The sequence below is a fragment of the Leopardus geoffroyi genome, chromosome E3, assembly GCF_018350155.1.
Source record: "Leopardus geoffroyi isolate Oge1 chromosome E3, O.geoffroyi_Oge1_pat1.0, whole genome shotgun sequence".
In the NCBI taxonomy this organism is placed as follows: domain Eukaryota; kingdom Metazoa; phylum Chordata; class Mammalia; order Carnivora; family Felidae; genus Leopardus; species Leopardus geoffroyi.
The window spans coordinates 25627512-25771690 of NC_059340.1; the positions used below are offsets into that span (position 1 = coordinate 25627512).

The 144179-nt window shown below is 40.7% G+C and overlaps 2 protein-coding genes, 1 long non-coding RNA gene and 1 pseudogene across 8 annotated transcripts; 1 reads left to right on the plus strand and 3 right to left on the minus strand.

The window, feature by feature from the left end:
- Positions 1 to 821: 821 nt before the first annotated feature.
- Positions 822 to 103348, minus strand: LOC123588836 (transport and Golgi organization protein 1 homolog). 5 transcript variants are annotated; one of them, XR_006708033.1, is made up of 17 exons: positions 103206 to 103348; positions 99905 to 100036; positions 96264 to 96285; positions 95233 to 95321; positions 94915 to 94992; positions 93859 to 93931; positions 93556 to 93694; positions 91738 to 91839; positions 91008 to 91068; positions 90865 to 90900; positions 90714 to 90781; positions 90496 to 90590; positions 89409 to 89491; positions 87812 to 87962; positions 87472 to 87604; positions 87134 to 87210; positions 83805 to 83915 (listed from the first exon to the last, which is right to left on the minus strand). XR_006708033.1 is itself a non-coding variant. In XM_045460140.1 (16 exons), exons 1-16 carry the CDS (start codon positions 103266 to 103268, stop codon positions 1447 to 1449), a joined length of 1410 nt encoding a protein of 469 aa, XP_045316096.1. In that variant the 5' UTR covers positions 103269 to 103348; the 3' UTR covers positions 823 to 1446. The 5 variants fall into 5 exon arrangements, 4 of the variants coding, with proteins under 4 accessions (XP_045316097.1, XP_045316096.1, XP_045316099.1 ...); XM_045460140.1 differs by lacking the exons at positions 83805 to 83915; positions 87472 to 87604 and adding an exon at positions 823 to 1587; XM_045460142.1 differs by lacking the exon at positions 87472 to 87604 and having other exon boundaries at positions 83744 to 83915.
- Positions 2157 to 81049, minus strand: LOC123588840. 2 transcript variants are annotated; one of them, XR_006708035.1, is made up of 4 exons: positions 80263 to 81049; positions 7838 to 10094; positions 5367 to 6996; positions 2157 to 3921 (listed from the first exon to the last, which is right to left on the minus strand). It is a non-coding gene; the product is annotated as an uncharacterized LOC123588840 (long non-coding RNA). The 2 variants fall into 2 exon arrangements; XR_006708034.1 differs by having other exon boundaries at positions 5367 to 10094.
- Positions 26587 to 40445, minus strand: LOC123588839 (acyl-coenzyme A synthetase ACSM1, mitochondrial-like). Its single transcript, XM_045460145.1, has 2 exons — positions 40297 to 40445; positions 26587 to 26910 (listed from the first exon to the last, which is right to left on the minus strand). Exons 1-2 carry the CDS (start codon positions 40411 to 40413, stop codon positions 26731 to 26733), a joined length of 297 nt encoding a protein of 98 aa, XP_045316101.1. The 5' UTR covers positions 40414 to 40445; the 3' UTR covers positions 26587 to 26730.
- A 7467-nt stretch (positions 103349 to 110815) lies between the features above and the next one.
- Positions 110816 to 119701, plus strand: LOC123589693 (annotated as a pseudogene).
- The last annotated feature ends 24478 nt before the right edge of the window (positions 119702 to 144179 follow it).

The following is a 144179-nucleotide window of genomic DNA, read 5'->3' on the forward strand; positions in this document are numbered from 1 at the left end:
GTGAGAGTAGGTCCACCTAGAAGCAGATGCTGACAGAGACAGAACAGTGAAAGGTGTGTTAGGGGACAGTAGGAAGGACAAAGTGGAGGGGGCAGGATGGGCAGGGAAAGCATTCAGGCAGATCTGACACCTTTTTTAAATATATAATCACCATAGTCTGTCACCTTGCACAGTCCCCTTCAAATTTCAAAATAGTTGTCCCATAAGGCAGTGAGATTTAAGAGATTTTGGTGTATTTCCCTATAGTCTTATGTTTTCCTACATGCATTCTGTCTTCTGTAGTTCATCTGTGGCCTCAGATGAACATTTTAGTGTGAGGCTGCATGTGTGAGTCTATATGTAATGGAAAATGATTGTCTTCAGATCTCAGATGTAGATCTCTGAATATACACATTCTCATAATTTTCTTTTCTTTGGTAGGTCCTGGATTTTAATAGAAGTCCCTGGGCTGAGGTGTTAACAGTCTTCATTTAATGAATTTCCATGAACATCTTTTTCGTGATGATCGTTGTGTGGAGATATCATCTTAATTGAAACTGTGAGAAGGGTGAGTGGACACTTCCCAGACATTTTGCAGATGCTTTATGTATTTAATGTCTTCTTCTCATCATGTTGTTCAAAACAAATATTTTTTCACAGAGGACACAGCTGAGGTTCTATGTAGGTGCCACTGAGAACTGGTATTAGGGCTGAGCCAGCAAGAACACAGGCAAAGCCTCAGAATATTGTGAGAGAAATTTGAGGAGATGGAAAGCTGTAGTTCGGGTGATGACAGGGGTCCAGCAGGGGCGGCTCACTTTGGCAACAAAGGTTCACTTTGGCAGCACTGACATTTCAGAGATGAACACTGCATTGTGCACTGAGAATGATCCCACATAACAGGTCTGTGTGGACCCCATGCTCCCTGCTCAGTCTGTGCCCAGGAATGACCTCCAACTGCATCTCACTGACCCCAGCACCCTCCCCTGTGCACCTCCTTAAACTCTGCTTTTTATTCACAATTTCTCTTGTATTCCTGTGTGATTCAAGTTTCCCCCATTTCTGCACTGGATCCTTCACTGATGCTTCCATTATGCTGATCAAAGGTTTGTGTCCCTTAATGCACGTATCCCTCTTTCACAAAGGATGCATGAGCACTAAAAGTGGTGCACCCCATTCTTTACAGAACCCAAAACATTGTGTCTCCAAAATGCACAGTAGTACTGCTGATATGTCTGCCTTTGTGTAAAAATCTTCTTTCTTTTTGACAAGAGAAACCTATAGCTTACCGCATTACAGGGAAATGACATAGCCCATTATATGTATGTCCTGAGAAACTTGAGATATGTTACAATGTCCTCAGCCACGTTCACAGTTGGATTGCCAAGACTCAGAACCATCATTACATCATTCCCACCAAGTCTTTCACGAAGAAGATGCATGTGCTTTACCAGTCACTCATCCAGGTCAGGTCATCTTACCAAATGGAGTAGGTGGAGGAGGGGGAGGTGGCCCACAGCCCTTGGCTGGTGATGAAGGGTGGTCCATGTGGTAAGGCCTGCAAGGCCATCCTGGGAAAGGACCAGGCCCTCTTGCATACATAATGGCCTGCAGAATAGAAATGAATGCTGTGTTCATAGGACAGAAAAAAGCGACAAAAGCAGAAACCCAAAGCAGCGTTCATCTTCTGCGAGCTTCCCCACCACCAGGTTCCAAGAGGGCAGCATCAGTGCCAAAATCTCTAACCATACTTTGGGTTCTGCTTACAGCCTTGGGGTAAGGAATGGATGTTATTGGGATAAACTAGTGTCCCACATGTCTGGAAATGTAGAAATACCAAGGGTTCTTTTCCTAGAAGATTGATGGACTTAATACCAAATTAACATAGTAGCATATTCCAGTTAGGAAGGCATCTAAGTCCAGGATCACCCTCCACCCCTCGTCCCCCTCCACCACAGGAGCTGCTTATTTGTATGTTAAGAACAGACAAAGTGAGAAGGAATGACAATCCCAGTCACCACACATGGAATCACAGCCCTTGTGGCTCAAAGCTCTGCCTCTAAGCCCCTGCCTGTTCCCTATCTGCTTCTCTCCTGACAATGGGGCCTTCTCTCTGGAAGTGCTGTCCATGGGCACAGAGACACACGGGGTGATGGGAGTCCTGAGGTCCTGCAGAGGACCTGGAAAAGCATGTTCTTAGAGAAACAGGTAACCTATACATGTTAGTTGGGTTCAGCTAATTTTTTTTAAATTCAGAGGTACTTCTCAGCTTAAGTACAGTACAATTTGCAGGGTAATTGTCTCCTCTGGAAAAATGAGGTGAAATTCTAAATAACAAAATGCCCTTTATTTCTGGTGTAAATTTCTGTGTTTTAGCTGTACCTGTGACAAAGGACACAAGAGAACCTGCTTATGTGAACACAAATGAAGGACACAGTGGGCACTTGCCATACAGGTAATTTTGGATTTTTTCTCTTCACAAGTTTCAGTGCATGTTTTCTACAACAAATATGTCACCTCCTATATAGGTCAGAGTATTTATACCCAGGACACACCTGAAGGGATTCTGGACAGCATGTTTACCAAAAAACTATTGAATATTGATGGGTATGAAATTTACTTTGTTTAAGACCACTCTAAATGACACATACAAAAATGTAAGTTGGAGTGAAGGCAGTTCGCCATTTCAGATTGAAAAGATATCCACAGACTTTTCTGAATACATTAAAACCCTTGATAGAAACAGGAAAGGAAGAAACAGCAAGAGCAATGATTCCACACTGAGGAGGTCCAGAAAAAACGATACAAGCTAGAAGACTTCCAAGTGGAGTGTGGTATCATCCTCCTTGATTTATTCCAGGAACACATTGGAAAAGCCCTAAGGTCCTCACCCCTAAGCACGGTTAGCTTCTAAAGTTACCACAAAGCAATTCCAGGTGGAAAACAGGGAAGCCTGTAGACTTCTGGGTAAAGGCTGTGCATTTGGAAAATTAAAAAAAAAAACAAGCAGACATATCATACGACACACAAACTAGAGGCAATGGCAGGAGAGCATGCTATACAAAAAGATGTGGGTGTCCCAAAAGACTTAAAACTGAAAATGGCCATAGCGTTTACCTTGTGCATCTTGGCAGTTTTGGTAGAGTCAGTGTTGTTGTCACTCTCGGGAGTGACACCTGCTTCTGGATCTGCTAAAGGCCCTAGAAGGGATGGAGGTTTATTCTGATTTGAGTAGACTGGAGGTTTAAAAACAAACAAACAAAAAAAAATCCCCTCATTCCTTAGACAACTTAAACTCTTTGGCCCAGTCAGATTGCAAATCACATGCAGAGAGTATCCTGCATGCCTCAGGTGATCCCCAAGAAGAACTTATCCCTTATAACTTAATGAAGACTCCTAAAAGCCCTGATTCAGATGTATTCATCACTCATCGAACAACTATGGATGTCTGGGGAGCACGACTAGATGGATAAGTTTGGCTGAGCCTCATGCCTCACAGATCCCAGCACGTGGACTGTGTGTAGAGCATTTCTGCTGAACTGCTATGTCTGCTTTTCTGCATACAGCCCCATTCCTTCTCCACAAGAGACACCTGTACCAATACATGGTGGGGGAAATGACAAAGATGATATGTCAATCATGAGACACTTGAGGAATGTGGTAATGGCAGCAGACACATTTCCCTTGCATTGCAATGATCTGTGGTACCAACTCTGCACCTTGACCAAAGACCCAACAAAAATAAGGTGAGTGTACTTCACAAGTCAACTCATACTGTTCCGATCATCGTACCAAGTGTTGCAGGTGGAGGGGTTCAGGGGATCGACCGGGCCACTAAGCTTCAGGAGGTGGATGTGCCTAATAGTCCATGGGGCTACCTCTAGGGTAGGGAATGCAGAATCTTCCAGTTAATGGAGGAGGTCTCCATGGATCCACGCTGCCCTGCAGAACAGAAGTGACAGCTATGTGCATATGCCAGACAAGAAAACCAGTATACCTAAAGCAGCTGAAACCCAGAGAAGAAGGTGTCAGCACCTGCCACCTTCTCTGCCACCAGGATCCAGGAGAGTAACAACAGTACCTGAAAACTTTAAACTTTATCCCTACCACTGGGTACCACCTACAGCTTGGGGTAGTAGATGCAAGAAGTTAAACTACTGTTATCACACATGACTGTCCTGTCTGCAAAAGTAAAATGGCAAGGGTCCCATCCTAGAGGATTAACAGAAGTAATTACAGACTAATGAAGTAGCATTCTCCAGACAGGCAGCCATTATGTCCAGATTCACCCTGCATCCCTCCTCTACGGTAATTTCAGTGCTGTTTTTGGTATATTAAGAACACAAAAAAATGAGTTTAAATAAATGGCTCATATTCTGCTCATGGAATCACAGCCACTCCTGGGGAAAAGTTTGGCAGCCAGCCCTTCAATTTGCCCCCTCTGCTCCTCTCCCTGAGAAAGGGGTCTTCCCTCTTGAAGTGTTGTCAAAGGCCTCTGAGACCTCTGAGGAGTGGAGGATGCCTGGAATCTTGCAGGGGAATGAGAGTCTTCTGTGAGGAGCAAGTTACTTGTGAATGACTACAAAGCTCAGGTTTGTTCATCTTAATTCACAGGGAATTCTGATTTTAAGCATTACTATAGGGTACAGAGTAATTATGTCCAACAGAAAAAAGAGGTAGAAATTCACATAACAGATTTATTGCAAATGTGTTTTGATTTCTAGTATTAAACTCTTGGGATGTGTCATGAAACTGTATTAGCTCTAACAGTGACTGGGGACACAACCAGAAAGTGCTCATATGAACACAATCAAAGGACACAACGTTCAGACTATTTTTACCTAAGGTATAGCTGGAAGGATTCCAGAGAACTCATTTACCAACAAAGACAGGAAGTTGATGAGTGATGACATTGACTTTGTCTAAGACCACTCTAAATTGCACAGGGCACAAAATATAAAGTTGTAGTAGTAACAATGTTGTTTTGGACTTTTGAATTTTAAACAATATGGCAGACTTTCTAACAGGTTAATCTAGCCAGAATCCAGAAAGAAAGACACAGCAGCCACACTGTTCCCACAGAGTTGAGGTCTGGAAGGGGTCACCCAGGCCAGGAGACTTCTGTTTGGAGTGTGGGGTCATCCTCCTCTGGTAATTTCCAGAAACACATGGAAAAGCCTTAAGGTACTCAGCCTCTAAGCACTTTGGGCTTCTAAACTTACCATAAAAAAGATGAAAGTAGAGAAGCTGTAGGCTCCTGGGATAAGAGTGTGCATTTGGAAAACAAATAACAAGCAGACATATCACACAAGGCCAGGAGAGCGTGCTGTACAGAAAGATGAGGGTTTCCCAAAAGAGTTACAATGGAGAATGGCCCCGGCACTTACCTTGTCCTTGTCTTCATTCTTGGTACAGTCAGAACTGCTGTAACTCACAAAGGCTGCACCAGTTTCTGAATCTGCTAAAGGCCCTAGAAGGGATAGAGGTTTATTCTGATTTTAGTGGACTGTGCGGAATTAAAACAAGTCCTCATCTCATTCTTCACATATCTTAAACTTTTCCCTACACTCAGGTCCCTGACCAGAGGCAGAGTGTATTCCATGTGCCTCTGGTGACCCCCAAGGATAAGGGGGAGAACCATCCCCTCACCTTAATGCAGACTCCATGGTGCCCTGGTTCGTGTTTTTCATAATTAATCAAATAACTGTGGACAGGTCAGGCTCAACTAGTAATTTAGAATTCATCAGTAAAACAGAAATTTCTCAGTTTACATCATGGGAAATCACTATTTCATTACAGATTAAGAATAAATATGAGGATGTCTGAGTGGCTCATTCGGTTAAGCATCCGACTCTTGATTTCCACTCAGCTCATGATCTCACAGCTTTTGAGTTCGGGCCCAGGATTGGGCTTCTCACTGACAGAGTGAAGCCTGCTTGGGATTCTCTCTCTCTGCCTCTCTCTATCCCTCCCAAACACACACACTCTCTATCTCAAAATAAATAAATTTAATAAAAATGAGAATACTGATTTGGTGTATATCATCAATGAATCCTGAAGATGGGTAAGTTTCTTTAGGTTCCATGTGGATTGTTCAATCTTTCCACTTATGTATAAGGTGCCTTCCACATGTGAACAGTTATTATATAACTATTTCTGAATAGAAATGTATTTAGACTAATATTATACTAATCAGAAAATGAAAACTATGGGACTTTAGCAGTGATACTGCAGACTTGCACTGATAACATCAGAGTACTAAGCTATATGGAACTTGAATTTAGGAATGTAGGGCTATGGTTCACAAGAAAATAAAACAAAAATAAAGAATGTTAAAAATATCAAATAAGTGACCTTCTCCTCAAACTAAAATAAGGTCTTCACATTGAGTCAAGGTGGGAAAGGGGGATTAGGCCCATGTCCTGTCACCCCTCCAGGCTCATCACTATATACAGGGGAATGCTGGAGGAGGTGGGAGGGTCACAGGGGAGGGACATGAGCTCCACCAATCACAGGGACAGGTGCCCTGCTGTCTGAGGCACAGAGGAGAACACCCTTCTGTCACCCCTTCAGACCATCTTCTGTACTTAGTGCTTGTGATTCTTTTCAGGCCACACGATGATCACCCACAGGAACAGGCTGCACAGCAGTCTTCCAGGCATTGGTTTCTGCCTCAGGCATCCCACAGGCAGCCTCTTTCCTTCCATCACATCCAGTCTTGGATAAAGAAAAAGAATGGACTTCTATAAGAGTTGCAACACCACGTACTCTACTAGATAACAGCACAGGCATCATCCCTGGAAACATCCATAAAAACACAAGTCAAACTACCATACCTGTATTTTCAAGTAGGTGACCTCCCTGCTCTGCTCTGTCATCTCCCTCTCCCAGACGGATCTTGATCTGGGGGAGAAAAACATATCCACCTTCAGTTGTACCAGACTGTGCACCAAAGAGAGAGAGGAGGAAAAAAGAAAACACCCAGTTGTCCTGAGCATTCTTCTCATAAACTGCGATCTGAAAAAGCCAACAATGAAAAGCCCATGTTTAGGGATTCCAAGGGCCACTACACTCACCCGCATGAGGTGCTAAGGGTTCAATACGTCAGGCAGAACTCAGGTTACCTGATGTCTGAAGGTGAGCTCTGCCTGTTGCAGCCTGTTCTCTTGTTTGTTCAATTTGTTGCCTGTGAGTTACAATTGCTTTCATCAAATAAGGCCCGATATTGGTTAGGATTATACATAATCTGCCCACGTTTCCATCAGCCTCATATCTGTCCCCTGATATAATTTATTCTTACACATGAAACACTCTTTACATGGTTATAAATGTACAGTAGGATCAAAGCTATTGTTCCATCCTTTCCTTACTCATTATTCCATGCCCATAGGGTTCAGAGTTCATAGAATTCCTTCCCATTTTCAATCTTTTCCTAATTCATCACATGACAAGTGTCTTTCATCATAAAGCTCTATTCTTTAACTTATATCGTCACCATGTTTCCTAGGGTTGCAAAGACCAGGGCCATTAAATGTCACCACCATGTTGATGGGTATGATACATCCTACGACACACTGCTTTCCTATAGATTATGACACTTGACACCAACCCCCCAGGAACGTTAGCATTGATGAAATTTCTATACAGTCTGGCCATTGCTTGAGATCCACAAATGTTTAGAAACGTAATTGTTTTGTTCTTTCTAAAACTTACCTTTTTTTTAGTCTGCTAATACTCTATGCCTATGTCCTCTGAATTTGTGTTTATATTACTATGTTGGGTCTAAACATTGTAAAAAGGTTAAAAACAAAAAATGAGCAGTTTTCATGAGCTGCTGGTAATTAGTAGCTGCACTCACTTGTACTTGTTTTCTTCTGTAGCTTTTTTCAAATTTTCCCTGCAGCTGCCAGCTGATTCTTCTTTGCCGCCAGTTCACACTGTGTCATTTTAAGCTTCCTAAGATAGGAAAAATATATACGTAGTCCAGGAGCCAAGGTCCAGAAATTCTTCCTTTTTACCTCCCAGCACTCTTGAAGGCAAATATCCCTTTCCCCATCTCTCCCGTAAATGCACAGACTGACAACACAATCAGAGAAATGAAGTGAACACCCCATTTAAGTTAAAGAAAATTCAACGTCTGTCTGCTGCCATGTCTTTGCTATCAGAACTGTCTTTCTAGTTCTCTGCTTCTACTCCTTCATCATAAAGTCATCAAATAACGTTGCACTCTGTGCCTTCCAAGAGTTGGTCTTTTGTTTGAGATGGTGAAGGCTCATTTCAGCAATGTCACAAACTATGACCAACTGTACCCATTAGGATGAAGCAAGAGATCATCACTAGTCTTACACCTCCATGTGGAGCCCTGATTCTCAGTCCAAAAGTTGTACCCTGACACAATCACCCTGAAAGAGACCTTCCAGGATATGGCTTCACCAGCATTGCAGCTCACTCCCTGACATTGGTAGGGGTTAGGAGTACAACCCCTGCCTCTACCTTCATATATCTTGGTGGAGGAAAAGGCCAATCTTAGAGCAGCAAATCTCCTGAAGTATAACCTGATATGAACTGTCATATAGTCTGGGTTTATATATAGTCTGTTTCCTGGAGAGGAAACAGATTTCAGATGGAAAACTATTAACTTCATACAGTCAATCTACTTTAACAAGACTGATTCCATTGATAGTGAAGACAACAAAGGGAAATGCCTAAAAAGGCTGGTTTGCCGTGTTACCATCAGACTATTTTGTTTGTGTAGTTAATTTAAAGGGTTTCTACTTGGCACTTGATTTACTCAAGAATCACATGCAAAACTGAAAGTCTCTTAGAAACTGACACAAAAGCCCTAGACAGAGAAAGGCACATGCATTTCCTTCTGGCCTCTGAGGCAGTCCTTCAGCAAATGCTTTCTGGAGTGGTTGTAATATAGTGGCTCTGTTGTAAGGGAGTGAAGGAAGAAAGGTGGTCAGGGCTCTGTACCCACTCCCAAAAAGAGCTTACAAATTAATGAAAACAAGATGCCAATGAGAGCAGCCCTCACCCCAGGTGTGGGAAGGAATAACACACAGCCGAGTCTCCAGGGAGGAGAAAGAAGAGCTCATTTCCCATCATGAATGAGGGACTCTAAAGGCCCCGATCTCTGCCTGAGAATGAATGGAAATACTGTACAAAGGAGGAAATATGTGAATGAATGCACCAAATTTCTATCAACCTCATGAAGACACACAAGACCAAGATAGAGAAGAAGGAAGCCCATGACACAGCCAGCCTGGCAGTTGGAGCCAATCTCCCTAGGTTTCATCAATGATTTGGGAGGCTTACAAATGAACTGCATTGAAGCTGAACAACTTTAGGGGCATAGACTTAGAATGAAACACGTGTAGTTCAGGGTCGGCCAGCAAAGATGAGCCCTAGTGAAGCTGCAGGCTTTGGTCAAGACCCAGAGGAGTTACACTTAAAAATCAGGGGACAGGAAATAACTAGGCTTTCTTAGGGATTGGGCCTGCAGTGAACAATCTCACTGGCAGAATGGATGCAGGGATCCAGTACTGCTGGCGCCCCTACCCACTTTCCAGGAAGAAATTACTGTTGTTTCTGCAGCAGGATAATTCCATTTTTTCCCTCCACACTTTTGACCCATGTCTGGTCCTGAACAAAAATGACCTAATCGATGACAAAACAACGTGATGGGATTGAAACCTATAGGACAATGTAGATGGATCCAGAGCAGATCCAGGTATCAATGTTATTAATGCTGGTACCTTCCCTCTTCTGCCCCAAATACATGACACAATGTGTGACAAGCACTCAGGACAGAAAGGAAAATGCAGGTTACAGAAAGCAAGGTAGGAAGGGAAGGCACAATTCTACTGAATGCATTTGGCAAAAAGACTCTGGACCCAGTTCCAAAACAAGTATCTCTCCTGGCTGCCACATTCATTCATACAGCGGTACTTATGACAGTTATCACATGATCATCTTACTCTTCTGTAGCCACTTTTGTTCATAGAATTCTTCAAGGATGCCTGCTTTCTCCTTCAGCTGTTTGACTTTTGCTTCCTTGGTTGCTTTCACAGACGTCAACACATTACACTTGTCTTCCAGGGCCTTTTTATTTTCTGTAAAAAAAAAAAAAGGGTTTTCTTTGTAAGTGTGTACATGACCTGAGTCTTGATTTTGGTGTGACAAAAAAAGGGCAAGAACCATGACGGCAGGAAGCTATTCTTTCCCTTCCCAATGCAGTCATTGTCATCATATGGGGATTTCTCCCCAACAGACAATATACCTTCCAGTTGACAGTTACTGGACCTAAAGGCTCTTAGCTCTACATCATCAAATTCACCATTTGCATCTTGTGGTTAAGACATATATGAGAAAAGACTTTCAAGAAACAATGATTCCACAACAATTTGAGTGTACCTGACACAAAAGGATTGTACACCGCAATAAACAAGGACCTTGAGGCATAAATATAACTAGAAGACAAAAATGATGGAAAATAGTTCATGTACAACAGCTTATACATGGCTCTTAGTGGTATACACACACACACACATATATATACATATATATATATATATATATATATATATATATATATATACACACCTCTATTCTCATTGAAAATTCACTGTTCAGCATTAAGGGAGAAAGAGACCATGGGGCACCTGGGTGGCTCAGTCAGTTGAGCATCAGACTCTTGATTTTGGTTCAGGTCATGATTCCAGGATCATGGGATCAAGACCTGTGTTGGCCTCCATGCTGAGTGTGGATCCTGCTTAAGATTCTCTTTCTCTCTGCCCCTCTCCCCTACTTGCATGCCCTCTCTCACTAAAATTAAAGAAAAATAATAAAAAATAATTTAAAAAGAATTTTTTTTAAGGGAAAGGATTATACACTTTGGCTAACGCCCTTTATCTCTCAACTATATTTGGGGACTTTCTACTATCTTATAGGGCAGAGCTGAATGATGTGATAATTACCTAGTTGTGAAAATAAAAGATACTTCCTAGTCTTTGAAATAGTAAAACTCATCATGGTGCTCCTAGTGAAATTCCAGCGCACTGTTTAGAAAGAGGTTTGGTTCCCAGAGGCCCGGTCTTTACTGTGGTAAACAGCAAGCAAATATGCTGTGCTCACCCCACCCAATGAACAAAAAGCCTCCAAAGCCAAGTTACAGTAAAACTCAGCAGCCAACTCTTATCATTTCCTGATTCTTGACATTTCTTTCTCTCTCTGAGATTGCAAGGTAGCACGTGCAGTTTGAAGGGTGTCATTTAAAATTTCATTAAAGTGGGCACCTGGGTAGCTCAGGTGGTTAAGCGTCCCACTTCAGCTCATGTCATGATCTCGTGGTTTGTGAGTTCGAGCCCTGCCTTGGGCTCTGTGCTGACAGTTCAGAGCCTGGAGCCTGTTTTGGATTCTGTGTTTCTGTCTCTCTGTGCTCCCTTCCCTGCTTGTGCTCTGTCTCTAGCTGTCTCTCAAAAAATGAATAAACTCCAATTTTTAAAAATATTTCATTAAAGTGCTCAGCTATTTTGATGTTCTCCTTCAACAAAATATGTTGAATGAGTAATAATAGTTCATTAATTTTACTTGTGTTTTTAGAACACAATCCAGGCAAAGAAGAGATTATTACCTTCAACTTAAGAGCTTCATCAGAGAGAAACTTAGTTTCTCTCTTAGTTTCCTGAAGACATTTCCTTAATTCATTTTTCTATAAAACACGAAAAAAGATTCAGAATTAAAAAAAAAAAAAAACCATACTGCTAGATAAACCTATCTTCTAATGTGTGACTCCTTTCACAAATAAAGAGGTAGCTCTTTACATTTGTGAAGCTTGTCTTCAATTGGGACTGTTTATTGAACACATGAAATAGGTCAGTAGGATGAACTACTACCAGAGTGGAAATAACCGAAATGAAATCACAAAAAAATTATTTGAAAGGGCAATGCTACCTTCTGTTTCCAAATGGATATTTCCTCAGCAAGTAAAGTTCTCTATTTTCTTTCTTAAAAAATATTGATCTTCTCAGTTATTCACTGTAAACTAAACTAAAGGAGATAAAACATTTTCTAAGGTTGTTACCAAACCAGTGACATCGAATAATCCCAGTGTATTAGCAACACAGACACATGATCTGACAGATGGGTGTAACTAACATTTTAGTTTTCCCAAAGCTATCCCAAAATTAAGTTTGCCATCAAAACTATTAGTAAAGCTTGATTTCCCAAAGAAATCAAGTTTTAGCAAGACTTTAAACCTAAGAAAACCTTATTTCAATGAGATTCCTATTTAAAATATTGTCCAAAATGGAGAAACGCATAAAATATCTTCTCCTAATTTCTCTCGCATCTAGAATCACCCTTCTTGGAAAATTCAATCATACTTATGTCACCACCAGAGATGAAACAGAAAAATCAAATCCTATCAACTTACATTTCTCTCCTCCAATTATTAGGTACGTAAATAGGTCCCTGAAAATAAAGGAACAAAAACAAAACCATCATTCAGTCTTGGTTTGAGCCACTTACACCCCCAGGTGCTATTTGGAATTCCACACAAGGAAATCTCAAACTGCTGACTGATTGACTACCCAAAGGCCTTGGATGACTTCCTGCTGCTCACAGATTGCCTTTCATGAACCCGGGGCTGGGGGCCCTGGAGGACAAGGTCTTTGGAATCACACATATGGGTACAATCTCAGCTTTAAACTTAGTGGCTGGAGATCCGGATTAATGACAATTCGTAGAAGACGAACTTTTTTCATCCCAACATGAGAATGTTACCCTCCAACCTTACAGGAATATTATTCAACACACATGAAGCACCCAATTACAGGTGGATAACACATGTAAGCTCTAGAACAGACTCTTCTAATAGGGATTAATTCTCTCATCTGGCCCCAAAATGCAAACTTCTATTGGCCCATTGTGAGAGCTCTCATGCCCTGAGTTCACTCTTCTCACCACTACCACTACTGCATTCACAGTGATGAACACCAGCCTTTGAGGCCTTGCTGAGTGTCAGGCAGCCACCTTGGCTCTCAACAGCACCAAAGAAACACCACATTCTATGGAGCCCATACAGAATACATTGCCCCCATTTGCATCACATTCACTTCTCATTCTTCCCTGGCATTAACAGCTCCCTCCACCTCAGACTCAAAACCTTGGTTTAAACTCCCTTGTGACACACACCCTGCCTGGCAATATCTGGCTTCTTCTCTAAGCTTAAGCCACTTGATAGACTCAAAGAGTGTTATTTCATCTTCACATTTCACCAAGAGCCAGGTCATGGCAAAGTACTAACTCCAAACCTCAGCCTTGTTTCCTAACCATTTCTATATAAAATTACACTCATTTCATTCCCTCTACTCTGGTGATGTGTTCCTCCTCCTGATCTCTTATATTAAGGGATGATTAACTCCCTCCACATTGTCACTTAGGCTCCAAACAGGAAAGAGAAAGATTTTTTAAGAGTTAACAAGTCAATTAGACATCAGAAGTCACCATATTTATCCCTAGTTGAATTAAAATGCACATCAAGTGGTGCCTAGGTGGCTCAGTTGGCTGAGTGTCCCAACTTTGGCTCAGGTCATGGTCTCGCGGCTCGTGGGTTCTACCCTCACATTGGGCTCTGTGGTGACAGCTGGGATCCTGGAGCCCACTTCAGACTCTGTGTCTCCCTCTCTCTGTCCCTCCCCCGCTTGCACTCTCTCTCGCTCAAAATAAACATAAAAAAAAACCCACATCAAACACTAGTACTGAGAAAATATCACGAAGAAACTAAAGCTTAAATTCTTACCTCGATTTTCTCAAGGCTCTAAGAGAGGAAAAAACAAAATTAAGTTTGCCATCAAAACAAATTATTAGTAAAAACCTATAGTTCCTGATAAATACCAAAACAGTAATCCAATGAAATTACAATAATCATTTTATTTTGCATAATGAATTCACAGGATTAAAAACTTAAAAAAGTTAGAATTTCCTGTTTAATTCATGATACTTCACAATTTCTGTTAAAGAGTACAATATAAATAGCTTATTTTTGACCCCAAAATCTGTTTACATTAAATGAACATTCAACCTATTCAATTTTGACAATTGATAATACATTTAAAAAATGCATTAAATGGTCATTTCCCTGGTCTTTTTTTTAAACCTGGTATCCACACTGAAGTTTGGAACTAGGATTATTTTTAAATCCTGAAATAAAGAAAGAAGGAACTGGGGTGCCTGGGTGGCTCAGTTGGTTAAGCGGCTGACTTCAGCTCACGTCATGATCTCGTGGTCCGTGAGTTTGGGCCCCGCGTCGGGTTCTGTGCTGACAGCTCGGAGCCTGGAGCCTGTTTTGGATTCTGTGTCTCCCTCTCTCTGACCCTCCCCCATTCATGCTCTGTCTCTCTCTGTCTCAAAAATAAATAAACGTTAAAAAAAAAAAGGGAGGGAGATGAGGGATGGGGGAGGGAGGGAGATGAGGGATGAAGGTAGGAAGGAAGGCAGGCAGGAAGAGCAAAACCTTTGTGTTAACATATGCCTCTTTTATTCTCTAAAAAGTTCTTCTTAAATCTTACACAGAGTTGGCTGTTTTCTGAATTCACACACAGAGCACATCAGATGCCATGATTTTTTCCAGACTACCATCAGTGAAATAAAAGCCATCAAATGAGAAAAAAGAATATGCATAGAGCTAAAGCACAAACAACAGAAATGACAGCTAATATTTCTTTTAAAAAAATATTGTCAAATTGGCTTCCATACAACACCCAGTGCTCATCCCAATAAATGCCCTCCTCAATGACCATCACCCACTTTCCCCTCTCCCCCACCCATCAACCTTCAGTATGTTCTGTGTATTCAAGAGTCTCTTATGGTTTGCCTCCTTCCCTCTCTGTAACTTTTTCCCCTTCCCCTCCCCCATGGTCTTCTGGCAAGTTTCTCAAGATCTCCCATATGAGTAAAAACATATGATATCTGTCTTTCTCTGACTGACTTATTTCACTTAGCATAATACCCTCCAGAATGGCCAGATTTCATTCTTTCTCATTGCCAAGTAGTATTAGTATTCCATTGTATATATAAACCACATCTTCTTTATCCATTCATCAATTGATGGACATTTAGGCTTTTTCCATAATTTGGCTGTTGTTGAAAGTGCTGCTATAAACATTAGGTACATGTGCCCCTATGTATCAGCACTCCTGTATCCCTTGAGTAAATTCCTAGCAGTGCTATTGCTGGATCATAGGGTAGTTCTATATTTAATTTTTTGAGGAAACTTCACACTGTTTTCCAGAGTGGCTGCACCAGTTTGCATTCCCACCAACAGTGCAAGAGGGTTCCAGTTTCTCCACATCCTCGCTAGCATCTATAGTCTCCTGATTTGTTCATTTTAGCCACTCTGACCAGCATAAGACGATATCTCAGTGTGGTTTTGATTTGTATTTCCCTGATGATGAGTGATGTGGAGCATTTTTTCATGTGTCAGTTGGCCATCTGGATGTCTTCTTTGGCAAAGTGTCTATTCATGTCTTCTGCCCATTTCTTCACTGGGTTATTTGTTTTTTGGGTGTTAAGTTTGGTAAGTTCTTTATGGGTTTTGGATTCTAACCCTTTTTCTGATATGTCATTTATAAATATCTTCTCCCATTCCATTGGTTGCCTTTTAGTTTTGTTGACTGTTCCCTTTGCAGTGCAGAAGATTTTTATCTTGATGAGGTCCCAATAGTTCATTTTTGCTTTTAATTCCCTTGCCTTTGGAAATGTGTCAAGTAAGAAATTGCTGTGGCTGAGGTCAAAGAGATTTTTTCCTGCTTTTTCCTCTAGGGTTTTGATGGTTTCCTGTCTCACATTTAGGTATTTCATCATGTTGAGTTTACTTTTGTGTATGGTGTAAGAAAGTGGTCCAGTTTCATTTTTCTGCATGTTGCTATCTAGTCTCATAACTAGGTTCTCAAAGACAATGGTCATGACCAGGTGTAGGTAGGAAATACACGACAAGTTAGTTATTGCAAAACTCAGAAATGAGGTAGGGAGAGAGAGCTGAACTGATCTATGAGATGCAGCCCAAGTAGAGGAGGAAAATTCTAATAAAGACGACCAAGAAATTTCCTCCTTTGTGGTCTGAAAAGAAACAGAATAGAATCTATTTTGACTAGAGGTATTCATGGGGGGATGAGTCTGCCTCAATACAAGGGTTGTTCCTGACTACTGAGGCTTTCCAGATCCAGCTCTACGAATCTGGTGCCTGTCAATCAAAAGAAGTCTACTTACTTATATGCTTATTCCCTGTCTCTCTCCCCTGGGGGGTACAGCTTTTGATGTTTTAAGAAATGTTTATATATTTTGAGATAAAGAGGGACCATGCACGTTGGAGAGGGGCAGAGAGAGAGAGGGAGATAAAGAGTCCCAAGCAGTCTCTGAGATGTCAGTGAAAAGCCCAATGGAGCTCAATCTCACAAACCATGAGATCATGACGTGAGCCAAAATTAAGAGTCACACACTTAACACACTGAGCTACCTAGGTGCCCCACAGGTTTGCTCTTTCATAAGTAAGTTAAACATTCACACTGGAATCCACATCTTCATATTCAGAAAATCCTAAGGACATTCAGAAACTTTTTGCTTTGGGTAAATCAACACTCAGTACATAATTGGCTAAAGAAAGGACAAATCCTGCACTTCCTGATAATATCACTCCTAGGTATTTTCCTATTGTAAATGTCCCAGCAAGATTCAGCTAGTTTCTGCTGGGCTTCTCAGAGCTCCCTGGGGGCAGCCTCCAAAACCAGAAAGAATGGGATGATCAGAAGTTCTTAAAAGTCAACAAACCAGGAAGCACAGAGCACAAAGGACATTTCGCTTTTTAACCCTTTAGTACAAACACTAATGCTTCAAAACACTGTTCCCAGGGCTACCAAACTTCACAAATATGAACAATGTGCTGATAGGAAAACAAATTACATCTAAGATGGACCCTAAACTCACAAGGCTTGAAGCAGGATCTTGACAGGGCTTCCAGGAGCCAATCTAATACCCACAGTTCCTATTAAAGAAGAGTTTCTGACCTTTTTGAAAACAATTTTAATGAGATATAACTCAAACATCATATAAGCCCCTATTTAATAAGATCTCAGTGGCTTTTAGTGTCTTTATAAATCCTTCCTTTTTGACACTGTAAACATACTGTTTTCAGGTTTCCATCCTGTCAGTGCTGATCTTTTTGGACCAAGGAGCACAGACAGGACCCAGAAATGGATGTGGACAGTTGTGGCCACAACTCTTTAAGCTGGTGGAGAAATCTGTCCTGTGGTCATCAGTCTTCAGGAAGAATTGAAGTTCTTCTGAAGTTCCCATCAAGAACCCCATGAAAAAATAGTTGTTTAACCACAGTGTGAATGAACCTTATAGGAAGGAAGAATGGAAGAATCCACTGATGTCCCATGTTTACTCACATTTGTGTTTGAGTAACTGGGACACCAGAGCATGAGTAGACAAACAGCCTCTACATCTTCATGTCCTGGTCATTTCAGGGGGTGCTGGGGCACCAGGGAGGATGTAGGGGTGGGAATGGGGTCGGGGTGGTAATTGGGGTTGGCGGTGGTATTTAAGAAAGGGTGGAATTGGGGAGGGGGTGTGTCAGGAGAAGAAGGGACTCAGGGACAGTACCCGCATCAGATCAAGTACTAGAGTGGGGGGAGGGGGGTTTAGACAGGTTAGTTGGTCAGCAGGTCGACAAATCACTAGGTGAGCAGGACACAAGTAGTAGGTGGAGCAGAGGAGGATCCATCTATCTTCAAACCTTCAACTGTCTGAATGTTGCCTTAACAGCCTAGAACCTTTATACTCTCTCTCACCCAATCAGCTGCCTTCGCACCTGGTAGATCAAAACGGATACCCAGCATGACTTCTCACCTGGTGTACCACCACGTGCCATCCCAACAACAGCTGCTCTCTGGAACACTGGCAGACCTTTTGGTTTCTGGTCCCTCCCAACCCAGGTCCCTGTCCTCTCTTCTGGGAGCTCTCTCCTTCCATTCAGAACACCAATGAAATACATAAGCAGAGTGAAAGTTGTCAACCCTCTCTAAATAGCTCAAAGCAGACAGAACATCCATAAAACACAGATCTTGATAGGAATCATCTGAACTCCACAGCTATATCCATATATATGTCCACATCTACATGTAACACCGTGGAGGATACGTTAACTTTAGGCACATAGGATTCTGTAACAAAAATTCACTCTACTTATTTTGGCCATAGGGAAATTTCAATAAATTCCAGAGGGATGAAATACACAGAGCATCTTTTGGTAATATAATGTGCTAGATATCACTGTTAAAAAGCTAACTAGAAATACCCATATGTTTAGTAATGGAGAAGCACCTCTATAAATATGAATAAAGAAATCCCAAAGAAGAAGAGTTATATTTGACTGAATGATATAAGCATGATAAAATTGTAATCAAACATGTCTCCAGACCTGGAATATCCTGAAATATTGGTGTGAGAAAATTGTCTGGTCCCCACATCATCTCTAACTGACCTAGACATTTTAATACCTCAAATAGTGGTCGATCTGTCACTTATCAATGTGAACCTCCTACCCATTATGTTGGACTTTACATTATGAACCCCACAGGGGGAATAATCCAAGCCAACTCTCGTGGGGTCTCCTGAGATCTGCAGGAATGGGGACATTTTAAGAGAAATAGGTCATCAACTTCTCTCCTGGGGACCCTGGGACAATACCCAGATTGTTGGCAGCACAAGATGCTCTGGGCAGGGAGGGCCTAGCAGGTGGCAAGGGTCACCCCAATTATAACTGGAGCAGGGATCAGGGAAAGAAGGAGCAGTGAACAGAGATTGGGGGCCTCTAACAAATTAGATCATTCATGGAGGTGAGTGAGGTAGTGTCCCTAAAGCCAGTCAGCTTCTCATTGGGGGAGTCCTTTGTGGCTTCTGGGGGCAAGGCCAAGAGCCTAGAGCTTGAAATACAGCTATGCTGCCTACCAGCTGTGTGACCCAGGGCTGGTCTCCTTCAGTACAATGGTTTCTTTTCATGTCCATGCCTGTGTCCGTAACTGCTGAGGACAAGAGGAACCCATGTCCTGAGCACCTGTGCACATTAGCATCACCATCTCCTTGTGATGCAGGGTCATCGAGCCCAAAGGTCATGAATGAATTCTTGTGATGTTTTATGGTGCAAACAGGTGTTTTAATTATAGCGTGAGGACAGGACCAGTTGGCAGAAAGAGCTGCACTGGGAAGGTGAGGAGTGATTGATTGTATACTTTTAAATTTGGTTAGGTTAGAGATAACCTAAGTCTCTAAAGGGATCTGTGCATGTTAAAGAAGACTCATGGGATCCTGGAGGTCTGGCTGCTGTGAAGACAGGGTTGCTTTCAGTCTCTAGCAAAACATCAACATTAAGGCAGCCATGAGTGCCTTGAGCAGGGTCACACTCTGTATGTCTCAAGTATTTATTAGTGGGCTGAAAATTGTGAGAAAATTTAACTTTGACTATGATTCTCTTACCTTTGTTCTCCTCCTCATTTTCCACCCTGAACAATTTTTTAAGTTTATTTTGAGAGACAGAGAGAGTGAGCAAGGGAGCGGCAGAGAGAGAGGGAAAGAGAGAGAATCCCAAGCAGCATCTACTCTCATATTGCTAAGCCTGATGTGGGGTTGAACTCACAAACCATGGGATCATGACCTGAGCTGAAATCAAGGGTCAGAGGCTTAACTGACTGAGAGACCCAGGCACCCCCTTGCCCCCTGAACAATTCTGACCCTTAAATCTTTAAGGTTGTTGAAGGTGGAAGGCCTCATCTTCTGTAGCATCTTCCTGCTGAATAGAGACCTAAAGATATCCCTACCTAATGAATCAACATTGATTAGTCAGGAATGTATAGCAGAGTTAGGAAAAGCGGAGGCAGTGAAATCCAATGTGGACATCAAAGAAGTATCTCTGTGGGTGGTAAGGACCATCTGTCAACATGAAGTTATTGTAGTAATGGAGTCTTGACACCAAGAAAACTTTGGAAAAGGCAACATATGGGGATTGGTATGGCTATAAGAATGAGAAGTCCAACAAACAGACCCTTAATAGTTGACCACAGTCCTCCTGTGAACCAGGAACTTAACCAGTCCTTGAAAGAGAGGGAAGTATTTTGTAGAGCCTTAATTTGAGTATACACGTCAGTTGGTAACCCTGTCATATTTTTGTGATAATCTGGCGTACATACAGAGCATTCTGCTTTAATGAAGCATAGGTGCCTCCTTGGGCTGCAGTCAGAATATCAAGGGCCATTCGGTTTTGGAGGGCCACTTTTTAAACCGAACTTGGTTTGTTTAAAGATCGCTAGTTTATGCTTGGCGAAAGCCTCTATTTGTAATTTCATATCAAAAGAGGTGGCCCCTGGGGCAAATATGACTAAGGGATAAAACCATCAAGAAGCCCTCTTTGATGTCTAACTTTAACAATATCCTAATTAGGAGTAATCAGCAGCAAGTGGGAAAAAACTTGTCTCAGAAGGTAAGGGCATCCCCAAGTGCATCATCCAATCCAGGCATAAGGGAAGTGGGCCATCCATTATCTCCACAAGCATAGTTAAGCAATGGACTGGGACACACACTGGTTTTATCATCACAGACATACAGAATTAGTCAAGGTGATGGCTGAGTTTACCATAGCAGGGGAATCGATCGCATTTTCCAGCTATTCAAATAATCATATGCCCATGGAGTCCTGTTATTATCCCCATAGAATAACAAGCAAGAAGAATCTCTGTACGAGTTACTGTGGCAATTTCTCTGAAGTTTACCTCAAGATGTCTAGCTTAGGCAAAACACATTCAAAGACAATTAGAACCAGAATTTAACACCTGCAAAGAAACATAATTTTCTCTCTAAAATCACCCTAATTCCAGAGATAGCCAAATCAAGACTAATTCATTTGAAAAACAAGTTCAGTTTTAACAAACTTGGACAAATTATTTACATGAGCTCAGCAAGAATAGTGACTGATCATATAGATCTTTACAAATTAACTTTGCTGGAATTTTTATAAAGAATCTTGATTGAACTTTTAGTAGCTGCTCTAGGCCAGAGTCCAAGCCAAATACTTGCCATCAGACATGCCTGCCGTACCTGTAGATGTAGTGAATTCCTCTTCTCAAGGTCACCCAAATATCCTGAGGTTCCTGCACCAGCCAGGAAGTGATATTCTTTACTCATCTGGTAAGGCTGCTGGGAAATCTGTAAGCAAGGTATCTGTAAGCAAAGTTTCATTTTTTAAAATGTTTATTTATTTTTGAGAGAAAGAGATGGGGGGGATGAGTCGGAGAGGGTCAGAGAGACAGGGAAACAGAAGATCTTAGCAGGCTCTGTGCTGTCAGTGCAGAGTCTGATGTGGGGCTCAAACTCACAAACTGTGAGATCATGATCTGGGCTGAAGTTGGATGCTTAACTGACTGTGCCACCCCAGTGTCCCTCGGCTTATGTTTCATAAAACCAATGATAGTTCCTTAAAGCTGTATGGTCATATCTGAATCTATGTATGTCTCTCTGAAATATGAAATTCCAGTCAAAGTTTTGGTAAAATAATCAATATTTCCAATAGTGTGCTGTTACAAGGAGAAGAGATTCTTATTGACCTTATGCAAACAACTATAATTGCCTTGAAAGAAAGAGTATTCATTGAGAACTTTTGAATTTCACAAGGTTCAGCTAGTGAGGTAAGTTAGATGCTTCAATTTATTCACAAAAGAATATTTTACCATGTGTGTAAGTTATAGAGAATCATCTTAAAAGAAAGTTTTCCTTAATCTGGAAGAGCAAACATCAGAAAACAAACAGTGTTTCAAACAAGATTCACAAAAACTATAATCATCTTCTTCAGTTCATTTAGTTCCATGTTACTAATTCTTGTTCAGTTTGTAGCTTTTCATTAGTTTTGGAAATTCTTACCCATTTCAGCTTTATGATTTTTTTAAGTTTACTTATTTGTTTTAGAGAGACAGAGAAAGCACGAATGGGGAAGGGGCAGAGAGAGAGGGAGAATCCCAATCAGGCTCCATGCTATAACTGCAGAGTCCAACATAGGGCTCAGTCTCAGGAACTGTGAGATCATGACCAAAGCCAAAACCAGGAGTCAGATGCTTAACTGACTGAGTCACCCGGTGCCCCAGTTTTATGATTTTAAAGACACCAAAAACAAGCATTTGTTTTTTTTTAAAGTCCTTTTTATGAATCTGCTTTAAGATGAAACTCATTTTGCAAATGACAAAAGACCGTAGTGCAATCGACGAGAAAATTCAGTTATTTCTGTGACACAGAATACTTTGATAATCAGAATATTGAGTGATATTAAAACTTCAGGAATTTCATATCTATATCTATCTCTTTATATGAACAGTTATAGCATTTACCCAAGCAGTACAACCTAAGGTTTGTCATTATTTGTGCTGATTGCTCAGAAAGACTTCATTTACAATTCAAATCTTGGGAAAGTTTTAAAGTTCATGCCTAAATAGGATTGTGGATCATTATAAAACTTAAAATTTAATTATTTATTAAACCAAGTTTACAAAGGCAAATAGATAGTGTAATATACTTGTTAGTAAAACTTAGCTCCTTTAACATTGTGAAGCTTTAACTTTCTTAAGAAACCAAAGACCTGATAAAGACAAGATGTAGAAACTTTGGTTTTCTGGGCAAGGAAAAGAAAAGAGAAAAAAACTTTGTTTACATTTTCTTATCAAGTGCAAACTAGCAATCCAAGAAAATGTTGTGTTTTTTTAGAAGAGGAAAAGTGGAATTTCAGTCTTCTAACAGTGTATCTTTAAAATCCATTCATTTTGGGGTGCCTGGGTAGTTCAGTTGGTTGAGCATCCCACTCTTGATTTTGGCTCAGGTCATGGAATTGAACCCTGAGTCAGGCTATGCACTGGGCATGGAGACTGCTTGAGATTCACTCTCTGCCCCTCCCCCATGTGTGCACACACACTCTCTCTAAAATGCAAAGTAAATAAAATCCATTCATTTCAATCTTAGTCTGTCCTGACCACATATAAAATTCCTGTCCAAAGTCTTCCCTTCACAAACCTTCTACAAATTTCTATTGCATTCAGATTTTGTCTCAAGCCATTTCTTTCCAAACAACCAATCTCATTTTAGGAGAAAATTACTTTCTTTTACCTTAACAAAAATGTATTCCCATTTCTCACATCTTTCTTACACATCTCTTACTTTTTTACATGCAGAGTTACTTTCCTTATTTCTGTCAGTCTTTTAAAAATTTTTTTTTAATGTTTTATTTATTTTTAAGACAGAGGGAGACAGAGCATGAGTGGGGATGGGGCAGAGAGAGAGGGAGACACAGAATCTGAAGCAGGCTCCAGGCTCTGAGCTGTCAGCACAGAGCCCGACGCGGGCTCGAACTCACGAACTGTGAGATCATGACCTGACCTGACCTGAAGTCGGACGCTCAACCAACAGCCACCCAGGCGCCCCACCCCACCCCACCCCCATGAGTCTTAATTACATTTAGCAGAAGAATTTTACCTCTTAGAAACCTAAGACTCCAGTGAAAACTGAGTAGTAACCAATTGTGAACTGTTATACCAGAATTCTTCTAGATCTAAAATTTGTAATTACATTTTATAAGTACAAAAACATGTTTTCCATAGTAAAGTATTTTTAACAAAATTTTTAAATGTTTATTTTTGACAGAGACAGAGAAAGAGAGAGTGTGAGCAGGAGCAGGGGAAGGGCAGAGAGAGAGGGAGACACAGAATCTGAAACAGGCTCCAGGCTCTGAGCTGTCATCACAGAGCCTGACGAGGAATTCGAACTCACAAACTGCGAGATTGTGACCTGAGCTGAAGTTGGGCGCTTAACCAACTGAGCCACCCAGGTACCCCTCCTCTAGTATGGTCTCTTAATAAAGCACAAAGCATATTTCCAACAGACCCAAATATCCTTGGCTTCTCTGCAATAAGAAGCCAAAAACACAAATCTACATTCAGTAATCAATGCTTCAGCACTCAGTCCCATTTGGAAAAGGCCTCGATGGCCAATGAGTTCAATTCTATTTATCATTTAAGCAACCTTTTACGTTGAAGACTTTGAACCTATCTTAACAATTACACAAGAAAACTTTGAGACAGACAAAATTAAGAATCATTTTAAGTCATCATTTTGCTAATAAATTGCAACAGAAATAACACAAGCTGATTTGACCTTCTGCACACCTTGGTAGAATAAAAGTTTTCTATTTGATGCTGACAACTCCAAAGACATGTTCATCTGAATTAAAGCAACAAACGTAGTTTAAATACCAAATATATGCCACGTGGAGCCACTAAAAAGTAAATCATTTTGTTCCCCATTGTCAAATTTTACCTGGGGCTGCAGCTGCAAATTTGAAGTAGGTGGTGTAAGTCCAAGGGAGTGCTGTTTGCTCCTTGACCGCAAGGATAGGAGCTGGTGGTCTCAGAGGCACCAAGGATGGTATATGAGTCTAATATGCAGGCTGCATGCCAGGTGGTAGAGAAACAGGAGGAGGGGTCCTGGGGAGGCTCGCCTGTGTCCCTCACTTGACCTGGCCCCATGAAACACCCCAAGTGTACCCTGTCCCTACCCTGTGCCCCTGTCCTCAAGGCCATCCTACCCTGGCCATTTTCTGGAATCCAGGCCTGGGTACAACCCTCCATAAGCCATTGGCATGGGGCAGATGCCCAGCACAGGGTTGGAACCAGGAAAACACCCCCTTCCATGACAACTTAGATGGGACAGGTCATGCCAGGGTCTGTGCATTCCATCTGCCTGTGCTGGCCTTCATTGGAGCGCTAGAGTTATTGTGGAGTGTGTGGGTATAAACCTGCATTATGCACCTGTGAGTCTGAGTTCTTTCTGTTTCTGTGAGTATATTGACTATCGACAAGAGTTTCCTGTTTCTTGGTTGTTTTCATGTTTTACTCTTGTGTTTATCTGTGTGCATGTATCTATGTCTGTGTCTCTGAATGAACATACATCCACTGTGCAAATCTCTGTGTCTGTGACTGTATTATCTGTGTGTCTCAGGTACATGAGTCCCTGTGGGAGTATCTCTGTGTATCTGTGTTTCGTGTTTGTGTGTGTATTAGTTGTATGTGTGAATTTGAGGCCCCTTTGGGTGTTCTTGATCATACCTGTGGGTATGTGTGTGTGTTTTCTGTGTGTGTCTAGTATTTGTAGAGTTTGCTTTATGGGGCTGATTCATGTGACCCTGAGTGTGTGTGTGTGTGTGTGTGTGTGTGTGTGTGTTCCACTCAGGGTGACACTGGCTATGTCTGCAGTGAGAGTCTGTGTGTGAGCCTGTCCATGAGCCCCATACCTGAGTCCCAGATGACGCTGTGGGTGGTTCCATGCCTGTGTTCCATATCTGTGTATCCATGCCTGTGTGTGCTTGTGGTGTCTGTTTTCTCCTCTATGCATGTGTGTGTCTGTGCACCTCAGAAGTAGCTGCAAAGGGAACCCTTCAAGGGCGATCCTGGGGTGGGTGAGCAAAAGACAATATGTGCTTCCCCCACCCTCAGGCTCAGCTCCCTCTGCCCATTTTTCTCCCATCCTCCAGTGCCCCCCACTTCGGGTGCCATCTCGGTCTCCAAGGATGGATGGAGTGAAGGGCAGCTCACAGGACCACAGGCCAGTAGCTGGGAGGGCTGCGGATGGCAGGAGGAGGTTATAAAGTGTGGGGAGGGCTCCTAGACCCTGGTGAGGCTGAGGGATACCTAGGCCCTGGGAAAGGTGAGTGAGTGGGGGCCCCAAGGCAGGGCTGGGGAAACAGAACTCCTGGGCCCCATGGAAGGAATGCAGGATTGGGCACCCCGGAAAAGAGCTGGAGGAGTCCTGCAGGACTCCTGAGTCCCCAAAGGGCAGATCCTTCACTCACCTGTGCTGGCACAAGCTGAGGCCAGGAAGCGGAAGCAGCAGCAGCCGCAGCATTCAGAGGCAGTAGCAGCAGATCTATGGAATGGTGGATGGAGCAGGGAGCCATGGTCTTGCGAACAAGTGGAATCACCACGCTGGGCTGCCCTCGGCCCTTTCCCCCTTCCCTGGCCACCTCACTAGCTCTGGCCCTGGCCTCATCCTCAGCAGGGCATGGGCAAGCCAGACAGAGATGGACACCTGGGGCCATAGGAGTGTCCCCCTGACCTCTGTGTCCTAGTTGTTGAATGGGCATAAGGAGTCACCCAGGGCCCCTGGCACCAGAGTTTTCTCTGATGGAACTTGGGAAGAATTATGGAGGGATAGCATTTAGTGCCAGTTTATTCACAGAATAAAAGCACAACACAAGGATGGGGCGCCTGGGTGGCGCAGTCGGTTAAGCGTCCGACTTCAGCCAGGTCACGATCTCGCGGTCCGTGAGTTCGAGCCCCGCGTCAGGCTCTGGGCTGATGGCTCAGAGCCTGGAGCCTGTTTCCGATTCTGTGTCTCCCTCTCTCTCTGCCCCTCCCCCGTTCATGCTCTGCCTCTCTCTGTCCCAAAAATAAATAAACGTTGAAAAAAAAATTAAAAAAAATAATAATAATAATAAAAAAAGCACAACACAAGGTCGCCTCGGATGCTGATGTCAATGTTTTATTACCAGACCACATTTGGAGCACTTACCCAGGGATGTGGAGGGAGGACAATAACATATTAATTTAAGAGAACAAAAATGCTAGAACATGGGCCCTCCTGATGCTCTTGCAAAACAGTGCTCTACATTCCCCTCCTCACCCTCTCCATAGTGGGTAAACTGAGGCAGCCAGGGATTTGGTCAAGATTACAGAGTGGTTTCTGAGTGTTTTGCTGATTACATCTGACCAAACTCCTTTTTCTGAAGTTCACTACTTTAATCTTAACAGTTATGACTTTGGGCAACTCTGGGACAAATTCCACCTGGTTGAGGATGAAGCAAACCTATCCTGACTTAGTCCTGCTATCATTTCCTACCAATGACCCATGCCCCTCCTTTGCCCCTGAGCAGTCCCCAGACAGGCTGGTACCATGTGGTGGCCTCGCTAGGCTCTATGAAGAATGTCACATTGTCCTCTTACCCACTAAGCTGGATGCAGCCCTGTGATATGCTCTGACCAGGAAATGTGAGTGGGAGTGAAGTGTGCCACCTCGAACACAACACTTGGGAACAACTGCATCTGGCCACCTCTCTGTCCATCTCTTATGTCACCTGGTAGTTACCTATGGTGGGTGCTCTTTTATCCTGGTCCCAGGGGGACCATGGTGGACATGTGGCATGAGCAAGGAAGATACTTCCTTTATTATAAGTTGTTAAGACTTTGGGCTACTTGTTACCCACAATAACATCTAGCCCATCCTAACTGGTATGCATCCTCCGTTCTCCTCTCTATGAGGCAGCATAGCCTAACATTCAAAGTATGAACTCTATTGTTAGATACACATGGGTTTGAATTTCAACTCCATCCTTTTATTAACTCCAACCTCAGACAATTTACTTGGAGTCTCTGAACCTCCATTTCTGCTCCATAAAATGGATGGTTACACCATCTCAGGTTTGAAGAGGATTAAATCAAATAATAAAAATGTAAATCTTTGAGTCCAGGACCTGGTACATATAGTCAATGTCAATAAATATTGACATAGACAATGGCATATGTCTAGATTGTCAACAGTCTGAAAATGCAGCAACTATTACAAAAGGAGACATTAAGCCTGTGGCATAAGTATCCTTTCAAACTGTTTTTCAGCAAATAGGATAATATTATGTCTATTCACTCACACCCTACTTTTTACTCTATTTTTATGTTGCAAACAAAAAGATCTGCATCGTCTTTTTAAATTATAGGACAACATTGAATACCATTAATAATTTAATCACTTCTCTATTGCTGGACATTTCCATAGGATGCATATGGCACTGAAAACAAATGAAGTAAATAAAAACTATTAAAATGTATTGTGTGCTCGAGTAAATATTTGTTAACTTTTGTTTGCTCTGCATCTATACATGTACTGGGTTGCAATTTAGAATGTATTTCTTATTACAAACAATGTTTTTAAAAAGTGTGGCAGTTGTTGATTTCAATTTTTTTCAAATTTGGAAAGATTACAAATAATCTAATTTTTTAAATTTCAGGAATAGAATTTAGTGATTCATCACTTACATATAACGCTCAGGGATCATCCCCAAAATGTCCTCTTTAATGTCCCTCGTCATTTTGCCCATCCCTACACCAACATCCCACCAGTGGCCCCCTGTTTATTCTCTGTATTTAAAAGTCTCTTATGGTTTGTCTCCCTCTCTGTTTTTATATTATTTTTGCTTCCCTTATGTTCACATGTTCTGTTTCTTAAATTCCACATATGAGTGAAATCATATGATATTTGTCTTTCCCTGACTTATTTAACTTAGCATAATACACTGTAGTTTCATCTACGTTGTTGCGAGTGGCAATATTTCATTCTTTTTGATTGATGAGTAATATTCCATTATACACACACATACACACATACACACACACACACACACATACACACATACACCACATCTAATTTATCCATTCATCAGTCAATAGACATTTGGGCTCTTTTCATACTTTGGCTATTGTTGATAGTGCTGCTATAAACATTGGGGTCATGTTCCCCTTTGAATCAGCCCTCCTGTACCCTTTGGATAAATACCTAGTAGTGAATTGCTGAGTCATAGTGTAGTTCTGTTTTTTTAGTTTTTTGAGGAACATTCATACTCTTTTTCAGGGTGGCTGCACCAGTATGCCTTCCCACCAGCAGTGCAAAAGGTTCGTCTTTCCTTGCATCCTTGACATCTGTTATTGCCTGAGTTGTTAATTTTATCTGACAGATGTGAAGGAGTATCTCATTGTAATTTTCATTTGTATTTCCCTCATGATGAGTCATGTTAAGCATATTTTCATGTGTCTGTTAGGCATCTGGATGTCTTCTTTGAAAAAGTGTCTTTCATGTCTTTTGACCATTTCCTCACTGGATTATTTGCTTTTTTGGTGTTGAGTTTGACAAGTTCTATATAAATTTTGGACACTAACCTTTTATTGGATATGTCATTCGGAAATATCTCCTCCCAATCCATTGGTTGCCTTTTAGTTTTGCTGATTGTTTCCTCTGCTGTGCAGAAGCTTTTTATCTTGATGAGGTCCCAAGAGTTCATTTTTGTTTTGTTTCCCTTGCCTCCAGAGACATGACAAGTAAAAAGCTACTGCAGGTCAAAGACATTGTTGTCGGTTTTCCCCTCTAGGATTTTCATGGCTTCCTGCCTTACGTTTAGGTCTTTCATCCATTTTGAGTTTACTTTTGTATATGGTGTAGGAAAGTAGTCCACGTTCAGTCATCTGCCTGTCATTGTCCAATTTTTCCAGTACCATTTGCTGAAGAGACTGTCTTTTCAATTACATAATCTTTCTTGCTTTGTTAAAGATTAGTTGGCCAGGGGCTTCTGGGAAGATGGCAGTGTAGGAGGACGCTGAGCTCACCGCATCCTGCGGATCACTTAGATTTCACCCACACCTGCCTAAATAACCCAGAAAATTGCCAGAAGACTAGCAGAATGGATTCTCCAGAGCCAAGCGTAGACGAGAGGCCCATGGAAGAGGGTAGGAAGGGCAGAGAGGCGGTGCGTGCTACACGGACTGATAGGAGGGAGCCAGGGCGGAGGGGCAGCCCGCCGGCAAAGCAGAGCCCCCGAGTCTGGCTGGCAAAAGCGGAGGGGCCAGACGGAGTGTGTTCTGACAGCAAGCAGGACTTAACATCTGGAAGGTTATAAGTTAACAGCTCTGCTCAGAGAATGGGAGGGCTGGAGGACAACGGGAGGGAGAGTTGTTGAGCCCCAGACAACAAGCGCAGCTTGGTGGGGAACAAAGGTGCTCACCAGCGCCATCTCCCTCGCCCATCTCCCAGCCAAAATCCCAAAGGGAACCAGTTCCTTCCAGGAAACTGGCTTGCACCCTGCAAACACCCAATGCTGTGCTTCTGTGGATCCATCCCTCCGGCGAGTCTGACTCCCTCCTGGTGCTGCAGGACCCCTCCTGAAGTGGATCTCAGAAGGAAAAGCGAGCTGAGCCTGCCCCTCCTGCCCCTGTGCACCTTGCCAATCCACCCCAGCTAATACGCCAGGCCCCAGCACCACAAGACTGGCAGTGTGCAAGTAGCCCAGATGGGCCATGCCACCCCACAGTGAATCCCACCCCTAGGAGAGGGAAAGAGAAGGCACACACCAGTCTGACTGTGGCCCCAGTGGTGGGCAGGGGGCAGACATCAGGTCTGACTGCAGCCCCACCCACCAACACAAGTTATTCAAGACAGCACAGGGGAAGTGTCCTGCAGTTCTGCACCACTCCAGGGACTATCCAAAATGACGAAACAGAAGAATTCCCCTCCAAAAAACATCCCCAAATAACGACAGCTAATGAACTGATCAAAAAGGATTTAAACAATATAACAGAAAGTGAATTTAGAATAATAGTCATAAAATTAATCGCTGGGCTTGCAAACAGTATAAAGGACAGCAGAGAATCTATTGCTACAGAGATCAAGGGACTAAGGAACAGCCAGGAGGAGCTCAAAAATGCTATTAATGAGCTGCAAAATAAAATGGAGATGACCACAGCTCGGAATGAAGACGCAGAGGAGAGATTAGTGAACTAGAAGATAAAATTATGGAAAAAGAAGAAGCTGAGAAAAAGAGAGATAAAAAATCCAGGAGTATGAGAGGAAAATTAGAGAACTAAGTGATGCACTAAAGAGAAATAATCTACGCATAATTGGTATTCGAGAGGAGGAAGAGAGAGGGAAAGGTGCTGAAGGTGTACTTGAAGAATTAATAGCTGAGAACTTCCCTGATCTGGGGACCGAAAAAGGCATTGAAATCCAAGAGGCACAGAGAACTCCCTTCAGACATAACTTGAATCAATCTTCTGCATGATATATCATAGTGAAATTGGCAAAATACAAGGATAAAGAGAAAATTCTGAAAGCAGCGAGGGATAAACGTGCTCTAACATATAAAGGGAGACCAATAAGACTCGTGACCAATCTCTCTACTGAAACTTGGCAGGCCAGAAAAGAATGGCAGGAGATCTTCAATGTGATGAACAGAAAAAATATGCAGCTAAGAATCTTTTATCCAGGAAGTCTGTCATTTAGAATAGAAGGAGAGATAAAGGTCTTCCCAAACAAACAAAAACTGAAGGAATTTGTCACCACTAAACCAGCCCTACAATGAGACAAAGTACCAGAGACATCGCTACAAGCATGAAACCTATGGACATCACAATGACTCTAAACCCATATCTTTCTATAATAACACTGAATGTAAATGGACTAAATTTGACAACCAAAAGACATAGGGTATCAGAATGGATAAATAAACAAGACCCATCTATTTGCTGTCTACAAGAGACTCTTTTTAGACCTGAGGACATCTTCAGATTGAGAGTGAAGGGATGGAGAACTATTTATCATGCCACTGGAAGTCAAAAGAAAGCTGGAGTAGCCACACTTATATCAGACAAACTAGACTTTAAATTAAAGGCTGTAACAAGATATGAAGAAGGGCATTATATAATAATCACAGGGTCTATCCATCAGGAAGAGCTAACAATTATAAATGTCTATGCACCGAATACAGGAGCCCCCAAATATATAAAACAATTACAAACATAAGCAACCTTATTGATAAGAATGTGGTAATTGCAAGGGACTTTAATACCCCACTTACAGAAATGGATAGATCATCTAGACACACGGTCAATAAAGAAACAAGGGCCCTGAATGATACATTGGATCAGATGGACTTGGCAGATATATTTAGAACTCTGCATCCCAAAGCAATAGAATATACTTTCTTCTCGAGCGCACATGGAACATTCTCCAAGATAGATCACATACTGGGTCACAAAACAGCCCTTCATAAGTATACAAGAATTGACATCATACCATGCATACTTTCAGACCACAATGCTATGAAGCTTGAAATCAACCACAGGAAAAAGTCTGGAAAACCTCCAAAAGCATGGAGGTTAAAGAACACCCTACTAAAGAATGAGTGGGTCAACCAGGCAATTAGAGAAGACATTAAAAAATATATGGAAGCAAACGAAAATGAAAATACAACAATCCAAATGCTTTGGGATGCAGTGAAGGCAGTCCTGAGAGGAAAATACATCGCAATCCAGGCCTATCTCAAGAAACAAGAAAAATCCCAAATACAAAATCGAAAGGCACACCTAAAGGAAATAGAAGCAGAACAGCAAAGCCACCCCAAACCCAGCAGAAGAAGAGAAATAATAAATATCAGAGCAGAAATAGACAATATAGAATCTAAAAAACTGTAGAGCAGATCAACGAAACCAAGAGTTGGTTTTTTGAAAAAATAAACACAATTGGTAAACCTCTAGCCAGGTTTCTCAAAAAGAAAAGGGAGATGACCCAAATAGATAAAATCATGAATGAAAATGGAATTATTACGACCAATCCTTCAGAGATACAAGCAATTATCAGGGAATACTAGGAAAAATTATATGCCAACAAACTGGACAACCTGGAAGAAATGGACAAATTCCTGAACACCCACAGACTTCCAAAACTCAATCAGGAGGAAATAGAAAGCTCGAACAGACCCATAACCAGCGAAGAAATTGAATCAGTCCTCAAAAATCTCCCAACAAATAAGAGTTCAGGACCAGATGGCTTCCCAGGGGAGTTCTACCAGACGTTTAAAGCAGAGATAATCTCTATCCTTCTCAAGCTTTTCCAAAAAATTGAAAGGGAAGGAAAACTTCCAGACTCCTTCTATGAGGCCAACATTACTTTGATTCCTAAACTAGAGACCCAGTAAAAAAAGAGAACTACAGGCCAATATCCCTGATGAATACGGATGCAAAAATTCTCAATAAGACACTAGCAAATCGAATTCAACAGCATGTGAAAAGAATTATTCACCATGATCAAGTGGGATTCATTTCTGGGATGCAGGGCTGGTTCAACATTCACAAATCAATCAACGTGATACATCACATTAATAAAAGAAGATAAGAACCATATGATCCTGCCAATCGATGCAGAAAAGGCATTTGACAAAATTCAGCAACTTTCTTAATAAAAACCCTCAAGAAAGTCGGAATAGAAGGAACATACTTAAACATCATAAAAGCCATTTATGAAAAGCCCACAGCTAACATCACCCTCAATGGGGAAAAACTGAGAGCTTTATCCCTGAGATCAGGAACACGACAGGGAAGCCCACTCTCACCGCTGTTGTTTAACATAGTGTTGGAAGTGCTAGCATCAGCAATCAGACAACAAAAGGAAATCAAGGCATCAAAATTGAAAAGATGAAGTCAAGCTTTCGCTTTTTGCAGATGACATGATATTATACATGGAAAATCCGATAGACTCCACCAAAAGTCTGCTAGAACTGATACATGAATTCAGCAAAGTTGCAGGATACAAAATCAATGTACAGAAATCAGTTGCATTCGTATACACTAATAATGAAGCAACAGAAAGACAAATAAAGAAACTGATCCCATTCACAATTGCACCAAGAAGCATAAAATACCTAGGAAGAAACCTAACCAAATATGTAAAAGATCTGTATGCTGAAAACTATAGAAAGCTTATGAAGGAAATTGAAGAAGATATAAAGAAATGGAAAAACATTCTATGCTCATGGATTGGAACAATAAATATTGTAAAAATGTAAATACTACCCAAAGCTATCTACACATTCAATGCAATCCCAATCAAAATTACACCAGCATTCTTCTCAAAGCTAGAACAAGCAATCCTTAAATTCTTATGGAACCACAATAGGCCCTGAAGAGCCAAAGTAATTTTGAAGAAGAAGACCAAAGCAGGAGGCATCACAATCTCAGACTTTTGCCTCTACTACAAAGCTGTAATCATCAAGACAGCATGGTATTGGCACAAAAACAGACACATAGACCAATGGAATAGAATAAAAACCCCAGAACTAGACCCACAAACGTATGGCTAACTCATCTTTGACAAAGCAGGAAAGAACATCCAATGGAAGAAAGACAGCCTCTTTAACAAATGGTGCTGGGAGAACTGGACAGCAACATGCAGAAGAATGAAACTAGACCACTTTCTCACACCATTCACAAAAATAAACTCAAAATGGATAAAGGACCTGAATGTGAGACAGGAAACAATCAAAACCCTACAGGAGAAAGCAGGAAAAGACCTCTCTGACCTCAGCCGTAGCAATTTCTTACTTGACACATCCCCAAAAGCAAGGGAATTAAAAGCAAAAATGAACTACTGGGACCTTATGAAGATAAAAACTTCTGCACAGCAAAGGAAACAACCAACAAAACTAAAAGGCAACCAACAGAATGGGAAAAGATATTTGCAAATGACATATCAGACAAAGGGCTAATATTCAAAATCTATAAAGAAATCACCAAACTCCACCCCCGAAAAAACAATAACCCAGTGAAGAAATGGGAAGAAAACATGAATAGACACTTCTCTAAAGAAGACATCCAGATGGCCAACAGGCACATGAAAAGATGCTCAACGTCGCTCCTCATGAGGAAATACAAATCAAAACCACACTCAGATATCACCTCACGCCAGTCAGAGTAGCCAAAATGAACACATCAGGAGACTATAGATGCTGGAGAGGATGTGGAGAAATGGGAACCCTCTTGCACTGTTGGTGGGAATGCAAACTGGTGCCGCCACTCTGGAAAACAGTGTGGAGGTTCCTCAAAAAATTAAAAATAGACCTACCCTATGACCCAGCAACAGCACTGCTAGGAATTTACCCAAGGAATACAGGAGTCCTGATGCATAGGGGCACTTGTACCCCAATGTTTATAGCAGCACTCTCAACAATAGCCAAATTATGGAAAGAGCCTACATTTCCATCAAATGATGAATGGATAAAGAAATTGTGGTTTATATACACAATGGAGTACTACGTGGCAATGAGAAAGAATGAAATATGGCCCTGTGTAGCAATGCAGATGGAACTGGAGAATGTGATGCTAAGTGAAATAAGCCATACAGAGAAAGACAGATACCATATGTTTTCACTCTTATGTGGATCCTGAGAAACTTAACAGAAACCCATGGGGGAGGGGAAGGAAGAAAAAAAAAAGAGGTTAGAGTGGAAGAGAGCCAAAGCATAAGAGACTCTTAAAAACTGAGAACAAACTGAGGATTGATGGGGGGTGGGAGGGAGGGGAGGGTGGGTGATGGGTATTGAGGAGGGCAACTTTTGGGATGAGCACTGGTGTTGTATGGAAACCAATTTGACAATAAATTTCATACACTGAAAAAAAAAGAAAAAAAAGAAAATCTATCTTCAGTAAAAAAAAAAAAAGAAAAAAGATTAGTTGGCCATACATTTGTGAGTCCATTTCTGGGTTCTCTATTCTGTTTCAGTGATCTAAGTGTCTGGTTTTGTGCCAGTACCATACTGTCTTGAGGATTATAATTTTGTAACACAGCTTGAAATCTGGAATTGTGATGCCTCCAGACTTGGTTTTCTTTAGGATTGTATGTTTTAGCTCTGTGAGGAATGCTGGTGTTATTTTTATAGGAATTGCATTGAATATGTAGATTGCTTTAGGTATTATTGACATTTTAACAATATCTGTTCTTACAATCCAGGAGCATGAATCTTTTTCCATCTTTTCTGTGTCTTCTTCAATTTCTTTCATACACTTTCTATACTTTCCAGTTTAGAAATTTTTCACCCCTTTGGTTAGGTTTATCCCTAGGTATTTTATGGGTTTTGGTGCAATTATAAGTGGGATATATTCCTTGATTTCTCTTTATGCTGCTTCATTATTGGTGTATAAAAATGCAACTGACTTCTGTACACTGATTTTGTATCCTGCGACTTGGCTGAGTTCATGTAGCAGTTCTAGCAGTTTTTGGTGGAGGTTTTTGGCTTTTCCACATAAAGTATTATGTCATCTATGAACAGTGAAAGTTTGACTTCCTCCTTGCTCATTTGGATGCCTTTTATTTCTTTGTATTGTCTTATTGCTGAGGCTAGGACCTCCAATACTGTGTTGAATATTTGTGTGAGAATGGGCATCCTTGTCTGATTCTGGACCTTAGGGGGAAAGCTCTCAGTTTTTCCCCATTGAGGATGATATTAGCTGTGGGTCTTTCTTATATGGCCTTTATGATCTTGAGGTATGGTCCTTCTATCCCTCCTTTCTCGAGGGTTTTTATCAAGAAAGGATGCTGTATTTTGTCACATGCTTTTTCTACCTATATTGAGAGGATCATGTGGTTCGTGTCCTTTTATTAATGTGATGAATCACAATGGTTAATTTGTGGATACTGAACCAGCCCTACATCCTAGGAATAAATCCCACTTGATTGTGGTGAATAATTCTCTTAAAGTACTGCTTGATCCAGTTGGCTAGTATCTTGTTGAGAATTTTTGCATCCAGGTTCACCAGGGACATTGGTCTCCTTTGTAGTGCAGTCTTTGTCTGGTTTTTGAACAAAGGTAAGACTGGCCTCATAAAATGAGTTTGGACGTTTTCCATCCATTTCTATTTGTTGGAACAGCTTCAAAACAATAGGTGGTAACTCTTCTTTAAATGTTTGGTAGAATTTCTCTGAAAAGTCATCTGGCCCTGGACTCTTTGTTGGGAGATTTTTGATTACTGATTCAATTACTTTAGTGGTTTTGGATCTGTTCAAAGTTTCCATTTCCTCATGTTTCAGCTTTGGTAGTTTATATGTTTCTAGAAATTTGTCCATTTCTTCCTGATTGGCCAATTTGTTGGCATTTAATTGCTCATAGTGCTCTTCTTACTGTTTGTATTTCTACAATGTTGGCCGTGATATCTCCTCTTTTATTCATGATTTTAATTATTTGGGTCCTTTCTTTTTTCTTTTTGATCACTCTGGCTAGGGGGTTATCAATTTTATTAATTATTTCAAAGGACTGGCTCCTGGTTTTATTGAACTGTTCTACTGTTTTTGTTTTAATTTTGATATCATTGATTTCTGCCCTAATCTTATTATTTCCCTTCCTCTGCATGTTTGGCCTTTATTTGCTATTTTCCAGCTCCTTTAGGTATATGGTTAGGTTGTGTATTTGAGACCTTTCTTCCTTCCTATGTCTGTGATTAATTGATCTATATATTTGAGTTCTTTAATGTTGGGGGCATACATGTTTACAATTGTTAGATCTTCTTGGTGGATAGACCCCTTAATTATGATATAATGCCCTTTCTAATCTATTGTTACAGTCTTTATTTTAAAATCTAGTTTGCCTGATAGAAGTATGGCTACTCTGGCTTTCTTTTGATGACCATTAGCATGATAGCATGATTCTCCATCCCCTTACTTTCAATTTGCATGCATCTTCAGGTCTACAATGAGTCTCTTGTAAGCAGCATATAGATGGAACTTGTTTTCTTAGCCTCTGTGATGCCCTATGTCTTTTGATTGGAGTGTTCAGTCCATACATTTAGATTGAGTACTGAAAGATGAATTTTGTACCATTGTGGTGCCTATAGATATGGTGTTTCTGGTGATGTTCTCTGGTCCTTTCTAATCTTTGTTGCTTTTGGTCTTTCCTTTTTTTTTCTTTCTTTTTTTTTTTCTTTTCTCCAGAGTCCCCCTTAAAATTTCTTGCAAGGCTGGTTTAGTGGTCATGAACTCCTTTAGTTTTTGAATGTCTGGGAAACTCTTTTATCTCTCCTTTTATTTTGAATGACAGCCTTGCTGGATAAAGAATTCTTGGCTGCATATTTCTCTCATTCAGCACATTGAATATCCTGTGACTCCTTTCTGGCCTGCCAAGTTTCAGTTTACAGGTCTGCTGCAAACCTGATCTGTCTTCCCTTGTATGTTAAAGACATTTTTTCTCTTGCTGCCTTCATAATTCTTCCCTTGTCTGTGTATTTTCTGAATTTTACTATGATATGCCTTGGTAGTGGTCGTTTTTTATTGAATCTAATGGGAGTTCTCTGTGCTTCTTGGATTTTGATGCCTGTGCAATTCTCCAGATTATGAAAGTTTTCCACTATAATTTGTTCATATCAACTTTCTGTCCCTTTTTCTCTCTCTTCATCTTCTGGGACTCCTATTTTTCAGATGTTATTCCTTTTTTTGTTTTTTGAGACTTCTTGTAGCATGCTCTTTTGTCTGTTTGCCTCCTTTTCTCAGCTTCATTATTCTACATAAATTTATCTTCTATTTTGTTGATTCACTGCTCTGCTTCATTCATCCTTGTCGTTGTGATATGCATTCAATACTGCATGTCAGTTATAGCATTTTTAATTTCATCCTGACTAGATTTTATTTATCTCTTCAAAAACAGATTTTATGCTTTTTTCCACCCCAGGTAGAACTCCTATTTTCATGGTTCTAAATTCTAGTTCAGACATCTTGCTTATATCTGTGTTGATTAAACCCCTATCATTTCTTCCTGTTCTTTCTTTTGGGGTGAATCCTTCATCTTGTTATTTTAGAGGAAGAAAAAAATTAGTAAAATAAAAAATAATTCAAATAAAGGATGCTATATCCTAGATGCGTTTTGGTTGGCTTGTTGACAGAAGCTTGCTAGAATAAAGTATGAAAGAAAAGAAGAAAAAAGCAAAAATTAAAATGTATGTAATTAGAATAAAATAAATGAAATAGAATAAAAGATCTTAAAAAGTCAAAAATAAAAAAATAAACCAAAATAAGTTTTTCCCTTTCTGTTTCCAAAGAAGAACAAAGGAAGAAAAAAGTCTGTATTTTAAGCCAAAACAGAAGAAAATGTACAAATAAATGAACCAGGAAATAGAATAAAACCCGAATGAAGTTACATCCAGTTTCACCTAGAACTGAAACTATGAAGCCCTCTATAGTCCATACACTAAGCAAGTGAAGTGACTTGTGCTGGTCTACGAGGGGATGTGCCTGAAGGGGCAGTTGGGCAATGTGTGGTATAATGGCTTTGTTCTCCACTATAGCTTATTGGTGTGTGTGTACGCATGTACATGCATGGGAGAAGTGGAAATGGCTTCACCCAGCTCCCTAATCTCTGGCACAGGAACTTCACACTCTCATCAACTCGCGATCAGGCACCTCTTCATTGTCTCCGGCCTCTGTCTGCTCCCCACCTCTACCCTATCCTGTCCACACTGCCTGCCTGCCAAGCATCACCTTCCTCCAGAGTTTTATCTCAGATGGGGTTGTGTTTCAAAACCCCACACTTCAGAGACAGCTGGGCTTGGACAAGCACTGACTCACTGGGGGAGGGTCTCAGTGAGCAGCGGCCAGGGGAAGGCTTGTCCAGAAAACATGTGTGTGATCGTGCAGCAGCAGAGGTTCAGAGGTTATGGCAAATCACAAAACACAGCTGGTTCCAGGTTTCACTCTGGTGTCTTTGTCCCAATACCAGCAAATATGGCTGCTCTCTTGGGTCCACATGAGATCTCTGTCTGAGGGGAGGCCATATGGCCTCTACCAAGTGCACTCCAAGCAGGGGAATCACTTCTCCCCATGTGGCCCATGGACCTCTCAGGCCCCACTCCCTGCTCCTGGGGAGTCACCCTACTTCCTCACCAGAGCACAGCCAGGCACTGAGTTACAAAACTTCAGACTCTGCACTCCACTGTTCATAGAATCCTGGTGATATTGAAACCCTCTCCTTTCTTCCTGTCAAAGCTTTTGGGGAATTGATTTCTTGTTCAGTCCCCTGTGAGCATTTTTATTCTTTCTCTCCCTTTCTTTCCAGCTACTTTCAGGGGAGTGCTTTTCTTGCACAATTCCGATGCACCACACTTTCCCCCTTTCTCTTTCTCTGTCCTCTCTCTGCAAAAACATCTCCTTACCCTCCCTGTCTTTTCTCTCCCCCAGTTCACCTCTCTGCACCATGTACCTGCTGAACACTGGCTCAAGTTATGTTGATTGTTGTCAGTCCTCAGGTCAATTTTCTAGGTGTTTAAAATGGTTTCATGCTGATCTAGCTGTGTTTCAGGGATAAGGCAAGCTCAGGATCTCCATGGTGCTCTGCCATCTTAACTCCTCACAAATAATCTTCTTGATATCTCTGAGAATTTGTTTCATCTTTTCTTTATGATGACATGTCAGCCATGTTTCTGACATAGGACAGAGGTTCCATCTGATTGAGTTGATTCTTCCAAATTCCTCAGTTGAATTGCTTCTTCTGCATAGGAAAATGTTTATTCCATTGGCTACATAAGCTTCACTCCAGCCACCCGAGCAGAGCCCCAGGAACCAGTGGAGGGGAGCACATCCCATCCATCTGCCCTCACTCACCTTCCTCGGGTACTTATATGGGGCTGTCACTGACTTCACATACTGCTGCAGCTCCTGGGTGAGCTGGTCCTGGTCATGGGAGAGGAATTCCGGGGTCAGGACAATAAATACCTTCATCACCTGCAATGCAGAACCAGAGTGAGGCTCAGGGTGAGTGGCAAACAACTGTGTAGTTTAAAAAGTAAATGTTTGGGGCGCCTGGGTGGCGCAGTCGGTTAAGCGTCCGACTTCAGCTCAGGTCACGATCTCACAGTCCGTGAGTTTGAGCCCCGCGTCGGGCTCTGGGCTGATGGCTCAGGGCCTGGAGCCTGCTTCCAATTCTGTGTCTCCTTCTCTCTCTGCCCCTCCCCCCTTCATGCTCTGTCTCTCTCTGTCTCAAAAATAAAAAAAAAAAGTTAAAAAAATTAAAAACAAAAGTAAATGTTTATTAAATAAATGGAAAAACAAGTTGAGAGTTGGGCCTTTGGAAAAAAAACAGGACCAGTTTCCATACTTCCTATTTCCACTCTTTGCTTTAGAAAATAACCTCTCAGCCTCCACTTCCTTCTCTGTGACATGGGGATAGCATAGCTTCACCCCTCATTGCATTTATGTCAAGATTCATTGAGATAATGCATGTAAAATGTGAAGCCAGTTTAAATTATTTGTATTCCTATCATTATCATTACCATTTTTACTATTATTGTAGATAGAGTTCTGTGGGCATGAAATAAATGTTAGTAATTAGCCATTTTTAAGTTATTTATGTCCCTATTACAGGGCACAGGGCCTTAAACATACTAGGTACTCAACACACACTTGTTGAATCAATGAATGCATGCTCTGAAGCCAGATCTCTCAGATTCCCATTCCACCTCCACCACTTAAGGGCTTTGTGATCAAGAATGTCATTTAATCTCTTTATGCTTCTTCACTATTAAAAAAAGGGTATCAGAATCCTTAATGAATTAGGCTGTTGTGAGGGGGAAATAACCTGTCACATAAAAAGGGCTCATCAATAGGAAATTGTCGGCAGCAGCAGTAGGAGCAGCATTCACAAGCATCATTTTTCTGCCACACATAGTTGGGGCCACAGTGCCCTCTGGTGACCACACAGTGTAAATGCACATGCACATGCATTCTGCCCTCCCTCCACCTTAAGTGGGAGGTTGGGGAGATATGGCCTGAAAAATGTTTTTCCTGCATCTGCCTTCCAGGTGCTCACACACAGACACAATGACCTCTGTGTCCTCCTCCTTACCTCCTTCGAATTGGGTCCGGGCTGCTCACCACAGCCGATTCAGCCACTGCTGGATGTTCCACCAGGTCTTGCTCAACCTCATCAGCCCAATTCAGTACCTGGAAGATCAATGACTCCTTCTTGGTTTTTGAGCAGCTGGCAGGTCTGGGTGACCCAGGCCTTCAAGTGTCATATTTTGAAGAGTCATATCTTCCTTTGGTATGTAGGATAACTGTCTCAGGGAGCCCAGATGCCTGTCACCTGCCTCTGTTTTGGGCCCCAACCATGAAAAATGGACACTCCATATAAGAAGTATGACAGTCACAGGACACCTGGGTGGCTCAGTGGGTTAAGGATCCGACTTCATCTCAGGTCATAATCTCACAGTTCATGAGTTTGAGCCCCGCGTTGGGCTCTGTGCTTACAGCTCAGAACCTGGAGCCTGCTTCAGATTCTGGGTCTCCCTCTCTTTCTGTCTCTCCTCAACTCACACTCTGACTTTCTCCCTGTCTCCCTCTCTCTCAAAAACAAATAATCATTTTTAAAAAATAAAATACAACAGTCACATGCTCCCCAGAGTTTCTTATCTCACTGCCTCTGGTCAGGGAAGAGGGTACATGTTTAGTCCTCCCTGAGCTATGGTGCTTCATCTGAAACTTTCAGGCAAATTCTGCATCCTATTCCCCATTATATGAGAATGTTTTAAGAAAAAGAAGAAAAGACCCTCTACTGTCTAAATATACATGGAAATGGGGTGCTGTAAGATAATGTAAACTTTTTCTAGAAAAATCATTCTATTTTACAAATATGTCCCATTCCTCCTTCTGCCTTCTCTCCAAGACTGCCAAATATTCATTCAACAAATGTTAAGTGCCTGCTATGTGTCAGACATGATTCAAGGTCTTAGCGACCTTGTAGAGAACAAACAGGGTCCCTGCTCTCAGTAAATCACATTCTCATAACAGTAAGAAGGTTACCACAGATTAAGCTGTTACTGTGTGCAAGGTGCAGAGTCATTTCCACACATCATGACTCTTACACTTCATAAAGGATTAGAAAGCACACAGTTACTTCCCCAGTTTTTCTAATGTAACACAGACTCAAATGGTGAAGTAATTTGTCCCATGTCATCAGCTAGTGTTGAGGCCTCAGGGTTGAATAATCACCTGTTTCATTCTAATATTCAGGCTGCATTTTTTTGGCACATGGTCTGTAATTGTAACAAAGTCAATAAGACCTTCTGATCTGAAGTTGAAGACTGCCTCCTACATGTCCTATTATATTACTGCCTCAGCTTGAGTTTTTAGGTTAATTAATATGCCTCACTCTAGGGGCGCCTGGGTGGCTCAGTCCATTGAGCATCCAACTCTTGATTTCAGGTTGGGTCATGATTTCAACATTCATGAGATCAAGCCCCACATCAGGTTCCATGCTGAGCATGGGGTCTGCGTGAGATTCTCTGTCCCCCTCTCTCTGTGCCCCTCTCCACACTCACAAAATAAATCAGTAAACTTAAAAAAAATATGCCTCGCTCCAACGTGTAGCCAGGTGGCACACACAGCCATGAACAAAGTCAACATTTCTTATACTTTGAAGTATTTTCTAAAATGTCAAAGTGGAGATACTCTGAACTAGAGCTCCAAGACATAGTTTCCATGTGTGCTAAGAAACAACTGAAGGAACATGCAAAAGGTCCTGTGCATCCCTGTCTGTATCCAAGTTTCTGATTCATTCACTCATTCATTCATTCACTCCATGAATACTAATGGATGAATAAGCCTATTCTCTTCTAAGCAAGTACATCGTGGTGAGCCAGAACATGCAGCCCAGCTTCATGGGGCTTAGATATAGCAGAGCAAAAAAAAAATTTGGTCTAATAACTGTGTACTAAGTATATAGCCAGAAACTGAAATAAGTGTTATTAAGGGAAGGACCGAATAAGGCCATAAAGATACATTTTAGAAGGAAATTACTTATTTGAGGAGAACAAGGGTACCTCCCCTAAAAAAGTCCTACTTCCCCTGACATCTGAAGGATAAATGGGACTTCACCAGGTGATGGGGGGTATCCTGGGAGGGGGAACAGTTTGCACCAGAGAAACTCTCAGAAGGGTCATGCATACACTACTGTCGGGGGTTAGATGCCAGGGGTCACTGAGAGATGGTCTTGGTCTAGACCTTCCAGGCCATTTAGAGCCAAGATGATAATTGCCATCCAACATCTGTTCCCCATTCTCTGTCACAGTCAGACAACAAGCTGAATTTCAGATGAATAATCTTAGGCTCCAGACAAACTGAACAACTTATAATGATCACAGACTCACTCTGGGTTGGTTATTTTAATTGAGATATTTACCCACAATAGGATAATTCATTGAGTACTTTTATGTAGATATTTTCAACTTCAGTTAAATTTTTTTTTTAGAAAAGAAAAGAAAAAGATATTTGCACACCATGAAATTTATCATGGTGGATTTCAGTATATTCATAAGGTTCTACAATCATCACTGCTAGAAGCACTTGCTTTTAAGTACTCTTTGTTCTTATCAAAATTACTTTAAAATGATATTAATTTAGTTTATAAAATACAGAATTTAATTTGCACAATACTGTAAAACGGCTCAATGAAATTTGTACATGTGCATTCATCTGTGGAACCACCTACCAAATCAAGATGCTCAGGACACCCCCAGCCACCTCATTGGCTCCCCAGGCCCTCTCCCACTTGGTATGCCCCTCAGAATGACCACTAATCATTCTGAAAGCCCCTTATAGTAGAGAACAAAAAGGCAATGACTTAGAAGGGTCAGGTGCTGATTCCACATGTTATGCAGCAAAGAGGGCTGATGAGATCCTCCCTTGCTCCCTCAAACAGGCTTCCTCCTCAGAGGTGAGTAGAAAAGTCCTGACAGGCCTTGTCCATCTCAGAAGGGAAGGAAGCAGCAACTATCATGGCTCTGGTGCTGTGGGGGGTCAGAAGATTTCATCTTATCCCTAAAACTGTCAATTGGTTCTGACTAAACCATGGGGAAGGGATCATCCGGATCCTCATTAGGATCCATGGGTAGAATGATGCTGAGCGAACTACCACTGGCCACCAACACAATGATGTTTCCTAAGGAACCTGCTGCATGTACCATTGATCACTGTGATGGCTTTGTCATGCGTCAGCAGAGAAACACACACATTTTCTAAACACACATGTAACCTCCACATAAATGCAATGACAAAGTCATGCTTCCACCAGGGTCTAACTAAACCTTGTACAACTGAAAACACACTAACTCTTTCCTTAGAAAGGTTTGTCCTTTGGTAATGTTCTTGAGTACTCCTCTCTAATTCATTCAAGTGGCTATTCCTCACCCTCCTTGCAACATTCTTGATGCTGGCCTCTGCTGTCAATGGTCTATGAGGTGTAAGATTTCAAGATGCTAAGAGCACTGATGCTGGAAAGTATTAAAATCACTCATAAAATGACAAAGGAGTATGTCAGAGAGTGAGATCAGAAACATCTGAAGGACGGAAAATGAACAGGAGGAATGATGTGACAAGCCCTCTAAGAAAAAAAGATAACAAAGAGATTCAGCATGCTGAGAAAATTTTTGAAGCTCTCAAATATTTTTCATTAAACAAGAACCATTTTGGGGTTGCTTGAGTGGCTCATCTGGTTGAGCATCTGACTTGATTTCAGCTCAGGTCATGATCCCAGGGTCATGGGATCAAGACCCGCACTGGGCTCCATACTGGGCATAGAGCATGCTTGGGATTCTCTCTCCCCCCCACTCTGCTTCTCCCCCCTGCTCATGCACATTCTCAAAAAATTTTTTTTAAAAAGGAACCATTTTCATGATAGTATTGTACAATTAGGAATGGATTTCAAAACATAATTACAGTTGACATATAATTTTTGTCAGACAATTTGTATCCAAACTCCCCTACATCAACACTTGACTCAGTATGTGTTTATGCCAGGAATGATCACAAAGTTGCATCTATAGCTTTACTGTTATTATACAAAGTAAGCTAAAGTACACCATATGTTTCAGGGCAAATTCTCAGTTTTGCTTTCTTTTCTCAAACCTAGTATTATGTTTTGGACTCTAATGCTTCAAATAAAATATTAAGGAGCAAAAACAAATAAGAAGTAATCTTCATCAAAAGAACAAAAAGAGAAGCCACAGACTGGTAGACTCTCCTTTGGCATGCCTTTCAACCTACTGGAACCAATTAAGATCACAAGGTTTAAAAAAGGACTGGTCTTTTGTAACACTGCAAGGTCTCATTATTCCTTAGGATATGAGGGAAAATGGCCCATTAATGGGACATTAAGCTTAAGTATAGCTTTTCCATTAGATCTCTTCTGCAGGAACAGGGCAAATGGACTGAGGTACCCTCTGTCCAGGCCTGAATGGTCCCCAATCAGGACCCTGATCTAAGGGCCTCTTGATGAATATATTTGGCCACTAACCAGGCTGATAAACTCCTTCCTGATATACTGGATGATTGTTTAAACAGGCCTCCTCTGAACAAACCCATCTTGCTTGAGGAAACACAGGCCATCCCTAACAAAGGGGATGGTGACACTCTTTGTTCCTCCTTATAGGCTCAGGTTCCTCTAGCTGTATGTGGGAGCTTCTCCTTCACTCATTTCCCAGGTTAATGGCTATAATTGGAGCCAATTGTCTCTGGTGAATCTACCTTGGGACAGGGACTTTAAAGAATATTCCTGGGGCGCCTGGGTGGCTCAGTTAGTTAAATGGCTGACTTCAGCTCAGGTCATGATCTTGCAGTTCACAGTTCGTCTGTTTGAGCCCCACATCAGGCTCTGGCTGGCAGCTCAGAGCCTAGAGCCTGCTTCTAATTCTGCGTCTCCCTCTCTCTCTGCCCCTCCCCTGCTTGCTCTCTGTCTCTGTTTCTCTCAAATAATAAACATTAAAATTAAAAAATAATACTAATATTCCCAAGCAGCTGCCAAAACTCCTTTTGTTTCAGGGAAGTTCCCTGTCTTCACTGACCAGATATGTACTGCCCAATTCCCCTTGAGTGTGGGGAAAAAACATCTGCATCTGGTCATCTGTCTGAGAAGACAGGCTTTAGGACCAGAAAAGCTCTTTCTCTGCCCTCTGGGCTTTTACCTGCCTCCAGCCTTCCAGGCAGCAGGAAGATGACCTCCCATCCCTGCCTTCCCCTCCCCCTCCTCCTGTTTCTGCACCACCTTGGGTACTGCCTGCATATCTGGTTCCTGTACCATCCTCGGTGCCTCTGGCACCATTGGCTCCTCCTGCTTCCTTTACTATCAAAGGGCAAAGAACACACCTTGGACTTACACTGCCCACTTTAGATTCCTCACCAGTGTTCCAGGTACAAATTGACAATGGGGAACAAATTGGTTGACTTTTAAGTGTCATACTTAAAAGGTGGAACATACTCAATATCTAAACTAATTTAAGTTTGTTGGTTTAATTAAGATAGACATATCTTTCGAGTTGTCAGCATGAAATGTGAAAGTTTACCAACATTTGCTAAAGGTCAAAGAAGCTCCTGTTTTCTCTGTTGCAATTTGTTAGCAAAGGGATGACTTGAAACGATGGTTAATTTCGTGTGTCTCAAGGTTTTCATGAGTAATTGTTAACACAACTATCAAGAGCTTTGGTAACCTGAAACTTTTCATCTCTGACAATCCTGGATAAGGAGGACATGAGGGTCTAACAGGTGGCTTTTCCTGAGAAGAGCTCTCAAGGGGAAAGTCTGGAAGAACTTGCTTTTCTTGGCCCCCTAAAAGGGCCAGAAGGTTGGCACCTAACTTACAACTCTACATGAGGAAGTTTTGACCATTTACCTTCTCTTTCCCAATATAGATCTAACTTTAAGATAGTACTGACTGAATACCTCCCTCAGGAGGCCAGGAATCTCCATCCTCCAGGTGATATTTCAGGTGCCTCTTAGCATTGATAGATCCAGTATCAAGCCCTGACTGGGATAAGACTCATGAGGAAGTCTGATGCCACCTTAAGCTGTATGAAGTCACTCACCATGGAACCGTAGATTGGGATTCAACACTTGCTTCAGCCCTTTGGTCAGGTCGGAACCTTTCCACTGTCCATCTCATCCACACACAGTCATAGAGTGACTCCAACCTGATGCCCAGCACCTTAGAGTTGTGGCTTGATTTCTTATTCCTTATGGAACTACTCAGGCAACTCTGGGAGGTGGTCAGGCTCCCCTTCTGCTGCTTAGGGGAAGGTCTACCAAAACAAACCTGAGTTTTTACCAGTCTGACCAGCGATATTCCCTGAACTGGTTCCTGGGCCTCACTAGGTTCCATTGTGCATCTGGGGCCCTGGCCCCAGTGTGCCGGGAGGGGCTAGTCTCCTATGGATCAAGTGGTCTGCTGGCACCAGGTGAGGTCACTTCTTCTGGTGCTCCAAGGTTCATACCCCAGCAACAAAGGAGGTGGAAATGCACCATCCCTAAATCCCTGAAGCAAGCCCCCAAGAAATATAGCAGGATTCTCGCATAGAGAGATGGGACACTGAGGCTTTCTTTGTCCAGGAAGCAACTTTATTCGTCGTGCTTGCATAGGCTCAAGGGGTTCATACCTAGAAAACTGAGCCCTGAGTGCAGTGGGGTGTAGCCTTTTATGCAATTTCTCTTTGTCTCCCATATACGGTGACACATATAGTCTGATTGGACCCAGTCCAAGTTACAGAGTCCTGTCAGAGCTATGCATATGTGTCTGGGAGTTCACTGGGTCACATTGCCTTCCTTTGTTCTGAGAAGGCCTCCACCACATTCCTTAGGGAGGGGCTCTATCACATAGCTACCACCTGTCCCATTATATCACCATTACAGTATCATTGACTGTATTCTTATGCTTTGCTTTTTATTCCCATGACTTACTCAATTCACAGCTGGAGGCCTGTATCTCCCTCTCCCCTTCTTCCATTTTGTACCCCCCCCCTCAGCTGTCCAATAACCATCCTTTTATTCTCTATATTTATAGTTCTGATTCTGCTTATTTTCCTATTCATTTTTTTTTTTTTTTTTTTTTTTTTAGATTCCATTTATGAGTGGAATCATATGGTATTTGTCCTTCTGGGCATGACTTATTTCACTTAGTATAATGCCCTCTGGGTCCTTCTATGTTGTCTCACATGGCATGATCTCATGCTTTTTAAAGCTGTATGATATTCCATCATATACGTATACCACTTTTTCCTTATCCGTTCATCTACTAATGAGCACTAAGATTGCTTCCATATCTTGGCTATTGTAAAAAGTGCTGCAATAAACATAAGGGTGTGTGTATCTTTTCTAGTTAGTGTTTTCCTTTTCCCTGGTAAATATCAATAGTGGTAGTATTGGGCCATATGATATTTCTATTTTTAATTTTTTGTGTAAATACCATACTGTTATCCCCAGTGGCTGTACCAATTTACATTCCCAACAATAGTGCATGAGGTTATTCTTTGCCCACATCCTCACCAACACTTGTTTTTTGTGTTCTTGATTTTAGCCATTCTAACAGGCATGAGGTGATATCACATTACAGTTTGATTTGCATTTCCCTGATGATGAGTGATGTTGAGCATCTTATCTTTGCATATGTCTACTGGCCATCTGTATGACTTCTTTGGAAAAATGTCTTTTAGAAATGTCCATTTTTTAATTGGATTTTTTTTTTGGTGTTGAGTTGTATGAGTTCTTTTTATAGTTTAGATATTAACTCCTATCAGATATGTATTTGCAAATACCTTCTCCCATTCAGTAGGTTGTGCTCTTTGCTGATGGTATCCTTTTCTATGCAAAAGCTCTTTATGAGAGGTGAAAGACCTGTATTCTGAAAACTATAAAACACTAATGAAATTGAAGATAACACAAATGGAATGATATTCCATGCTCCTGTATTGGAATAATTAGCATTGGTGTGATGTCCATATTACCCAAAACAGTCTATAGATTGAATGAGATCCCTATCTCAATAACAAAAGTTTTTTTTTTTTTTGCAAAACTAGAATAATCCTAAAATATGTATGGAACAACCAAAGACCTGAAATACGCAAAGCAATAATGAGAAAGAAAAACAAAGCTGGAAATAGCACAATCTCAGATTTGAAGATACACTATAAAGCTGTAGTAATCAAAACAGCATGGCACTAGATCAAAAACAGATACATAGATCAGTGGAACAGAATAGAGACTCTGGAAATAAACCCACATATAGATGATCAGTTAATCTATAGCAAAGGAGACAAAGATATACAGTAGGGAAAAGACAGTCTTTTCAATATATTCTGCTGGGAAAACTAGACAGCTACATATAAAAGAATTAAACTGGACTCTTTCTAACACTATACACAAAAATTAACTCAAAATTGATTAAAGCCCTAAATCCATACAAATCCTAGAAGTAAACAGTCAGTAATTCCTCTGACATCAGTTACAGCAACAGTTTTCTAGATACACCTCCTAAGGAAAAGGAATCAAAAGCAAAAATAAACTATCGGGAATTCATCAAAATAAACAGACCCCAAGTATTTTATGTGCATAAGACTAAAGCTGAATTTCCAGTCAGAGTTAAAGCATTTCCTAAGATGACTGAGGACCCTTATATGTTTGCTGAAGAATTTAACATATTCATTCCAACTTACCAACCTGGTTTCTCAGATTTTTAACATTGGTTCACATGCTTGTTACTGAGAGCTAGGCCAAATATAGCAAGAAACTCACCCACTGGGAACATCCTGAACAAGATTTAAGAAACAGAGAAACTTCTTTGGGTGGGGCCAAGACGGCAGAGCAGCATGGAAGTTCTCAGCTTCTCTCATCCCTGAAATGCATCTAGATCAGCACCAAACCATTGTGCACACCTAGCAAATTGATCTGAGGATTAACACAACAATGTGTATAATTTGAGCCACAGAATTTGGCAGATATGCAGTTCAGAGAGGTGAAGTCGGGGAGAGAGAAGCTGTGGAGGGTAGGGAGCTATTTTGGGGGAGAGAGGACAGAAAAACTGGGGGAGAGTGTGGTGCACTGGGAAAGTACAGGAAAAACACTCCCCCAAAAGCAGTTGGAGAGAAAGAGTGGAAACACCCATGAGGGACTGAATAAGAAATCTGTTCCCCAAAACCATTGACAGAGAGAAAGGAAAGGGTTTCAATCCCATTAGGACTCTATAAATAGGGGAGCACAGAGCTGGAAATTCCAGAACTCAATACCTGGCGATGCTCTCGTGGGAAAGGTGAATCCCCATGAGCAGACAGCAAGGTCTGAGGGGTCTGTGGGCCACATGGGGAGAAGTGGTTCCCCTGCTTGGAGGGCATTTGGTAGAGACCATACAGCCTCCTCAAAGGCAAAGGTTTCAGCAGACCCCAGAGAGCAGCCATGTTTGCTGGTATTAGAACAAAGATGCCAGAGTGCAGTGAAACCTGGTGCCAGCTATGTGTTGTGATTTGCCATAATCTCTGAACCTTTGCCACTGCAAGGATCACATGAACATTTTCTGGGGCAAGCTAGCACCTGGACATTGCTCAGCGAGACCCTTCCCCAGATGGTCAGAGCAGGTCCAAGCTGCTGAGTTCTCAGAAGTGAGGGGTTTGAAAACACAGCCCCATCTGAGATAAAATTCAAGAGGGAGGTGCCACCTGGCAGGCTGACAGCTTGGATACAGACAGTGTAGAAACAGGGAGTGGACAGAGGCCTGAGACAAAGGAAGGCATGCTTGAATATGGGTGGGTGAGAACAGAGAGTTCCTGTGCCAGAAACGAGGAAGCTGAGTAATGCCACTCTCACCGCTCCCACGCATGTGCATACATGCACTCACAACAATCCACCCAAGTAAGTTAAACAGCACCACCTAGTGGAGAATGGAGCCATTATAACAAGCCCTTCCCAACTGTACCCTCTAAGCCCATGCCCTAGAGAACTACCACAAATCTCTCTGCCTGCTTAAAGAGTATGGACTATAGATTGCTTCATAGTTTGAGTTCTAGGGGAAACCAGATGTAACTTGATTAGGATTTCATTCTGTGTGCTGGTTCATCTATTTGATTTTTTTTTCTCCTTTCTTTTCTTTTTCTTGCATACACGAAGGAAAAAAATTATTTTTATTTTCCTTTTAAAAAACTAATTCTTTTTACATTTTTTAATTTTTTTGTAAATATCTTTATTCTCTTCATTTTCTTCATTTCATTTTATTCTACTTTATTGTATACATTTGTTTTTAATTTTTAAACTTTTTCTTACCTTTTTTATTTTTTTTTATTTTTTTCATTTATTTCCCTTTTTCTCTATTCTATAAAGCTTCTTTCAACCACCAGACCAAAACACACCTAGGATATAGCTACCTTTATTTGATTTTTCTGTGTTGTTTTAAATTTTTAAATTTATTATTTTTTTTCCTTCCTCCAAAATGACAAAGTGAAGGAATTAAACCCAAAAGAAAGAACAGGAAAAAATAACAGCCAGGGGCTTAGTCAACACAGACATGGCAAGATGTCTGAACTAGAATTTAGAACCACAATAGTAAGAATACCAGCACAGGTTGAGAAAAGAATAGAATCCCTTTCCCTTCCTGCAGAGATAAAGGAAGTAAAATCTAATTAGGACGAAGTTAAAATTACTATAACTGACATGCAATCTTAAATGGATGCCACGGCAGAAAAAAATGGACAAAGCAGAGCAGTAAATCAGCAATATATCAGCAAAATTTTTGGAGAATAATTAAGCAGAACAAATAGGGAAACAAAGGCAGAAGAGCACAATATAAGAAGTAGAGAACTCAGTGACTTAAAAAAAAATAACATCTGAATCAAGGAGTCCCAGAAAATGAAGAGAGAGAAAAAAGGGCAGAAGGTTTATGTGAGCAAATTATAGTGGAAAACTTTCCTAACCTGGGGAAAGACACAGACATCAAAATCCAAGAAGCAAAGAAAACTCCCATTAGATTCAACAAAGACCGACCATCAACAAGGCATATCATAGTCAAATTCAGAAAATATACCGGAAAGGAAGAAGTATGAAAGCAACAAGGGAAAAAAGTCCTTAACCTACAAAGGAAGAAAGATCAGGTTGGCAGCAGACCTATACACAGAAACTTGGCAGGCCAGAAAAGAGTGGCAGAATATAATCAATGTGAACTGAAAAAATATGCAGCCAAGAATTCTTTATCCAGCAAGGCTGTCATTCAAAATAAAGGAGAAATAGCGTTTCCCAGACAAACAAAAACTAAAGGAGTTTGTGACCACTAAACCAGCCTTGCAATAAATATTAAGGGGGACTCTCTGAGGGGAGAAAAGGTGAAACCAAACCAAAAAACCAAAAGCAACAAAGACAAGAAAGGGCCAGAGAACACCACCAGACACTCCAACTCTACAGGCAACACAATGGCATTAAATTCATATATTTTAGTACTCACTCTAAATGTCAATGGACTAAATGCTCTAATCAAAAGACGTAGGGTATGAGAATGGATAAGAAAACAAGATCAATCTATATGGTGGTTAAAAGAGACCCATTTTACACCTAAAGACACCTCAGATTGAACGTAAGGGAGAATGATCTATCATGCTAATGGTCACCAAAAGAAAGCCAGAGTAGCCATACTGATATCAGACAAACTATATTTTAAAATAAAGACTGTAGCAAGAGATGAAGAAGGGCATTATATCATAATTAACGGGTTTACCCACCAAGAAGAACTCGCAAATGTAAACATATATGCCCCTAACATGAAGCACCCAAATACATAAATCAATGAATCACAAACATAAGAAATTCTTTGATAATAATACCATGATAGTAGGGGACTTCAACACCCCACTTACAGCAATGGACAGATAATCTAAACAGAAAATCAACAAGGAAACAGTGCCTGTGAATGACGCACTGGACCAGATGGACTTAACAGATATATTCAGAACATTTCTTCCTAAAGCAGAAGAATATACATTCTTCTTGAGTGCATATGGAACATTCTCCAGAACAGAACACATACTGAGTCACAAATAAGCCCTCAATAAGTACAAAATGATCAAGATCATAGTGTGCATAATTTCAGATCACAATGCTATGAATCTCAAAATCAACCACAAGATAAAATTTGGAAAGACCACAAATACTTGGATTAAAGAACATCCTACTAAAGAATGAATGGGCTAACCAAGAAATTAAAAAGGAAATTAAAAAGCACATGGAAGCCAATGAAAATGATAACACGACAGCCCAAAACCTCTGGGATGTAGCTAAGGCAGTCATAAAAGTATATAGCAATCCAGGCCTTCCTAAAGAAGGAAGAAAGGTCTTGAATACACCACCTAACCTTACACCTTAAAGACCTGGAGAAAGAACAGAAAATAAAGCCCAAAACAGGCAGAAGAAGGGAAATAATAAAGATTAGAGCAGACATCAACGATATCAAAATCAAGAAAACAGAACAGATCGATGAAACTAGGAGCTGGTTCTTTGAAAGAATTAACAAAATTGATAAACCCCTAGCCAGATCAATGAAAAAGAAAAAAGGAAAGGACCCAAATAAATAAAATCAAGAATGAAAGAGGAGAGATCACCACCAACACTGCAGAAATAAAAAAAACAATCTTAAGAGAATATTATGAGCAATTATATGCCATTTAATTGTGCAACCTGGAAGAAATGGAGAAATTCCTAGAAACATACAAGCTACCAAAAGTGAAACAGGAAGAAACAGAAAATTCGAACAGACCCATCACCAGTGAAGAAAGTGGATTATTAATAAAAAAAAAAAAAAAAAAAAGAGAGAGAGAGAGAGTCCAGGGCCGGATGGCTTTCCAGGGGAACTGTATCAAATATTTAAGTAAGGGTTAACACCTATTTTTTTGAAGCTTTTCCAAAAAGTAGAAATGGAAGGCAAGCTACCAAACTCATTCTACGAGGTCAGCATTACCGTGATTCCGAAACCAGACAAAGATCCGACTTAAAAGGAGAACTACAGACCAATTTCCCTGATGAACATGGATGCAAAAATTCTCAACAAGATACTAGCCAACCAGATCCAACAATACATTAAAAGAATTATTCATCACAATCACGTGCGATTTATACCTGGGATGCAGGGTTCAATATCTGCAAATAAATCTATGTGATATATCACATTAATAAAACAAAGAATAAGACCATGATCCTGTCAATAGATGCAGAGAAAGCATCTGACAAAATACAGCATCGTTTCTTGATAAAAACCCTCAAGAAAGAAGGGATAGAAGGATCATACCTCAAGATCATAAAAGCAAGACACAAAAGACCCACTTATAAATATCATCCTCAATGAGGAAAAACTGAGGCCTTTCCCCCTAAGGTCAGGAACATGACGAGGATGTCCACGCTCGCCAATGTTATTCGGCATAGTGTTGGAAATCCTAGCCTCAGCAATCAGACAACACAAAGAAATAAAAGGCATCCAAATCAGCAAGGAGGAAGTTAAAATTTCAGTCTTTGCAGTCGATATGATACTCTATGCGGAAAATCCAAAAGATTCCACCAAAAAAACTGCTAGAACTGATCCATGAATTCAGCAAAGTCATAGGATATAAAATCAATGCACAGAAATTGGTTGAATTTCTATACACCAATAATGAAGCAACAGAAAGAGAAATCAAGGAATCGATCCCATTTACAATTGCACCAAAAACCATTAAATCCCTAGGGATAAACCTAACCAAAGGTGTGAAAAACCTACACACTGAAAACTATAGAAAGCTTATGAAAGAAATTAAAGAAGACACACACACACACACACACACACACACACACACACAAGGAAAAATATTCCATGCTCATGGATTAGAAGAGTAAATATTGTTAAAATGTTGTTATTACCCAAAGAAATATATTCAATGCAATCCCTATCAAAATAACACCAGCATTCTTAACAGAGCTAGAACAAACAATCCTACAATTTGTACGGAACCAGAAAAGACCCCAAATAGCCAAAGCAATCCTGAAAAAAAAAAAACGAGAGTGGAGGTACCACAATTCTGGACTTCAAGATATATTACAAAGCTGTAATCATTAAGACAGGATGGTACTGGCACACAAGCAGACACAAAGATCAATGGAGCAGAGTGGAGAACCCAGAAATGGACCCACAAACATATGGCCAACTAATCTTTGGCAAAGCAGGAAAGAGTATCCAATGGAAAAAAGTCTCTTCAGCAAATGGTGTTGAGAAAATTGGACAGCAACATGTAAAAGATGAAACTGGACCACTTTCTTACACCACAGAAAAAAAATAAACTCAAAATGGATGAAAGATGTAAATGTAAGACAGGAAGACATCAAAATCCTAGAAGAGAAAGCAGTCAAAAACCTCTTTGACCTTGGCCACAGCAACTTCTTACTTGACATGTCTCTGGAGGCAAGGGAAACGAAACCAAAAATGAACTATTGGGACCTCAACAATACAAAAACCTTCTACATGGCTAAGGAAACAATCAGCAAAACTAAAAGGCAACTGATGAATGGGAGAAGATATTTGCAAATGACATATCAGATAAAGGGTTAGTATCCAATATCCATAAAGAACTTATCAAACTCAACACCCAAATAACAAATAATCCATTGAAGAAATGGGCAGAAGACATGAATAGACACTTTTCCAAAGAAGACATCCACATGGCTAACAGACACATGAAAAAAATGCTCAACATCATTCATCATCAGTGAAATACAAATCAAAACCACAATGAGATACCCCCTCACACCTATCAAAATGGCTAAAATTAACTCAGGCAGTAACAGATGTTGGCAAGTATGTGGAGAAAAGGGAACCCCTTTGCACTGCTGGTGGGAATGCAAACTGGTGCAGCCACTCTGGAAAAGAGTATGGAGGTTCCTCAACAAATTAAAAATAGAACTACCCTATGACCCAGCAATTCCACTACTAGGTATTTATTTAAAGGATATAGGTATGCTGTTTGCAAGGGGCACATGCACCCCAATGTTTATAGAAGCATCAACAATAGCCAAGGTATGGAAAGAGCCCAAAAGTCCATTAACCAATGAATGGATAAAGAAGATGTGGCATATATATACAATGGAATTACTTGGTGATCAAAAAGAATGAAATCTTACCATTTGAAACAATGTGGATAGAACTATAGTGTATTATGCTAAGTGAAATTAGAGAAAGACAAATATCGTATGTCTTCACTCATATGGAATTTAAGATACAAAACAGATGAACATAAGGGAAGAGAAGCAAAAATAATATAAAAACAGTGAGGGGGACAAACCATAAGAGACTCTTAAATATAGAGAAGAAACTGAGGGTTGCTGAAGGGGTTTTAGATTGGGGGATGGGCTAAATGGGCAAGGAGCATTAAGGAGGACACGTGTTGGGATGATCAGTGGGTGTTATATGTAGGGGATGAATCACTGGATTCTCTTCCTGAAATCATTATTGCACCATATGCTAACTTGAATATAAATTAAAAAAACAAAAAACAAAAAACAAAAGAAACTCCCTTCCCTCCCTGTACCACCTTCAACATTGAGAATGTCATGCTGCTTTGATTCAAGTAGAGAAAAATAAATACCAGTCAAGGCCAGGAAGGAAAAAAAAAAAAAAAGATTTAGAGAAACAGGACTGCTATCTTTTGGCAAGATCCTCAAAAACTTGCTGGAATTCTTTGCTGAGCAATGTTTTTATTAATTTTTTAAATTTTTTATTTGAGAGACAGAGTGTGTGACTGAAGGAGGGCAAGAGAGAGGGAGACAGAGAATCCCAAGCAGGCTCTGTGCTCTCAGCACAGGGCTCAATGTGGGGCTTGATCCCACAAACGTGAGATGACCTGAACCAAAATCAAGAGTTGGACGCTTAACCGACAGCCACCCGGATGCCCCTCCGATGAGTAATTTTAATGGCTTTTCCTAAGCCTGAAGGTTGGAACAAAATTCAGTCTTATACAAAAAAAAGCCTCATGAATATGTTCATGATTATCACTTTTGACTCCAAATTGTCTTTCATGCAAACTCTGCTCCTCCTTTAGATCTATGTTTACTAATGTGCTAGTCTGGGATCTTTCCCTTTTACTTAAAAGGACCAAGATGGAATGGGAAACTATATCCACTCCAGGTTTAATTAACCTGAACAACCAGTTTGCTCAGACCCTAGATGAGTCACCTAGTGGAAAGACTGTTAAATTTTCAATGCTCAACTCCAGTACATAAAGACCCCCTAAAACTAGAAGCCTAGTTCCTGCTGTTACCGCAAGAACTAGGACATTGCAAAAAAGATGGTTATAAATTTAAGAGCTTCAAGGCCCTTCAGCCCTCTTGCCAACCTTTGCAATGTACTCCCAATTCCCAATGGTGGGATTCCAAGGAACAAGTGAGCACTTCCCAAACCTCCCTCTTAATCTGTTTGGAGAAACTACTCCCCAGATTGGGAATGAATATATCTCTGTCTTTACTGAAGCTGGAACTAACCCCAGGGCTATAAAGCAGCCCCAGCTTCAGAGTACAAAAAGAGTTCAATCAGTGGGGATCTATTAAATCTCAACAGGTTCCTATCTATGAACCTATTCCCTTTGATCTAGGCCCTGAGAGACACACACCCTATTCTTCTTAGTTCTTTGGCCACTATTTATTAACTGGACAGAGATTTCTTAGAAAAATATCATGCTGGAACTTCTTTTGCCCAAAAGGGAAAAATAATTCTAGAATTTGACAACAGTAGCCAAAATAGCAAAAAGGGGAAATAAATGATCTTTTGGCACCTTTTCTATGCCTTGTCTCTGCTGGCACTATAGCTGAGTCTGGAGGTACTGATCATTTATTCCTATTGGATCAGCTACCATCCTCTTTATGGGCAAAAACTTCAACTGATCTTGGCAGAATCCACAGTGTACCTCCCGTCAAGATTCAAATCAATCCTGCAAAACTTCTCCCTAGAATTAATCAATATCCTATAAATTAAGAAGGCCTTGAAGGCATCAACACCATGATAGAATGTTACAAGGCTCATTGCCTCATCATCCCCTTCAGTAGTCCATGTAACACCTCTGTAATACCTGTGAGAAAATTCAACTGCTGAGGATAGTACTTTGTCCAGGACCTCCAAGCAATAAATAGCACTGTTATCCCTCGATATCCCCTTCTTCCCAAACCTTCTACTCTACCAACATCCACTCCCACTGAAAGCAAAGTTTTCACTGTACTTGATATATGTGGTATAGTTTTTAGCATTCCAGGTGATAAGTATAGCCAGTATCATTTTGCCTTCACTTGTAGAGAATGACAATACACCTGGACTGTAACCTCCCTGGGATTCACAGAGGGCTTTATATTTCTCACAAGCCTTTAAGGTTTGGATGATGTAAAGTGTTCTGCAGGCTGTACTTTGTTACAACGTGCAGATGATTTCCTTCTTTGCTCCCCTCCTCATGCCTCTTCACAGGAAGACAGCATCCACCTGTGAAAACTTTTGGCTGTCAAAGGCCCATAAAGTCTCCAAAAAAATTGCAGGTTGCTCAAACTCAGGTCAGTTATTTAGCTCACCTGTTCTCAGAACAAGGCCCACATCCAGATCCAGGCAGATCAAGGCATCCTCAGTTTCTCACCACCTAAAACTAAGGGCCAATTACAAAGCTTCTTGGACTGTCTACTGTCAAAACTGGATTCCAAACTTCTCTCTTAAAGCTAAGCCTCTATATGCTTTACTAAAACAATACAATCCTAACCCTACTATTCAGAAAGAGGGGGATGACACAGCCTCTGAAACATTATACCTTTAATTTCTGTTCTGCGGGCCATTTGTATACAAGAGAGCCATGTATACCCACAATCGCCTTGCATGTCCTATCACATGGACTGTCCTTCATCACCAGCCATGGGCTGTGGGCCACCTCCCCCTCCTCCACCAGCTCCTCCACCTACTCCATTTGGTAAGATGACCTGACCTGGATGAGTGACTGGTAAAGCACATGCATCTTCTTCATGAAAGACTTGGTGGGAATGATGTAATGATGGTTCTGAGTCTTGGCAATCCACCTGCAAACCTGGCTAAGGACACTGTACCATATCTCAAGTTTCTCAGGACTTATATACAATGGGCTGTGTCATTTCCCCGTAATGAGGTGAGCTATACGTTTCTCTTGTCAAAAAGAAAGAGGATGTTTACACAAAGGCAGAGGTATCAGAGGTACTGGTGTGTTTTTCACAGACACAATGTTGTGGGCTCTGTGAAGGATGAGGTGCACCCCGAAATTTAGGTGCCTCAGGTGTCCTGTGTGAAATGGGGCACATGCGTTATATGACACAGACCTTGTGATCACCAAAATGGAAGCACCAGTGAAGGAAAGAGGGAAACCTGAATCACACAGGAATAAAAGGGAAGTGAGGACAGTAAGCAGAGTCTGAGGAGGTGCAGAGGGTGCTGGGGTCAGTGAGATGCAGTTGCAGGCCATTCCTGGTCACAGCCTCAGCAGGGAGCATGAGGTCCACACGGAGCTGCTATGTGGGATCACTCTCAGTGCACAAGGCTGTGTTCACCTGTGAAATGTCATTTTTGTCAAAGTGCACCTAGGTAATCACCTAAAAAGGTTATTGTCTCCTTGGGTTTTCTGAAGGATCTGGATATTTGTGAAAAAAAAGTCCTGGAGATATGGGAAATTTAACTTGGTCTTATGGAAATGCTTGTCTGCCCAAGTTCATATCCCTCAATGACACTGAAAGTGGAGACAGGATCTAGATCAGCTGAGTGCCTGCACTGGCCTTCACCCTGGGTCAACCTACAGTTGAGGGTTGGCCAGAAGCCGCCCCTGCTGGACCCCTGTCATCACCCGAACTACAGCTTTCCATCTCCTCAAATTTCTCTCACAATATTCTGAGGCTTTGCCTGTGTTCTTGCTGGCTCAGCCCTAATACCAGTTCTCAGTGGCACCTACATAGAACCTCAGCTGTGTCCTCTGTGAAAAAATATTTGTTTTGAACAACATGATGAGAAGAAGACATTAAATACATAAAGCATCTGCAAAATGTCTGGGAAGTGTCCACTCACCCTTCTCACAGTTTCAATTAAGATGATATCTCCACACAATGATCATCACAAAAAAGATGTTCATGGAAATTCATTAAATGAAGACTGTTAACACCTCAGCCCAGGGACTTCTATTAAAATCCAGGACCTACCAAAGAAAAGAAAATTATGAGAATGTGTATATTCAGAGATCTACATCTGAGATCTGAAGACAATCATTTTCCATTACATATAGACTCACACATGCAGCCTCACACTAAAATGTTCATCTGAGGCCACAGATGAACTACAGAAGACAGAATGCATGTAGGAAAACATAAGACTATAGGGAAATACACCAAAATCTCTTAAATCTCACTGCCTTCTGGGACAACTATTTTGAAATTTGAAGGGGACTGTGCAAGGTGACAGACTATGGTGATTATATATTTAAAAAAGGTGTCAGATCTGCCTGAATGCTTTCCCTGCCCATCCTGCCCCCTCCACTTTGTCCTTCCTAGTGTCCCCTAACACACCTTTCACCGTTCTGTCTCTGTCAGCATCTGCTTCTAGGTGGACCTACTCTCACTCCCCATCAGTGCACACAGTGGGGTTCTTGTACACACAGGTAACAAACTGGCAAAAATGGCAGTGATGGTGGGTAGTAGCAAGATCACCCTTTGTGTGGGGAGCCTGAGAGAGTTTTCTGGGGTGGTGGGAACCTCCTACATCTAGATTTATGGAGGTGCTTATGCTCATTTATTGTGGAAATATGTACTGACTCCCTGGTGCCTCATGGTCAAATAGACAGGTATCTTTCCCTAGCATATGGCTGATTTCTAATGGTGGGTAAGGATGAGGGACCAGCAGTGACTGTGGGAGAGGAGTGAGGAGGCCACACATGGAGTCGGACCCTCGCCCAGGGTGCCAGCTCTCCCCATACAGCACCATGTGTAGGAGGGCTCTGAAGAGCAGAGATTTCTTGATCAGTCCCGTGAACTCCATAATCCTCCTGCAGATTCCTCACTGAGGGATGGCCAGGGCAGAGGCCAGCAGCTGGAGGACACCCTGATCATGGCTGGAATGGAGCAGTGGACCTGGGGGATTGAGTCATGGAAAGGGAAAGGCAGAAGGTAGGGACAGGGAGTTTGAGAGACAAAGAAGAGAAGAGAAGGGAACTTTTATACCGACTTCAGCTACATTTCTGTGTGAACAAAAGGGGATTCCTGTCTCCAAGGGTGGGGAAGAGGACTGGCAAAAAGACAGAGTGACATTCTCAGCTCAAGTGCCCAGGATATCTGCCTTGCTCTTGAATACCTAACACAGGAAGCCCGTGCTTTCTGTCATCATTGGAACTGCAGCTCGTACCCTTTAGTGAAAATCCAATTATGAAGCCCTCATCATTAAAGTAGTGCAACAAAATTATGAAGCACAGAGATACAATACAAGATAAAGCCCAACGGTAGACCGAATGCAGTACTTACAGGAATATAGACTATCAGAAAAGGAGGCATCCCAAAGCAGGCATTCAGACACCTGGGCAATACCTGAAAACATAAAAAAATGTAGTCGTTTCCTCAAAATAAACATTAACGTTGGACACAAAGGAATCCAAAGGAGTTTGTACTACTAAATCAGTAGTGATTTAAGGATTAGAGAGATTTCATGGCGCTATACCCATGAGATCAAGTCTCGTCAAATTATGCCCTTTAATTTGAAGCTATTTGTTATATGTAAATTAAGCCTCATTAAAGATAGTTTCAAACATAAAATACTAGAAACAACTGTGGGAAAATTCCTTTCTAATCCTGAAGTCCATGGGTGATATGAGTCTCTCTGACCATGTCTCAAAAATCCAAAAAAAAATAAGACATTTAAAAAATTAATAGTAGCAGAGTAGGAGGACCCTGAGCTCACCCTGTCCCATGTTTTCTACTACCTAACATCCACATCCAAGTCCATAAACCAGAGAGCGATCCAAACACTGGCAGAACAAACTCCACAATAAATAGTGAGAAGCTGCATCTGAGAGGTTAAGAAGGTCAGAAAGGTGGAGGGCAAATGCCTGCAGAGTGGGCAGAGAAACTGAGTCCTCACACCAGGGAGTTCACACAGGGAAGACTAATCCCCTATCAGAGGGGCTGAATTCCTTGGGCTTGGATCCTGGAGCTTTGGTGGTCAGCTGACTCAGCACTGGGTGATCCAGGAGGATGAGTGATAGCCAGGTCCTTGCCTGTGTAGAGAGGCAATGTAAACATGGTAGTTTACACAATGCCAGAGGCAACAGGAGACAGATCTGTTCATGCGAAATTCTGAGTGTGTTGCGGGACTTCTCCAACAATGAGAGAGCTCACAGGCACCATTCTTCTCCCCCACAACCCCCCCCCCTCCCCAGAATAAGCACAGAGGTACCTACCATGGGGTGGGGCTGCAAAGACACTTGATACCTAACCCACTAGTTGTGTGCCAGTCCTGAGTTCACGGGGGGACTCACTCACTCCAAGCCTGCTGGCCTCAGCCCTGGGCTCAGGGAAAACTTTGTTAAAACGACATGGGCACCCTGTCTGGCAAGTTGCATGCATAGCTGCCACAGCATGCTGTGAACATGAGTATTGCACCAGCCATGCACCCCCAGCCACCCTCATCTGTTTCACCCAGCCATATGTCCCAGCCACTGAAGCACTCTGTTCATAGCCTTGAACCCCTGGATGTCCTGGTGCATAGCCACTAGCCACCAACGACATCAGGAAATCTGGCATAGGAATAGTAGCCCTGTGCGATTTTGGTAACACTCCTGCCCTGCTCCCAAGTTACCCAGAGGGCACACCACCCCAAAGCTGGCCTGCCTGGGTCCCACTAACACCACTGAGAGCAAGCACAGCCCACAACAGGCACAGAATCAGTGCAGACACCTGAACTGAAACGAAAAGTAACCCAGACACAACAGCAGGGAGTGAGCAGTACCCACAGGATATTCTGCTGAAGTTCCGGGTTCTGGTAAATGGGGACATGCACTGCTAAGGACTCCAGGACCTCTTCTTCATAAAGTCATTAGTTTCAAGAGCAGAAGACACAGATGACTTTCTTAACACAGAAAAATAGAGCCAGAGAGACAGACAAAATGAGGACACAGAGATGTTTATCCACAATGAAAGAACTAGACAAGGCCCAGACAGATCTAAGCAAAAGAGATATAAGTAACATATCTAATACAGAATTTAAAGTAATGATCATAAGGATGCTCACTGGAATTGTGAAACAAATAGAAAAGTGAGACCCTTCACATAGAGATAAGGAATAACACAGTAGACATTAAGGACACAATAAAGGAGAAATATGCTTGCTGCAATGAACAGAGGGATGGAAGAAGCAGAGGAACAAACTTGTGACCTCCAAGACTGAGTAATGGATATTACTCCCACTGAACCAAAGAGAGAACAGAATTCTGCAACATGAGACAAGACTAAAGGAATTTAGTGATTACAGCAAACATAATAACATTTGTATTATAGGAGTCCCAGACGAAAGAGAAAAGGGGGCAGAAAATTTATTTGAGGAAATAACTTCCTTAATTGGGGGAAACAGCCAAAACCAGATAAAGAGTCAACTAAAAAAGGAAACTCCAGGCCAATGTCCCTGATGAACATGGATGCAAAAATTCTCAATAAAATACTAGCAAACCACATTCAATGATACCTTAAAAAAAATAATTTACCACAATTAAGTGGGATTTATTCCCAAGCTGCAAGTGTGGTTCAATATTTACAAATCAGTCAATGTGATACATTACATTATCAGGAGAAAGGATAAAAACCATATGATCAGGGCACCTAGGTGGCTCAGTCCTTTAAGCATCTGACATCAGCTCAGGTCATGACCTTGTGGTTCGTGAGTTCAAGCCTCACGTCAGGCTCTGTGCTGACAGCTCAGATCCAAGAGTCTGCTTCAAATCTGTGTCTTCCGGGGCGCCTGGGTGGCGCAGTCGGTTAAGCGTCCGACTTCAGCCAGGTCACGATCTCGCGGTCCGGGAGTTCGAGCCCCGCGTCGGGCTCTGGGCTGATGGCTCAGAGCCTGGAGCCTGTTTCCGATTCTGTGTCTCCCTCTCTCTCTGCCCCTCCCCCGTTCATGCTCTGTCTCTCTCTGTCCCAAAAATAAATAAACGTTGAAAAAAAAAAAATTAAAAAAAAAAAAAAAATCTGTGTCTTCCTCTCTCTCTGCCCCTCCCTTGCTCATGGTCTGTCTCTCTCAAAAACGAATACACGTTAAAAGAAAAGAACCATACAATCATTTCAATACATGCTGGAAAAAAAAAAAAAACATTTCACAAAGTACAGCATCCATTATTAAAACCACAAAAAAAGTAGGTTTAGAGGGAACATACGTCAACATAATAAAGGTCATCTATGAAAACTGAAAACAGTTAACATCATCCTTAATGAGGAAAATCTCAGAGCTTTCCTGCTAAGGTCAGGAACAAGACAAGGATGTCTACTTTCAGCACTTTTATTAAACATAGTACTGGAAGTCCAAGTCATAGGTAATCAGACAAAAATAAATAAAAGGAATCCAAATCAGGACGAAGTTAAACTTTCACACTTTGCAGATCACATGACACTATATATAGAAAACCCTGAAGACTCCGCCTAATAACTACTAGAACTGATAAATGAATTCAGCAATGTCACAGGATACAAAACCATTGTACAGAAATCTGTTGCATTTACATACAACAAAAATGAAGCAAAAGAAAGAGAAATTAAGAAGAGAGTCCTCTTTACAATTGCACACCAAATAGTAAGATACCTATGAATAAATCTAATCAAAGCGGTGAGCAACCTATACTCTGAAAACTTTAAAACACTGATGGAAGAAATTCAAGATGACACAGAAATGGAAGGACATTCCATGCCCATGGATTGGAAGTACAAGTATTGTGAAAGTGTCTATACTTCCCAAAGCAATTGATACAATTAATGCAATCTCCATCAAAATACCAACAACATTTTTCACAGAACTAGAACAATCCTAACATTTGTGTGGAACAACAAAAGACCCCATTCTTCAGAGTAAACTTCCTTTATGTGAAAAGATAATTATGGATGGAGTTCTACCTCTGGATCTTCTGCTCCCAAACACATAACTCCTGTCTAATCATTTGAAAACATTAGTCATATCCCAGACGAGGATCATTCTACAAAAGTACCTCTCAAAAGTTTGTAGTTCATGAAAAATATGGAAAATCTAAAAATCATCATGGCCAAGTGGATCCCAATGAGACGTGATGACTGAATGTAATGTGCCAGCTGGGATGAGTCTGGAAAAGAAGAGGTTAAAACCTAAGAAATTTGAGTAAAAATATAAACTTTAGTTAATAATACCATATTTCTTCTGGATATTGACTATGATGCTGTACCAATGATAGGACATCAATAACCAGAAAACCGTCTGACGAGTGTGGAAGCTCGATACTATCTTTCCAAATCTTTGGTAACTAGAAACCCATTATGAATGAAAAGATTATTAGTAATCATGGTTTTATTTTTTTCAACACACAATATTATATAATTAATCCTACTATTAGTTACTAGTGGTTGACATTTACCTATTCTTATTGTTCTTACTATTGTTTTATTTAAATAACAGCACTCATATTAAGGAAAACTGAATAATACACAATGATATACAATTCATAGAAACATTTATTTAACATATATTAAGATAATAATATATGTATATGCCACTGTATTATATGGTTAAGTGGTTTCCTGATCTTGAATGAGCATGTAATCGAATGGATTTCCATAAAGGTGGCTATCCTAGATAATAAACCATACTCAGGTTTTACAGGATGAACTTCACTTCATGCCTGAACATTTTCTTTTTTTTTTTTTTAATTTTTTTTTTTTAACATTTATTTATTTTGGGGACAGAGAGAGACAGAGCATGAACGGGGGAGGGGCAGAGAGAGAGGGAGACACAGAATCGGAAACAGGCTCCAGGCTCTGAGCCATCAGCCCAGAGCCCGACGCGGGGCTCGAACTCACGGACCGTGAGATCGTGACCTGGCTGAAGTCGGACGCTTAACCGACTGCGCCACCCAGGCGCCCCAACATTTTCAAAAAAATGTACAAATGGTCAGATGAATCATTGTGACTGGCTCACTTATTCTAAAGAATCCTTCAATCATTAAAATAATAATAATAATAATAATAATAATAATAATAAAATAGAGAATCCTTGCTTTAATATTTTCATGCATATTTTTTAGCAGGAATACAACAGAATCAAATATTTCCAATTAAAAAAGATATTCAAAGATAGAAGAATGATAGTGAGTTCAAGGGGTTTCAGAAGGAAAAATATGGGACCATGAAGTGGCAGTCACAGGCAAACAGCTTTATTTTGGCCACTTTGACAGGTTTGCATGAGGAGATGTCCATCACAGCAGGTGACCTGCCAAAGGCTAAGACCCAAAAGTACAAGAGGGCAAGACAACGTTTTAGGAAGAGGTGACTTGGAAAGGGTGCTTCTGTGCCTAGGTGATGGCTCAGCAGCCTGGCTGGGGGGTCCCTGGGTGGAAGACTTCAAATGGCCAGCAGTAACTTAGACTAAAAGATCTTAGGAACTTAGATCAAAGTAACTTAGACCCACAAACATCTTAGAGCCACAGAGTTTATCTTCACCTACGATTAGTAGAAGGTTATAGTTTCACAGGATATGATAATCAGGCTGGCAGTAGATGGCTAAAATGTTATTTATGACTATATTTTTAATAAAAACTGGATGTGTAAAAATTTGGGTTTGGAATGTTAAGAAAAATCCCAGGCCCATCATGGAGTTACTTACATTAAGGCCCCATGTCACCAAACCTAGTTTCATTCCTGCAGGAATGTAACCTTTAACCAGTCAACAAAGAATTTCCTAGTCAGTGCTAGAAATTTTACTGATAGACCCCTGTCATTCCCCTCAGGGAGGCAATCTTGCCTAAATAAGGTATTCCATGCCACTAATTTTTTAATTTTTTTTATTTTTAATTTTATTAAGTTTATTTATTTTGAGAGAGACAGAAAGAGATCACATGCAAGGGAGGGGCAGGGAGAGAGTGAGAAAGAGAATCCCATGACTATGAGGTCATGGTCTGAGCCAGTATCAAGAGTCAGACACTTAACCGAGCCACCCAGGCACCCAAGAATGTGGAGTTTTAAAGGTTAGTAGGCTCAGCTGAGATACAGTCCTGAGGGCACTGCCCTACTCCTGGAGAGAAGGCAGCAAACAACTTGCAGATAGATGGCATGGAAATAGTGATCTGTACAATGCCTGGAGAGATTATACACTCATCTTGGAGCACATCCCTGAGCGGCAGGGTTCACAAAGATGCCTCTCTAGGGACAAAGGAGCTGGGTGGTGCCATTTCCTTCCTCTGCCCCCCAGCATAAACACAGAGCCACCTGCTGGAAACAATGCAATTCCCACACTGGCTGCCTAACCTGTTTACACCAAGCCCCAACCCCTGTGCTCTGGTGAGACTGCCCTTCTAGGTCAAGCTTGCCCCAGTCCCAGTGGAGCTGGCCTCTTCCCCAGAAAACCAGCAGAAATCCCTGACCACACCACCTCTCTTGACCAGACAGTTCCGCAGGGCTTCAGTTCTAGTGGCAGTAGTTTCAAGTCTCATTTAACAAGCAGATCAGAGCACACCTAGTTAAAACTCACCACATTCTGCCCAAGGACCATACATTGCCTGTATCAAGCAAGGACAGCCTCTGCAGACAACTGGCCTGAAGGATAGTGTAGCCAGAAGACAAAACAGTGCATGCAACACACACCAGAGACACTCCCTAAAGTGCCAGGTCCTGGACACTCTTCATAAAGCCATTAATCTCACAGGCAGGTAACATAATGAGCTTCTGTAACACACAGAAGGCAGATACTCAGACAAAATGTCAAGACAGAAGAATGCATCCCAAATCAAAGAACAAGATAAGGTCATGGCCAGAGAAATGGAAGGGACACTTCCAAACTCATTCTAGGAGGCCGGCATTGCCTTGAATCCCAAACTGGACAAAGACCCCACTAAAAAGGAGAACTACAGACCAATTTTCCTGATGAACCTGGATGTAAAAATCCTCAATAAAAATTATCAAACTGGATCAAACAATACATAAAAAGAATTATTCACAACAATAGGTAGGATTTATTTCTGGGATGCAGGGCTGATTCAATATCAGCAAATCAATTGATATGATACATCACATTAATAAAAGAAAGGATAAGAACCACATGATCCTCTCAATAGATGCAGAAAAAGCATTTCACAAAATACAGCATACTTTCTTGATGAACAATCTCTCATGAAAGAAGGAATAGAATGATCATGCCTCAACATCATAACGTCCATATATGAAAGTCCCACAGCTAATATCATCTTGAATGGGGAAAAATTGAGAGCTTCCCCCTAAGGTCAGGAACACGACATGGATGTACACTCCCACCACTATTATTCAACATAGTGTTGGAAGCCCTAGCCTCAGCAACCAGACAACAAAAAGAAATACAAGGTGTCCAAACTGGCAAGGAGAAAGTCAAACTTTCACTCTTTGCAGACATGATACTCTCTGTGGAAAATCCAAAAGACTTCACCAAAAACTGCTAGGACTGATACAGGAATTCAGGAACATCTCAGGATATAAAATCAATATACAGAAGTTGATTCCATTTCTATACACCAATAATGAAGCAGCAGAAAGAGAAATCAAGGAATTGATCTCATTTACAATTGCACTGAAAACCATAAAATATCTAACCAAGAGGTAAAAGATCAATACACTGAAAACAACAGAAAGCCTCTGAAAGAAATTGAAGAAGACACAAAGAAATGGAAAAACATTTCACGCTCATGGATTAGAAGAGCAAATATTGTTAAAATGTCAATACTACCCAAAGCAATATACACATTCAAGGCAATCCCTATCAAAATAACACCAGAACTCTTCACAGAGATAGAAAAACAATCCTAAAATTTGTAGAGATCGAAAAGACCCTGAATAGCCAAAGTAATGTTGAAAAAGAAAAACAAAGCTGGAGACATCACAATTCTGGATTTTATGGTGTATTACAAAGCTGTAATCATCAGCACAGTATGATATGGGCACAAAAACAGATACACAGATCAATGAACAGAAAGGGAACCCAGAAACGGGCCCTTAAACATATGGCCAACTAATCTTTGACAAAGCAGGAAGGAATATCCAATGGAAAAAAGAGTCTCTTCAGCATATGGTACCAGGAAAATTGGACTATGAGACTACGTTCTTACACCGTATACAAAAATAAACCCAAAACAGATGAAAGATCTTAATGTAAGACAAGAAACCATCAAAATCCTAGAGGAGAATAGAGGCAACAACCTCTTTGATACTGGCCACAGCAACTTCTTACTTGACATGTCTCCAGAAGCAAGGGAAACAAAAATAAAAATGAACTACTGGGACCTCATCAAGATACAAAGCTTCTGCACAGCAGAGGACACAGTCAGCAAAACTAAGAGGTAACTGATGGAATGGGAGAAGATACTTGCAAGTGACATATTGGATAAAGAGTTAGTATCCAAAATCTATAAAGACCTTATCAAACTCAGCACCTAAAATCCAAATAATCCCATGAATAAATGGACAAAACACATGAATAGACGTTTTTAAAAAGATGATGTCCAGATTGCTGACATATGAAAAGATGCTCAACCTCACTCATCATCAGTGAAATACTAATCAAAACCACAATGAGATATCCCCTCACACCTGACAGAATGGTTAACATTAACAACTCAGGAAACGACAGATGTTGGCAAAGATGTGGAGAAAGGGAACCTTTTTTTTTAATATGAAATTTATTGTCAAATTGGTTTCCATACAATACCCAGTGCTCATCCCAACAGGTGCCCTCCTCAGTGCCCATCACCCACTTTCCCCTCCCTCCCACTCCCATCAACCCTCAGTTTATTCTCAGTTTTTAAGAGTCTCTTATGGTTTGCCCCCCTCCCTCTCTAAATTTTTCCCCCTTCCCCTCCCTCATGGTCTTCTGTCAAGTTTCTCAGGATCCACATAAGAGTGAAAACATATGGTATCTGTCTTTCTCTGTATGACTTATATCACTTAGCATAACACTCTCCAGTTCCATCCACGTTGTTACAAAAGGCCATATCTCATTCTTTCTCATTGCCAAGTAGTATTCTATTGTATATATAAACCACAACTTCTTTATTCATTCATCAGTTGATGGACATTTAGGCTCTTTCCATAATTTGGCGATTGTTGAAAGTGTGCTATAAACATTGGGTACATGTGCCCCTATGCATCAGCACTCCTGTATCCCTAGGGTAAATTCCTAGCAGTGCCATTGCTGGGTCATAAGGTAGTTCTATATTTAATTTTTTTTTAGGAACCTCCACACTGTTTTCCAGAGTGGCGGCACCAGTTTGCATTCCCCCCAACAGTGCAAGAGGTTTTGAAAGGGAACCCTTTTGCAATGCTGGTGGGATTGCAAACTGGTGTAACACTCTGGAAAATAATATGGAGATTTGTCAAAAAACTAAAAATAGAACTACACTATGACACAGCAATTGCATTACTAAGTATTTATCCAAAGGATACACAAATGCTGACTTGAAGGGGCACGTGCACTTCACTGTTTATAGTAGCATTATCAATAATAGCTAAATTATGCAAAGAGCCCAAATGACCAGTGACTGATAAATGGATAAAGAAGACGTGGTATATTTATACAATGGAATATTACTCGGCAATCAAAAAGAATGAAATCTTGCTATTTCCAACAACGTGGATGGACCTAGACCGTATTATGCTAAGCAAAATATGACAGAGAAAGACAGACATCATATGAGTTCTCTCATCTGTGGAATTTAGGAAATAAAACTGATGAACATAGCAGAAGGGAAGCAAAAATAAGACACAAACAGAGATGGATTCAGTCTATAAGAAACCTTAAATACAGAGAACAAACTGAGGGTTCCTGGAGGGTTACTGAATAGAAGGATGGGCTAAATGGATGATGGGCATTAGGGAGGGCACTTGGGATGAATACTGGGTATTTTATGTAATAGATGGATCACAAAATTCTACTCCTCAAACTGTATTCCACTATAAGTTAACTAACTTGGGCTTAAGTTTTGAAAAAGAAATATTAAAAATAAAGAAATGTAGTAACATTCATAAGAAAAGAATATTTAAATGGGATTCTCTGAGTGGAAAGGAAAGACCAAAAGTGATACAGACAAGAAAGCATCAGAGAAAACATCAAGAAACAATGGAAAACAATTAATAACATGGCACTAAGTACATATCTATCAATAATTACTCTGAATGTAAATGGACTAAATGCTCCAATCAAAAGACATCAGACAGGGTGTAAGAATGGACAAAACAGACAAACAAACAAACAAAAAACCAAAATCTATCTAGATGCTGCCTACAAAGCCTTATTTTGGATCTAAAGTCACCTGCAGATTTAGAGTGAAGACATAAAGAAATATTTATCATGTCAATAATGTCAAAAGAAAGCCAGTAGCAATACTTATATCAGACAAAATAGACTTTAAAACCAAGAGTGTGTTTTTTTTAACCCTTGGTGTAAATACCTAATAGTGAAATTGCATGCACCCAATGTTTATAGCAGCATTATCAAGAGCCAAACTATGGAGAGAGCCCAAATATCCATCAACTGATGAAGGTATAAAGAAGTTTTGGTATATGTGTGCACGCACACACACACACACACACACTGGGCTATTACTCAGCCATCAAAAAGAGTGAAACCTTGCCATGTGCAATGATGTGAATGCAGCTGGAATGTATTATGCTAAGCAAAATAATGTCAATCAGACAAAGACAAATATATGATTTCACTCATGTGGAATTTAAGAAACAAAAAAGTTGAAAATATGGGAAGGGGAGGGAAAAGAGAAGAGTGGGAAACAAACCACAAGAGACCCTTAATGATAGAGAACAAACAGGGCTGATGGAGGGAGATGGGTGGGGGATGGGCTGGATGGGGGATGGATATCAAGAAGAGCACTTGTGATGAGCACTGGGTGTTGTATGTAAGTGATGAATCACTGAGTTCTCCTGAAACTGATAATGCACTGTATGTCAACTAAAACTTAAATTAAAAAAATAAAACAGTAACAAGAGATGAAGATTGACACTATCTCATAATAGAGGGAACAATCAAACAGTAAGATCCAATGACTGTAAATTTTTATGCACCCAACAGGCGAGCACCAAATATATAAAACAATTAACAACAAACATAAAGGAACTCATTTATAATACTATAACGATAGTAGAGAACTTTAACACCCTACTCACATCAATGGACAGAGCCTCTAAACATAAAATCAACCAGGGAAAAATGGCTTTAAATGACACACTGAACCAGATGGACTTAATACATATATTCAGAACACTCCATACTAAAATAGCAGAATACACATTCTTTTCAAGTGCACATGGGACATTTTCTAGAGTCAATCACATACTAAGTCACAAATCAGGCCTCAACAAGTACACAAAGATGATATCAGACCAAGCATCTTTTCTGACCACAAAGCTAGGAAACTTGAAGTCAACCATAAAAAACAAACAAACAAACACAAAACCCAAAAGGAAAGACCACAAATAAAGAGAGGTTAAACAACATGCTACTAAACAAATGGGTCAACCAGGATATCAATGAAAAAATACATTGTAACAAATGAAAATGAATATACACTGGTAAAAAACTTTGGACTGCAGCAAAAGCAATCCTCAAAGGAAGTATATAGCAATACAAGCCTACCTTAAAAATCAAGAAAAATCTCAAGCAATCCAAACTTACAACTAAAGGAATGAGTAAAAGAACAATCCAAGCTTAAATCCAGGAGAAGGAAGGAAATAATAAAGATTAAAGCAGAAATAAATGATACAGAAACTAAAAAAAAACACTAGATCAAATCAATGAAACCAGGGGCTGGTTCTTTGAAAACATTAATAAACCTGAAAACCTCCTAGCCAGACATATCACAGAGAGAAATGATTCAAATAAATAAAATTGCAAATAAGAGAGAAGAAATAAAAATCACCACAGAAAAACAGTTAGAAGATAATATTATGAAAAACTATATGCAAACATATTGGACACCCGCAGAGAAATAGATAAATTCCTAGAATCACATAAACTACCAAAACTGAAACAGGAAGGTATAGAAAATCTGAAAGCAGAAAGGAATTGAATCAGTAATACAAAGAATATCTCCCCCAACACAAGAGTTCAGGACCAGATGGAAGAGGTAATACCCATTCTTCTCAAACTATTCCAAAAAATAAAAAGGAAGAAAAACTTCCAAATTCACTCTATGAAGCCAGCATTACCCTGATACCAAAACCAGATAAAGACTCCACTGAAAACAAAAACTGCAGAGGTGCCTGGGTGGCTTGGTCAGTTGAGTGTCCTACTCTTAATTTTGGATTAGGTCAGTATCTCGCAGTGCATGGGTTCAAGCCCCACATTGGACTCTGCGCTGACAGTGTGGAGCCTGCTCAGGATTCTCTCTCTCTCCCCATCTCTCTGTCCTCTCTCACTTTTATGTACTTTCTATCTTTATAAGTAAATAAACATTTAAAAATATGTTTTAAAACATTTTTAAAATAAAACTGCAGGCCAATACTCTGATGAGCATGTATGTAGAAATGCTCACTAAAATACCTTCAAATTAAATTCAATAATACATTAAGAGAATCATTTACCATAATCAAGTGGGATATATTCCTGGGCTCCAAGTGTGGTTCCACATTCACAGATCAATCAACATGATGCACCACAGAAATAGAAGAAAGGATAAGAATATGATGCTTTCAACAGATGCAGAAAAAGCACTTGACAAAATGCCACATCCATTCATGATAAAAACCTTCAGCAAAGTAAATTGGAATCAACAGACCTGCACATAATACAGACCATGTATGAAAAACCCACAGCTAATCTCATCCTCAATGGGGAAAAATTGAAAGCTTTTCCTCTAAAGTCACCAATAAGACAGGGATGACCCCTCTCACCACTGTTATTTCACATAGTACTGGAAGTCCGGGCCACAGCAATCAGACAACAGAAATAAATTAAATGCATCCAAATCAGCAAGGAAGGAGAACTTTCACTATTTGTAGATGACATTATGCTCCATACAAAAAACATGAAAGACTCCTATAAAAATTGCTAGAATTGATATATGAATTCAACAAGTCACAATATACAAAAATCAATGTACAGAAATCTATTGCATTTCTACAGACCAATTATGAATCAACAGAAAGAGAAATTACGGAATCTATCCCATTGACAGGAGTACCAAATACCATAAGATACTGGAAATAAGCCTAACTAAAGAGGTGAAAGACCTTTACTCTAAAGGCTATGAAACACTGATGAAAGAAATGGAAGAGAACACAGAGAAATGGAAAGACATTCCATGTTCATGGATGGGAAGAACAAATACTGTTAAAATGTCTACACTACCCAAAACAATCTACACATGTAATGAAATCTCTATCAAACTAACAAAACAATTTTCACAGAACTAGAACAAGTAATCCTAAAATTTGTATGGAACCACAAAAGACCCCAAACAATCAAAACAAACTTGAAAAAAAGGAAAGGTGGAGGCATCACAATTCCAGACTTAAGTTCTTTTATAAAGCTATGGTGATCAGAACGGTATGGTACTAGAAAGAAACAGACACATAGATCAATAGAATGGAAACCCAGAAATGAATTCACATCCACATGGTCAACTAATCCTCAACAGAGCAGGAAAGAATATCCAATGGAAAAAAAGATAGTCTTGGGGCGCATGGGTGGCTCAGTCATTTAAGTGTCTGACTCTTGCATTTGGATCAGGTCATAATATCAGGGTTAATGAGTTTGAACCACACTTCAGTCACAGCCTGCTTGGGATTCTCTCTCCCTCTCTCTCTGACCCTCCTCTATATGCTCTGTGTCTCTCTCTGAAAAATACAGATGGCCAACAGACATGTGAAAAGATGCTCAACACCACTCATCATCAGGGAAATACAAATCAAAGCCACGCTGAGATACCATCTCACCATGGTCAGGGTGGTTAAAATAAACAAATCAGGAAACTACAGATGCTGGTGAGGATGTGGAGAAATGGGAACCCTCTTACGCTGTTGGTGGGAATGCAAACTGGTGCAGCTGCTCTGGAAAACAGTGTGGAGTTTCCTCAAAAAATTAAAAATAGAGCTACCCAGCAATTCCTACCCAGCAATAGCACTACTAGGAATTTACCCAAGGGATACAGGAGTGCTGATGCATAGGGACATGTGTACCCCAATGTTTATAGCTACACTTTCAACAAGAGCCAGATTATGAAAAGAGCCTAAATGTCCACCAACTGATGAATGGATAAAGAAGATGTGGTTTATATATTCAATGGAATACTACTTGGCAATGAGAACGAATGAAATCATGCCATTTGCAGCGACGTGGATGGAACTGGAAGGTAATGTGCTGAGTGAAGTAAGTCAGTCAGAAGAGGACAGATATCATATGTTTTCACTCATATGTGGATCTTGAGAAACTGAACAGAAGACCATGGGGAAAAGGTAGGGGGAAAAATAGTTACAAACAGAGAGGGAGGGAGGCAAACCACAAGATTCTTTAATGCAGAGAACAAACTAAAGGTGGGTGGGGAGATGGGGGAGAGGGAAAATGAGAGATGGGCATTGAGGAGGGCACTTGTTGGGATGAGCACTGGGTGTCGTATGTAAGCCAAATGACACTAAATTATATTCATAAAAAAATAAAAATCAATAAATAAATATAAAATTCTCCTCAACATATGGTTTTGGGAAAACTAGACAGCAACATACAAACAAACAAAAATGGACAACTTTCTTACAACGCAAAAATAAATTCCAAATGGATGAAGACCTATGTGTGAAACATGAAACCATAAAAACCCCAGAGGAGAACACAGCCAGTAACTTATTTGACATTGGCTGCATCAACTTCTTTGTAGATATGTCTCCTGAAGGGAAACACAAGCAAAAATAATGGGACTTCAAAAAAATAAAAAGCTTCTATCGCAAAGGAAACAATCAACAAAACTAAAATGCAACCTGCAGAATGGAAGATATTTGCAAATAACATCTGATAAAGGGTTCCTATTGAAAATATATAAAGTTATACAACACCCAAAAAATGAGAAATCCAAATAAAATTGGGTAGAAGATATGAATAGACATTTTCCCAAAGAAGACATACAGACAGCCATGAAAATATGCTCAACAACACTGATCATCACAGAAATATAATGCAAAAGTACAATGAGCTAACACCTCACTTCTGTCAGAATGACTAAAATCAATGAATGATGAAACAACAGGTGTTGCCAAGGATGTGGCGAAAGAGGAACGCTCTTGCACTGTTGGTAGGAATGCAAACTTGTGTAGCCACTCTGGAAAACATTATGGAGATTCCTCAAAAAATTGAAAATAGAACAACCTAGGAATTTCACTGTGAGGTATTTCCACAAAGAATACAAAAATAATACTTCAAAGGGACTCACACACCCTGATGTTTATAACAGCATTTTCTACAACAGCCACACTATGGAAACTGCTCAAGTATCCATCAGCTGATGAATAAATTGAGATGTAGTAGATGGAATGGAATATTATTCAGCAGTTAAAAAGTGAGACCTTGTCATTTGCAACAAGATGGATGGAGCTAGAGAATGTTATGCTGGGTGAAATAAGCCTGTCAGAGAAAGACAACCGTGATTTCACTAACACTTGGAAATGAAACAAACAAAGGGGGGAAAAAGGAGACAGTGACAAAGAGACTCTTAACTAGGACACAAACTGAGGGTTTCCACAGTGGGGTGGGGGGATGGGTGAAACAGGTGATGGGGATTAAGGAGGGCACATGTGAAGGGCACTCAGAGATGTGTGGAAGTGCTGCTCTATATTGTACACCTGAAGCTAATATTACACTACATCCTTACTAGCTAAAACTTAAATTAAAAATTAACGTAAGGTTTATTACACTACCTACCAGGTTTTCTCTAGTTTTCATTAATTCACCATGTTTGAAAAATAACCATTAATTTTTAAGAAGCATGAATGATATGGGGGGGAGTTTGTGCCTTTACCTCGGGCTCTGGTTCCAGCAGGACTCGGAAAGTGGGTCTCAGCTCATACAGAGACCATACAGAGATGGCCAATAGACACATGACAGCAGAAGACGTCAATGGAACAAGAAGCTCATAGTTTGAAAGAATAAGCAAAATGGATGCACCTTTAGCCAGACTCATCCCCCTTCCCCTCAAAAGAGGACTAAACTAAAAGCAGAAATGAAAGAGGATAAATAATGACAGACATCACAGAAATATAAAGGATAACAGAATATCACGAAAAAGTATACACCAACAAAGTGGACAACCTAGAAGAATTGCATCAATTTCTAGAAACATCACATCTAAAAGTGAACCTGAAAGATATAGAAAATTTGAACAGACTGATGAATAGCAATCAAATTCAATCAGTAATCAACAAACTCCCAAAAAACAAAAGGCCAGGATCAGATGGCTTCAGAGCTGAATCCTTTCAACCATTTAAAGAGTTAATACCTATTCTTAAAATATTCCAAAATATGAGAGTGGAGGGCAAGTTTCCAAATTCATTCTATGATGCCATCATTACCCTGATACCAAGCCAGATAAAGATATTACAAAACAATAACAAAACAACAGGCCAATATCTATGATGAACATAGATACAGTAATTGTCAAGAAAATATTTGTAACCCAAATCCAACAATGCATTTAAAAAGTCATTCACCTCAGGTGCCTGAGTGGCTCAGTCAGTTAAGCATCTGGCTCTTGGTTTGGGCTCAGGTCATGCTTTCACAGTTCTGGAGATCAAGCCCCTCATTGGGCTCTGTGCTGAAAGAAAAATACCATATGATTTCGCTTCTACATGGAATTTTGGAAGCAAAACAAAGAAACAAAATGGAGAGAAGCAGACAGACAAAAAACAGACTCTTAAATATAGAGAGGAAACTGGTGCTTACCAGAGGTGGGTGTGGGGATGGGTGAAAAATAGGGGAAGGAGATTAAGAATAAAATTATGGTGAGGAGCAGGGAGTCATATAAGAATTGTTAAATCATTATATTATACACCTTGAAGAAAATATAACCCGATGTTAATTACATCGGCTTAAAAAATTAATATAATTGAGGGGCGCCTGGGTGGCGCAGTCGGTTAAGCGTCCGACTTCAGCCAGGTCACGATCTCGCGGTCCGTGAGTTCGAGCCCCACGTCAGGCTCTGGGCTGATGGCTCAGAGCCTGGAGCCTGTTTCCGATTCTGTGTCTCCCTCTCTCTCTGCCCCTCCCCTGTTCATGCTCTGTCTCTCTCTGTCCCAAAAATAAATAAATGTTGAAAAAAAAAAAATTAAAAAAAAAATTAATATAATTGAATGTTAACAATTAATATAAAATGGAAAGACTCTTACAGCAATAGAAGATAAAAGATTTAGTTTTATAATCTTGGAATAAAAAGTGATATACTTAGCTTATGAAGTCATTAATAAATTGGAAAAATGGGACATTGTCATAAAATTGCTCCTAAACAGATACATAATTGAGTAACTACTGCAGGCATAAAAAAACCGTATGCCATTCTTTCCCCCGAAATGGTTATTCCCTGGCATCTTTCTCAGAAAATAACCCTAATTTCACATGCAAAAATTCTACATTTATGAATTCAATATGCGAATCTTAGAATTTTACATTTAGGATATAAATTTTTCTTTCAAATTCAATTATATGTGGGATTTTCTCATTTTTAAAACATCTACTATGCATACACATAAGATATCAAATGAAGAAATCAACTATAATGAAGTGAAATCATACTGGTGCACATAGGTTACATTTTTTATGGAACGACTCAAGGTGGGATGGTATCTTCAACTGGGTGGAAAAAGTTAGCAGACACCTACAAAAACAAATCTGGAAGTTACAGAAAGCTGCATGCTCATCAGAACGTCTGTCTTCTTTCTTACAGGGACAGAAAGGAGCCTTGAAACCATGTGTGGTGAATGTAAAACTCAGGTCTACGAATATCTGAATGAGAAATGAGCAAAACAGAAAAAATGTTTAAAAAGTGGGAATGTATCAAACAGGGGATAGAAGCATCAATTTTAATAAAGACAAAATAACATCAGGCTTTTTCTTCTAAAACTGACTCACAGTGTTTGCTTAGTACAATCTTCCCTACACTGAGAAGTGGCCTTGCTTCGTTCTTTGACCAGTAGTAGTCACAGGGGGATCCTGTGAATGAGCTTTTAGTAAAAACTGCTATCAATTTAAAAGTATTTCAGATTTTCATGAGTTTATGAGAAATTAGAAAACATGCCAAATCTCAACTGAAAAGGAAATAAGGTAACGAGTATGTTTTTAAGGTATTATTGATGAGATTTCTTCCAATGAAGACAAGAAAGGATAATTGTAACAAATTCTGTTGCAGGAATAATATTGAATATTCAAATAACGGGAGGTTCAGGACACAATCTAAGTGTCAGGTTTTCCGTTGTTTTCAACGACTACGACATTGTTGGAAAAAACTCCCACTGAAAATTAATAAAAGCATGTATGATGTGGAGGGCACCTTGTGTTTTTACCTCGGTCTCTGGTTCCAGCAGGACTCGGAAAGTGGGTCTCAGCTCATTCTTCTAGAAGGTCCTGAGAGTCAACATTTCCTGTCTTCACTACCCAACTGAATGCTGCTCCCATTCCTCCAAATTTGTGTCAGGATTTCTCCCCCCAAAACAAGCCTGAATCTGGAACAAACCAACCCCAGCATCTCTGACGTGGCTTTGCAAGGACCCCCTGAATCCACGGATCCTTGACTGAAAAACATCTTGTTCAAATATCGGCAGGGAAAACGAGGAACAAACCATGGAACAGCCCAGAAAATGCAAGTGGCTGAGCAGCTCACTGACCATCAGGTGCCTCTGGGGAAGCTACCCAGCGCCCCTCCTCGGTACTCAGCCCCACCACTGAGGAGACGCCAAGTTGCTGCGAAGCGTCCAGGGTCTCCCCGACGCCGGCGGCGGAACCTGCTGGAAACCCAGCTCTGGCTCTTTGCCCACAGTCACAGGTACTGGGTCCTCAGAAGCAACGAGAACCTTTCCTGCTCTGAGCCGCCCAGGATCAGAACAGCCTAATTGGGCGCCTTCTCCAGCCTTCGCTGAGCGCGCAAGGAACCGGCCCCTCCCTGTTCGCGGTGCGTGCGCGCCCTCTGCCGGCCTCCGTGGGAATTCCTGCAATGCTCAAGGCCATGGCCGCTCAGCTGAAAGTATTGAGGGTGCAGCTGGTCCAGGTAAGCCTGTTCTCCAGATTAGAATGGGTCTTAGTCACAGGGCCTGGGACCCAAAAAGAATCTTTTCCTTCTCCTGTTTAGTGAGTGAAGAACGAAACCGAATTTATTAATGTCATGATATTTATTATGTCATGATATAATTTGTAACGCTTTAAGCAACATTCAAAGAAATACAGACTACAAATTTACACATGCTGAACTACAGGTAATTGTGTTTACCACCAAAATACTTGGCTTAAATAAAAAATTGCCACCTTTGAGAAAGAGATACAGGCTTCCAGCTATGGAATGAATATGTCATTGAGATACAAGGTACGGCCTATGGAAGATAGTCAATCCTATAATAAAGTGTTGCATGCTTTCACATGATAGCTACACTTGTGTAGGTATATGGAGAGCATGACGTAGAGACACGGAATCACTATGATGTATACCTGAAACTAATACAACATGGTGTGTCCACTATATTTCAATAAAAAATTGACACTATTTTAAATTTTCCTTCATTAAAAAATTATTTCTAATAAGAACATATGAAATTCCATTTATACCACATTCTCTAATGTCACCGTCTTGATGTTGAGAGCTTATTTTTCAAGTTGTCAATAATATGTTTGATGACACATATGTGACAAGGTCAGAATGCATACCTAGAGGGAGTTACGCATCTGTTATCAATTTCCTGCCTGTATATGGGTAATATTTTCAATGAAAGGTGCTTCAGGGATGAAGACAGATGACATAATTTCCATGACACTCAGATAATTGCGCCTTCAAATAGTAAATGCCATCTCTTCACAATCAGAGGAAGGCTGGGTGATGAAATAGATTTCTCCTTTCATGTGAGAGAAGGCTGTGGTGGTTTAAACTGCTCGCTTACAATCCAGAATCCCGAGACCAGCAGTAGGTGTAAGAATAGCAACCCCCTATCATGTTGCACATAACTAGTGCTAGAAGGAGAATGTGGACCTTATTCTCAAATACTTTTGGTTGAGATCAATAATCCATCTGTGCAAGTTCCAGGCTATAGGCTCTGGGGGCAGCACAATGCCTGACGCCTGGCTGTGGAACATAAGGAGGTCATGCTGGAGCAGTGGGGAAGGCAGCAGGGACTGGGGGAAGTGGGGGAGACAGATCATGGTTACCTCCCCATGGGGCACACTCTGGACTTTACCTGCTAATGGACTGCATGCTCTCCCTCAAGCCATTTCTCTCTATGACCGTTCCTGAGACTGGGCCCCAACACGCCAGGCAAAATGAGGGGGACCCATCTTCCCAGGGGCAATGGCCTCTACAGAGCTTGCCTCAGTGAGGTTGGAGCCTTGAACTGAGGGAACTGTAATGCCCAGGTTTCCTACCCTTTCTGCCTCCAACCCTAAGAGCATCTTCGCAGAGCCCCTTTTGCGTGGCCTATAGCCCCCTCCGCACACTGTGACCAGCTCCGTCCTTTCCTCTGTGCTTCATTTCTGTCTTTGCTTCTCCCTACCCCTGTCTCCCTCTGTTTCTTTTTCTCACTCTCTAGGACTTGCCCAATTCCCCCATCACTCACTGTCTCTTTTCCTGCCTGTCTCTTTCTCTGCCTCTCCCCAGGCCTCGTGCCTTCTGTTCCGTGCAGCCCTGTCCAGGGATCAGGGCACCACATATCTGTGTCCCCCTCTCTCCTGTCATGTTTTAAGCCCAGGCCCTGATCACAGCGGATGAAAGTCCTCTTTATAGAAGCTGCAAGTGATGACGTTTACTGCAGCATTGCTGTTCCCAGACACTCCCGGGAAGCATGTGGACAGCCAGACCTTGACCCCTTGGTGGCCCAGCCATGATCCCAAAGATGCTGGAGGGCTGGTTACCTCCACAACCTGGGAGAAAGGGGGGGCCTGCCGGTGTCAGGGGCTCTGGAGAAGAATGCATGGGGTTTGAGGATCTGGAAAGAGCCAGATGCTTACAACCAACTCCTCCATGGTGGTGAGGAAGGAACGGGTATCATGTCATGGACCTCTGCCCTGCCCATCCCTCACTAAGGAAACAGTGGGAGGAGGGGAGCCTGGGTGGCTCAGTCAGTTAGGCGTCTGACGTCGGCTCAGATTTGATCTCGTGAGTCGTGAGTTTGAGCCTCTGGTCGGGTTCTGGGCTGACAGCTCAGAGCCTGGAGCCTGCTTTGGATTCTATGTCTCCCTCTCTCCCTCTCTGCCCCTCCCTTGCTTGCGCTCTGTATTTCTCTCTCGTTCAAAAAAATAAGCAAACATTGCAAAAATTAGAAGAAAAAAAGAAAGCACTGGAAGAAATATGGGACATCATAAGACTCACCCCGAAAACTACTACCACTAGTCTACCTCAGCTCCCACCTGGATTAGTGCTACTGTGAGGTAGCTTGTAGGTGGGAAAAGTCCCCAACACCTGGATTAATGCAGGGTTTCCTCATTGTTTTACCAGAGACACTGCTGACCCCTCATCCATTTCTTGCAATCAGAAATCAGCCACTCCCCGGGGACTGATGGCTGTCTTGCTGATCACCACACACCACTGTGACTAGCAGGTGCCGTGTGCTTGTGAGTATCTACTGAGGAGTGAACACAACCATCACCAGATCTAGATGAAGGTTGTGTCCACCACCCCAGAAGGATCCAGGGGGACATGTGCAGTCAATACAATTCAAATAATGACTTGTCTTCTGTCCCTATTACTGTAGATTCTACCTGTTTGTGACAGTGTATACAGGAGTCACACTGTGTGCATCGAAAGAGAATGACCGTAGGTCCTCCTGGAAGCAGACACTGACACAGAGGCAGAACTATGATGGGTTTATTACAGGAAACGAGGGCAGACAAAATAGAGGGGACAGGAATGGTGAGGGAAAGGATTCATTCAAATACGCGTATCAGACAACTTTTCTCAATATATCACATTGCCACAGCCTATTGGTCACAGTTTCGGGTCCTCTTCAAACTTCAAGTTGTCCTGAAAGGCAAAGAGATTTGGGGTTATAGCAATGGGATCTTCTGTTCTCGTCTATGCGTTTTGTCCTTGAAAATATACCTTGGACGAACACTTAATTGTGTGGCTGCATCTGTGTGTCTACCAGTAATGGAAGATGATTGTCTTCAGGTCTGAGATATAGATCCCTGAATGTACACTTTCTCATAGTTATCTTTTCCTCCTGTGTGAAGTAGGACCTGAATTCTAATAGGGAAAACACAGGGGTCTTTGCTGTCTCTTTTGAAACAGGGATTGCCAATCTCACAGCCTCAGGCATTATACTCTTAGTTTAATGGAATTGAATGAACATCTCTTGATGAGCTTCTGTGTGGAGATACCTTCATTTACACACTGAGGAGGGTGAGTGCCCACTCATCCCATTTATTTTACAAATTCCTTATGTGGTTGTCACCTCTTCATCATACTGATCTCAGAACCCAACACTATTCCTGTTTCTCAGATAACAAAGCTGAGGTTCTGAGATGGCCCCACTGAGAGCTGGTATTAGGGATGAGACAGCAGGAACACACGCAAAGCCTCAGGATATTGTGAGGGAAGTTTCAGAGATGCAAACTGGCAGGCAGGGTGATGACAGCAGATGCAGGTGTGTGGTGACAGGAGTCCAGCAGGGGCAGCTTCTGGTCAACCCTGAATCCCCACTAAGAGTCTGACTCAGGCTGAAGGCCAAGGAAGCCACTCAACTGATCTACAACCTGTCTTCCCCTTTAGTCTCACTGAGACACACAAACTTAGGCATTTCCTAAGACCAAGTTTAATTTCCCAAATCTCCAGCACATTCTTTCATACGTGTCCAGACCTTTCAGAAACCCAAGGGAAACAACAAACTGTATTTAGATTATGAACTATGTGCACTGCGGTAACTTTGACATTTTGGAGATGATGACTGCATTGTACACTGTGCTTGCACCCATGAAGCAGTTCTTTGCAGATCTCATGCGGTCCTCAAGCTCCCTGCCCAGGCTGTGGGCCCTGCCAGGAATGGCTTCCAACTCCAACCTACTGTCCCCAACACCCTCTCCTCCACACCTCCTCAAACTCTGCTTACCTTCCACAACTTTCCTTCTATTCCTGTGTGATTCAAGTTTCCCCCATTCCTTCACTGGTGCCTCCATTATGGTGATCACAAGATCTGTGTCACATAACGCATGTGCCCCATTTCACACAGGACACCTGAGGCACCTAAATTTCGGGGTGCACCTCACCTTCACAGAACCCACAACATTGTGTCTGTAAAAAACACACCAGTACCTCTGATACCTCTGCCTTTGTGTAAACATCCTCTTTCTTTTTGACAAGAGAAACCTATAGCTCACCTCATTACAGGGAAATGACACAGCCCTTTGTATGTAAGTCCGGAGAAACTTGAGATATGTTACAGTGTTCTCAGGCAGGTTTGCAGGTGGGTTGCCACTACTCAGAACCATCATTACATCATTCCCACCAAGTCTTTCACGAAGAAGATGCATGTGCTTTACCAGTCACTCATCCAGCTCAGGTCATCTTACCAAATGGAGTAGGTGGAGGAGCTGGTGGAGGAGGGGAAGGTGGCCCATAGCCCATGGCTGGTGATAAGGGGCGGTCCATGTGGTAGGGCCTGCAAGGCCATCCTGGGAAAGGACCAGGCCCTCTTGCGTACATAATGGCCTGCAGAACAGAAATGAATGCTGTGTTCATAGGACAGAACAGAGCATCAACACCAGCAAAAAGTGGAAACCCAAAGAAGCAGTGCTCATCTCCGGCCAGCTTTCCCCCCACCAGGTTCCAAGAGGGCAGCATCGGCACCAGGGAGCCTCTACGCATACTTTGGGTTCCACTTACAGTTTTGGGGTGGGTAATGGATGCTATGGGGATAAACTAGTGTCCTCACATGTCTGCAAATGTAGAACAGCAAGGGCTCTTGTCCTAGTGGATATATGGTGTGATGCCAAATTAACAAAATAGCATATTCCCAATAGGAAGGCATCTAAGTCCAGGATCACCCGCCACCTCTCATCCCCCTCCACCACAGAGGCTGCTTATTTGTATGTGAAGAACTTCAGAATGAGAAGGAATGACAATCCCAGACTCCACACATGGAATCATAGCCCTCGTGGCTCAAAGCTCTGCCTCTAAGCCCCCGCCTGTGCCCAATCTGCTTCTCTCCCGACAATGGGGTCTTCTCCTCTCTAAGTGCTATCCATGGGCACAGAGACACATAGAGTGGTGGGGATCCTGAGGTCCTGAAAAACATCTGGATGCATATTCTTAGAGAAACATGCTACCTATACATGTTAGTTAAGCTTAGCTAATTTATTTTAATTCAGAAGTACCTCTCAGTTTAAGTACAGTACAATTTGCAAGGTAATTGTGTCCTTTAGAAAAATGAGCTGAAATTCTAAATAACAGAATTAACACAAACGCACATTTGTTTCTGCTGTAAATGTCCATGTTTCACCTGTAAGCGTGACCCAGGACACAAGAGAACCTGCTCATGGGAACACAAATAAAGGACACAGTGGGGAAGTACAATGCAGGTAATTATGGATTTTCTCTTCTTCACCACTCATGTTCCAGTGCATGTTTTCTAGGACAAATATGTCACAAAAATAGTTCAGAGTATTTATACCCAGGGCACACCTGAAGGGATTCTGGACAGCACATTTACAAAAAAAAAAAAAGGCTGAAGGGTGATGAGTATGAAATTTAGTTTGTCTAAGACCACTCTAAATGACACATACAAAAATATAAGTTGGAGTGAAGGCAGTTTGCATTTTCAAACCATAAGGGTAACCTTAGGTTTTGTGAACACGTTAATCCCCTAGACAGAAACAGGAAAGGAAGAAACAGCAAGAGCATTGATTCCACATTGAGGAGGTCCAGGAAATATGAGGCATGCCAGGAGACTTCTAGGTGGAGTGTGGGGTCATCCTACTTGGGTTATTTCCAGGAACACACTGGAAAAGTCCTAAGGTCCTCACCTCTAAATACGTTTGGCTTCTAAAGTTACTACAAGGAGTTGACAGGCAGAAAATAGAGAAGCCCATAGACACTTGGGTTAAGGTTGTGCATTTGGAAAATAAGAAAAACAAGCAGACATATCATACAACACACAAAACAGACACAGTGCCAGGAGAGAGCACTGAACAGAAAAATGAGGGTTTCCCAGAAGAGTTACAACTGAAAATGGCCACACCGCTTACCTTGTCCTTCTTGGCCCTTTTGGTAGAGTCTGTGTTGTTCTCACTCACAGGAGCAACTTCGGGATCTGCAAAAGGCCCTAGAAGGGATGGAGGTTTATTGTGATTTGAGGAGATTGTGCAGAGATTAAAAAAACAAACCCTCCCCTCATTCCTCAAGCATCTTAAACTCTTTGGCCCAGTCAGATCCCAAGTCACATGCAGAGGGTAGCCCCACATGCTTCAGGTGATCCCAAGGCAAAGGGGAGAACCACCCCTTAAACCTTGATGAAGACCCATAAACGCCCTGGTTCAGGTGTTTTCATAACTCATCAAACAACTACGGATGGCTGGTGGCTCACCTGGACAGATATACCTTAGGCTGAGCCTCATGCCTCCCATAGCCCAGCACATGGACTGTGTACAGCACACATCTGCTGAAGCCCTATGTCTGCTTTTGTGTATACAGCCCCATTCCATCTCCACAAGAGACACCTGTGCCAACACAGGGTGTGGGAAATGACACAAAGATGATATGTCGATCAAGAGAAACTCAAGGAATGTGGTTATGGTGGCAAACGCTTTTCCCTCGCATTGCAACGATCTGTGGTACCACCTCTGCACCTTGTCCAAGACTCAACAACAACAAAAATTAGATGAAGGTGATTTGCAAGTCAACTCATACTGCTCAGATCATCTTACCATGCAGTGTAGGTAGACAGGTCTGGGGTGGTCCCCAGGGCCACCAAGGTTCAGGAGGTGGACATGCCCTATAGCCCATGGGGGGACCTCGAGGGTAGGGTGTGCAGAATCTTCCAGTTAGCAGAGGAGGTCCCCATGGATCCACGCTGCCCTGCAGAACAGAAGTGACAGCTATGTGCATATAGCAGACAAGAGAACCAATACCAAAAGCAGCTGAAACCCAGAGAAGAATATGTCAGCACCTGCCAACTTCTCAGCCACCAGGATCCAAGGGAGTAGCATCAGTACCTGAAAACCCCATCTCTCCCACTGGGTACTGCCTACAGCTTAGGCAAATAAATGCTGGAGGTTATACTACGGTCACCACATGTCCCTGCCCATGTCTTAGAATGTAGAAAAAATGGTGCCATCTTAGAGGAATCAAAGAAGTAATTCCAGTCTAATGAAGTAGCATATTCCAGACAGTCAGACATCTATGTCCAGGATCACCCTGCATCCCTCCACTACAGTGACTATAGAAGCTCTGGTTTTGGCATATTCCAAACACAAAAAAAATTGAGTGCAGATAAACACCTGATTCTCTGCACACAAAATCACAGCTACTACTGGGGAAAAGTTCTTCCTGCCGGCTCCTTATTTTGTCCCCTCTGCTTCCCTCCCCGCGAAAGGGGTCTTCCCTCTCTGGAATTGCTGTCAAAGGCCACAAGACCACTGGGGAGTTGGGGATGCCTGGAGTCTTGCAGGGGAACTGAGAAAGTGTTTGCTGTGAGGAACATATTACTTATCAATGACTACTAAGCCCACATGTGTTTACCTGAATTCATAAGGAATTCTGATTTTGAGCACAGTACAAGACACAGAGTAATATATACCCTATGGAAAAAAAGAGGTTGAAATTCCTGTAACAGAATTAATGCAAAGGTGTTTTGATTTTGGTATAAATTTCCATGGATGTGTCATAAGCAGTGGTATCAGCTCTAACACTGATTGGAGACAAACAGAACCTGCTCATATGAACACAACTGAAGGACCTCGTGTTCAGAATATTTTTACCTAAGATACATTTTAAAGGATTCCCAACAGCTCATTTACCAACAAAGACATGAAAGTGGTGAAGGTGGTGAGTTATGACAATGACTTTGTGCATTCTAAGTTGGACAAGGCACACAATGTAAAGATACAGGGAAGTCTTTCCGCATTTCCAATTAACAAGTAGCTTTACCATGTTAATCACATGACCAGAAAGAGGAAAATAACAACACTGATCCCACAGACAGGCGGTATAGTAGTAGTCAACAAGCCTAGAGACTTTAGTATGGAGTGCAGTGCATCTTCCTGGTGTTATCTCCAGAACACATGAGAAAAGCCATAGGTCCCTCAACCTCTAAGTTCCGTTGGCTACTAACTGTTCCAGAAAGCGATGACAGGCTGCAAAGAGAGGAGCCTATAGACTCTTGGGTTAAGGCTGTGCATTTGGAAAACAAACAGGCAGACATATCACACAACACACAAAACAGGGAAAAGGCCATAGAGCCTGCTGTACTGCAAAAGAGGGTTTCCCAACAGACTTACAACTGAAAATGGCCCCAGCATTTACCTTGTCCTTTTCTGCATTTTTGGTAGAGTGTTTGTTGTTGTGACTTACGGGAGCGACACCAGCTTCTGGATCGGCTAAAGGCTCTAGAAGGGATGGAGGTTTATTCCGATTTTAATAGGCTGTGCAGAATTCAAACAAACACCACATTTTGTGACATCTTAAACTTTTCCCCACACTTCAGACCATGAGGAGAGGCAGAGAGTAACCCACAAGCCTTAGGTGACCCCAAAGATAAGGGGAGATCCATCCTATCTTGTTAATGAAGAAACCATAGGGCCCTGGTTCATGTTCTTCATAATTAGTCAAATAACTTGCAACAGGTCGGTTCAAAGAGAAATCTGGAAAGCGTCACCAAAATAGCCATTTCTCAATGTACATTAGGGGTAATAACTCACCATCTCACTACAGACAAGAATAAAAATGAGAGTACTGATTGGGATAACATCAAAAAACCCTCCACAGAAGAGCATGGGTGTGTTTCTTCTGGCTCCAGGCGAATTGTTCAATCTTCCAGCTTATCTATAAGCTGCCTTCCACATGTGAGCAGGTATTATGTAACTATTTCTGAATAGAAATATACTTGACTGAAATTATACTCATGAGAAAAGTAAAACTGTGGGAATTTAGCACTGAAGCTTCAGACTTGCACTGATAGCATCAGGGGACTAAGCTATATGGAACCTGAACTTAGGAATGTAAGAATAGGGTTCAGAAAAAATAAGACAAAAATAAAGGAACATTAAAAATAGTAAATAAATGACCTTCTCCCCCCCAAAAAAAAACTAAAATAAAATTGAGTCAAGGTAGGAAGAAGGATAAGGCCTATGTGCCATGTGACATGATGGCATGTCACCTCTCCAGACTCATCTCTTTAGTTAGGGGATGCTGGAGGAGGTGGGAGGGTCTGCAGTTAGGGGAGGGGCATAAGCTCCACAAGTCACAGGGACAAGTGCCCCACTGCCTGGGGCACCCTCCTATCACCCCTTCAGACAACCTGATGTCCTTAGTGCTTGTGATTCTTTCCAGGCCCCAGGAACAGGCTACACAGCAGAAATTAGGTTGCTGCACATCACCATGTGCTCCTTACCTCTCCTTGGAGGGTTCTGGGTCTGTGGTCTTCCAGGCATTGGTTTCTGCCTCATGTATCCCTCAAGCAGCCTCTTTCCCTCCATCATGTCCAGTCTTGGATACAGAAAAAGAATGGACTTCCTTAAGAGTTGCAACACCACGTCCTCTACAAGACACTAAACAGCACAGCTGTCATCCCTCGACACACCATTAAAAACACATGTCAAGATCACCCACCTGTGTTTCAAGTGGGCCGCCTCCCTCCTCTCCTCCGCCATCGCCCTCTCCCAGATCTGAGTCTTGATCTGGGGGAGAAAAACACATCCACCTTCAGTCATGCCAGACTGTGCACCAAAGAGACAGAGGAGGAAAAAAAGAAAACACTTACCCAGTTGTGCTGAGCATTCTTCTCATAAACTGCGATCTGAAAAAGCCAACAACGAAAAGCCCGTGTTTAGGGATTCCAAGGGCCACTACACTCACCAGCATGAGGTGCTAAGGGTTTAATACATCAGGCAGAACTCAAGTTACCTGGTATCTGAAGGTGAGCTCTGCCCGTTGCAGCTGTTCTCGTCTTTGTTCAATTTGTTGCCTGTGAGTTACAATTGCGTTCGTCAAATAAGGCCTAATATTGAGCAGGATTTTAAATCATCTGCCCATGTTCCCATCAACTTCATATCTGTCTCCTAATACAATTTATCCTTACACAGGAAACACTTTTCACATAATTATAAATGTACGGTAGGACCAAAGTGATTGTTCCATCCTTTCCTTACTCATTATTCCCTGCCTACAGAGTTCAGAGTTTGTTGAATTCCTTCCCATATTCAATCTTTCATCATATGACAAGTGCCTTTCATCATAAAGCTCTATTCTCCTTTAACTTTGTACTCACCATGTTTCCCAGGGTTGCAACGACCAAGGCCATCAAATGGCACTACCATGTTGATGGGTATGATTTCATCCTATAACAAACTGCTTTCCTATAGATTATGACATTTGACACCACCCCTCAGGAATATTGGCATGGATGAAGTTTCCACATGGTCAGGCCAGCACTGGAGACGTGGAAATGTTTAGTAACGTAATTGCTTTATTCTTTCTAACAGTTATCTTTTTCTATCTGTTAATTCCCTATAGATATGTCCTCTGAATTTGCGTTTGTATACTACGCTAATGGAGTCCACCCATTGTACCAAGGTTCAAACTAAGGAGTGAACAGGGGTTTCATGAGCCTCTGCTAATTAGTATCTGAACTCACTTGTACTTGTGTATTTCCTCTGTAGCTATTTTCAGATTTTCTTCTGCAGTTGCCATCTGATTCTTCACTGCAGCTAGTTCACAGTTCATCGTATCCAGCTTTCTAGGATGAGAAAGATATATACACAGTCCAGGAGCCAAGGTCCAGAAATTCTGCCTTTTAACTTCCCAGCTCTCTTGAAGGCCTAGATTCAAATATCCCTACACTGTCCTCCCATAGATGCACAGACTGACAACACAATCAGAGAAATGAAGACCCCACTTAAGGTTAAAGAAAAATCAACCTCTGTCTGCTGCCAAGTCACCTGCAATCAGAGCGGTCTTTCGAGGTCTCTGCTTCTACTCCTTCATCATAAAGTCATCAAATAACATTGCACTTTGTGCCTTCCTAGAGTTGGTCTTTTGTTCGAGATGGTGAAGGCTCATTTCAGTTCAACGTGAAAAACTATGCCTGACCAGCTATACCCATTAGGATGAAGCAGGGGATCATCATTGCCTTATACCTCCATGGGGCAATGCACTGAGTCTCAGTCCAAAAGTTGTACCCGGACACAGACACTCAGTATGAAAGATAGCCTTCCAGGACATGGTTTCACCAGCATTGCAAATCACTCCCACACAGGAGTTACAGGAGTGTAACCCCTGCCTCTTCCTTCAAAGATCCTGGTGGAGGAAAAGGCCAATCTTAGAGTGGCAATATCTACTGAAATATAACATGATGTGAACTGTCCCACAGTCAGGCTGTTATCTCCAGGAAATAGATTTCAGATGGAAAACTATCAACTTCATGGAGTCAATCCAGTCTTTAACAAGACGGAGTTTATTCATAGTGAAGGCAGCAAAAGGCAATGCTTCAAAAGTCTGGCTTGCTGTGTTGCCCTCAGACTACTTAGTTCATGGTGTTGCTTTAAAGGGTTTCAACTTGGCACTGGGTATACTCAAGAATCACATGCAAAACTGAAAGACTCTTAGAAACTGAGCAAAAGCACTAGACAGAGAAAGGCACATGCATTTCCTTCTGGCCTCTCAGGCAGTCCTTCAGCAAATGCTTTCTGGTCTGTGGCTATAATGTAGTGGCTCTTTTGTAAGGGGGTAAAGACAGAGAGGTGGTCAGAGCTTACAAAGTAACAAAAACAAGATGTAAGTGAGACAGAGAAGCCCCCACCCCACGTGTGGGAAGGACTAACACAAAGCTGAGTCTCAGGGAAGAGAAGGAAGAGTTTACTTTTCAATGTGAATGAGGGACTTTAAGGTCCCTGATCTCCTCCTGAGAACAAAAGAAAATACTGGACAAAAGAGGAAACATGTGAGTGGTGCACCAAATTTGTAACACAAATTTGAGACACACTTCATGCAAATCTCACTTGCAGACTGGATGAAGGGATCCAGTACTGATGGCATCCCAAACCACTGTCCATTGTTTCTACAGCAAGATAATTCCATTTTTCCCATAGATATTTTTGACCCAAGTCTGGTGCTGAACAAAGATGACCTAATTCCCAGCTGATAGGACAATGTGATGGGACTGAAACCTATAGGACAATGTAAATGGATCCAGAGGGAATCCAGGTATCAATGTGATTAATGCCTTCCCTCGTCCACCCTATGTACATGACACAACAACGTGTGGCAAGCACTAAGGACAGAAAGGAAAATGCAGGTTACAGAAAGCAAGGTAGGAAGGGCAGGCACAATTCTACTGAATGCATTTGGCAAAAATACTCTGGATCCAATTCTAAAAGAAATACATTTACCTATACTGGCCACCACACGCCTTCATACAACAGTACTTGGGACTCTTATCACATGAACATCTTACTTTTCTATAGCCACTTTTCTTTCTTCGTAGAATTCTTCAAGGATGCCTGCTTTCTCCTTCAACTGTCTGACTTTGGCTTCCTTGGCTGCTTTTGCAGACCTCAATGCATTACACTTGTCCTCCAGGGCCTTTTTACTTTCTGTCAAGAAATGAATTTTATTTTTGTGTGCGCACAGGACATGAGACTTGGTTTTGGGGTGACAGGAAAAGGGCAAGTACCACGAAGGCAGGAAGCTATTCCTTCCCTTCCCAAAGCAAACTCATTGCCACCATATGGGCATTTCTCCCCAACAGACAACATACCTTCCAGTTCACAGTTATTGGACATCACGGCTCTCAGTTCTGGATCCTCAAATTGACCGTTTGCATCTTGTGACTTTAAGACAGATATGAAAAAAAGACATTCAAGAAATACTGACCGCATAACAATGTGAGTGTACCTAACACAGCAGGACTATGCATGGCAACAAAGAAAGATCCCAAAGCATAAATATAACAATGAGAAGGCAAAGAACATGGAATATAGTTCAAGTCAAAGAGCTCACAAATGGCTTTCTTAGGGGACTATTCACACTGAACATTGTTCAGCATTAAGGGAGGAGGGCAGTATACGATTTGGCTATTGCCCTTCATCTCTCAACTGTCTTGGGGGATTTTCTCCATATGTTGGGAGGGCAGGGCTGAATGAGGTGGTAATTACCCAGCTGTGAAAATAAAAGACACTTGCTAGTCCTTGAAATAGCAAAACTCCTCAGGGTGGTCCTAAGTGAAATTCCAGGTCCTTGTGAGGATGGAGGTTTGGCTCCCAGAGGCCCACTCTCTACTGTGGTAAACAGCAAAAGAATATGCTGTGCTCACCTCACCCAATGAACAAAAAGCCTCCAAAGCCAAGTTACAGTAAAACTCAGCAGCCAACTCATTACTTCCGGATTCTTGACATTCCTCTCTCTCTCTGATTGCAAGGTAGCAAGTGCACTTTGCAGGGTGTCATTTAAATTTTAAGTAAAGTGCTCAACTTTTTTTGATGTGCTCCTTCAACAAAACATGTTGAATGAGTAATAATAATTCATTATTTTACTTGTGTTTTTAGAATGCAATCCAGGCAAAGAAGGGATTCTTACTTTCTTTTTTTTTATTTTTATTTTTTAACGTTTATTCATCTTTGAGAGACAGAACATGAGCAGGGAAGGGGCAGAGAGAGGGAGACACACAGAGAGAGAGAGAAGCAGGCTCAAGGCTCCGAGCTGTCAGCACAGAGTCCGACATAGGGCTCAAACTCACGAACTGTGAGATCATGACCTGAGCCAAAGTCAGATTCTCAACTGACTGAGCCACCCGGGCACCCCATGGGATTCTTACTTTCAATTTAAGAGCTTCAGCGGAGTGAATGTTACTTCTTCTCTCAGCTTCTTGAAGGCGTATCTTTGATTCATTGATCTATATATAAAACATATGAAAAAGGAATCAGAATTCAAAAATAGCATCATGGTAGATAAACCTATCTCTAATGTGTGATTCCTTTCACAAATAAAGAGGTAGTTCTTTACATTTGTGAAGCTTGTCTTGAATTGGGAGTGTTTCTACAACACATGAAATAGGTCAATAGGATGAACTACCAGAGGTGAAATAACTGAAATAAAATCACAAAAAAAAAAATATTTGAAAGGGCAATGCTACCTTCTGTTCCCAAATGGATATTGCTTCAGCCAGCTCTCTGTTTTCTTTCTTCACTGTGTTGATCTTTTCAGTTATTTGCTGTAAATTAACTAAAAAGAGATAAAACAATTTCTAAGGTTGTTACCAAGCTGGTGACATCGAATAATCCCACTGTATTAGCAGCAGAGACACATTATCTGACATGTGGGTGTAACCAACTTTTTTGCTTTCTTATTGTGCCTGAAGAAAGCAAGTTTTAGTAGCATTTTAAACCCAAGGAACCTTATTTCACTGAGATCACTATACGTGTGAGCTCTAGAACACTGACTCCTCTAACAAGCACAAAGTGCAAACTTCTCTTCTATTGGCCTAGTGTGAGAGCTCTCATGCCCTGAGTTCGCTCTTCTCACCGCGACCACTGCTGCACTCACAGTGATGAGCACCAGCCTTTGAGGGCTTACTAAGTGTCAGGCAGCCACCCTGGCTCTCAACACACAGTGTCACAGAATCACCACAGTCTATAGGGCCCATGCAGAATACATTACCCCCATTTGCATCACGTTCACTTCTCATTCTCCCCTGGCATGAATGGCTCCCTCCACCTCAGACTCAAAACCATGGTTTAAACCTCTCTTGTGACACACACCATGCCTGGCAATATCTGGCTTCTTCTCTAAGCTTAGGCCACTTGATAGACTCAAAGAGAGTTTTCTCATCTTCACATTTCACCAAGAGCCATGTCATGGCAAAGTACTCACTCCAAACCTCAGACTCACATCATCACTTGTTTCCTAACCATTTCTATGCAAAATTACACTCATCCTGTTCTCCTTCCTCCTATGATGTTTTCCTCCCCTGGTCTCTTAAGAGATGCCAAATCCCTCCACATTGTCACTTAGCCTCCAAACAGGGAAGAGAAAGATTTTTAAGAGTTAACAAGTCAATTAGACATCACAAGTCACCATATTTATCCCTAGTTAAAAAATTAAAACCCACATCAAACACCAGTACTGAAAAAAACTTACAAAAAATACTAAAACCTTAAATCTTACCTTGATATACTTGAGGCTCTATCTGAGAGAGGAAGAAACAAAATAAGTTTGAGGTCAAACATATTATTAGTAAAAACATATTCTTTCTGATAAAATATTAAATGTAAAGCAATGAAATTACAATGATCATTTTGTTCAGCATAATGAATTCATAATATTAAATATAAGCAAAAATTAGAATTTCATATTTAGTTCATGATTCTTTATAAACCATTTCTGATAAAAGCATAAAGATTCATGGCTTATTTTCACTAAAAGATAGATTTACATTTTATTCCATAAACATCAACGTATTCAATTTTGTCAGTGCATAATGCAGACAGTTTTAAAAATATATAAATAAAATATTTGTCTGATTTTTTTCTCTTGTAGTCGAACCCAACATCCACACTGAAACCCAGAACCTAGGATCATTTGAAAGTCCAAAAGAAAGAAAGAGAGAGAGAGAGAAAGGGAGAGAGAAATAAAGAAAGAGACCCACGGGGGACGGGGGGGGGGGGGGCGGGGGGGGGAGAGAGAGATGGAGGGGAGGGAAGGGAAGCGAAGGAGGAAGGAAGGGAAGAGGAAAGAAAAGGAAAACCTTTGTAGTAAGATATGCCTCTTTCATTCTCTAGAAAGCTTTCTGAAATCGTACAGAGTTGGCTGCTCTCTGAATCAATAAACAATTACCACATGTCAGGTGCTATGATTTTCCTAGATCACTAAAAACAGAGGGTCTTCCAAAAAAAAAAGTCATCAAATGAGAAAGAGAGTGGAACATGACTAGAGAAAAAGCACAGGCAACAAAGGAAAAGATGGCTAACATTTCAAAAAAAAAAAAAAAAAAAAGGAAAAAGTGTTCCCCGTAAGAAGGTATAAGAAAAACAAAAGGAACTTCACTCGTGTAGAGGCAGTGGTCTGAGGCAAGGGTTAAAAGCTTCCATACCTCCTTCTGGAAACGTGAACAAAAGAGAGATCACAGGTATTAGGGAGTAATGGTTGTCTGGGCAAAATTAGAAGTAATAATTTAAAGCCTGACTGCACAAGTATTTCTGTTTTCTAGGAGCCCTAAAAGAATGTCAACCATGGAAAACCATCCTGTGATGGTCTTGTGTCCACTGAAAAGTAACAACCACAAGACAATGACTGTGGGACTAAAGGATGCTTCCCCACTCCCAGCCCCTCACTCTTTGGAAAAGTGCCTCTATAAGCCTGGCACACTACCCCTTTAGGGAGCGATATGGCTCTTTCTTGTTGGCTCCATCGTATACGAGCTATCTCTAATAAACTCTACCTGCTTTGTTTCCCTTGAGTTCAGTGTTCATTCCTAGGACACTGAGACTCAAGAACCTGGTCTTGGGGATCCAATAACACCCAGACCCGAGTCATCCCCTGGTGAATTATAGCTCAGTAAAATCTAGGCCAGACTCTACTTTAACAAAAGGTAAAGACACATTTTCCTGACTCCTAGAATGCATATCCCTACTCAAACGTTTTAAATGGGGCTGAAGCTAGCCCCAACATTTTGCCAGGATATTGGAATATCAATGTGTTATCAAAAAGCAAGTCATAATAATGTTGTTATAGGAAAGTGTATCTATGGAGGGCAAATAGAAAACCATGGATAGTCCTTTAACATCACATGTTTCCTTTCCTAAGCAGGGGAAATGGAAAGAGAGATGGACTTACAAATACATAATATTTATATTTTCCTTATGAGGGGAAAGATTTCTAAATTGGCAGGAAAAGAGGAAAAACAGCCATTTAGACATAAACTCATGGTATTCTGTTCTTCCTTAGAAGGCCTGCCCTCAAGAGAAACTATTTCTCCAAAACCTAATGGGGGTTTTCCTAAACACAAGCAATGCAGATGAAGGGAAATACTCAACTACAGTGCTCTTCCTCCTTCCTGTCTCACAGGGGAGTAAACTCAGCCTAAAAGCTAGCCAGGTAAAGACAAAACTTCACACTCAAGGCCTATTCGCCTCAGTTTCTTTAAACAAGGATGTGACTCCCAGCTCTCAAAAACACTTACCAGGTACCCTAAAAGGAAAAGCCACATATTTTGAACACAGAATGCAAGCATTAGACTCATATTTCCTAAGGCAGAGATGTTGGGATAATCAGGCTGGGAATTTAAAACTGCTCTGATTAATAGGAGAATAACTCTAATGGGAAAAGTGGTCAGTACGCAAGAAGAGGTGGTGAGTGTGAGCACAGAGATGATAACTCTAGGATCCAAGAGATTTTGGTTCTAGAAATCAGAAACACCATAACAGAAATAAGAAATGCCTTTGTGGATATATTAACACACACAACATAGCTGAGGAAAGACTCAACAAGCAGAAGGAAATATCGAGTAGAAACATCTGAAGCAGAAACACAAAGAAAATAATTAAAAATACAACACAGAACATCCAAGACCAGTGGGACAATTACAAAAGGTGTAACATACACAGAATGGGAATACCTGGTGAAGAAGTGAAAAGAAGACACATTTGAAGTGAACACGACCATGAGAATTTTCCAAAATTAATGATAGTCGCAAACCACAGATCCAGGAAACTAAAAGAATTCCAAGCAGGATAAATACCCCCCCAAAAAAAAAACCCCACCACAACAACTACAACAAAAAACTACCCCTAGACATATACTATTCAATCAACAGAAAACTGAAAACAAACAATTTGGAAGAAGCTAAGGGGAAGTGTTGAGGGCTGGAGTTACAGGGAGAAGGGAGAAATAACACCGTACCCAAGAGGAACCAGGAAAAAAAAAATACTCAGAATTCAGAAACCATGCAATCAAGAAGAATGAAATGTTTATAGTGTTAAAAGAAAAGAACCCATCACCGAGAATTCTGTGGTAACTGAAATTATCTTTCAAAACATTCTACAAAGTAAGGAAAATTATCGGACATACTGAGGTCAATAATAAAGGCTTAATTCTCCAGGGAAACATAATCCTTAATGTGCATGCATTAACAACAGAGTGTCAAAATACATGAGGCAAAAACTGACACAACTGCTAGGAGAAACAGACATACACGTTATTATGGCTGAAAGAATTCAATACCCTCTATCAGTCATTGACAGGTTGAGCACACAGACATTCAAATTTAAGAACACAGTTGGACTGAACTGCATCATCAATCACCTGGATGGCATGACCATCTGTAGAACACTTCAACAATAGACAAATACACATTCTTCTCAAACTCACATAGAACATTCACTGACATGGACCATATTCAGGGTCAGAAAATACATCTTAACTTAAAGTCAACAAAACCATAGACAATATGTTCTCAGAACACAAATGCAAGCTAGACATCAGTAACAGAAAGACAGGTGGAAAACTACAAAAAAATATTAGAGATATTCTAATAGAAGATAGAGAATAGAGACAGAATAGAGATATTGTAAAAGAAGTGGGTTAAAGAAGACAATTCACAGAATTTTAAAAATATTTCCATCTACATGATAATGAACATTGGAATTATTACAATTTGTGGCTGCAATGAACGCAGTGCTTAAAGGGAAATTTGAAGTACTGAATGCATACAAAAGGTCTAGTTAAAAATTTGTGCTTACCAAAAAAAAAAAAAAATGCTGCTTACTTATGATTACAAGCCTATCTATAAGGTACTTTAGTATACTCACAGCAAGGACAACTCTCCAGAGGTAAACCAGACATGCACAAATTGGAAGGGTGGCAGTAATAATGGTAAGCTTCCACAGAATCCCAAATACACGAGAGCCAAAAGGGAAATGGCCAGCCAAAATATGGACAAGCTGAAATAATATTTGAGACAATGAGGAATATCAAAGACATTTATAATATCTGTTACAAAGAATCATCTTTATAAACCTTCAACCAGCTTCCAGGAGGTTATAAGCACATCTCTCAAATGCCTCCTCATGAAGGACAGGGCGGGCACAAGGCTTACAAAGGAGCAGGGGCAAACTTGTGGGAGTGATGACTGTGTTTACGTACTATGGCGATGGCTTCATTGCTTCTTATCTATATCACATATCAACAAACTGTAATCTTTACAAAGGTCTTGTTGTTATACGTAAGTTATACCACACTGCAGCTGTTGGGAAAATCTAATAGGCCATCTTAGAAATTCTATAGTGCTGACAAACACACTGGAACAATTTTTAAATAGCAGAACTTAAGAATTTATCAGCCAACTTAAAATTGAAAAAAAAAACAAAATAAAAAAAATAAATGCAAACTTTTAGTAGACAAGAAGTAAATGACTTCTGTTGTACATTCATGAAGTACCTGGATAAAATACTTTGGAACATTTCCAAAAATACACCAAAGTTTGTAGAAGGATGGGAGGAAGTAACAATGAAAATGTGCTAGAAGTTCAAATGAAATTGTTATAGAGCCAGATGTTTACAGATATGGATATGACTGAGAGAGATGGGAAGCTGTTATTATAATAATATGGGATTATTCCAGCAAAGATAAATTCTACATTACTGTTTAGTTTCTAAAAACATGGAGGTTTTCTTTTTTCTAATGTTTATTTTTGAAAGAGAAAAAGAGTGGGGGAGGAACAGAGAGAGAGGGAGGCAGAGAATCCAAAGCAGTCTCCACGGTGTTAGCACACAGCCTGATGCTGGGCTCAAACTCACAAACTATGAGATCATGACCTGAGCCAGAATCAACAGTTAGATGCTTAACTGACTGAGCTATCCAGGTGCCTCATGAGATTTTACTTTCAAGGTTTACTTTGAATCTGAATCACAGCTCAGGTTGTCAGATTTCTGAAGTAAATAAAGATTTGCATAATCAGGTGATCTTGTCTATTTTGATGAAATCTATGAGATTTTAAGTTATTTGAACACACATCTCCAAATAGCCAATACAATAAAGTCAAGTTCCTATTTCATAGTGTTGAACCTAAATCAATCAATAGCTACTATGAAAACTACTTTCTAAAAGAATACAAAAGTCCTGAATATGGTCACCAAAACAACAGAACACATATCATTTTACTAAATCTAGGCTTACCAGTATTTTAGGAGAAATATACTCAATATAATGCAATTCATACTAATTCACATACCAAACTTTAATTTTGTGCCAATAAATCTCTCTAGAAAGCAGCCTCCAAACTGTGTACCATTTGTATCTTCAGCTCTCAGAACTGAGGTCACTAAAATGTGTGCTGGTGGGAAATGTACACTGTCTTTGAGTGGCCACTGTCTAAAAGAAAGCAGGAGTGTCCGCTCAATGATTGATCATGGGGATCAAATGCACCAAAGACAGAGGCCATCTTGACACCAATGGTAAACATTCTAAGTCCGGGGCACTCTTGGTACCTCTGGCAGCTATATGGAAGCTGATATCAGTAGTTAATCTTAACTAGATTAGATCCAATGGGGTCAATAACGCCAGGTTCTCACAGACGATGGCCATGACTAGGTGGAGGTGGGAAATGCAAGACAAGTTAGTTTATGGGCGAATTCAGAGATGAGGGAGGGAGAGAGAGCTGAACTGATCTGTGAGATGCATTCTAGGTAGAGGGGGGAATTTCCAATAAACAGAACCAAGAAATTTCCTCCTTCATAGACTCAAAAGAAATAGAATAGATTCTGTTTTGACTGGAGGTATTCATGTAGGAGGATTCTGCCTCAATTTAGGTTGTTCCTGACTTGGGACTTTGTAGATCCCTCTCTAAGAATCTGGTGCATGCTAATCTAAAGAAACCTACGTCTCTCTGTGGGTGTTCCCTGTCTCTCTGTCTCAGGCTCCTGGGAGTACAGGTTTTTCTTTTTAATGATAGAATGAAACATTCACACTGGGAACCAGGTATTTCTTTATAGTTGGACAATCGTAAGGACATTCGAGACCTTTTTGGGTTTGAGTAAATCGACCCTCTGCACATATTTGGCTAAAGAAAGGACAAGAATTCATTCACTTCCTGATCACATCACTCATAGTGATTTTCCTATTATAAATGTCCAAGCAGGGTGAGGCCACTTCATTGATGTTGAGCTTCTAATCAACCTGTTTGGACACACAATTCTTGGCAGCAGCCCCCAAGACCAGAGGGAGAGGGCTGATTCACAAGATCCTAAAAGCGAACAAACCAGAAAGCACAGAACACAAAGGACATTTCACTTTTTAACTCTCTAGTACCAACACCAATGCTTCAGATACCACTGTTCCCAGGGCTACCAAACTTCACAAATATGAACAATGCGCTGATAGGAAAACAAACTACATATAAGATGGACTGTAAGCTTACAAAGCTTGGAGCAGGATCTTGACAGGACTTCCAGGAGCCAGTCGAATACTATGAAATACTATTAATACTATTAAATAGTGCCTATTAAATGTTTCTGACATTTTTAGAAACAGTTTTAATGAGGTATAATTCAAACATCATACAGGCCCCTTATTTAAGACAAAGATCTCAGGGCGCCTGGGTGGCGCAGTCGGTCAAGCGTCCGACTTCAGCCAGGTCACGATCTCGCGGTCCGTGAGTTCGAGCCCCGCATCAGGCTCTGGGCTGATGGCTCGGAGCCTGGAGCCTGTTTCCGATTCTGTGTCTCCCTCTCTCTCTCTGCCCCTCCCCTGTTCATGCTCTGTCTCTCTCTGTCCCAAAAATAAATAAACGTTGAAAAAAAAAATTTAAGACAAAGATCTCAGTGGCTTTTAGTATCTTCACAGGTCCTTCTTTCTTGACACTATGAAGCTCAGGTTTCCATCCTGTCAATGCTACTCTTTTTGTACCAAGCGGCCCAGACAGGATCCACAGCTTGATGTGGACAGTTGTGGCCAGAACAGGCTGGTCGAGAAACCTTGGCCCTGAGGTCCTCGGTTTTCAGAAAGAACCGAGGTCTCATCAAGGATTCTATGGAAAAGCTGTTTTTTAACCACAGTCTGGATAAATAAATAAATAAATAAGGAAGAAACCACTGATGTAGGATGTGTACTCACGTTCGTGTTTGGGTAACCGGGATACCCAAGTATGAGGATACAGAAAAACAGCTTCTGAACCATTATGGCCTAGTCCTTTCAGGGGGAGCTGGGGTGCCAGAGAGGAGGTGCAGATGGAGGTGGAGAGGAGGTGGGGGTGGGAGGGGAAGGGAGGGGGTGGGAAAGGGGGGGGGAGTGGTAACTGAGGTTGGGGTGGGATTTAAATAGGGGTGGGATTGGGGAGGGCGGTGTGTCAGGCGTAGAAGGGAGTCAGGGACAGTACCAGGAATGATCAAGTACAAGAGGGGAGGGAAGAGCGTTAGAAAGGTTAGTAGGTCAACAGATCAGTAAATCACTGGGTGAGAAGGACACAAGTAGCCGGTTAAGTAAACTGTCAGGAAAAGATGGAGCAGAGAAACATCCCTCTCCGTCCAGGTCTTCACCTGTTTGAGCGTTGTCATAGCAATCCGGATGCTGTATATCCTCTCTCCACCAATCAGAGGCCTGAGCCCCTGATAGATCACAATGGACACCCCGCGTGACCGCATTTTTCAAAAGCCCCTGCCCATTATGTACGTTTTCGGGGACATGTGTGTCCATATGGGAGTGTCTATGTATATCTGGGTTTTGTATGTGTGTATACTAGTTACGCATGTGAATTTGCTGCCCCTTTGGGTCTTCCTGATTGTATCTGTGTGTGTGCGTGTGTGCGTGTGTGCGTGTGTGTGTGTGTGTGTGTGTGTTTTCCTCAGGGTGTCGTTGGCCATGTCTGCAGTGTGGGTCTGTGTGTGGGTCTGTCCGTAAGCCTCATACCTGAGTTCCCAGGTGAGGCTGGTGTGATTCTGTGCTTGTGGTGTCTGTTTATTTCCCTGTGAGTGTGGGTGTCTATGAACCTCAGAAATGAGCTGCCACAGAGGGGACTCCCCAGAGGTGACCCCCAGAGATGGGTGGATATGAGACAATCTATCTCTTCAATAGATACTGTTGGGAAACCTGTATATCCATGTGCAAAAGAATGAAAGTGAACCCTTCCCTTGCACGATACACAAAAATCTACTTAAAATGGCTTAAAGACTTAAATGTAATACTGAAACCATCGCACTTCTAGAAAAAATGAAAGAGGAAATTTGGCACCAAAAGCATAAGCAACAAAAGCAAAAATGAACAATTGGGACCACATGGAACTAAAAAGCACAGGAAAGGGAAGGGAAGGAAACCATCAACAAAATAAAAAAGCAACCTACAGAATGCAAGAATATATTTGCAGACCATATCCAAGAAAGGGTTAATAATCAAACTATAGAAGAAGCTCATAGGAATAGTTTAATCTTAAAAATAAAACTGCCAGTTATGTTACCAGTTAAAAAAAAAATTGGCTTATTCAGCAATCGCAGAGAACCGCCACTCGGGACAAATAAGCTATAGCAAGTCTGGAGAACAAAGGAGAGGAACACTTTTATAGACAAAGGGAGAAGTCAGGAGGGCTATGGTATATTAAAAGTCATTGGAGTAAACTAGGAGATCCAAGTAGAGTGGCTTTTCATTGCTTAAGTTGTGACAGTCTCTCATTGGCTGGGCTGTCATCAGGGAAGAAGAAAGACCTTTCTTCCTCTTGTTGGGGTAGTAAAGCAGTAGCTGAAGTAGTGTCAGTTTACAAGGTATGTCTCCTTCTGGTGGGTCTGCAATAAATGGTACATAGTAGAGCCTCTGAGCTTCCCCCTTCTGGCCCCCTGACTCCATTTTATTTTATTTTTTCTCTAAGTTTTTATTTTCTTTCCATTCGTTTCAAGTATACAATATAGTAATTCAACACTTCCATTTTTTTTTTTAATTTTTTTTTCAACGTTTATTTATTTTTGGGACAGAGAGAGACAGAGTATGAACGGGGGAGGGGCAGAGAGAGAGGGAGATACAGAATCGGAAACAGGCTCCAGGCTCTGAGCCATCAGCCCAGAGCCTGACGCGGGGCTCGAACTCACGGACCGCGAGATCGTGACCTGGCTGAAGTCGGACGCTTAACAGACTGCGCCACCCAGGCGCCCCTCAACACTTCCATTTTAGGTAAAGTTTCCTTTTATAATTTTCACAAACTCAATAGCAAAGAAACCATATAACATGGTTAAAAAGTGGGCAAGGACACGAATAGACATTTTTCCAAAGAAGAGTACAAAAGGCTAACAGGTATATGAAAAGATGCTCACCATCACTAATTATCAGGGAAATGCAAACCAAAACCACAACGAGCTATTACTTCACACCTGTTTATTAGGATGGTTATTCTCCAAAAGTCAAGAGATAACAAATGTGGGCAAGGATGTGGAGGAAAATCGAACCCTTGAGCACTATTGTCAGGAATATAAATTGGTACAGCCATTATGGAAAACAGTTTGGAGGTTTTAAAAAAATTAAAAATAGAAATATCATAGGATTCACCAATCCCACTTCTGGATATATATCACTATCTCAATGAGACATCTGTACTCCCATGTTCATTGCAATATTATTCAGTCTCCAAGATATGGAAACAACTTAAGAAAAATGGCTTATACGTTTAGTGGAATATTATCCAGCCATAAAAAAGGAAGAAATTCTACCATTTGTGACAACATGAGTGAACCTGGAGGATGTTATGCTGAGTGAAATAAGTCAGACACAAAAAGACAGATATTGTATGATCTCTCTCACATGTGAAACTTCATTTGAAAAAAAAGTTAAACTTGTAGAGACAGAGTTGAAGGGTCTCAGAGGCTGGGGGATAGGCAAAAGGGGAAGATATTGATCAAAATGTACAAACTTTCCATTATAAGATGCACAAGTTCTAGAGACCTCGTGTATAGCAACGAGACTGTAGTTAATAATACCATATTGTATACTTGAAATTTACTAAGAGAACAGATCTCAAGTGTTCTAACAATACCAGAGAAAAGAAAAGTAGGTATGGTGGTGATGGATATGTTAACTACTTTGATTGTGGTTATCATTGCACAATGTATGCATGTATCAGCACATCACATTGTACGTCTTCTTAAATACAGAAAATTTTTATTCATCAAAAATAAATAAATAAAAACCAAAATAAAGAGATAAATAAATAAAATTCCAATGTGTGGAAATAACTTCATATAATGCCTGAAGCATAGTGACAGCCAGCAGAGATACAAGAGGACCTAGGACATAGGTATGCAAATGTTGTTTCAATATGCCTGGAACAAAAAGGTGAGGAGAGAATACAGGCTTATTTTAAGAGATGAAGCTGGAGAAATAACAAAGCCTGTTTCTGCAGGACCTTGCAAACCAGTTAAGAACTTTGTGCTTTTTCCTGAAAGTACGGAGAAGTCATTAAAGAATTTTAAGCAGTCACTGACTGATTGCTGAGCTTTCATTTTTAAAAGATCACTCTGATCGGAGGTGGAGAAGGAATTGATGTGAAATGGAAGTGGGAGGTAGTAAAAGTAAACAGGCCAATTTTAAGGCTGTGCGTGAGATGATGGTGGCCTATGTTAGTTGCATGAGAATGGAAATAGTGGGAAGATTCAGCAATTGTTTCCAGACATAGACCTGAGAGGTCTTGATGATTGGATATTGGGCTTGGGGGAGAGGGAGAGGTCTAATGGATCAGATGCTACAATGGGATTGAGAAGGTCAAGAACAGCTTTCATTGAGCTATGACAAGGTGACCTTGGTGGGAATGATACAAATGAGAGGTGAAGGCCAGAACTCAGATGACCATATGTTGAGGAGAGGGTGGGAAGTGAAGAGTGGAGTCAAGATTATTGACTTGATATCAACTATACTGTTTGTTGCCACCTAACATCCATTCCCACTTTCTTTCTCATAGTGAGATAATTCCTGAGTTTGAGTTGGCTACACGATTTTGTAGAACAAGACTATAAATTACCATGAAATTTTAACTTATGGTCAACAGAATGCAAATGGAAGTGATGTGTGCTATGGGCAATGGCATTAAGAGGAAGTGTATGCTCTCCCCTCCCCGTTTTCCTTCCCTGCTGGCTGCCAACAGAGCGGATGTGCTTAGTCATTTTTGACCTTGTAGGTAAGGAATGACAGAGCAACAATACTGAATCCTGGGTACTTGACACCATAGGGTAATCATTCCAGTGTTGAACTTATACCTAGACTGTTACGTGAAAGAGAAATACATATTTTGTTGAAGCCACAGTTATTTACAGCCCCTGTTAGAGCAGCCCAAACTATATCCAAACTTTTACAGAATTTGGTACTAGAAGTGAGTGGCTGGTAGTTTAGAACCCAAAATAAGTGGATATGTTTGGTGGGCAGGCATTAGGTGGAGATGAACAGATATTAAAGCCTGAAAGTTTGGTGACTCTTTTTATGTTGTGACAAAACACTAAGCTATTGTCTACAGTCATTCTCATGGCAGGTCGCATGCCATCAAAACCTGAAACTCAAGGAGAAATTAATAGAAACATTTGGAATATTGGTGTGTGTTGGATACATTTTGCCACTTTCACCAGCAACTTGCCACAAATAGATCTCAGGATAGGGTCAGCCAGCCTGCCAGCATCTATGCAAGGGAATACAGCTCTTCTAAGGGAGCTCTTTCTGCCTGTAGACAACAATCCAGTTTGGTGGAGAGTAGAGTGACTGGTGCCTCCAAGGACTGAAAGAGGCAAAAACTTCTGCACCCCAAACTGAAGCAATTATAAGTGGCTTTCAGGAGATAGCCTGAGCAGGACAGGACACCCAAGCCTTTCTCAGTCATGTCCCCAATACGACTGACTTAGAGCAAATTGGGTAAGTCATCTTTTCAGAAGACCCTGTCCACTTCAAATGTTGAGCACTCTTGGGAGATTCTTTCTGAGAATCAGGACTGGCATTAGTTGAAACTCATTGGTACTGTCATGCCAGTCATTGAAACATTAAAATATTTCCTTATCAGTTGAGGCATACTCACTGACCCCAATATCCCAGACATCCTGGCCTTTCTTCAAGATCTACCCACTCAAGGGTGGTGTCTAACAAATAGGAGCCTCTTGTATCCAATGTTCATGCTGATTAATATCAAATATTTTGGATATCATCATGCCTAGAATGGACTCAGGGGGCCTTACCCCGCACTCAGGGAGGTCAACACCTTTCCCTCTTCTGCCAAGTATCATGAGTTCTCTTCTCCTTATTCAAATGCCACAAACCTTCTTATGAGACAATGTCTAGAGGGCTTTAAATGTGCCAGTTTTTAAAAGAAACCCTGGCATTTTCACGCATTCGGTGTTCAGAGCTCAGTGCACTTGTGACTGATGAGCAATCTCTTTCGTCAGTGCAAGACTTCGTGATAAAATCTTACTTAACTTCTGTGTCTGTTATCTTATATTCTAACACACTTGGCATTTTAGTCTGTGATCTATTTCTCCTCACATACTATTAAAAATCAAGATATACTCATTATTTCATTTTACCTCACAGCCCCCAAACCCCACCTTCCACAGGCAAAGGAGATTGTCTTTAAGGCCCAGGAGCCAATGAAAGTGATCCAGGACTTGGTTTGTCCCAAGGCTGGGAAATTCCCTCTTGCCCCAGAGCTAGCACCTAAATTGCAAAAGGTAAACAGTTCTCAGAGGAGACAGAGACAATAGCCCCCCATCCTCTTATATCTGAAGTCCCTTAATAGAGTCTGTTCTTGAAGTTGGTAGATATTTGTGCTCATTTTCTTTCTCTCTAGTAGTCAACTTTTGTTTGCGTTCATAAAGAAATTGTTGGCCTTATGGATTCATTCCCAGCACAAAGATGATCTCTCTGAGGCACCTACATACACAATGCCTTTTCTCTCATTTGCCTGAGGTGTTCCCTGTCTGAGCCAAATGTGGAGCTGGTTTCAAATCTTCTCTGTGACTTGGTGTGTCTGGTGCAGACCAAAGAGAAAAACTGCCACTTGGACCTTCAAACTTTCTGACCCCAAGACCCTAGGCCAAACAATTCCCCAACACTTAAATTTTGCAAAGGATGTGCTAGACCAATGGTCCCAACTGGAAAAAGTAAAACAGAAAAAGTTTTTCAACTTTGAAATATTGGCAAAGACCCACTAGTAAAGTGTCTGTTGCATAATCAAAGATCATGAGATTCAAACCCCATCTATGCCTGGCACTAGAAAGTACAAACTCAGAGGAAAGATGTTACAGCAAAGTGACTAAAAACACAGGCTTGGCAGCCAAACAGGTTTGTGTTTAAATCCTCGCCCTGTGACTAAAACCGTATGTCCTTGTGCAAACTACTTATGCCCTAGAACCTTAGTTTTCTTATAAATCAAATGGATATATTAATGGTACCTGTTTCATAGTGTTGTTGAAAAGTTTAAATGAGATAATCAGTGAAAAGGGCTTAGCACCGGACTTGACATCTTGCAAGCACTCAGTAGAAGCTTTTATTATTACTCATAATATTATTGTCAGAATGATATGATTTGTTTCCAATCAACAAACATTTTTGCGCCTCTTCTGGCACATACAAAGTTTTAGAGGCCAAAGACAAAAGAGCACATAATGGAGTGTTTTTGTTTTTGTTTTTGTTTTTGTTCTTTGGCTTTTTTTAGCAAAAGATAGTCACAAAGTGCTGAAGGGTAGGAAGTGGGGGTATAAAAGGAAATAAGTTTGCATTTGGATAATGGAATTTAGAAACCTTGGTACATGATATAGTATCTAGTGGATCCTGAGGAATGGGTAGGATTTCAACAAAATGATACAGGAAAAGGAGCTCCAGATAGAGGCAACCGTATGAGTAGACAAAGCAGTAAACACTATGAGGAGTATTCAGCAATGGATTGGCTGGATACGGGGTTGCACTCAAGAGTACTGAGTTATGAGGAGAAAAAGACAAGAAGCTGTCAAAGTTGGAAAGGCTCAGAAGACTGAGGTAAGGAGTTTGGAAGTGATTTGATGGACTGTGTTGAGCCACTGAAAGTTTTTGAGTGACCTGTGCACAGCTGCTGCATGAGTTACACAGGGATATTATAGACAGGGAATGAGAATTACTCCCACAGCCACAGGAATAAAATGACATCACAGATATTTTCATCATTAGCAGTGCAAATCACAAACTTAAGGAAGCTTGCAAAGAGCCAGACCCATGGCCTAGCCCCAGAATTCAACAAAAGGTGGTTGACAAGAAAATAGAAAACTAAACTGGCAGAGGGGATAGTTGTTCTTGCTGTTACTGCTCAAGTGAAGGAGAAGGGGTAGGGCTATATCCCCTTGCCCACCCCCACTTCTCACTGCTGTAATGAGAGCTTCTAAAATGGTCCGGACAGAGTAAAGATATTGTGGGCTGCCCAAGGCAAGAGAAGAAAGGTGAAAGAGATGGAAGGAGGAGGGAGTTTGTAAAGGGAGAAATAAGGGAAGTCGGGAAAGAAGGGAAGGAGAGCTGAGGGGCAGGAGTGAGGGAGGGAAGAAAGGAAAAAGGAAGGGAGGGGTCCTTCTTTCCTTGATCATCAAGGAAGAGAAGGACAGAAACCTTTCAATTTGGCACAGAGAGGAAACCTCAGTTACAATAGAAATGCTTTTAAGGTTCCAGATATCTTCATTGGTGCCTTCACTAAGCAGTATTGGAAAATAAATAATTTCCTGATCAAAAGTTGCCCCACTGAAAAATAAATTGCAATGGACGATTTAATAAGGTATGTTTGGCAGCAGGAATAAAGGCAGACTGGGGGAGGAGGAAGGCACTTTTTCTCTACTAGTAGGACGGTGCCTTGAGAAGTCAGCCATCTTTCCAGAAGACCCTGGCCACTTCAAATGTTGAGCACTCTTGGGAGATTCTTTCTGAGAATCAGGACTGGCATTAGTTGAAACTCATTGGTACTGTCATGCCAGTCATTGAAACATTAAAATATTTCCTTATCAATTGAGGCATACTCACTGACCCCAATATCCCAGACATCCTGGCCTTTCTTCAAGATCTACCCACTCAAGGGTGGTGTCTAACAGATAGGAGCCTCTTGTATCCAATGTTCATGCTGATTAATATCAAATATTTTGGATATCATCATGCCTAGAATGGACTCAGGGGGCCTTACCCCGCACTCAGAGAGGTCAACGCCAATGGAGAAGAAGACAAATGGAGCTTGAAAGGATGACTCATCTCTCCCAGAAGGTGGCCAGCATCCTCTCTGACACATGGGCCCTCAGCCATGGGGAACAACTGATGGTATTCCTGCCCCCAGCACCAGAAACTTACTGTAGCTGGCTGGCCTGTATGCAATTGGATAAGACATGGGAGAGAGACTCCTGGGTCAGAGGCTCCTATGGGATTCCACTCTCAATCATTCACTGAATGGAGAGATGGTAAAAGGATGTCCATCCTATGTCCAAAGTCTTCCTATAGTTTGGGGGTCTATAAACAGGCCTAAGTTTGACTCTCAGCTCCACCAGCTACCACTTTTGTAATATAATCCCTCTCTGAGCTTCAGTTTCCTTGTTTGTGCAATGGGCACAGTAATAGTTTCAGACTTACAGTGTTTTTGTGAAAATGAAAAGCAAATAATCCAGAGAAAGTGCTTAGCTACCTTGTAGGCCATTTATCACCTCCAGGAAGTCTAAGCCTCTGAGCAGGAAAACCTTGCCTGATCCAGGTAGGTCTCAGCTTCCCCATCCATAAAAAGATGGTCCATAAAGGACCATCTCTAAGGACCCTCTATACCCAGTATTGGAGAGTCCTCGAGGGTCACACTAAATGAGCTCGGGATCAGATTTTGGATACTGTTAGGATAGAGCTACTCCTTGTGGGCATCCCATCCATGCCTTTGAGGCTCACTTCCACAACATAAATACCCCCAGCAGGGAATGCTTCAGTCATGAGCCACTTCCCGGTAGTGAGAACAAAAGGATATTGGAAAGGAGCCAACCCCTAATATCAGTCCCTTTTGTCTGCTATGGTACATGACAGCTGTCTTCCCACGAATACAGGCATACATTTCTTTTCTTTTCTTTTCTTTTCTTTTCTTTTCTTTTCTTTTCTTTTCTTTTGGGGGGGGGGATTGGGAGGCTCCTATGAAAGTCAAAGAAAGGACTCCTTCCCTGGTGTTTTCCCATAAAATTTTTTTTGCCATTGTAAGTTGTCACAAATGGCTTAGTCTATTGCATTTGCCTACTAACAGGGACTCTAATTAAGGAAAACCCTAAAAAGTATTCAAAGAGCAGATGTCCCTAAGAATGCCAGGTGTGGGAGGCACAAAGAAGAAAAGACAGGAAGTAAATCATACTCTCATGCCTACTCAGACTCTCAAAGTGTTCCCAGGTTCCAATGGACTGAGTTACGCTAAGGGAAAAGTGATCCATGTCTTAGAAAGGAGATGGACCACTATGTTCATTCATTCTTCTCCCAAGTTCAGTGAACATGTTTATGACCATTACTTTCAACTCTTTATCAGGTAGTTTACTTATCTCCATCTCAGTAAAGTCTGAGGTGTTCTCTTGTTCTTTTCTTTGGAACATATTCCTCTGTCCCCTCATTTGCTTGACTCTCTGTGCTTATTTCTACGTATTAGGTAAAGCAGCTACTCTCCCAGTCTTGAAGGAGTGGCTATGTAGGAGATGAAAGTTGTCATGCATCCTTGCCCTGGCTTTTGCTTATTTCTTGGACCTCTATAATTGCCCACGTAGCCTGATTTGCTCTTGACCGATCCCAGTTGTTGAGGGTGTGCCAAAACCTGTTACTGTTCCAAATGGACAGATCTCAGAGATGATCTAGTTTTAGGCTAATTGTAAGCCAGATCCTCAGGCAGCAGCTTTTAAAGCATGTGAATATATACAGTCTTGCGGGTCCACAATTGTAAACCCTGCTGACTTCCATAACAGGAGATCTGGGGGTGTTCCCTAAACAACAGTAGCAAATATTGCGACTTTATACCTTATATAAGCTCCTTTCTGGGAGATACCACCGAACTGTGGCAAGGCAAAGGGAGGATGTTAATATGGCATCTTTCCGCTTATGTTCTCTGGGAACTCCTCTGTAGCCTCTGGACTAGTGGCAAATCTGAAGCCTGCCCCTCATGCTGAAGCTCCAGGGCAAGAAAATAGGCCTTTTCCACAAAGACTGGGAGTGTGTTTGTGCAGTGCCTTGGCGTGATAGCCCGTCAAGCACTATCTCTCCAATTGTTTTAGACCCATGGGGCCCAAGAATTCAATCCTCCCTGGCCACCAAAGCTGGGTGCCCAAGGGGCTGGCTGTGGAAGAAGAGGCCATGGCTGTGGCCATGGGGACAGGGTGCTCATACGTGGCTGGTATGGCCAGATGCAGCTGGGGTGTGTTACGTAGGGCACTCCCATGGAGCTAGTAGGCTGGGTGTGTGAGGGTTGCAAACATGGTGTCTAGAAGCACTGGCACCCACAAGGCAGAAGGAGAATGCAAAAAGAGTGCCTGCCAGTGTCTCCATCCCTACAGTAAGTCTCTACAAGTTTCTGCCTCTCTGGCAGAAGCTTTAAGATTAACAAATGAGTCTCCTTTGCTGGCTGGGCACCTTTCAAATTGCTGCTTTGGGGTTGAGTCCTGGGTGAGTGTGGGCCTATATGTGAACCTGGTAAGAGCAGGTTTTCTTTTCCCTATAGCTATATGGTTCTTCAGGAAGTAAGTCCTATTTTTTCCAAAGTCAGCTGTTTGGAGGCTCATCTTGGTGGTGTAGTTCCCAAGAACTGGGGTGCCTGACGTAGGTCACAAACCCCTGACTCCTCATGGACAACCTCTATATTATGAGATCCTCCTGACTGTGGATCACCACACCTGTGGTGGGGTTTCTTGTGAGATTGTGTCTATGCCTCTCCTACCTGTTTCCATATGGCCCTTTTATCCTCTGTTGTAGAGACACTGTTCAGCTATCTTTCAGGTTCTTTTCAGAGGGTATTGCACCATATGTAGCTCTTGAATTGTTGTGTTCATGGGAGGAGGTGAGTTCAGGATCCTCCCATGCTGCTAGCTTGACCCCAGCTACACAGTCCATACTCTAAACCACATGTGAAATAATACGTTTTTAAAACCACTATATAAATAACAACAATATTTTTCTTCTTAACATTTACTCTGCAATGTTACCAAAAGTCTAGAGAAGGAAAATCACTGAGCTAGAAGCTGGTGTTATAAAGATGAATGAGACAAAGTTCTTACCCTCAGATGGGGCTGAAACATCCCTATGGGAGATGAGATCAATGAAGGAACAATTTAATGGAATCAGGAAGGTCCTAGATAAATTGCCAAAAAATTCAGCTAACTCCCTTCAGCTGAAAAGACACTCCCTTCAGCTTAAGAATCAGGAAAGAATTCTGCAAGAAGGTAGCACAACATTCACATTCCCACTGCAAAGAAGCCATTCTGGGGGAGTATACCTTTGTTGTCATTGTATTGCTTCTCCTCAAAAATATTTTAAGATAATACTTGGGGAAAGGGTCACCAAGAAAAGCATACTCATTACCCTAAACTTTCTTACCCTAAATTAAACTAAACTCTCATTACCCTAAATGTACTTTTTTATTCAAAAGTATATTTCCCAGTATGAGATTTCAATATCCCACTTTCAATCATGGATAGTACAACTAAACAGAAGATCAACAAGGAAATAGGAGAGTTGAACAACATTATAAAACGACTATGTTGATTCAAAGTGAACAAAACTTTCAAAAAATTTTAGGGAGACTGAGAATAAACTGAGGGTTGATGGGGGGTGGAAGGGTGGGGAGAGTGGGTGATGGGCATTGAGGAGGGCACCTGTTGGGATGAGCACTGGGTGTTGTATGGAAACCAATTTGACAATAAATTTCATATCAAAAAAAAATTTAGGGAGAATGGAGAAGACGTTCATTTGATCCCAAGATAGCTGCCCAGGATACACAATCTTCACAAAGAAGAAACTTCTCTGAGAGAGGAACAGTCAGTGCAGGGTTACATATATTTTTTCACAGAAAGTGTTATAAATCATCATGACATTCCAGAAAGTTACAGACTTTATCTTATGTTTTAGTATCTGCAAGACTGTATGACTTTAATCATAGGGAAAACAGGGAAGTGTTTTTCTTTATGTTTGGAATGTTCCTTTTTTGGCTATTTATCTTTATTTTTATTTTTGAAGCTTTCAATTTTTTATTTTTTAAGATGAAATTCACAGCGCTTAAAATCCATCATTCTGACCACTTTAAAGTGGACAACTCGGTGTCTTTTAATATAGTCCTGATGTTGCACAACTATCACCACTAATTCTAAAATATTATTATTATCCTGAGAAGAAAGCCCATATCTCAATTCCTCCCTCCTCCATTCCTTGGCAACCAAAAATCTACTTATGTCTCTTGGATTTTCCTGTTCTGAAGATTTCATATAAATGGAATCATACAATATGTGGACTTTGGCTTCTTTCACTTAGCACAATGTTCTTGAAATTCATCCACACATGTAACAGTACTGCATGCCTTTTTATGGCTAGGCAATATCCCACTGTGTGGTTATACCACTTTGATGCATCTGGTCATTGGTTGACAAACATTTGGATTGTTTCCACATTGTAGGAGTTATGAATAATGCTACTATGAACATTTCTATACAAGTTTTCATGGGAATATATGTTTTCAATTCTCTTGGGTATGTGTCGAGGAGTGAAATTGCTGTGCCATATGGCAACTCCATTTTTAACTTATTGAGAAATTTCCAGGATGTTTTCCAAAGTAGCTGTACCATTTTACATCCCCAACAGCAGTGTTTGAAGGTTCTGATTTCTCCACGTCTTTGTCAATGTTTCTTTTTTCCTCCAAGATTTTATTTAAATTCAACTTAATTAACATATAGTGTAGTATTGGTTTTAGGAGTAAAAGTTAGTGATTCATCACTTACTTATAATATTCAGTTGTCATCACAAGTGATGTCCATCACCCATTAAGCCCATCCCCCCAACCACCTCCCCTCCAACAACCCTCAGTTTGTTCTGTATAGTTAAGGTCCTCTCAGGGTTTGCCTCCCTTGCTGTTTTTACCTTATTTTATTTCTCCTGCCCTTTCCCTATGTTCACCTGTTTTGGTTCCTAAATTCACATATGGTGAAATCATATGATATTTGTCTTTATTTGACTGACGTATTTCACTTAGCATAATAAACTCTAGTTCCATCCACATCATTGCAAATGGCAAGATTTCACTCTTTTTGATGTCTGAGTAATATTCCATAATATACATATATAGATACCACATCTTCTTTATCCATTCATCATTCAATGGACATTTGGGATCCTTCCATAATTTGGCTGCTGTAGGCAATGCTGCTATAAACATCGGGGTGCATGTATCCCTCTGAATTGGTATTTTTGTATTCTTTGGATAAATACCTAGCACTGCAATTGCTGGATGATAGAGTAGTTCTATTTTTAACGTTTTAAAACTATTAATTTTGAGAGAGAGAGCATGCATGTTAGTGGGGGAGGGGCAGAGAGAGAGGGAGGGAGAGAGAATCTCAAGCAGGATCTGTGCTGTCAGCATGGAACCCAATGCAGGGCTTGATCTCATAAACATGAGATCAAGACCTGAGCTGAAATCAAGAGTTGAATGTTTAACTGAATGAGCCCCCCAGGTGATCTTATTTAAACTTTTTGAGAAACCTCCATACTGTTTTCAAGAATGGCTGTAGCAGTTTGCACTCCCACCAACAGGGCAAGAGGTTCTCCACATCCTCACCAACACTCGTTGCTTCTTGTGTTATGGGAAACATCAATTTTGAACATTGATTTTTTTTTTAATTGTGCTTAAGATATTTCAATGTGAGGGGCGCCTGGGTGGCTCAGTCTGTTGAGTGTCCAACTTCGGCTCAGGTCATGATGTCACAGCTCGTGGGTTTGAGCCCCGTGTCGGGCTCTGTGCTGACAGCTCAGAGCCTGGCGCCTGCTTTGGATTCTGTGTCTCCCTCTCTCTCTGCCTCTAACCCACTCACATTCTGTCCCTGTCTCTCTCAAAAATAAATAAACATTAAAAAACAGAAATAAGATATTTCAATGTGAGAAGCAAAAGACAAAGGTGGAAGATGTGACCAAGGCCAACACCAGCACACCAGATCTTTTTCCAAAACCAATAGGTCTATAATAGGGTATGTAAGCATTAGTACAAGAGAGACATTGTCACCATCAGTTACTCCCAGAAGTATTCTAGTTCTCCAAGCCTGTGAAGTCAAGGGAAGCTTCTGCTTGACCCAATCATAGAACAACTTGGGGCAGACAGATGTATCCCGCATGTACCAGTCACATAATAGGCCCCAAATATGTGTTAAATTGGATGGAAGAAACATTACACAACAGCCAGAAAAAAGAGGAGGGAATTTGTGTCCAATGCAAATCCAGCAATCCATAGCAGCAGCTATTTTCATGCAAGAGGGAACAATACAGAGGAAGTTTCCACAACCCCCTTGCGTCACACAGTTTCAAAATCAGGCTATATTTCAAATGGCAAGTAACCCGACACCTACCCATATAAATTATTGACTGTTTGAGGGGAAAAGATAATGGCAACAATGCTCAGTGGGCTCAGTGTCTTGCCCCTACCATTTCTACCAAAGCTGCCATTCGGTTACTGGCCCAATGGAGAGGTTACAGCCTAGAAGGCTAGTATTCAAAGAGACCTCATGTGCCTGCCAGGATGCTTGAGGAAATGTCATCTTTAAAGGAATGATTGAAGCCTTTTTATTTGGCATTTTCAGGAATCACCTTTGTGCCTGGAACCCTTCAACTGACTGTCAAGGACATTTTCTATTTCACACATCTAAGGCCCAGTGAATTGTAGTCAATAAGGCTATGGACCTGCATGTGGACCCTGTTGTGTCCAACCTATGCCCCCTTGAAGACCAAGCTCTTGGTATCAGATAAGAGCTATGATGGGTGTTTAAATTTCAAGGAGTTGATTCAGTGAGTGGGCACTAAAAACAAGATGCTTAAACAAGAAAACGTCTATTTTGGAAGATGGGATGATGTGTGAGAAGTGTTCATGTAACTTGGGTGGTGTAAGAGGAGAGAGAAGGAAGCTGGACAGCAATCTCTAGTTCTTATTAGTTCTCAGTCTGAGTGGAAGGTCACATCTCCTAATTCATACCTAAGTGTTAATTCTGGAAGACAGCCAAAAAATAGTTGTTAAAAATATGAAGGACCAGTAAGCATATTAGAAACAAAACCAATACTCATCCTCACCAGTAAATGGGGGAAATACTTAATAGAGCAATGGGATGATGCCACCACGTTCACCCTTAGGTTAACCAAATATTGAGTTTGATCATTATAAATGTGGTCTCTAGTTGGAGACTCTGAGCTTATCTCATCCCTGAAATGCAGCCAGATCAGCACCAAATCATTTTGAACATCTAGGAAACAGATCTAAGAGTTAACGCAACCATCTGCATAACTTGAGCCACAGAACTCAGCAGGTACATGGTACGGAGAGGTGAACTGGGGGAAAGAAAAGCTATGGAGGGAGGGGAGCTATTTTTGCAGAGAGGATAGAGAAAAGGAAAGGGGGAGAGTGCAGCTTAATGGGATCGTGCAAGAAAAGCACTCCTCCGAAAGTAGCTGGAGAGAAAGATAAAGAGTGAAAACACTCTCAGGGGACTGAACAACAAATCTGTTCCCCCAAAACCATTGAGGGGAAGACAGGAGAGGGTTTCAATACCACCAGGATTCTATAAACAGTGGAGCACAGGGCCTGAACATTCAGAGCTCAGTGTCTGATGGTCCTCTGGCGAGGAAGCAGGGCGAATCCCCATGAGCAAGCAGACCAGTCTGAGGGATCCATGTGCCACTCAGGGTGAAGAGGTTCTCCTGCTTGGAGTGCATTTCATAGAGGCTATACAGCATCCCCACAGGCAAAGGTCCCAGCAGACCCAGGAGAGCAGTCACATTTGCTGGTATTGGGAGGAAAATGCCAGGGTGCAGTGAAATCTGGAGCCAGCTGTGTGTTGTGATTTGCCATAATCTCTGAACTTCTGCCACTGTGCGATCGCAAGAACATTTTCTGGGGCAAGCTGGCACCCAGAATTGCTCAGCAAGACCCTCCGCCAGACAGTCAGCATAGGTCCAAGCCACAGGGGTCTCTGAAGTGTGGGGTTTGAAACACAACCCTATCTCAGATAAAACTCTGGATGAAGGTACTGCCTGGCAGGTGGAAAGCTTGGACATAGACAGGATAGAGGTGGGAGAGAACAGAGAGCTGAGACAATGGAGGGGTGCTTGATCATGGGTTGGTGAGAGCACAGTGTTCCTGTGCTAGACAGTAGGAAGCTGGATGAAGCCATTCCCACCTCTCCTGCACACATGCATACACACACATGCATGTGCACCACAGTGATCCACCCCAGTAAGCTAAGCAGCACCACACAGCAGAGAATGGAGCCATTACAGCAAGCCCCACTCAGCCGTGCCCTCCAAACACATCCGCTAGAAAACCAGCACAAGTTACTCCACCTGCATAGTTTAGGGACTATAGAAGACTTCATAGTTTCAGTTCTAGGGGAAACTGGACGTAGCTTCATTCAGTTTTCATTCTGTTCACTGGCTCATTTATTTTTTTGTTTTCTTTGTTTCTTTTTTTCCTTAAATTTTTTTTCTCCCTCCCCCCCTTTCTTTTCTTCCTCATCCTGGATAAAGAAAGAGAAAATTTTACTTTTATTTTTATTTTTTTACTTCATTTTTTATTTTTTAATTTTTTATTCTTTTTCATTTTCTTTATTTCATTTTATTTTATAATTTTTTATTTTTTTCTTACATTTTTTCCTTCTTTCCCTTTCTTCTCTATTCTATCAAGCTTCTTTCAACAATGACACCAAAACACACCTAGACTCTAGCTTCCTTTATTTGATTTTTTGCTTTGTTTTTGATTTTTTAATTTTAATTTTTTACTTTATTAGTTTTTTCTCCCTCCAAAATGAGAAAATGAAGGAATTCACCCCAAAAGAAAGAAGAGGAAGAAAGGACAGCCAGGAGCTTAATCAACATAGAAATAAGCAAAATATCTGAACTAAAAATATGAACCATGGTAAGAATACTAGCTTGAGTTGAAAAAAGCATAGAATCCTTTTCTTTGGAGATAGAAAAATAAAATCTAGTCAGGATGAAATTAAAAGTGCTATAACCAAGATGCAATCTCAAATGGATGCCAAGACACCAAGAATGAATGAAGCAGAGCAGTGAATCCACTATTTGGAAAACAAAATTATGGAAAATAATGAAGCAGAAAAAAAGAGGGAAACAAAGGCAAATGATCACGATACATGACTTAGAAAACTAGGTGACTTGTTAAAAAGGAATAATAGCTGAGTCATAGGCATCCAAGAAGATGAAGAGAGAGAAAAAAGGGCAGAAGTTTTGTGTGCACAAATTATAACAGAAAACTTTCCTAATCTGGGGAATGACACAGACATCAAAACCCAAGAAGCACAGGGAACTCCCAATAGATTCAACAAAAGTTGACCATCACCAAGGCATATCATAGTCAAATTCACAAAATACACAGACAAGGAAAGAGTTACGAAAGCAGCAGGGGGGAAAGGAAAAAGTCCTTAACCTATAAGGGAAGAAAGATCAGGTTCACTGGAGACCTACCCACAGAAACTTGGCAGGCCAGAAGGAGTGGCAAAATATATACAACAGGCTGAATCAGAAAAATATGCAACCAAGAATTCTTTATCCAGCAAGGCTGACATTCAAAATAGGAGAGATAGGGGCGCCTGGGTGGCGCAGTCAGTTAAGCGTCCGACTTCAGCCAGGTCACGATCTCGCGGTCCGTGAGTTCGAGCCCCGCGTCAGGCTCTGGGCTGATGGCTCAGAGCCTGGAGCCTGTTTCTGATTCTGTGTCTCCCTCTCTCTCTGCCCCTCCCCCGTTCAGGCTCTGTCTCTCTCTGTCCCAAAAATAAATAAACGTTGAAAAAAAAATTAAAAAAAAAATAGGAGAGATAAAGAGTTTCCAAGACAAACAAAAACTAAAGGTGTTTGCGACCACTAAACCAGCCCTGCAAGAAATTTTAAGGGGGACTATTTGAGTGGAGAAAGACAAAACAAAACAAAAAAGACCAAAATCAACAAAGACTAGGAAGGACCAGAGAACATCACCAGAAATACCAATTCAAAAGGTGACACAATGGCGCTAAAATCTTACCTTTTAGTACTCACTCTAGATGTCAATGGACTAAATGCTCCCATCAAAAGACATAGGGTATCAGAATGGATAAGAAAATAAGACCCATCTATATGCTGCTTACAAGAGACTCATTTTAGACCTAAAGACACATGCAGATTGAAAGTAAGGGGATGTAGAACCATCTATCATGCTAATGGTTGTCAAAGGAAAGCTGGTGTAGCCATAATTATATCAGACAAACTAGATTTTAAAATAAAGACTGTAACAAGAGATTAAGAAGGGCATCATATAAAAATTAAGGGGTCTATCCAACAAGAAGATTTAACAATTATAAATATTTATGCCCCCAAAGTGGAGAAGCCAAATATATAAATCAGTTAATCACAAACATAAAGAAACTCATTGATAATAATACCATAAGAGTAGGGGACTTCACTACCCCACTTACAACAATGGACAGATCATTTAAGCAGAAAATCAACAAGGAAACAATGGCTTTGAATGACATACTGGACCAGATGGACTTAACAGATATATTCAGAAATTTTCATCCTAAAGCAGAAGAATACACATTCTTCTCGAGTGCCCATGGAACATCCTCCAGAAGAGATCACATACTGGGTCACAAATCAGCTCTCAACAAGTACAAAAAGACTGAGATCATACCTGGCATATTTTCAGACCACAACACTATGAAACTCAAAATCAACCACAAGAAAAAATTTGTAAAGACCATGAATCCTTGGAGATGAAAGAACATCCTACTAAAGAATGAATGGGCTAACCAAGAAATTAAAGAGGAAATTAAAAGTACACAGAAGCCAAGAAAATGAAAACATGACAGCCCAAAACCTCTGGGATGCAGCAAAGGCGGTCTTAAGAGGGAAGTATATAGCAATCCAGTCCATCCTAAAGAAGGACTAAAGGTCTCAAATACACAACCTAACCTTACACCTAACAGAACTGGAAAAAGAACAGCAAATAAGGCCTAAAACTATCAGAAGGGAAATAATAAAGATTAGAGCAGAAATAAATGATATTGAAATTAAAAACAAACAAACAAAAAAGCAGTAGAACAGATCAATTAGACCAGAAGTTGGTTCTTTGAAAGAATAACAAAACTGATAAATACCTAGCCAGATTGATTAAAAAGAAAAAGGAAAGGACCAAATAGATAAAATCATGAATGAAAGAGAAGAGATCACAACCAATACTGCATAAATACAAACAATAATAAGAGAACATTATGAGCAATCATATACTAACAAATTGGGCAATCTGGAAAAAATGGACAAATTTCTAAACATATATAAATTACCAAAATGAAACAGGAATTTGAACAGACCCATCACCAATACAGAAATTGAATCAGTAATCAAAAATCCCTCAACAAACAAGAGTTCAGGGCTGGATGGCTTTCCAGGGGAATGCTACCAAACATTTAAAGCGGAGTTAACATCTATTCTTTTGAAGCTGTTCCAAAGATATAAATGGAAAGAACACACCCAAACTCATTCTACAAGTCCAGAATTTTCTTGACTCTAAAACCAAAGACCTCACTAAAAGGAACTACAGACCAAATTCCCTAATGAACATGGATACAAAAATTCTCAACAAGATACTAGCAAACCGGATCCAACAATACACTAAAAGAATTTTTCACCACAATCAAGTGGGATTTATTCCTGGGATACAGGGCTGGTTCAATATGTACAAATCAATCAATGTGATACATCACATTAATAAAAAAAAAAAAAAAGGACAAGAACCATTTGATCCTCTCAATCGATGTTGAAAATGTATTTGACAAAATACAGTATTCTTTCTTGATAGAAAACCCTCAAAAAAGTAGGGATAGAAGGATCAACCCTCAAGATCATAAAAGCCATATATGAGAGAACCACTACTAATGTCATCCTCAGTAGGGAAAGACTGAGAGCTTTCCTCATAAGTCAGAAACACGACAAGGCTGTCCACTCTCACCACTGTTATTCAATATAGTGTTGGAAGTCCTGGCCTCAGCCATAAGATAACACAATGAAATATTAGTCATCCAAATCAGCAAGGAGGAAGTCAAACTTTCACTCTTTGCAGACAACACGATAGTGTATGTGGAAAACCCGAAAGACTCCACCAAAAAATTGCTAGAGCTAATCCATGGATTCAGGAAAGTTGCAGGTATAAAATCAATGTGTGGAAATCAGTTGCATTTATATACACCATTAATGAAGCAGAAAGAGAAATCAAGGAAACGATCCCATTTACAATTGTACCAAAATCCATAAAATACCTAGGAATAACCTAACCAAAGAGGTGATAAATCTATGTGCACTGAAAACTACAGAAAGCTTATGAAAGAAATTGAAAACATAAAAAAATGGAAAAATATTCCATGCTCATGGATTGGAAGAATAAATATTGTTAAAATGTTGATACTACCCAAAGCAATCTACATATTCAATGCAATCCCTATCAAAATAACACCAGAATTCTTCACAGAGCTAGAACAAACAATTCTAAAATTTATATGGAACCAGAAAAGACCCCAAATAGCCAAAGAAACCCTGAAAAGAAAACCAAAGCTGGAGGTATCACAATGCTGGACTTCAAGCTGTATTACAGAGCTGTAATCATCAAGACGATACGGTACTGGCACAAGAACAGACACATCGATCAGTGGAACAGAATAGAGAACCCAGACATGGACCCACAAACATATGGCCAACTAATCTTTGACAAAGCAGGAAAGAATATCCAATGGAAAAAAGACAGTCTCTTTAGCAAATGGGGTGGGAAAACTGGACAGCAACATACAGAACCTAGACCACTTTCTTACACCATGCATAAAAATAAACTCAAAATGGATGAAAGACCTAGATGTAAAACAGGAAGCCATAAAAATCCTAGAGGAGAAAACAGGCAACAACCTTTGTGATCTCAGCCGCAGCATCTTCCTACTTGACATGTTTCTAGAGGCAAGAGAAACAAAAACAAAAATAAACTCCTGGGACCTCATCAAGATAAAAAGGTTCTGCACAGCAAAGGAAAGAATCAGGACAACTAAAAGGCAACCAACGGAATGGGAGAAGATATTTGCAAATGACACTATCAAATAAAGGGTTAATATCCAAAATCTGTAGGGAACTTATCAAACTTAACATTCAAAAAAACAATCCAGAGAAGAAATGGGAAAAAGACATGAACAGACACTTTTCCAAAGAAGACATTCAATGGCTAACAGACACATGAAAAAATGCTCAACACCACTCATTATCAGGGAAATAAAAACCAAAACCACAATCACATACCACCTCACACTGATCAGGGTGGCTAAAATTAACAACTCAGGCAACAACAGATGTTATTGACGGTGTGGAGAAAGGGTAACCCTATTGCACTGTTGGTGGGAATGCAAATTGGTGCAGTCACTCTGGAAAACAGTACGGAGATTCCTCAAAAAATTAAGCAACCCAACAATTGCACTACTAGGAATTTATCCAATGGATACAAATATCCTGATTCAAAGGGGCACATGCACCCCAGTGTTTATAGCAGTGCTATCAACAATAGTCAAATTATGGAAAGAGTCCAAATGTCCATCAACTGATTAATGGATAAAGAAGATGTGATACACACACACACACACACACACACACACAGTGGAATACTACTCAGCAATGAAAAAGAATGAAATCTTGCCATTTGCCACAACATGGATGGAACTGAGGTTATTGTGATAAGTGAAATAAGACAGTCAGAGAAAAACAGATATCATATCATTTCACTCATACATGGAATTTGAGAAAATTAATAGATGAACATAAGGGAAGGGAAGGAAAAATAAGATAAAAAAAGAGAGGGAGACAAACCACAAGAAACTCTTATATACAGAGAACAAGCTGAGGGTTGATGGGGGCTGGGCTGGAGGTGGGTTAAATGGGTGACAGGCATTAAGGAAGGCAGTTTTTGGGATGAGCACTGTCATATGTCAGAGATGAATCACTGGGTTCCACTCCTAAAGCCAAAACTACACTGTATGTTAACTAATTTGAGAATAATAATAATAAAAAAGATACAATTCTGAAAAGTAATGAAGGTGAAAAGAAGATGGAGGGAAAACTATGAGATCACATATATAAACTTAGAGAACTCAGCGATTCCATAAAGCACAATAATATCTGTTTCAAAGGGATCCCAGGAGAGGTAAAGTAGGAAAAATGGGCAGAAGTTTTTTTTGAACAAATTATAGCTCAGAACTTCCCTAATCTGGGGATGGAAACAGGTATTCAAGTCCAAGAGGCACAGGGAACTCCCCTCAAAATCAACAAAAACAGGTCAACACCAAGACACATCATTGTGAAAATTACAAAATACAAAGATTAAAATAGAATCCTGAAAGCAGCGAGGGACAAAAGGTCCTTAACCTATGAGGGGACACATGTAAGGTTAGCAACAGACCTGTCCACAGAAACTTTTCAGGCCAGACAGGAGTGGCATAGTATATTCAATGCCCTAAATAAGAAAAATATGTAGCCAAGAATACTATATCCAGCAAGGCCATCATTCAGAATAGAAAGAAAGATACAGAGTTTCCAAGACAAGCAAAACTAAAGGATTTTGTGAACACTAAACCAGCTCTGAAAGTAATATTAAAGGAAACCCTTTGAGCAGGAAAGAGAGACCAAAAGCAACAAAGACTAGAAAGGAACAGAGAAAATCCAAGGGAACAGCAACTTTATAGATAATACAATGACACTAAATTCATATTTATCAATAATTACTGAATGTAAATAGACCAAATGTTCTAATCAAAAGGCATAGGGTACCAGAATGTATTAAAAACAAAACCCATCGGGGCACCTGGGTGGCTCAGTTGGTTGAGCGTTGGACTTTGGCTTAGGTCATGATCTCACAGCTCATGAGTTTGAGCCCCGCGTTGGGCTCTGTGCTGACAGCTCAGAGCCTGGAGCCTGCTTTGGATTCTGTGTCTCCCTCTCTCTCTGCCTCTAACCCATTCGTCTCTGTCTCTCTCAAAAATAAACATTAAGGAAAATTTTTAAAAAACACACAAAACCCATCAATATGCTGCTTGCAAGAGACTAATTTTAGACCCAAAGACACCTTCAGATTGAAAGTGAGGGGGTGGAGAATCATTGATCATGCAAATAGACATCAAAAGAAAGCTGGAGTAGCCGTATTTCTATCAGACAAAGTAGATTTTAAGCCAAAGACTGTAATAAGAGATGAAGAAACACACTATATCATAATAAAGGGGTCTGTCCAACAAGATCGAACAATTATAAATATTTAGGCCCCCAACTTGAAAGAAGCCAAAAATGTAAATCAATTAATCACAAACATAAAGCAACTAATTTATAATAATACAATAATAGTAGGGCTCTTTAACACCCCACTTATAGCAATGGACATATCTAAGCAGAAGATCAACAAGGAAACAATGGCTTTGAATGACACACTGGACAAGATGGACTTAACAAATACATTCACAACATTCAATCACAAAGTAGCAGAATACACGTTTTTCACTTGTGATGAATACCTGGTATTGTATGAAAGTGCTGAATCACTAAACACTAAATTGTACACCTGAAACTGATATTAAACTAAATGTTAACTAATTTAAAGAAAAGCTTTTTTTAAAAAGTTCCATTTGCTCCACACCCTCACCAATACTTGTTGTTGTGAACCTTTTAAATTTTAGTCATTCTGGTATGTATGCCATAGTATTTCATTATAGTTTAATATAAATTTTTAAATGCTTATTTGAGAAAGAGAGAGAAAGAGAGTTTGAGCAGGGGAGGGTCAGAGAGAGAGAGGGAGACACAGAATCCGAAGTAGGCTCCAGGCTCTGAGCTGTCAGCACAGAACTCAATGTGGGGCTCAAACTCACAGACTGTGAGATCATGACCTGAGCCAAAGTTGGACATTCAATTGACTGAGCCACCCAGCCACCCCTATAGTTTAGGATGATTTTAAGGGCCATATAGTATTTCATTCTGTCAAAATGGTAAAGTTTTTTTACTTTACTAATCTCTTATTGTTGGACATTCAGAGGGCTTTTTTGTTTTTGTTTTTCTTCTTTAAAGTTTATTTATTTTGAGAGAGAGAGCATGTGAGCAGGGGAAGGGCAGAGAGAGGGAGGGAGAGAAAGAGAGAATCCCAAGCAGGCCCCATGGTGTCAGTGCAGAGCCCAACTCCAGGCTCAAACTCATGAACCATGAAATCATGACTTGAGCTGAAACCAAGAGTCAGACACTTAACCAACTGAGCCACCCAGCACCCTTGTTTTGTTTTTCAATTTTTTTACTTTACAAACACTCAGATGATCATCCTTTACCATAAAATTTTTGTTTGCTAAAATCAGAAAAAAAGGGGTTATCACTACAGATATCACTTACACATATTAAAAAGATAATAAGAGGGGTGCCTGAGTGGCTCTGTCGGTTAAGCGTCTGACTTCAGCTCAGGTCATGATCCCACGGTTTGTGAGTTCAAACCCCACGTTGGGCTCTGGGCTGATAGCTCAGAGCCTGGAGCCCACTTTGGATTCTGTGTCTCCCTCTATCTGCCCCTCCGCTGCTTGCACTCTGTCTCTTGCATTGTCTTAAAAATAAATAAACGTTAAAACAAATTTTTTTTAAGGATACTAAGAAAATACTATGAACAGTTTTATGTCAACAAATTCAACAATATAGATGAAATGGAAAGATTCCCTAAAAAATGTATAACTTACCATACAAAATAAAACAAAAAGCCTGAAAAATCCAATATGAATTGTAATAACTGAAATATTTATTAACAAACTTACCAGAAGGAAAGCCCTAGTCCCAAGTGGTTTCACTGGTAAATCCTATCAAAAATGTATGGGAGAAATAACACCAAATTTACAAAAACTCTTTCAGACAGTAGAAGAGCAAGTTACACAGGATATTATCAGATTTTAAGTTTTTGCCAATGTGACAAGTGAAAAATATTGCATGCTAGTCTTATTTGTTCTTTGATTATTAGTAAGATTGAAATTCGTCTTATGTTTATTGGTCTCTCTCTCATTTTAATATATGAATGTTTGTCTTTTTCTGATTGATTTTTAAGAGCTTGCTACAAAGTAAAGACAGTATCCCATTAGCTATCAAATGTGCTACAAACAGAAGCTACTTTTTCAAACTCCACATAGTGTAATTCATATGAAAGCTATGTGTACAAGAGGTAATAACATAGGGTGATGTGCTGATTATGAAGTTAAAAGTCCTCAATATACAGTCCTTCCACTTACATGCTATGACCTAAAATACCTGCTCGCCATTAGAGAACTTTGAGTACAGGTATTATTATCTCAAAGATCAAAACTGGGGGAGAAATGGATCATTAATCCAGTCATTTCTTTACATGATGAAATCACTTAGCAGATTTTCAGTAGTGCCCTGAGGCACAAGGAGACAGGATAGGTTGGTTTTGATGGAAAAGGAGACAGGACATGAAAATCCAGAATATAAAAACCATAACACTCCCACAGGACAGAAGGAGGCCTTATGCAGCCAGATAAGGGAGAGACAATGAAGTGAGACAACCCCCAAATGGGGAAATATTTCATTACAGACTAGGGCCTACAACATATTTGTCTGGGGCTTAATCTATAAAGGGAACCAGGAATGTAATAAGACAAAGAAATATGTAGTATTATAATTCCTCTCAGAGAGACTGAGAGTGTGTGGCTGGAAGTAATTTGGGATACTGTGTAAGAATCCTAATGTTTTCACTCTTTGTGAAACTTATCCTGAGAAACTTAACAGAAACCCATGGGGGAGGGGAAGGAAAAAAAAAAAAGAAAAGAGGTTAGAGTGGGAGAGAGCCAAAGCATAAGAGACTCTTAAAAACTGAGAACAAACTGAGGGTTGATGGGGGGTGGGAGGGAGGGGAGGGTGGGTGATGGGTATTGAGGAGGGCACCTTTTGGGATGAGCACTGGGTGTGTTTGGAAACCAATTTGACAATAAATTTCATATATTGAAAAAAAATAAACAAAAATAAAACAAAAATAAATAAATAAATAAATAAATAAATAAATAAACATTAAAAAAAGGAAAAAAAAAATCCTATAAAAGACACATGAGAAAAAGCAAGTAGTTGCAACACACCCAACTACGGAAAGTAGTTCAGACCAACTGCAGAGTTTCCATTCTGGCTAAGAGGGGCATGCAAGTCTGGCGGCACAGCTGATTTGCTTGGAATTCTGGGGATGAGGCTGCATGCTGTCACCTATGCCCTTCTTTTTCACCTCCCCATACAGCAAACAGCCTTTCCCCCAAACAGATGTTGAACAAATGTATAACGAATATTGGTTAAATGTTGGTTATAAAGAACACTGGGCTATCAGAGGGGCTACACATCTCAGTCTCACCCCGGCTGCAGGTGGGGGGAGGGAAGAGTAGTGGAGAGACACCACAGTTTTCATGGGATTCACTTGAATCCTCACGCTCTGAAGTTTGCTCCCTCCTCCCTGCCTTACAAAACAAAGAGAAAAAGAAGAAAAGGATAAAAGTCAGAGGATGTGTTTTGTTAACAAACAAACAAACACCAAAACTCCTATCCCCTCCCTATAAAGAAAGGGTGATAGAGGTCCAACATCTCTTATCTACCATTCCGAAATCTGAGAAGCTCTGAAAAACAAAAGTGCTTTTCATATCTCATTTGGCAACAAAACCCAACCTATCAGGAAGTGAAACCATGTATAGTCTTTATTCGTTCTAATTAATAGGAATATTCATCAATGCAGAAATATTTATGAGTAGGATCTCAAGATGCAGCTTCCGATCCTGCAAGGGGAGTAGCATGGCTCTAGATATCATTATCACCTTAATAAAAACTGAAAAATACTGAATTTTAAAACATGTTAGCCATATAGATTTCAGGTAAGAAATAATATTCAAAGACATTTTATGAGCTGCAAATGAGAAAATGTTCAACCAGAATAGTGCCTGACAGCTGAAAAACATGAGTTCCATTTTCTTCTGCCCAGATTTTGCTTGTGTGAATAGGAGCCCTTCTTCAGAAGTTAGCTCCAGGATGGTTAATGGGGGTCAGATATTACAAATGAAATACTGAGTAAAAATATTGGCAAGTTATATAAAAAATATAGAGTTTATATCCCTGATATATCCAGAATTCTTAAAGAAGAAAAATATCAAACTTGATAGGAAATTAGGCAAAATACATGAACAGACAGTTTACAGGAAAAGATAAACAAATGTTCCTTAAACATTAAAAAAAAAACACTTTTAATGTTAATTTTGATTTGGAAATTGTTTTTCTCGGTTCTGTATGCTTAAAATGTCCTCAAAACAATGGTGTCTAATAGTAATGAATCAACATAGAGCCTAGATCATGACTTCTAAATACCTTTCCCTTTTCAAGGAGATCCTGTGAGAAATTGATGTTTCCAAGAGTAGAGCAGAGAAAATACCAGGTAAGCCTGGGACCTCTTGTTATATCAGAAAGTAAAGAAGTAATCAAATAATGATGGGGGCATGTCAAAGGGCTGTCATTGACCTAACTTGATAAAATTTAGGCATCAAAAAGAATAATCATTGCAATTGGTTAAAAAACATTGTAGTTTTGGGCTGCCTGGGTGGCTCAGTCAGTTAACTGTCCAACATTCAGCTCAGGTCATGATCTCACAGTTTGTGGGTTTGAGACCACAGTTTGTGGGTTCAGGCTTTGTGCTGACAGCTCAGAGCCTGGAGCCTGCTTTGGATTCTGTGTCTCCCTCTTTCTCTGCCCCTCCCCTGCTTGCACTCTGTCTCTCTATCTCCCTCATAAATAAATAAATAAATAAATAAATAAATAAATAAATACTATTAGGTGATCCCTAATAACCTCCCAAAGTCCCCACCTCCTAATATCCTCACCTTGGGGGATAGGGTTTCAAAACAAATTTGGGATGGGGAATGCAAGTATTCAGACCACAGCAATGAGGAAACAATCACACACATGCAGTATGTGAGATATTCAACAAGATTACTCACCTGGATTCAAAGGCAATGGCATGGGAACAAAAGCAGAAGGATTCGTCGAGGTTAGAAAAGACCAACAAAACATAACAACAAAATGCATCACATGGATCTTGTTTGAATCCTAGATCTTTAAAAAAAAAAAAAAAGACATTTTGAGACAATTGAGGAGATTTTAGTTTGGAATGGGTATAAATTGTATGAAGGAATTATGGTTAATTATTTTAGGTGTGAAACAGTACTATTGTTATACAGGAGAATGTCCTTATGTTTCAAGGATGAATGCTGTAGAATTTAAATGTGAAGAGAGTAATGTCTGCAACTAACTTTCAAATGATTTAGAAAAAAAATGTGTATATACATATATATGTGTATATTCATATGTGTGTATGTATGTCTGTATATGTAAATAACGAGAGAAATAACGCAAATAGGGTAACAAGTTAAAGTACCCCAAATGACTCTGATTCGAAAGATCCCCAAAACATACTTTGAAAACTATTAAGCTAGGCAATGTTCAAACTGGATTCCCCAAGTTAGTATTTCGATGGTGGCTGGTGGAAGCTCCCAGAAGCCAAAGTATAATCCATATCCCCGTGCATGTCTCTCTTAGTGCCTCAATTCAATCATGGTAATATCTGGGATTTCTTAATACACTTTCATGAATGGACTTGTTCCCACTGGTTTTCTTCTCTGGCTTTTATAATCTTATATTCTGCTTTTTTCTTAATCTTATAATACAAGGCTTTCCTCATCATGTATATCAATACAGACAATGTCTGATCTGCCTCAGAAATGTCTGTTTCAAGAGTCACTAACTCTCAACTGAAATTGCAGTGTGGGAGCAGGTGACTTTTTCCTTTGATTTCACAACCTCTTAAGGCAAGTAGATATTATTTCCTTTTCTTTTGTTGGGTAAAGTGTCTGGAGCTCTATGGTGCCTTCTACTTCTAAACTTCTAAAGCTCCATCCTTCAATACTGACTGGTCCAAGAGAAAATTGTACAATGTGAGAGCATGAGCGACTTCCTAAAACATGAAAATAAAATGCACACATTTTTATATAATTATTTAGAAGAGTAGGCTGGTACAGTGGAAGAGGTCAGAATTTAGCACCAGAAGACTGATGAAGACGTTACCAGTATGGTCCTAATTTTTACCAGTAGTGTGGCCTTGGACAACTTATACCTCAACTTCTAAGATTAGATAGATAACTTCTAAATGACCAGACTAAGAGTTGACACCCTTACTTCTCACTTGAAACACAATTTCCTCCCTTAGAAGCAGAAGGCAACATCTAAGGCAGCTGGGTGTTCTCTTCCGTAAACAGGTAATTATGACCACCTAGATAATGTGGCATGTACAAAGAGATAGAAGGAGGTAACTTTCAAGCTCTGAGACTGCAAGGATATTTTCACAAAAGGCATCCCACATGTTTTCTCACTCATTCTGCAAACACCTGTATGCACTGTGATTAGTCCTGTTTTAGAAATGAGAAAATTGAGTCTAAGTGAGATGAAGCAGAAGGCACAGAGTATTTATACTTGGCTAAGGGGGGATTCTCATAGAAATACCTGTATAAAAGCAGTGACATTATTTCATCAAAATCCCAACTATTCATTTATTCAGGTGATCTGTCACCAAAAGCCTCAGTCATTTCTAAGTCACTGCAGTGATCATACACCGTGAACCATGAGGAAGCAAGAAGGACACTTTAAGGGAATTTGAGAAACAGACAGAGGAGTCTGGGAATGACAAGTAAAAGAGCCACCAGGTTCCCAAGGAGGGCAGAAATACAATGAACATGATTGCCTCAATAAGAGGCTTGGCTAGAGTATATTTATGGTCCAGAAGAGAGAAGGATGGAGGTAGGGAGACTGAGAAGGAGATCCCTTCCCCGATTCTTACACAATAGCAGGAGGGACAGAAAGAAATGGCAAAATTCTAAGTGGTATTTTGAATGGTACATCTTTTTAATGTATTTACTGAATCTTCACAAAATACAAGGTAATTTTACCTATAGTTTCTCATTTTATTTTATACAATTTTTTTTTTTTTTTTTTTTTTTTTTTTTTTGTGATAGGAGCTATTAGTGTCCTGACTTCATTAACAGGCTCAGAGAGGTTACTTGGTTTCCCCTGGTAAGTTTCTGGGTCAAAATTCGAACTCAAACCTTTGACTTCAAGTTCCATGTATTTTCTTCTCCTTAATGATCACTAGAGAGAGGAGTTTAGGGAAAAGCAACTTCAATGCTTTCCAACCCAAGAAATCTTTGGAATGATGGTAACCAGCAAGAGAAAAAAAGTAGGTACAATGGAAAACTAAATAGGGCAAAGGTCATAGTATAAGATAGTAATAACAATGGATATGTATCCAGATTGTTTCTTTTTTCTCCCTATAACAAATAGTTAATATAAATTGTATAAAGGAGCATGGGACATATAGAAGCTGCAAGACTTGCTTATAAGGAAATAATTGTTTTGTAAATACATCATAAGAATTTATTGTTAAAATGATGCTATATAATGATATCAGTGAACAGCAGACAAAAATAATTTATTGAACAAATGTTTATTTAAGTATCTCTTATGTGTCACATACTGTTCTATGCCTTGGGCATACTATAGTGAATAAATCAGATAAAGTCTCTACCTTTGTAGATCTCATATAATAATGAAGAGATAGTCAAGGGCACCTGGGTGGCTCAGTCAGTTAAGCATAAGACTCTTGACATCAGCTCAGATCATGATCTCACGGTTGGTGCGATCAAGCCCCTCCCCTACTCACACTCTCTGTCTCTCTCAAAATAAATAAATAAATATTTTTTTAAAAACTCATTAGGATAGTGGTACCTGGGTAGCTCAGTTGGTTTTGCATCTGACTTTGGCTCAGGTCATGATCTCGCCGTTGGTGGGTTTGAGGCTCGCGTCGGGCTCTGTGCTGACTGCTCGAAGCTTGGAGCCTGCTTTAGATTCTCATTCTCTCTCTCTCTCTCTCTCTCTCTCTCTCTCTCTCTCTCCTGCTCGTGCTCTGTCTCTCTCTGTCTCAAAAATAAAAAATGTTAAAAAATTAAAAAAGAATAATTAGGATACAGGCAGTAAACAAGCAAATTAATCAGCAATAGCTCAAATACCATGAAGTGTTAGAAAGGAAATAATAGGGGTGCCTGGGTGGCTCAGTCAGTTAAGCATCCGACTTCCGCTCAGGTCATGATCTCACGGTCCGTGAGTTCGAGCCCTGCATCGGGCTCTGTGCTGTCAGTTCAGAACCTGGAGGCTCTTTCAGATTCTGTGTCTCCCTCTCTCTCTGCCCCTCCCCCACTCATGTTCTGTCTCTCTCTATCAAAAAAATGAATAAATGTTAAAAAAATTTGTAAAAAAGGAAATAATACAGGATGAGGGGTGATAATGTGACATTCTGAAAATGTGACATTTGAGTTGATACCTGGTGAACAAGAATCAGTTATATGAAAATTTGAGTTGAATTTTGAGTTGATGTATTCCAGGCTAAGGGAACAGTGAATGCAAAGGCCCTGAAGTAGGAACAACTTTGGCATGTTCAATGAACAAAAAAGATAGCTGGAGCATGGTGGGCAAGGGAGCGAAAAGTGGGAATAGATAAGGCTAGAGAGGTAGGCAAGAGCAAGGATATGTAGAGCAGTGGTTCTCAGTCCTCTCTGCTCATTAGAGTCACTAAGAAGTACTTTCTAAATGGGGCGCCTGGGTGGCTCAGTCAGTTGAGCATCCAACTTTGGCTCAGGTTATGATCTCACGGTCCATGAGTTTGAGCCCAAGGTCGGGCTCTGTGCTGACAGGTCAGAGCCTGGAGCTTGCTTTGGATTCTGTGTCTCCCTCTATCTCTGCTCCTCCCCCACTCATGCTCTGTCTCTATCAAAAAATGAATAAACGTTAAAAAATTAAAAAAAAAAAGAAGTACTTTCTAAAAATACAGATGACTGTGTCCCCTCTCTCAGAGAGCCTGATTTAATTGGTCTGAAGTGGGACTCAGACGTAGGTGCTTTGAAAATCTTCCTGGAGATTCTGATAGATATTTAAGGTTCAGACTCTCTAATACTAAGACTTCTAGACAGTCTGAAGTAAGGAGAATATGTGTGGAAAGATTGTGGGTGGATGCAGAAAATTGATGAATTCTAAATGGAGTGAGCTGAAGAATCATTTCAAAAGAACTGCTCTTTCAAGAACATTCTCCCACAGAGAAATGTGAGCAATCTTAATTGCCAGCCCTCCAGAGAACATAAAAGCATTGCCTGCCAAGAACACTTAGCCCAAGAGGCACCAATTCATAAAATATCAAGACTTTTCCATCTTTCAAGCTAGCTAACAGGTATTGAATTGGTCCAAAGGTGTTGGACACCTTTGTACATAATTTCATTTTTTATTCACAACAATTTCATCCTGTTAAGCATTTTAGAAATTAGAATACTAATCTTAGAGACACTAAATGTTTTTACATAATACCCCACAGCCACTATGCAGCAGAGCTGAAACTGGAACTTCATTCTCTCCGGTTCCAAAAAGTCTATGGTTGTCACCACTCTACTGTATGGAAGATCTAGTTTGCTAGGTTTACAAAATGGTAAGTCTTTACTTTTTTAAGTATTGCTCCTCTGGAAAAGTTCTATTGGGTTATGTTATGAAAGACTTCCAAAAATAGAATGAATCTAACATATTCTTGTAAAAGGACAACTATGGTAGTAATTACCCAGCTATTCATCCCCCAAGTAATGTGAGAATATGCACTCTGGCCAAGGGGCGAGTCCTGACCAATGAGTAGGAATGATGTCCATCTTTTCTAGGCTAGAACATATAATTGTTTACTCTTCCACATCTACTGGCAACCCTTCAAATAATTGTTGTTCCATCAGTCAGGTCACTGAAGACCCATCATGGACAAGTAGCAAGAGCAAAAAATAAAAATAAAAACAAAAACCAAACAAACAAAAACAAACCAAACCTTTGTTATGCCACACACCACCAAGATCTGAGTGATTATTTGATACATAGCATAGCATGGTTTATCCTGATACAAATTGGACCCTCTCTGAGTTTTACTAGGGATGACAAATTAATAGTTTTACTAGGAATGACAAATCACTAGTTCTATTTATGTAAGACACATGCCCACAGAAAACATTTGTAGGTGTGTATATATATGTGTATGTTACTAATAAGTCCATCCAAAATTAAAAACTCCAAGTCCATTAGTGGAACACACTCCTCTAGGTATTTTGTCAGTATGACCGTTCAATCTGACAAGACAGCTGATAATGGAAAACCAAATAATAGCTGCATTCAGACCACAAACACCTCCTTGGAAGGCAAATGCATATGTGAGCCAAGCAAGGGCAAAAAGAATGTCTCTCAAAAAAGAGCCTACCCATGTTAATGTTTCTGTGGAAGATATACATTAATTCATTCAACAAATACTGGGAAAGCTACCATGTGCCAGGCATTACCCAAAGTGCTAGAGATAGAATAGTGAACAGAACAGACAGAAACCCCTCCAAAGGGTTATATCAAAGGAGTAAGGGAGGAAAATGACATAGCTCCAAAAGTATTTAATTGTGCTGGTACATTCTCTTCTTATTTTTCATGATCTGAACATCCATCTGAATAAATGAGAAATGCGGCAAACCAAAACCTCCCTCATGCCTCAATATTTAGGGTAAAGTGTGAAACAATATGCATGTTAATCTAACCTACACTGTCTGAGGCCCTGAATTGTAGGTCACTAATTTGGCTTAAACTCTTAAATACTAGTTTTCATTTCCCTTCATAGGACACAATAGCTCTTTCTTTTTCTGGCTGCACCTGGTGTCCTGCCCACTGGCCTACAGAAAGAAGTGGAGTCGATGTTTTAATCATCACATCTGGCATCTAAGTTTCCTTTCATCCCCTTGGGAACTCCTGAAGATATTACTCTGCCTAGGGCAATTATTCACTCAGGCCAGAAAGCTCCAGAGCTAGAGTTTAAAGTCAATGGTAGGGGTGCCTGGGTGAGTTAATCGGTTAAGCATTTGACTCTTGGTTTTGGCTCAGGTCATGATCTCAAGGTTCATGGGATTGAGCCCCATGTCGGACTCTGTGCTGACAGCACAGAGACTGCTTAGGATTCTCTCTCTCCCTCTCTCTCTCTGCCCCTCACCTGCTCGTGCATGCAGTCTCTCCTTCTCAAAATAAATACACTTTTTAAAAAACAATAGAGTCAATGGTAACAACATTTGTTACTCTAACTGGTATGTTTGCATAGAAAACACTGCAACTCATGGTCAACTATCATTTAATGTATGTGCCATCTCATCCAAGGGTGACAAAGACAGTAACAGTACCACCTCATTTATTTTATTTTAATAGCTATGAGCTATATCCTTTCTGATATAGTGCACTATTGGCCAAAATGCCCCAGTCACTGTTCTAATACTATACTATAAGGCCAAATCTGATTAGTCAGTCATTCTTATATTAATAAAGCACAACAGCAAGTGGATGTTGATTAGCTGGTTGTAAAATATCATTTTTCATTGAAAGAAACCAGGACTCCTTAGAAAAATGGCTGATTTTAGAACCTTGGCAAGAAATGTACAAAATAAGCCTGGGACATCTCATTGTGCCAGAAAGCAAGCAAGCTTTCAAAGACTGATGGGGTCAGTCAACAGGTCATATCAAAAAAAAAAAAAACAAAAACAAAAAACAGAAGCCAGACTGAACGGGCTCCCATGAATCACTCTGAGACTATTCAAGCTATAAAAAAAAAATTACTTCATTAGACTGAAACACTGTGTGTGTGTGTGTGTGTGTGTGTGTGTGTGTGTGTTGTGTGTATACATTAATATATATAATTATATATTTCAGTTTACAATCTTATTTCAAAAATTTATTAGTCAAAAAAATTCATTAGTCATCATTACAGGTTGCAAGAGCCCCAACTCATGATGCTGGAAATTGATGACAATAACAAAGAGAAAGAATCAAGCATTAAAATAATATGTAGGCTGAGGCAACTACTTAGCCTCTCAGAGTTCCAGTTTCCTCATTTATAAAATAGTACTAGTAGTGCCTACTTCATAGGCTTTTTGTGAGGATTACCTGAAATAACAGCATATGAGATCTCAAGAAATTATAAAGTACTATATACATGTAAAGGAGAGCTGTTATTACCATGTGGACAGTTTCCAAGCAAAACAGATCTCTGGGGGGTTTTAGATGCCTATCTTCTGGATTCTTATTCTTATCCAACCCTGAGGAGTGATTCAACATTCTCAGCCTCTGATCCAAGAAGTTTACCTAAGGGGTTAAGTGTAGATTGTCGATTCTGATATAATTTGCAATCTCCCCCTCAAAACCTATGCTGGATTATAAGTACTACCTCTCACTTGCCAGCGATGAAGCATGTTCCCAAAAGGCCTAGCTAATGGTGCAAGCTGCATGTCCATATACTCCCTGAGCTCTCCAACATAACAAGGTCCCTGGTGATTGTCATCACTGGATGAAATCTTGGCCCTTCCAAAGGACCCATTAGAGGGCTGGTGGCAATTTAACAGTGGTGGCTTGTTACCTTGCCTTCCTTGCTTAGGTAAAAAGCTCCCGTAGGACACTTGTGTAACCAAGTAAAAAACCATAGAGTACATATTGCCCCTTGCAGGAAGGAGAATTCAGCTCTTACAATCCAAACGAAGCAAAGGCCTCAGAGATGCTCAAAGAGACAAATGGATCCCAAGTGAACATGGTTGGATGACTGTGCCCCAAATTTTGAATGAAAGCAGTAAGGAGAGAAAATATCTCAGAAGTGGAATTCAAGAGCGAGTCGTCCAGGAATTAGTGATTGTTTTTCATGACATCCTTGAGAGAGAATACTGAGTACTGTCTCACATCCCCAGCTCCTGGCCCTGAGACTTGTGTGTAAAAAAACATGTAATAAGTGAGGCAGATATCTAGGATTGTCTGCATAACAACCAACTTCTTAGAATAGCCTATCTCCTCAACTATATGACTATCATGACAGCATCCATGTGGAGAAACCTAAAAATCACTACCTCAGCCAGGTGATCAAGGTTAACATCATCAGCGACAGGTCAAGTTAATAGCAGGCACCCTTGATATGGCACTGCTGTGATCTTCTTCCCCAACAGCAGTGACCCCAGTCTAGCCAAGGAAAAAACATTCCCTGGAACTCTCTGTACTGTCTTCGCAAGTTTTCTGTAAATTGAAACTATTCTAAAATAAAAATTCTTATTAAAATTATATTCAGGGAAATAGAACAAAGAATGGATTCAATCTCTTTTTTTGATAAGAACTGTGTGAAAATCATTGTGGAAGGGGATAATGGTGGCTATCACTAATATGATACCAAAGTTGAAAAGCTGTGCAGTGCCTAATCAGGAAATAATTGTGGTTATAGAGGTATGGAATAAAATATTTTTCTTTAGAAAAAGGAACTGGGGCACCTGGGTGGCTCAGTCAGTTAAGCGTCTAGCTCTTGGTTTCGGCTCAGGCATGGTCTCAACGTTCATGAGTTCAAGCCCCACATCAGGCTCTGAACTGACAGTGTGGAGCCTGCTTGGGATTCTCTCTCTCCATCTCTCTGCCCCTACCCTGCTTACACTGCCTTTGTGTCTCTCAAAATAAATAAATTTTTTTTTAAAAACTTAAAAAAAAAAAAAAGGAAAAAGGAACTGAGGAAATGAATACAAAATAGGGTAGGAAATGAATACATAATGAATACAAAATAGGTAGAAAAGCCAGATCAAAAACCAGAGTGAGATGAGTATATAAAATGTATGCCGCAAAGACCTATCCATTTTCCAGAAGTGTGCCAGAAATTTGGCTAGAGCATTCCTCCATCCAGATGAAAGAGGGAAAGAGGCATGATTGGGCACATGTAGTGTCCATATGACAAATACAGACCAGGTGCCTAGAAAAAAATCCCACTTTTTCCTGATATTCAGGTCCGAGAGAAAGTTTTCTCCTGCATCTTCCTGTGAACATCATATTTGTCATTCCTACACTAAATTCAGCAAAGAATTTCTCTTTTGTTCATTTCTGTGCCCAAGGCAATATAGCATTTCAGCAATACACAGTTTGATAATAGCAAATTATATGAAGGTTTAGAAGCAGACACATAACTATAACACAACCACTAAGTCAAGATAGTCAATTGAGGTGGGAGTTGGACTGACATCCTCTTCAGAAATTCAAGGAGACTGATAAGAACCATATCAACTCTACACAGAGACAAGCCAAAGCGGGGGGGCAAATAATTAGTGGACACTACAATATTTCAGGCTATGCAGTAGGAATAAAGGTGTCATGGATGAATAAGACATGGCGCCTGTCCTGGAGGCCATTACATTCTGGGGAAGAGGTATTTAAAGAAGTTAGCCACCAAACTGTTGCATGTCATGTGACAAGTTTAAAGAGGGAGTAGTTGATTATACCCTAGTGGTGGTAAGGAAGGTGATGTGTGAGATAGGAAATGTTTTTTAAAGAAGAGGTATTTAGGATGGCTACCTGGTGATGTTGTAGTGGATCTATAGGAAGTGAAGATTCTGGGGCACACAGGAGTTGGGGGTGCCACCGAAGTGCAATAGGAAGATTGGTTGACTTCTAATTCTGTTTCTAGCCCACAAACTGGGAGGCACCAAAACTATACTAGTCAATAACTTTTTTGATTGTAAGTAACTGAATTCCAAACTATATTGCTTGAGGGGAGAAAAGAATTTTCTTCTCCATGTTGTGGTCCCTTTCTGAGATGCCTGCCTGCTCTCTTTTCCACCTACTCATAGTCTTGCCATCTTCCAAAGCCCAACTCAAGTTTCATCTCCTCTAGGAACCTCTCTACACACACACCCCTACCCAGGGGGATGGAATGTGCAAGGGAGGAGATTGCCACCTCCTAATGAGCACTATTATTGGTTGAACCAGTGCTATTTTCCAGGTGCTGTGCCAGGTGCTATCAGCCTCTTATATTACATCACGCCCACCCAGATAAGCTAGGATAATCACCCCATCTCATCCTTAACACCTGCAAATTCCCTTTTGCTGTATTAGGTAACATACAGTTTCTGGGGATTAGGACATGGATATCTTTGGAGTGCCTTTATTCAGTCTACCACCCTGGGCTTGGCCTTGGCCTTCATTCATTAAAGGACCAAGGAGCCCTGTTGATGTCTGAGCCCATGAGAGATACTCTCTTCTGGATATCATCTGGGGTAAAAATGAACTCTGAAGGTGAAAAATGTCACTGTTTGATCATTGTCATCAACAAGCAACTTTTAACCACAGACTTCATGAAACCCAATCCTTGTTGCCAGCAACTGACATCCACAAAAGTACAAGCAGGCAAAATTTATATTCAAACCAGTCAGTAACATTCTTTCAAAATTATTTCCAAGTGAGATAATGTCAGGACAGTCACCTAGTAGTGAGGTGAGATTTCAGATATGATTCCTTTAGCTGTCCTTTTCCAGGTTTGCCAAGCTACATCCAGCTATATCACAATAGTCAAGCATGCCAATGTTCTAGACTGTTTGGAAATCATGCCATGAGGCTCCGATTATAGGTCATCTAAGCACAATGGATCTTGATATTATCAACTCCATGGACAAGAATAATCCACTAACGTGCTGGGGCTTAGCACAGAATCATAAAGGGAAGTTGTTCCTGCATTTCCTCTCTCACCTCCTAGGTGTCTCTTATAAGCTGCTATCCTTTAACCACAGATTGTCCAGAGAAACGTCAACTCCCCTCCCAAGGGATTATGATCCTCCCAGTTGTGCACCAGAGTCTCAGGACTACAATGGAACAGATGCCACCAAAAGAAAAGAAGGAAGGAACCAATTTCTTGGCTGATGCAGAGCTGAGTCTTATGAAGGAGTCGAAGGCCTTTCTGGAACAATAATACCATCTTTGGGTAAGAGAAATAATGCATGTGGTAACATGGAAGTGACTCTAATAATGAGAAGTTGTGCAAGCGTGTTTAAATGTATAGAACAGCAGTAAGAGAGGTCACACTGCCTTGCTGTAATTGGATAAGTGCTGATCCAACACTGAATAAAAGTCCCTTTGATGGGAAAATTGACTCTTCTACTTTACAAAGATTGATAGAAGTATAACAAATATTTATGATAGCATTTCCTTGCATTGCCTTTGGAGACAAGAAATGCAGGCTAGAATTGATGCTGCTCGCTAGATGAATAGCTTTTGGTAAATCACTTACCTCTCAGTGCCTTGGTCACTTTATATGTAAAACAAAATGCCTGCGTCCAAGAGCTGTTAAGAGAATTAAACGAGATAGTGCATAAAAATACTTCACAGTGCTGAGTGCACACCAATTGCCTAAATATCTTTCCACTGTTAAAGTTTCCCTTAACACATTGGAAATCACTAAGACTTTAAAAATCACCTATTTCGAATCTCTCACTTTTACAGATATCTTCTGGAAATATTTTGTTAAACATGTGTATGTACTAATTTCTACATAGATAATGTCTTGACCTAAAAAACTCAGTGATTCTCATATTTGACCCTGGAATCATATAGACTTCCCACAGGATCCAAAGCCAGGAAATGGCTATGTTCAATGCAAAATGGCGGCTCCTCGGAGATTCGTGGTCTTCTTAAAGGCCTATCCATACAAATCTCAGAAAATCAAAAGCAGACCAAAGAGATAGAAAGAAGAAATGTTACTGGCAAAACAATTTTACAGTTTAACTGAAAAATCCTACTCTGTGATATCTTGATTTGTATTTTATTAGTAATGATTATGTTTGCATATGCAAGACCTATTTCACTGATTAGGCACATAACATGGGTAATGCTAAAGTGTATATTCAGATCAAATCTGTTTTATGATATTTAGTTTTTGATTTATTGCTAGTTTTTCATTTACTTTTGATTTGTTGTTGCAATGCATAGCCTCTACCCACACCATCTAGGTAGGTTACAGAGGTATGGGAAATCAGAATAATTCATGAAAAATCATTTTTCAATTTGGAGGAGAAGATGAAGGAGATTTGCATTAAAACTATCTGCTCTATTATCTGCACTATTCTTCTTAGGAAGCAAGAATGTTCCAAATATCTCATGTCTTGAGAATCTTTCCAATTCATCATTAAACTAGGACCAAGAAAGGTCAAAATGATGGAAATGAAGGCTAGAATGCTTCAGACTGATGGGGGCTCAGTTCAGCCCCAAGAGCCTGGAGCACAGTGACAGGGCATAAAAGAGGCAAAATAAGCCACCAAAATATTGATAGCTCCAATCCAACAGCTTTTCTAGTTTGGGTTTTTTTGTTTTTTGTTTTTTGTTTTTTGTTTTTTGTTTTTTGTCTTTTTGTTTATTTGTTTTTTTGGATATCAAACAGCTAAAGCCTTCTGCCATAAATAATTTTGAAGTTTGATTCTTAGTGTGAAGCATTTACTGAGTCGTAGCCACCCACCAGGCACTGTGCTAAAGTGCTCATTTCAACCCCAAACCAGCCAGCCAGTGAAGAAGGTACTTCCATTACTCTCATTGCGCAAATGTGATGAAACTTGGAAATGCTAAGCAATTTGCAAAGGGCATGCAGAGAGACAAGCGTGGATGCAAACGTGGGGTGTGTGTGTGTGTGTGTGTGTGTGTGTGTGTGTGTTTAGGGGAGAAGTGGGGTCTCACTTTCAACAAAATGCTAAATCATAAACATGGCCCCCAATACTCTCCCTCTCCCTACTCTTCTCTACTCTTGTTACCTCCACCACACTTGCCTAGGTGATCCCTCGTCTGTCTTCCTTGACATAATGGAGAATTTAATACCAATGGTATTGCCATAATTAGCTCTTCCTGGGATACAGTAAATTGCATTTG

Bases quoted from the DNA above. Each gene is read 5' to 3' on its own strand.
- LOC123588836 (XM_045460140.1), bottom strand. From the start codon at position 103,268: ATGGTTCAGAAGCTGTTTTTCTGTATCCTCATACTTGGGTATCCCGGT. The intron at 95,322-96,263 runs GTAAGATTTAAG...ATCTCTTTTTAG, and splicing joins AGAGCCTCAAGTATATCAAG to TTAATTTACAGCAAATAACT. The intron at 90,782-90,864 runs GTAAGTGTTTTC...TTTCTCCCCCAG, and splicing joins AGAATGCTCAGCACAACTGG to ATCAAGACTCAGATCTGGGA.
- LOC123588839 (XM_045460145.1), bottom strand. From the start codon at position 40,413: ATGAAGGTATTTATTGTCCTGACCCCGGAATTCCTCTCCCATGACCAG. The intron at 26,911-40,296 runs GTGAGTGAGGGC...ATCCTCAACCAG, and splicing joins CATATAAGTACCCGAGGAAG to GTGGAATTTGTCCCAGAGTT.